Source organism: Phodopus roborovskii, unplaced genomic scaffold (genome assembly GCF_943737965.1).
Source record: "Phodopus roborovskii unplaced genomic scaffold, PHOROB, whole genome shotgun sequence".
Classification (NCBI taxonomy): domain Eukaryota; kingdom Metazoa; phylum Chordata; class Mammalia; order Rodentia; family Cricetidae; genus Phodopus; species Phodopus roborovskii.
In genome coordinates this window covers 15946475-16090653 of record NW_026126563.1, presented here as the reverse complement: position 1 = coordinate 16090653, position 144179 = coordinate 15946475, and the positions used below count along the sequence as shown (strand labels likewise).

The 144179-nt window shown below is 38.9% G+C and overlaps 1 protein-coding gene across 1 annotated transcript; it reads right to left on the bottom strand.

The window, feature by feature from the left end:
* Nucleotides 1-37071: 37071 nt before the first annotated feature.
* Taf4b (TATA-box binding protein associated factor 4b) lies at nt 37072-140848 on the bottom strand. The gene is made up of 15 exons (XM_051202077.1): nt 140272-140848; nt 130644-130789; nt 127740-127847; nt 121168-121308; nt 120957-121079; nt 119008-119097; nt 112760-113359; nt 105942-106059; nt 105324-105435; nt 89137-89306; nt 85179-85309; nt 80249-80374; nt 75378-75434; nt 69312-69416; nt 37072-37380 (listed from the first exon to the last, which is right to left on the bottom strand). Exons 1-15 carry the CDS (start codon nt 140609-140611, stop codon nt 37213-37215), a joined length of 2535 nt encoding a protein of 844 aa, XP_051058034.1. The 5' UTR covers nt 140612-140848; the 3' UTR covers nt 37072-37212.
* Nucleotides 140849-144179: the final 3331 nt, after the last annotated feature.

Here is a 144179-nt window from a genome sequence, read left to right as displayed (position 1 = left end):
GCCAATCAGCACTTATTCACCAACCAATAAGAGAAACATATATCCACAGCATACAGAAGGACCTCCCCCAATAAGGGGTTTACTATGTGACTCTCTGTGTCAAACTAGTTTCCATGACAATTATTTTCTTTTTTCTCTTAAATTTTATTTGGAAGGGAGGGCTAGAAGGGCAGAGGGTGGAAACACAGGGATGGGAAATGAATGGAAGTGAGATGTGCAATATGAAAGACACAATAAATACATCGAAAATTTTTTTAAAGCTCGTGCTTTTCTGTTACCTTGTGAATAAGATAGAAGTTCTAAACTACATTTCCAGCACCATGCGTGCCTGCTTCCATCCCCCACCCCATGATGGCCATGGCGTCATCCTCTGACACTGTAAGCAAGCCCCTCATTAAATGCTTTCTGTTATAAATTGTCTTGGTTATGGTGTCACTTCACGGCAATGGTAGCCCCAACTAAGGCACCAGCCCTGGAAGGAAGCATCTGGTAAACACCTCTCTAGCCTTCGTCTCTCTGACATTGCTACCATTTCTAAGGACATATCACATCCATTCCCCTCTTCCTAAACAGGCCATTCTGTACATTCTCCATTCGTTTTGCTGGTGAGAGATGAATGTGCTACCCTGTGACGTCTAATCCCTGTCTTTCATCACATAAATGTCAAGTTGTTTCTTGCTCCCATTCAGAAACATCTCGTGTCCTTAGTATAACACCCAACCTAACCAACTCTACAGACCCTCACCCTCTTCTCTGACCACTGGTGATCACATAAACACTTGTGCGTCACCTAAAGTTCCCACGAGTGCTTAGGTGTTTTGGAATAGTGTTAGCCTCTCATCTGTTCAATCACCTGCCACCCATCCTTCAAGAACACCATTACCTATCACCAGATCTCCACCTCCTTTTAGCAAAATGACCTCTCATCTGCTCCAAAGCATTCTGTTTGTGTTATATATTTATTAATCTAACAGCCACTTCTTCAGTGGCAGAAATCTGGCTTACTGTTAGTACCTAACATGTGCTAAAGAAATATGTTTTGGTTTGTTCGCTTGTTTTTGCTTTTATTCAGTTCTTTGATAGAGCTCAGATTCTGGACTGTTAGCTTCCCTTGCTTCTCCCCATCTGTGATGCCAATGCATGTTAGTGTGTACTCCACCAAACACGGATGGCCAGTGTCCGGGCTGCCACCTGTGGCCATGCAGGTGTCAGAGGGCCATGCCGCCCAGGGGTCATACTGATCTGAGTGGCCCGCACTACCAGTGCCACAGTGATAGCCAGGAACAAGCTGCAGCCGAGGGCCACGTCTGGATCCCAGACCCTACTGCAGCCAGGGTCTGAGTTGATGTCCTTGGCTACTGTTACCACCAAAGGTCATAGCCATAGCCAGGGTCTGGCCTGCCTCCTGAGGTCATGTTGGTGCTCAAGAACCATGCCGCTGTGCCATGCTGATCTGGGTGGCCTGCACTGCTACCAGGAGCCATAGTGACCTCCAGGCCCAGGCTGCTGCCAAGGACCAGGTTTGGGTCTGTAGTCTTACCATAGCCAGGATCAGTGTTAACGTCTGTAGCCCATGATGCCACCAAAGGCCACACAGCTGGGTCTTGACTGCCATCAGTGGCCATGTCGGTGACTGAGAGCGATGCCACCACTAGACCCATGCTGATCTGAGTGTCCTGTGCTGCTACCCTGGGCCATGGTGCTGATGAGGCCTTAACTGCTGCCAAAGGTGATGTTTGGGTCCACAACACTACAAGAAGCCAGGGTCTGAGTTGATTTCCACGGCTCCTGTTACTGCCAAAGGTCATGGGGATGCCTGCAGTCTGGTCAGCCACCTAAAACCATGTTGGTGACAGAGAGCCATGCTGGAGCATGTAAAGGACCTATTCTTGCTGAAGAATATGTGCAGGATTGCCGTGACTCAGGATGGCTATAGGATATCCAAGAGGAGTTTCAGTGAGGGACCAGTCATGATGGTGTACCAGAAAGCAGAGGCCTTGAGCCAGACCGATGACTCGTTGCAATGAACATTTGCTAGTAAAGCTGGTAGGACAAAGGGTATGTTGAGTGACACTCGAGGCTGCCAATGCCGCTGAAATGAATGAAGAGGGAGACAGAGGAGCAAAGAGGGTTCTTCTGTTTGTGTGTTTCGTTTTAGTTTGATTTCATTTTATTTTTTTTTAATTTTTCTTTTGTGAGGGAGGCTACAAGGGTGAAGGGCAGATATGGAGGACTAGGAAATGAGCGGAATTGGGGTGTATGATGAGAAACTTTCAAAGAACCAATAAAGAAATGGTGTTAAAAGAAAGTAGAAACAGAAACACAATGGAAATTCACAGTATGCAGAACTCAATTAAGATGAGAATGGGAATCAAATAAAAGTTGGAAAAATAGAGTTGTGATGCCGACTGGGGATAAAATGATGGCAAAGGAAAGGGCAAGGGGACAGGGGAGTATGTGGCAGGATGGAGTCGAGCTGCAAGCATATGGAGTCCGGCTAGAACCCGGGCCTGGCCAGCTATGTAGCCCAGACCTAGGTGGGTTTCTGGAATTGAGGAAGGCAGACCAGACAGGCAAGCAGGCCAGGCCTGATTGAAACAGTTTTCCTGGGTCCATAGAAGTATCTCTAACACTTAGATGACTTTAACACTTTTCAACCCAAATGTTTCCCAACAACATATGTCCAACGAATCTTGTTATTTTGTAATTTAATAGATGGATAAATAAATACATTTATTTGTTTCTATTTTTTTCTGTTTATTTATTATAGTACAGTTTTTGCTTTTTTAATTTATTAATTTATTGGTTGGTTTTACAACCTAGCCAGAGTTTCCCCTCCCTCGTCTCCTCCAAGACATTTGCTCCCATTCTCTCCTCTGTTCCCACCCCACAATCTACTTCTCCTCTGTTTTCGTTTAGGAAAGGACAGGTCTCCCATGAGTATCAACAACACATAGCATATCAAGTTGCAGTAAGACTAAGCACCTCACCTTGCATTAAGGCTGAGCAAGGTGACTCAGTATGAGGAGTAGGTTGGCAAAAGCCAGGAAAAGAGTCAGACAGCCCCTGTTCTACTATTAGGAGTCCCATAAGAGGACCAAGCTACACAACTGTCACATATATGCAGAGTGTCTAGGTCACTCCCATGAAGACTCCTGGCTGTCAGTTCAGTTTCTGTGAGCCCCTGTGAGCCTAGGTTAGTTGTTTCTTTGGGTTTCTGGTTGTGTCCTTGACCCCTCTGGCTCTAAGATCCTTTCTCCCTGTCTTCTATAGGATTTCCCCAAACTCGGCCTAATGTTTGGCTGTGGGTCTGTACTTGTTGCCATCAGTTGCTGGATGACGCCTCTGTGATGACACTGTGATGACCAGGCACCAATCTGGTCACAGGAGATGGCCAGTTCAGGCTACATATCCACTATTACTAGGAGTTGTAATCATCGTTGTAGATTCCTCTGAGAGTTCCTGGTGCCGGGTTTTTACCTGACCCCCCCCCCTTTCCAGTAGTTCTCTCCCCTCACGCCCCTCACAACCTGATGGCTCATGTTTCCATCCCCACCCAACATTCATGAAATCTCTTCCATTTCCCCTTCCTATGGAAATCTCCTTATGACCCCTCCTGGCTATTTAGACTATCTGGGTCTTGTGGAAGGTTCGCTCCCAGTTTTCTGAGAAACTGCCAAGGATGTTGAACGTCTCCTCAAGTGTTTCTCCACCATTTGCGATTCTCCTGTTGAGAATCATCTGTTTAGATATGTACCCCATTTTTTAACTGAATTATTTGGTTTGTTCATATTTGGTTTCTTAAGTTCTTGAGTTATTTATTTTGGAAATCAGCCCTCTGTCAGATGTGGGGTTGGTGAAGATCTTTTCCCATTCTGTAGGCTGCCATTTTTTCCAATTGATGGTGTGTCTTTTGCCTTACAGAAGCTTTTCAATTTCTGAGGTCCCTACTCCAAATGACAGATTTTGTTGACACCTCCTGGAAGGCACCACCCTCCCTGTGGAGTGGGGGGGATGGGGTGGGAGGGGGGTCAGGGGCATGGGAGGGAGGGAAGGAAGAAGGGAGAGGGAACTGGGATTGATATGTAAAATAAATAAATAAATAAATAAATAAATAAATAAATAAATAAATAAATAAAAGAAAAGTCCCTCAACAGAAGAACATACCAAAACAATAGCAATGCCTCAGCAGCAACATGTTCAGAAAGCTCTGGAAACACAGAGAGGCCAGAGAAGGCCTTGCTGGGGCTAAAGTTGAATCTTAGCAGAATCCAATCAAGAAGACAAAGAAAGATAGCTGGGAGACAACGGGTTCAGAGACAACAGCTCAGGCTTGAACAAGCGTGGTGCTGAGCACACCAACAGCAAGTTCCTTGCGGGGCAGGAGCAAGAAACCTATGCAGAGACAATAGAAAGGGAGTCCAGGCTGGCCTTGAACTCATGACCCTCCTGCCTCAGCCTCCCAAGTGCTGGGGTTGCATGTTTATGCCCCCATGCCCAACTGAAGGGAGCTCCATTGAATGTAGATTTCCAGACCCCTACCCACTGACTTAGCATCTTGTGGTGCATCCTAGAACGCTATATCCATTTAACCAAGAGACCCAGCAGTCCCAGCATAGAAACCAGACACTGAACATTCGAAAGTCGAAGTGTGATGTGAGTGGAATCGAGTTTAAGGAACACTATTTCTGTGATAGAATGGGGAAGGAAGCGAAGCAGACAGAGACAGAAGAAGAGGTAAATCACATTATTTTCGCTGTCTTACAGAGAGATGATAAATGGAAGCAACTGGGAGGGAGGAGAAGGGTGAATGCATGGGATATTTCCAAGGTAGAAACATCAGACTCTGATGAGCAATTAGATATGGCGGTGACAAAGAGGAGGAAGGAGTCCAAAGTTGCTGCCTTGGGCTTTCACGTGGCTGGGACTGCTTATAGGAAAAGGAAATGAATGCAAGAAGCAGCTGGCACTTGCAGGCAGGTACAGAGAATCCTCAGCTGGATGTGGCTTAAATAACACGGGAGGCTGTGGACAATGAGATGTGAAGAAACGTGGGGAGTCACATGTGGGCACTGTGTGGAGGAGTGGTAGTTAATTACTGGGATTTGGAGTGGTGACTGACAAGTAATCAGGGAGCGAGTGTGCAGAAGAGGAGAGGTTTGTGCCAGGGGAGGCTGCCCACTCCAAAAAATGGAGACCCTAAAGGGACATCCGAGAAGGAGAGAGGGGCAGGAAAGCAGTGTGGAACGGGGTGGTGATAGGGGAGGTCCTTCTGCATGCTGTGAATACAGGTTTCTCTTATTGGCTGATGAATAAAGCTATTTTGGTCAATGGACAGGCAGGATGTAGCCAGGCAGGAAGTATAGGCAGGGCTACCAGACCAGGAGAATGCTGTGAAGAGGAACACAGAAAGTGAGTCTCAATGAGATGCCATGTAGCTACCTGGAAGGTAAGATGCCCAGCATTCTCCGGTAAGATAAGGCCAGGTGGAGATACACAGATTAAAAGTTATGGGTTAACGATTAAGAGAGAGCTAGCCCATAAGAAGCCTGAGCCATCGGCCAAACAGTTTATAATTAATATAAGCCCCTGTGTTTTTATTTGGGGCTAAACAGCTGCAGGCCCTGGTGGGACAGAAACTTCTGTCTACAGGGTGGTTTGAGATGGGATATAAATGTGATGATCAGAGTTCAATCCCTAGGACTAATGTAAAAATCTGGTTGGGATGGTGCACTCTTGCAATCCCAGCACTGGGGAGGCAGAGGCATGCAGAATCCCTGGGGCTCATTTACCAGCCCATCTAGCCAAATCAGTAAGGCCCTGGTTCAGCTGAGTGATTCTATCTCAAAAAACAAGAAACTCATACACATGAGTATGTGCACCCACTCACACATGTGTACCTGCACAAGCATGTACACACAAAAGAGTGGTCAGATAGAGAGAGGTCTGAAACAAATTCATCAGATGTGGCGATTTCAAGGCTATGGCAAATCTAAAGAAGGCACTGTGGACTGCTTAGACCCAGACCCTAGGAGGCTAAGACGTGGATCCAAAGCCAAGAGCAAGGCAAAGCAGAAACTGAAGTTGGCTCTAATGACTTGTGAGGAAAGGACCAGAGTTGCAGCCAGGGAAATGCAGGAAAATGTGGTGAGCCTGTTCTTCCCTCTCAACATTGCACTTTATAAAAATGTCATGCCTTAACATCAGTTGTTACATATGGTTATCATTTTCTATATTCTATATGTCCAAAAGTATTGGACATATTTACTACTTTGAAAACTTGTAATAATGTACTTGTAGAGGAAATGGCCTTAGCATGTTAGGATGACCATGCTTCTTTACCTTGACCATTTGAGAATAGCCTTATCTATTTATGCCGTCTCATATTCTTGGAGTAAAAATTTTAGTTCTAGGATTATAAAGGAGCTTGCATGAGGTTTACATACTGGTAGTGTGATAGCAAATCTTCATTTCAACTTGACTGGATTTGCAATCACTGAGGAGACACACCTCTTGTGTCTATGGGAACATTTCTATAGAAGTTCAGCTGAGGAAGAAAAGATCCACCCTAAGTGTGAGTCTGGTGTCCAGAGTGAATAAAGTGTGAAAGGAGCAAGGAACCCTGATGTTGGCTATCATTTAACTCTCTGCTTCCTGACTACAGGTGTAGTGTGACTGGCTATACTCTCGCCTTCTTGGCCATAATAGATTTCATTGTCTAAAACCGTGTGCCACAATGGACCCTTCCTACTTTAAATTGCTAAACAAGAAAAGTACATTTCTTTTTCAAATATATTTGATCTATAGTTGGCCGAACCAATGAATGGGAAAAAGAAAAACAAAAACAAAACGTGACTACAGAATCCATGAACACAGAAGAACGCATGTGTCTTTTCCTGAATACAAGAGTGCTGGCTCCTCCTCTGATGCATGGATGGCCTTTCCTACTCGAGTACTATTGAGGGCTCTCATCCTTGTTATACAGAGTAGATGAATGATTTGAGGACTTCAGGCTTTGTCATTGTTGTTTATCTACTAAAAATTAATTAATCATCTTCTAATTGTTGAGGCACAGAAAAATCCAAAGAGGAAGTCGCTGTTCCTCATTTCAGAGTACTCCAGGTGAGGGAAGACCCATATGAACAGAAAAAAAAAAAAACAAAAAAAACAACAACAAAAAAAAAAAAAAAAACAAAAAAACAGAGCAGAAGACGAGGAGAAGGTGGTTTACCAGTGAAACCATCAATGTTGAAGCAATTCTGCTAGATGGGAAACTGCCTGAGTTAGGTTTGTGTCACTATGACAAAATGCCAGAAACAGGCTACTTACGAGGAAAAGAAGACAGTTCACAATTCTGGAGAATTGAGTCCAAGGTTAGGTAGTCCCATTAGTGTGGAATATGTGATGGAGTAACTGATATATTACTGGTTAGAGAGGGTCTCAGAGGGGAAAGAAAGGAAAGAGGAGGGAAGAGGGAGAAAATGGGGGAAGAAAGAAAAGGAAGGAGGGATGCTTAAATGGAGAAAGAAGGAAAAGAGGTAAAAGGAGAAACAGGCTTGGTCTTGGGTTACCAGTGAAGCTGGGGCCTCTTTCTTCCTTGGCAGCTACGTGGTGTCTCCCCGAATAACTCTCTCTCCGTTCATCTTCCCAGAATTCTCCTGGTCTGGTAGCCCCGCCTATACTCACTGCCTGGCTACATCCTGCCTGTCCATTGGCCAAAACAGCTTTATTCATCAACCAATAGGAGAAACATATTCACAGCACATAGAAGGACATCCCCATCATGTTTGTCCCAAAAGTAGACTTTCCACAACAGAATCAGGACAGCTTCAGGAAGCGGAAACGTGCCTTGAAGCACATTTTAACCAACACCATTATGATAAAACAGTCACATAATCCTGTTCCACAGGCAGAAGCCTCCAGCAGGCAACAGTGGGCTTCATCTGCCAGTTTCTCTTGGATCAATGAGCACATTCAATGCTGAATGCACCTCATAACCTTGCCAGTGATGGATAGCAAAACAAAGCCAGCGCTAATGAAAAATTAATGAAAATGGGCACTGCCATAAGAAAAGTGATTTTAATCCCACCTTTATATTGGTTTTTAACCAGACCCATAATTAGAAATGAGTAATTTTACCCTAAGGTTGCAGGCTATGGGGAGTATGACGGAATAAGGGCAACACGGGCAGATCTTAGTGTATAGCAAAGCTTTACCCACGCAGCCTGGCCCTCTCCACTCTAGCCCTGGAGCCTGATTCCTCCCAACCTTGAGTCCTTGGTCCTTTAGAGGCTCACAGTGATACCCTACTGTTCCTAAGCATTCAGGGTTTTGGAGATTGTCTTCTGATAATATTCAATTAAGGTAAATACACTCCTGCCAGATGGACTGGTGGGTACTTGGCTGCCATGCCTGATGGTCTAGTTTGATTCAGGGCCCACATGATGGAAAGAGAGAACTTACTCCCAAGAGATGTCCTCTGACCTGTATATGTGCACTGTGACGTGTGTGTACCCAACACAAAACAAATAATTGTAATTTTAAAAATTTAAAGCGAATACATCCCCAGCACACACAAAGGAAAGAATGTCCTATGCCCTCCAAATTTTTGGGAATTCCTTTTCTTTTCCCATAGCCACCTGTTATAGCTCACTCAATTCCAGGCTCGGCTCTTCCATTCCTTGTATCTTACCTGCTCTGGTTTTCATGTCTCTGAGGTCAGCCACAAGCTGATACAGTCACATGCTTTGCGTCAATGAGGGCGCAGCCTGAAGCTGTGCTGGGCTACAGTTAGAGTGGGCTAGTAGTAGCTGTAGGGAAAGGGCAGAAACCTCATTTGCCTCACTCACCACCGAGCTTCGAGTGCTAACTCATGATGGTCACCACAGGAGCTTGGTAGTAACGACAGAGCATCAGCCACCCCTGTAAGACCTGCAGAGCCAGAAAGAAGACATCACAGAGTCAGAAAGAAGAAGGGGGCTGCCAGGGGCTAGCAGGCGCCAGGGAGAGAGGACATTATTGTTTAATGATGCGGAGTTTCAGAAAGAAAGGATAAAGTTTTGGAGATGGAAAGGGGGTGGTTGCACAGTTATGTGGTCATGCTTTAATGCCACACACTGCCTGCTTTAAAGTATTGGAAATAAGTTCTGTCTTACGAATATTTTCCCACAGGAAAAACTGAATAAGGAATAATAGGAAAAATCAGGGCTATGGTTCTTAATTTAAAAAATGACCTAAACTGAACATCTGCCCTTACAGCTTGTAATGCAGTCCAATGTCATTCTTAAACGTCCAGCTGGTGGCTGATCTAGAGTTCTGCAAAGACAGCAGAGCAAACACATTCAACTCAGAAGAGAGGAAAATTAGAAATTCCATATGGCCGGGCAGTGGTGGCACACCCCTTTAATCCCAGAACTCGAGAGGCAGAGACAGGCAGATCTCTGAGTTCAAGGCCAGCCTAGTGTACAGAACAAGTTCCAGGACAAGCTCCAAAGCTACACAGAGAAAACCTGTCTCAAAAAACAAAAGAAAAGAAATTCCATATGTATTTTTTAAATAAAATATTTGCTACTTTGAAGCATATATTTAATCTAGTTAAAGAGACTAATAAAGAAACGTGTATATAATTTAGAAACAAAGATACTTGCCCTAGGGAACATCATTAAAACAATGGTACTCCCTCATATATGTAAGACTGGCTTTGAACTTGATACATGGCTGAAATGGCCTTGAGCTGCTAACCCTATGACTCAGGAGTGCTGGGATTACAGGTGTGTGTGTGTGGGGGGGGTTATACATACATATGTGGTGCCAGAGATCAAACCCTGAGCTTACAAGGCAAGCACGTTAGCAATAGCTGTATTATATCTTGTTTAGTCTTTGTGTGATAAGAAAGTGTAGAGCCTATCTGAAGACCTGGCCGGAGCAGTGCATGAGGCTGGCTGGACTATTTCAGCTAGCAGCTCTGAAGTCGCTCTGGATGCAGAATTTTGAGGGAACAGCAACAGAGGCACTGAGAGGCTGGATCCCGGGGTACTTGTCCTCACTGGGGTCTGCTTCTCTTGTTTTGGAAACACACAAACTTTTAAAGGAAACATATATATCTGTATTCGCACAAGTATGGAAAATGCAGTGTCATTTGTTAAAGATGATGTTTCATTTTATGTTTGAATGGGGAAAAGGCATCGGCTAACTTTGTAAGTTTGTTTGGACTGGATGGCCACACCTTTATCCATGCCATATGAAAGGATGGCGTGTAATAATAAGTCATGAGACTATAGCCAATAAGATGTATCAGTCTCAGGGCTGTTCCCATCAGCACATATGTTACCTGCCCTGTAGTCTTTCCTGGTTTCTTTTTTTCATGTCTGTAGCCAAGATTTTCAGGAGGTCTCTCCCAATAAAATCTAATCTTCATTATCTGTATTAGTTTTGAAGAGAACCATAACTTTTTGTTTCCTCTGGAAAGGAAAGGCATAACCTCTCCCCAACATATGTATTTTCTGACTTCCATTTTGAAGTTAAGACATTCTGAAAATTTATAGTTTAATTTAGCACTTCCTATAATCCAGTGTCTCAAGCAGCTATTTTTTTTTTTTTTACATTGGCATTTAAAAAATTTGAGGTCAACAAAGCACCATACAGGCTCCAGATACCCTGTATTACTTTCGCCTCACTTTGAAGACTGCATTATTTTTAAACCATTTATTTTTTTTATAACTGTCTGTACACATTTTCTTTTCTTTCTTCAGCATCTAAGCACATTTTTAAACGTACTGTACCTTCTTAGAGGTCTGCTGTGTCTGGACCTGGCTTTACTAAGCACCTGCAGTGAGACTCTGACCGAATGAAACAAATCTTGAATTGCCAAGTAAGAGGCTAGGCTACTCAGCTTAGCGCATGGCACTGGTGGCTGGCTCCCGCCCACAAGCAACAGCTGATGGCTGCACCTCTGTATGCTGCCAAGAACCAGCCCACCTGAGAGGCCACGTCTGCTCCTTGTCCAGAGCTTTACTTAACTCTTTCAGGCCTTGTGTTTAGATATTGGAACCCTGTAATAGATCTTTCCCTGTCTCTCCGGCCAGCTCCCAAATCATGATATGGAGATTCTTATTCATTACAAAAGCTTGGCCTTAGCCTAGGCTTGTTTCTAACTAGCTCATTGCTATTCATCTACACCCGCCATGGGCCCCATGACTGACTTCACCTGCGTGTCCTGCTTCCTCTGCGTTCAGCCGACCTTGCCCCCTGCTACTTCCCTGGGCTTATATCGTTCCTACCCTTCGCTTTTTCCCTCTCCAACTCCTCTTGTGTCCTCTCGAGCTCATGATCTCTTTGTCTGTTAATTGTTTTAAACACACACACACACACACGTGTCCTACTTCTCCATTTAGTATTTCTCAAATGTTCATGTGTCGAGGGCTGACCACTTGGGATTGGACAGCCTATCATGGGCTCATCCCTGGGGGGAGGGCTGATTCTACCTGTCTTAGTAGCCATGGATTACCCCATCCACATGTGTTGACATTCTGTATACTTTCGTAAGTGCACAGAATACTGAAATAGTTCATCTCAAAGCCCATGAGCCTAAGAAGACAGTAAGTCCCCTGTCCTTTAACACAGGCAGTATAATGCCCTCTGTCCTAGAATTCTGGAGCCCATACTTCCCAGGTTTCTTTCTGGGCTTCATAAGGAAGAGTGCTCTGTCAGTCTTCCTGGGCTGATACTCCCCTTCTAGATGGGTGGTGGCAACATACCAACCTCTCCAGCAAAGTATCTGACCTTGCCCTCTGTGATGACTCATCCCTCCAGCTCCTTTCTTAGAAGATTTGAGAGAACAGTGATTAAGAAACTCTTTTGTGTGAGCAAGGGTGTCTCACAACTTTTCATCCACATTCTACCCTAGGTGTGGATTTAAAATGGCATTATTCCTACGGTTCAATAGATGACACTCCATGTTCATACTTTCATCATAGGCCACAGGGAACCTTCTAGAACATTCTTCATGGGCCACAGAGTTCAGGATATGGTAGAAATAGGCTAGGCCAGAAGTGGAGAGCAGACCTGCTCCTTCATTGGTTGGCTGGGGACACTTAGCAGATAAACTGACAATCCTTAACCCTGGCTTTCCATTGAAAACTGAAGACAGTCAGCATCCAAAATCCTTAATTTAAGTACCTTAGTGACAACCATGGGCAAAGTGTGATGTTGCCATTGACTAGACCCACTTGCAGGGTACTCAGGGTCACCAGCGATCCTCTGTGCCTGGGGGCACTGAGAAGATCTGGCCTGACTGGGAGTTACCACTCTCTGGACACACCTATGCTGTTCCTGGCATGAGCTGGCAGGCTACTACATGATAAAGCCTCATATCTGCTCCTAGCCATTCACTTTCACAGCTTGCCCAACACCGGGCAGGCCAGGATGAAAGGATCCTGGCTGAGATTCCACCCAGATACCACAGGCTCTTCCATGATGAAGCAGACAGCAGATACCACTCCCTCAGCTTCTCTGTTGCACAGCTGGCCTTTGGCTTGAGGGAGGCCCAGTCAGGGAAGGGTGTGGCAGCCCGCTTTTAACACTCCACCAGTCCTACAAATGGGTAGTAAGACAAGGATGTGCAGGAGACACCTAGTTGTGGAATGCTAGAGAAAGTCCTAGAAGAAGGACTAACAGCTCCTGCCAGGGGACAGGTGTGGCCACAGTAACATGCTAATTAGTTTCACAGGCAGTGCAAGGCCAGCACCAGCTACATCCAGAGCTCTGCCCCATGGTCCTGGACTAGAGTTTAGAGACCCAGCTGTTTTTCCTAGCTTGGGTGACCAAGTCACACCACTTCTTCGGGCTTTTGTAAGACTCTAAATTGATAGAGCTGGGGACGAACCCTGCTTCTTCAATGAGAACATTGAAGCCCAGCTTCCAAATGGTGACAAACTACAAATGACTCATCCTCCCAGATGCTGTCTACTTGAGAGTTGGGAGACTGGAAACGGTTTTCAGTTTTTCAAAAGTTTTATGAATTCCGTTTTACATCCCCTCACTTAAGGCAGGCCATCAAGTGGTTTTGAGCACTCTCCCCGTTATGTGCCCAGCACACAGTGCTCTTTTGTTTGTTTTGGGTAGATAAATTTATATTCTACACAAACGTGTGTGTGGGGGGGGGGCACTTATGATATCCAAAGTTAAGGTAGAGAAATGGCTTTCCTGGAATTGTGGTGCACACTTGCAATGCCAGTACTTGGCAGGCTGAGGTAAAGGATCACAAGTTCAAGGCCAAGCAAGGCTACATAGCTAAGACTTGTTTCAAAAAGCAACGGTCATGTGCTTACGGTGGATTCTGATACTCAACATGACTCAGGTGTGTACTGAGTCAGGATTCTTTTGTTTTCCCAGAACTGGCAATTGGCATTGTCAGAAGTGCCACTACAGGACACCTCTCCCCAACCTGGTCCACGCATTGCCAGGTGGCCTTGAGAACCAGGCAGCCCTGGGAGCCGGGGTTACAGTAGACTCTGTCTGCCTCTCAAAAATGAAAAAGGTCCATTTGCTCTTTCTCATTCTTCTCTGCCTCTCTTTTCTTCAACAAGTTTTCCATCTGATTATTCAAGAATGATTTCTGTTTGAACATAAGTGGTATCAGTGTGAGGGGTTTAGTGTTGAAGAAAGAGACAGAGAGAGATGATTGGGTGTTGACATTGGCAAATGCCCCCCAAAGACCAGGCCCAGTATGAGTGAAGTGATGAGAAAGCTTACCATAGCACCCCACGAAACGAGGGTTTCCTCAATGCTCCAGCAGCTGGGGGAGCAGAACCCTCTTCCGTGGTGCCCTGGAATGTCACCTGGCAGATAAGCCCCCGGGGAAGGGAAGAGCTAGGGATCTGTGGCACTGCCAGCCTCACATCCTTGCATGTTTCTTGAATGAATTTACAAATGCCTTCACCCTGTTGGGGCTGTCTGAAGGGTGATTGCCTCACCTAATGCCAGGCATCGCTTTGCCTTAATTCATCCGAAAGCAAAACTTGGCATCTGTTGTTCTCTTTTGGCAGAAAGACAAGCCCACCCTCCCAGGCAATTCATTCCTCACAAGGCTGGAGTCGGGCAGGGAGGTGGTGTGTGAAGCACCCCAGGGGAACCAGGCCTGCTGGGCTTCTCAGTGCAGGGTTTGCATCTGTATCAGAGGTATGGGAGCCACCATGACTCTAATCCATGAGTTAAGAGTTCCAGCTGCTGAGATTCTTTGTTTGTTTATCTGTTTTTATTACATTGGTCTTTTGGAGGAAAAAAAAAGTTTGAATCAGCATGGATCGGTGTCCACATGCTTTATTATAAACATCTCAAGGCAAACATAGGGTTATTTCATAGAACTACCAAAGTTACAAACCTGTGATGGGAGATGTCATTCTGTACATATGTTTCTCTTATTGGTTAATGAATAAAGCACTGTTGGCAAATAGGAAGGCAAGATAGGCAGGACTAGGAGACAAGGAGGATTCTGGGAGAGGTAGGAGAGGTGAGTCAAGATGTAGGGACTCTGTCTGGTAAGATAAGACCCCATGCAAACACTTAGATGAATAGAAATGGGTTAATATTTAAGACAGAGCTAGCCAATAAGAAACACTAGTAACAGGCCAACAGCTTTTATCTAATACAGTGTCTCTGTGTGTTATTTGGGGCTGACATGGCTATGGGACCAGGCTGGAGGGAAAACTCCTTGTAACAAAATGGTGCCTGCAATGTGGGTACTAAGAACTTCCACTTAAAACTTGACAAAAGCTTAAAAAGGGATTTTAGAAACAAAAAATCAGAGACAAGCAAGTCTTCTTGGTAGCAGCATTTTTCTTGGTTGGGCTGTTTTGCTAGAGACAAGCAGAGATTTGCACAACTCCTTTAAGGGAGGCTTCCTGATTTAGCATAAGTGGCAAACACTGCTAACGACTTAATGGTGTGTAGAACAGCTGGCAATGGCAGTGACCATATCTCCAAGCCATCAGCATGCTGCTTGATGGCAGCAGACCAAGGTGGTGAACACAGCTCTCAGTGCTGGTGATAAATGTACACCACACCCCCAACCTCCGGCGCCATCGTGGATAGACAGCAGCTAAAGCAGCTGTGGCTTTCATTTTAGCAACTTTACTATTTAGCAGATAAAAGACTCATGGCCAAAAAAAGATAAAGATCTACAGTATAGACAGATTCAGATAAAGAAAAACTTCTAAAGGTTTACAGTGTGTTTTAAAATATATGTAGGCTTGGGAGAGAAAAAGGAGCAGGATAAAGTGGTTTAAAAAAATTAGAAAGAAAGAGTAGCTGGGTGTGGTGGCACATGCCTTTAACTCCAGCACTCAGGAGGCAGAAGCAAACAGATCTCTCTGATTTCATAGCAAACCTGGTATATAGACTTAATTCCAGGACAGGCAAAAGTTACACAGAGAAACCCTGTCTCAATAAATAAAAAAATAGAAGTAGAAGAAATAGAGTAATAAGAAAGCCACATGAAGATGGAAAGCACACAGAGAGTCTGGAGACTGTATGCTACTGTGTTGTCTTTGTATTGTTTGCTGAGGACACAGCAACAACTGTTAAAAGAAATGATGCTGGCTTAATCCAATTTATATATTTTAAAAATGCCTTGACTTCAAAATTTTAGTCTAAGGACAGGTTACTGGGGAAAAGAATTTCTATTTTTGTTTCCATAGAAAATGAAAAGCTGTGGATTCCTTCCCAGACTAACATGGTTTGATCAAGCAAGACCCCCTGAAACAGTATCCCAGGTGATCCAACATTCAAAACAGTTGGGACTTGTAGGTGACAGCCAGGGTTTCTGTGTCTTCTTAGGATCCCCAAGACAGCGCCCCCTACCAGCAGGGAGCAGTTTGGAAAGAACGACGCCCAAATTCCCAAATATTGTTTATAAATGTTTGTTTTCATTTACATGGGGTTGGTTATAAATGGTTAATCACAACCAATCTCTTTTTAAAGGTAAAAAGCAGATTATGGTATAGAAATGAATACTTTGTTTTGGAATGGATTTTCATTCATTGATACAAATTTAAGGTCAATTTTGTGATAAGTATATTTCTCTTCTTGTTTAGGTATTGTCTTTATATAACTCATTTTAAAATGTAATGTATAATTTAGTACAGATTATAGATAGTCACCTGTAATAGTCAAAACCTATAATTAAGTTAGGCTTTCTAGATATACAGAGAAATATTTCAAATGGATAGGCATTCTTCAAACCTTTCAAAGACCTACAGAATATGACATTTAAAATGATTTAGGGTTTTTCTTAACAGTGAGGCACAACTGCTCCTGGCAACACCACCTGTATCAGAAAGAAAGATGGACATTGAAGAAACTTGTTGGGGAGTTTACTTTCAATATGGCAAGACTATTTGGGCAAGATAACTGCTCTTGCCTGGACTGTTTGACTTTATGCTGTATAAACTGGACATGTAGGACCCACAGAAAAGTGACTGCTGTTCCTGCTTCATAGAAGAGTCTGCCAGACAATCTTCAGGACACAGAGAAAAGTGACTGACTAACTGCCAACACAGGTAGGACAGTTTGAAATTTCCTGATTTGCTGAGGAGTCTGCCAGACACACTATGGCCTTCTGTGGGGTTGCAGTTTAAAGGTACCTGCTCTATGTTGCCAAACACCAGTCACCAGACTGTATCTACACTTTAACCCCTAAATAACCTGAGAGAAGATAGAGTGGGGTCCCAGGAAGAGGGTAAGTGTCCTATGGTGCCACGAGCTCCACAGGGCATCCTTCACATCCTGACTTACTTGGGGCTGGGATCCTGAAGGACACCAAGTAAGAGCAGAAGGATGTCACATAAAGACTCAGTCTTGAACAAAGGAGTCATACTAGTTTGTTTCTGAAAGAGAGACGCTTCCAATGCTAGTTGAGAGAATTAGCATTAAGGGATTGCTAGGAATACACTGCCCCTCAAACAGGACAGAGGGAGAGATGTGGAGATGGAAAGGGGGAAGAGGAGCGAGACCATCACAGGTGCCATAAAGCACCACCGTTTTCCAACAACACTTCAAATAGAAGTGTGCTCTTATCCAAACTCCACACGCAAACATAGAATTCAAAATGCATCAACTGTCTGACCTGATATTCCTTTCAAAATTGGTTAAAACCTTCCCACATCTCCTTCCTCCATCATTATTGTGATGGCTCTGAAGATTACAGCTCTGAATTTCGATCTTAGTCAAGTGCTCTACTTTGCTTTTTCCTTCTGAGGCCACTGAATAAGCAAAATGTGTTGCTTTCTGACAGGTTGCAAGGTTGCTGGGAAATGCCCTGCCATTATTAATTACTGAGACCTATCAAAGACCAGATCTACTGGGTGACCACTGGTGGGAAATCATAGCACAGAAGGGACATTAGCTCTGTTCCTTAGGATCAACACACTGGGATGTAAAAATGCGTAGCATCAAGAGAATTTGAGATACTTGTTCTATGCAAGATAACTAGGGGGTCTACTAACTCAACCTAGTTAATTCTTGCATTCGTTGGCAGTACCTACAAAAGCTGTCACTCCATACAACACCAGATATGGTCCAGCCTTAGTAAACTAAGAATGCCACCGAATCAGATATATCATGGTGCCTTTGTCCTGCCTAGGAAACCATGCTCAGCCTAAATAACTATTGGGTACTCCTCTAGTTGCAATACAAAAGCATGTCTTTTTCAGAGCCAGTCTCCTAATGTGTATCTACACATGTTATCACACAGGTAGCACATCTCATGTAGCAATTCAGCAATGTGTATGTCTTCCTGAAATGAGTCATCTCTGAGTACTCCTGAGAATGTGATATGCATGTCATAATTTAAAAAAAATTATAGGCCTAAGCTTATTTTTTAAATGCATTTTTGATGGATTTAGTGTGCATGTGTGTGTGTGTGTGGTGGCCAGAGGAGAACTTGAGGAAGTTGGTTCTCTTCTCCTACCATGTGGTTCCAGAGATGACTCAGGTCATCAGTCCTGGCACATGCTTGCCCACTGAGCACCAGCCCAAGTCTGTCTGAATAGGATATACTGAAATTTAAAAAATGGAGACATACAGTCACAGGGATGATGGTCAAGGCAAACACATGTCTTTGGTCTAACCACTGCCCAGAGATGTTATCCACTGTGAGTGGAGCTCCTAGGGGAAGATCTGTCCTTGTTTATCCTGAGATGTGCCACCTGGCATTACTCATCAGTGTCCTACATGCATGTAAAACCAAGGAACTCGAGAACTTGTGAGATGAGAATGTCAGTACTGTACTTAGAAGATGGATGGGAGAATGATATGAACTAGATCCAGCTTACAAACAAGAACTCTGCAAGTGGAGTTGGAGCGCTAAAGTTAAGCCCTGTAGCTGGGGGATGGGAATCAATGCTTTACCAGCCAGTGAGAACAAATGCTCAGATTCAGGCGGCTTCCCGGCCTAGTCCTAAGGGCACAGGGGGTGTGTGAATAGCCCCAGGGGATGGCCCAGACTTTGCTGTGCCAGTTTCTGCTTTGGTGTGACTTGGATCATTGCCCACAGTGTCCCATGTAGTTCAGGTTTGTTTGCCAACATGTGATGAGATGAGGTGATGCAGGCTTTAAGAGACAGGGCCTTCTGGGAGGAAGTTAGGGGGTGGGATCTGTGCTTGAAGGGCATACTGGAACCTCACTCACCCATTCCTGTCTCACTTCCTGACTGTCCTGGTGTAAGCAGTGTTCCTACTATGGCTCCTAGGACGGAGCACTGCCTTGTACCAGTCCCAAGCAACAGGGCAACTAATCAAGGACTGGAACTTGGAATATGAGCTAGTATAAACCTTTCTCTTCATGAGTTACCTCGGGTATTCTATTACAAGGCTAACAATACAGACATTATTTGTTCACTTATAAGATGAGCTGCTCGTATCGTATCTAAAACCCCTTTGGATATGTGTGCATCCCACCACCTTGAAAGCCCTAAAACCCTGTGGCTAAACAATCAACGACTAGGACCACTACAAAGCACAAGAAAATTGGTTTTAACAATTAGACCAACTTATAAATCAAATGGAAAGTTCAGTGGAGAAAACTCTCAAGAACATTGTTTTTCATAATCATAAGCCATGCCAATAAATTCTCCCCAAAGCCCATTGGAAAATCAAAATCTTTAGTTTTTATTATCACTATTAGTGTTGCTGTCAGAATCACTTTGATTTTCACAATGTCTGATTTGTATGAAAAACTTGTGAGAGAAATTTATGAGGGGCTGGGATATGGCTCCATAGGTAAAGGTGCTTGCTATACAAGCGTAAGGCTGTACTCAGATCCCCAGCACCCATATGAAAAGCTGAGCATGGTTGTGTGTGCCTGCAATTACAATCCTGGGACAGGGGTGAGGAGGGACCACACTGAAAAATGGTGAGCTCCAGGTTCCATGAGAGACCCTGTCTCTAGGTATTAAGCAGAGGGTGGTAATGACGAATAATGGACATCTTCCCCTGGCTTCCACACAGGCCAAAGACATTTGAATATGCATTATATGGAAATACAGCAGGTGAGATGGCTGAGTGGGTAAAAGCATTTGCCACCAAGCTTGGTGATCTGAGTTCAATCCCTGGAACCCACAAGGCAGAAAGAGAGAACCACTTTCCATACATTGTCCTCTGACCTCCACACACATCATAGCATGAATCTACACACAACCACACAGATATACATAGACACATGCAAATAAATGTGAGAAAAACAGAAATTCAAAATCTGAAGCATGTGTAAGGAATTGCTTAAGAACAAGGCAGATACTGCTAACGTCTCTTCTGACAGAAAGATAACTTGAGTGCATGGTTAATGTTGAGCCCTCTAACGGCAGTGGGTGGTATTTCTCTGTGAGATGGCCCTTCTTCCTTCATCTGAGTTCTTGTTTTTTAATGCAGTTGAAAACTGCAACCAGCTATTTTATCTTTTGCTTTAGGTTTAGAAGCACATCTTAAATACATCTGGCTTAGGAACTGACTAGTACTGCCAGGCTGCTAATGAATTTTTTAATAGTACCAGTGTTTCTAGAATTTGTTCATAAACCGAAATGCATTCTAGTGTTATGTCATTAGGCTAATGACCTTATCTCTCTGGGTTTCAGTTTCTGTGTCTGAAATCTGATTGTGGCCAAAGTTTAGTTGTACTTTAAGATTCCTAAGCTTGGATATGATCTGATCTATCAGGTTATGTAGGTATCAGCAATTCTCTTATTCTGATAAGTCCAATATAGCTTATTTATCATAAATTAGTAAGAGTGTATTTGCACTGAAGTTCTTATCACTTAAAACACACATGCCAATCATCTGGACATCTTGCTAAAACTCGGATTCTGATAGAGCCACCCAGTGTTTACATTTGTAACAGGCGTCTAGGTGATACTCATGCTGCTGGGCCATGGATCACACATTAAGTAACCTGCATGCTGGACAAAAGGTTCCCTCCATGAAACATTGCCAGGATGCACCATTGCCTGTGGCCAGCCTTTCCTTATGCCTGTGACACTGCCGTCTGATCAGGTTGTCAGCAATAGGGACAGTCCCTTGACTCCAAAGCAGACATCTCTAGCCTGGCCAGATACCAAAAAGACAGTCTAGGAGAAACACACTCTCTGAGGCATGGACATTCAATATGAAGAATGTGGCACAGGTCCAGAATTGATGAGGACCCACAAGCAGAAAGGAGCCCTCAATGGAGACAAAAGGCAGCAAAAAAAGCTCGCCATAGACACAGAGACTAAACATCTGGGGCACCAGGGTTAAAAGAAAGAGATTCTGATACGACAGAGACAAATGATAACCAGTGAGCAAGCTGGGCCAGCAAGATGGCTCAGCAGGCAAAAGGTGCTTGCTGCCAAGTCTGAGGACATGAGTTTTACTCCTTAGAACCCACATTGTTATGAAGGAGAGAACTTCTGGTGTCCTCTGATGTCCACATGTATGCTAAGGTTCTCAATACACTAAACAAACAAAAACATGACAGGTAGCTACAATTGTGCTTCACAACCCCAATGAAGGGCTTCTTAACTTTGAGGCAATCTTTTACTTTAGCCAGGATGCTCTTATAGAAAATACAGCAAACCATAAATTTAAAGGGCAGTTTAAATGCAGAATGATTTATGGTCAAGTTTACCTCAGAAATGGTAAGATGTCATTTCAGATCATCCTGACATATTTAGGGTAGCTGTAGGTTTAAATGTAATTGCCCCCCATAAGTTCATAGAGAGTGGCACTATTAGGAGGTTGGAGTAAGTATGGCATTGTTGGAGGAAGTGTGTCACTGTGGGGGTGGACTTTGAAATCACATGTATGCTCAAGCCACACTAGTGTCTCAGTTTACTTCCTGCAGTTCTCAGCTCCTTCTCCAGCATCATGTCTCTCTCAATGCTGTCATTGTCTCACCATGATGATAGTGGACTAAGCCTTTGAACTGTAGCCACTCTAATGAACTGTTTTCTTTTTTTAAGAGTTGCCGTGGTCACAGTGTCTCTTCACATCAACATAAGTCCTAACTAAGACAGTGGTCAATGCCACTAAAAAGCAATAGAGAAAGAATGGAGGGACCACAGGGCTGGCAGCTTAACACCAGGAATTAATTCCCTTCAGTTCCAGAGCCTAGAAATCCAAAGTAAAGATCACAGCTGGGCTGGGATGAACCAACACAACAGTGCTTGGTTTAAGATGGATATCCCCTCTCTGTCTTCATCTGGCTTCCACGATATGTTGGTGTCCTGATCTCTTCTTGAGAAAATACCATCACAATATATTAGGGCCCATCCTCGTGGCTTTATTTTAAGTCTATCTTTTTAAACCACCTACCTCTAAATAGATTGTAATCTGATTAGATTCTGAGTTAGTTGTGGATTAAGACTTCAACACAGGAAGTCAGCCCCTAATCTAGTCATGATGGCCACTGGGCTAGTTAGCCATTGCTAGGTATCATTATAGCAATTTCCATGACAACGCAGTGAACTCTGCAACAGTGTGGTCAATTAGATACAGTCACAGTTATCTGTGAAAGATAGCAGTACTAATTATCAGATCAATGTTGGAGGGCAATGTCATGCCTTGTGGTTTTATTGCTGGCCTTGTCTTGTTCAACACATTTATGGATAAGGAATGAACACAGAAGGCGTGCTTATGAAGTCTTTGGAAGACATAAGGCTGAAGTGGGTATGGTGCTACATGCTTGCAATTGTAGCACTCGGGGGTAGAGAGGTAGGGTTAGAAAAGGCCAACCTCAGCTTCTCAGCAAGTTTAAAGCCAGTCTGACTTGCATGAGATTCTCAAAAACCAACCACGACTTTTGGCTTGACAGCATTAATGAACTATATAGTTGCCTGAGTAACTTTAACTCAAATGTCTTCAGCAGCGACAGTGCAATATCCTAAAAACATTTGATAGAATACAGACTAAACTGTAATTCCTAAAATTGGCACTTACAGGCTGGATCTGGAAGCAAGCTGTGGTCAGGTGCATGGCCTTTGCTGTGGGCAACAGTAAATGCAACCGAGGCTCAGCTGTCTTGCTAGAAAGAGCATGGCCACTTAAGGGAGGGATTACAATGGGAACAGGACATGTGGCTTGCACTCTTCACAGGAGCCTCTGATTTGGCCTGTAAATTGGATGAGGTAGCAGTGACAGTCTGCTGTTTCTTACAGGGAGAACTGAATGGCAAAGGTCAAATCAGATCTGTTAAGAAGCCTCTCCTGGGGCCCAAAAACTTGGAACCAATATTCAGACAGCAAGAGAACACAGTAAAGTTTAAAGAAGAGACGCCTCGGCTTCAACAGGGAAATCCATGATTGAACATGTAGACAGGAGCCTTAGCAATGACCCAATACAAGAAACTATGTTAATCAGGGAATACTTTGGCATGCAAACTGCTTGAATTGAGAAAGCCTTTCAAACAAGCCATGAAAGAGTCTGCCACAGCCTCACGAGAATATATTGGGCCTTGATAACATTAAAGTTTTGGTAAACCCTTAGCCATCCAAAACAAACATGAATGGATGATGTTGAGCATTTAGAGAAGCTGCCCAGTCTCTAGAAAGTTTCTTAATGCGAAGTGTGCATGCCTTCCACATTTATAAAAGCATGTGGAAAGAACAATAAGGGCATTAAACGAGGTTTAATATAGGCACTCCCCAAGAGTGGGAAAAGTTGTTGGATGGAAACCCTACTGTTATAAGTTGTTCCCCTCCCCACGCAGGTCTGGTCCCACCTCCCCGCCAGCCCCTCATAACACACTGAGACACTGTAATAAATATCAAGCTGTTGGCCAGTTACTAGTTTCTTATCAGCTAGCTTTGTCTTAAATATTAACCCATTTCTATTAATCTAAGTACTTCCCTTCCACGTGGTCTTATCTTAACAGAGAGAGAGACCAGCGTCCTACCCTGTAGGTCCTCCATCTTGGAATTCCTCCCTACTACTTCCTCTCTCCTCTTAGTCTCTCAGTCCCATTTATCTTGCTTCCCTATTGGCCAACAGTACTTTATTCATTAACCAATAAGAGAAACATGACATTTCCCATCACCCTACTACCAGGGGTGGACCATCTTTTCCTCAAAATTCATAAATCGTAAGAGATATTGACAGTGTTTATTGATTTAAACTATGAGCTTTTAGCAGCAGGACATTTTAAAAACCAACATGAAACTGAACCGGAAGCTCCCTTCCTACTGGCTGGCTTCCATAGGCACCATGCAGGCTGCTCAGGGAGAAATGTCACCAACACTTCTGCTTGGCTTTGGGCCCTGCAAGGCTACAGCAGTACTATGCCAGTCAAGAGACACCCAATGGCACAACAGTGGTATGACTGCCTTGGGTGCAATCAAGACCTTTCTTATTACACATAAGGTTTCCCAGGAGAGAACTCACATCTAGTACAGTATTCAGGGTATAAGCCTGTATCTGGGAAGGTCACAGGCCCCACTGGGGAAACCATAGCTCTTTGTTTGTTTGTTTTACGTGAATGTGATGTGCCTGTCAAACTGCCTTCTACACATGTGTTTATACTCCATTGGCCACTCTTGCTGTCACCCTTCATTGGTCATGGAAGGAAATTCACACATTTTTTACAGTGGGAGGTGTACTACAAGTACTCCAAACTAGTCAAACTCCTTAGAAGAAATGACTGTTGTACTGATGCAGGGGTCTGATGCTCAACCATAGACAGAGAAACCTCAGGGAAGATCCTAGAAGATGGGAAAGAAAAATATATAAGAGCTAGAAGAGGTAGTGTTGTGTAGCAACTTCCTCTTTTTGAAACATTTCATCCTAAAGAGGCACTTGCTAAGACTCAAGAAGTAAATGAAACATAAAAACCTCAGTGAATAACTCAAGTCTCAGGAAGTCCTGAAATTTATAAAATTCACAATACCCCCTCACTAAGGTTGTAAAAACAGTAAGGCTGCGAATTCAAGATAGAAGTTTTCTTAAGATGTTCACTTGTATATATGACCATTACCAAGATGGTACTGTTTTAACTACAACAAAGACGTTTCTCAAAAAGAGCCACTTGTGAAAAATTTTGGGTCTGGGTTTATATGGAAGAGAAAGGGAAAGTAATGGCTCTTTATAGACCTTAAGATTCTAAGTTCCTAGTCTAAGGAGACACAAAGTTAACCCAGTCACATCTTAACAAACTTCAGATTTTCACTATGTATTTGTGAAGTCAGAAATTGAAAGCATAAGACCTATTAGAGATACAAAATCATATACAGTATGCTTCTATGGTTGGCTGTGGGCATCCTCCAGAAATTCATTCTCACTGGAGTCTCAGAACACATTACTGGGGGAAAAAAGTATTTACAGTGTTATTTCTAAGAGTCAAGATGAGGTCATTTTGGAGTAAGCACAGACCCAAATCCAAGGCCTAGAGTTCTTCTGGGAAGAGAAGACATAAAGACCCAGAGAATCCATGGAAAGGCAGAAAGTTCTGCTCTCACAGCCAAGCTCTACCAGTAGCCAAGAGACAATGAAGGGGTGTCCTCTAGAAGCCGAGGAGGGAGTGTAGTCCTACTTGGAGCCCTGCATTTGAACTTCTGGCTTCCAGAACTGTGACAGAGTACATTTCTTTTGCTGCATGATTTAGTTTCTTTTCCCATTGCTGTGATAAAATACTGACAAAAGCAACATAAGGGAGAAAGAGTTTATTATGTAACGGTTCCAGGGTGTAGTCCACCACAGCAGGGAAGCCAGGACAGTGGCTTAAAGCAGCTGGTCCAATCCCATCCACCATCAGTAAGCAAAGAGGGATGAATGCACACTGCTACTCAGTTCCTTTTCTCCATTTACAAGGTCCAGAGTCTCATTCAGGGAATGGTGCCATTCACAACGGGTGGGGTCTTCCATCTTAACTGATGCAGTCAATATAATCTCCACAGGTATGTCTCAAGCTATATCTCCCAGGTGATTCAAGATTCTATGAAGCTGACATCACTAGCCGTCTGTGGTGGTTTTCATGAGAAATGTCTGCTATTAGCTCAGGTATTTGAACACTGAGTCCCCAGTTGGTGACATTGTGGAAGTTATTGAACTTTTAGGACCTTGCTGAATGAAGTCACAGAAAAGCCTTGATCATTTATCAATTGTCTCTCTCCCTTGGGGGAATAGAGGCAAACATATAATTTTGTAAGAATTAACATTACTAACATCTGAGTGGTGAGAGATATTTATATCACCAAGTAAATGTCAGTTTCTTTGGATATTGTCTTAGTTACCCACAGACAGACATTGTGCTGGAACTGTAGGCAAGAGCTTACATCAGATCCACAAGCACAACAAGACAGGCTGAGATAATGTCATGGCTTGGGCTTTTAAAACTCGAAGTCTCCAGTGACACACCTCCTCCAAGGTCCATACCTCCCAACCCTTCCCAAACAGTTCTATCAACTGAGGACTAATCATTCAACCATATGAGCCTCTGCGTGCCAATCTCATTCAAACAACCCGAGAGAGAGACCCTCTCAGCCTTAGGATTGAAATCCCAACACAAAAGGCTTCAAGAAGCCAACTAGCAAGTCCCCCTTTTCATGTCATGGAAAGCCTTCATTAATATTACAAACAGAAAAGAGCTGAGTTCCATGGCATCTATCTCAAGGCTTACATTTCTATTCTAGCTTTCAATCTGCTAAATAGTTTGCATAGCATTATGGCAATTTTTCTCCCATATTACCACAACATGTAAAGGACCACTGTTAGTAGTGAGACAGGAAGGGCATATTCACCTTGTTCCTTGGGTCAGCAAGATGAAATAGTTTAAGCAAATCTGTGTATGTACTCCTTGAGAGAATGAGAAACATGGCCTCCACACCACACTGAGTGATGGAATTGCACAACTTTATGTCTTTCTCCCACTGGTATTGTTCCTTACTCTGCCCCTGGTGTCTCTTGTGGTATGTTCAAAAGGACAGAGAGCTGTATCAATAGATTGAAAACACCTATAGCTAGCCCAGAAGGAGCTTGGAGAGAAATACATCAAAGTGCATCACAGTGATATGTTCGATTTTTACAATTTTATTTGCCAAATTTCCTAAGTAAGATTATATCATCCTTATAACCAAGGAAAAAAGCTTACAGGCGACACGCTTAGTTATTTCCCTTTTAGTAATTTCTTTGAAACACAAACTGTGAAGACCAAGGTGGATCCTTTACCAGTCTTGTGTACTCTTTGAATTTTGGGTCAGTTCCGACAGTATAAAAGCATGATTTGCCTCCCCCTTACATTGCCAATGTCATCTCCCATTTCCCTCCTCCATGGTTCTCAAAAACCAAAGTAAATGTTTTCCTTATCCTGCTTATACTAAAGATCAAGTAGCATGTCTTTATGCCTCATGCTGTTTTTCCTAAAGCCCTAGAATATGATTACAACTCTTGAGGACAGTGAGGTGGCTCAGCTAAGCAAACCTTGACAATCTGAGTTTGGTACCCATGGAGAAATGGAAAGAAAGGATGGGCTCCTGGGCCTGGGTGTTGTCCTCCGACCTCCACATATGGGACACATTTTTAAATATGTCGTTTTCCAAAGCCAAGACCAATATTTATTTCTTCGCTGAACATGAGTGATTTACTTATATTTCCTTTCCTAAAGATTCTGTGACACCTCTTCTCACCATTATTTGGAAAGGAGCCCACAGAGCCGTGTGTGAGTATTTATATGGGCAATTCTGTATTTCTGACAAGAGCGTCTTTTCAGGACATTCATTTTGTTTCTTTGTCCTGCATATTACCTCATTTACAGACGATTACTAGAGACTGACTGAATAGTTTGGTTACCCAGGCAATCCCATCCATAATCACACCTAGACATGTCAAATTCATGTCATTCCTGTTCTGACCCACCCATTGTTTGTTTTTATAATTTCTTTATTGAATTTTTGGGGATCTCACACCATGTATCCTAATTCTGTTCACCTCTCAGTCCCCTCATATTCTCCCTCACCCATGTATCCCTCGTATGAAAGAAAGCAAAGTAAGAAAGCAAACAAAAGCCAGAATAAAGAGAGAAAACCCAGTAAACCAAAACTGAAACACACACACACACACACACACACACACACACACACACACACACACACACAGCAAAACCTCTGCTTTTCCTCCTCCCCACTTCTCCATCACCTCTTCGTCCATCCTGATGGCATTGGAGACTTCTGTGTGTCATATAGTGTACCCCTTTGTCCCATCAGCTTGACTGGCAGCTGTCCATTGGAATATTCATTGATGTAGCTCAAGGCCTCTGGTTTTTTGGTACACCATTCTCATTGGATCTTCTCTGGAACTCTTCTGGGATATCCTGTGTCTTGGAAATCTTGGAGGTATCATTCTACAGGGCAAGTCCTTCAGGAGCTCCAGCAGAGCTCAGATGGGGTACATGCTAGGAGGGGTCAACCCCAGGCATATTTGTGGGCCTGGGTGCTAGCCAGGCAGGTCAGATCAAGACACTGGAGCCACCCACCTCGGTGCAGTGGTGGAGTCAACTCCCCTGCATGCATGCCCTCAGAGTACGTTCCTTCTCACCTGTGGTGATGGATGGGGACCCTCTCTCCCGAGTGCAGGGGCAAACTCTCTTGCTGTAGTGGGCAGCAAAAGGCAAGGCCAGCTTTCCCAGGGCAGTGAAGGGCAGGACTGACTCAGTATAGCCCTCTAATTTCATCTCTCATGATTCCTAAGGCCTCCTGAGGTGCCATTGGCCAGATATCAATGCAGACCCCAGCTGCGCCTGGACCGTGGACCCAGACATGGACCTTGGCAGCAGCTTAGGCCTGAACGACATCCTGGCTCTGTCACCCATTGTTCTTAATTAAGAATAGAAATCGCACAGAGAAGAGGTTGAAGTGATCTTGAAGTCAGGTTCACAGTAGGAGGATGATGCCCATAAAGCTTCAGAGTTACAACTGGCACCATGCATCCTTCCCATTTTCTTCCTACCTTGCCCTCACCATCCACCCCAGTAATTTGCATAGGCTATCTTCTCTCTTGTGGCTTTTACAATGCTCATTTAGTGGAGGGATAAAGGAACCTACAGACATATTTTGGTGGATTTTCCTAGTGAAATAGTATAATTTACAAAATAGTAAACAAATACATACTATTTACAAAACAGTATATAAACTAAATCCCTCAAAGAAAATTTGTTTTCCCCTAAAAATTACAGCAAGATTCTATTAGCACAGCTGGTCTGGAAAACAGGATAGGTGGAATTATGAGTAATGGAATTGTGAAAATAGGTTAGGTAAGTCAGTATGCTGTCATATGCAAGTAAGAGCATAAGAACATAGGAATTGTATGGAATGATATATATATATGAAACTGATAAAAATGGACAAATCTTCAGAAGGGAATGGAAGCCCTGGAGAATCTACAAGAATTTTGGTGTGCCACTTTACACTGTTTCGATGCACCCCATATGTTTCTACTGTTTTCAATACAAATTTTGGAAGGAGTGATAACTACTGCTCCAAACCCTACAGGGAACTTAGTAAACAAAGTCATAAATGTGGGTATCTGTTTCTATTGCTGTGATGAAATACCACAACCAAAAGCAATTTGGGGAGAATCGGATTTGTCATATATTTCCAGAATCATATTCCACTGAGAGAAGCCAGGGTAGGAACTCAAGTCAGGCAGGAACCTAGAGGCAGGAGCTGATGCAGAGACCATGGGGGAGCACAGCTTATTGGCTTGTCCGGTCTGCTCTCTTATAGAACCCAGGACCCCAGTCTAGGGATGGTACCACCCACAATGGTCTGGGTCCTCTTACATCTGTCACTAAGAAACTGCCTTACAGGGTTTACTTAGAGCATCATCTTATGCAGACATTTTCTTAATTGAGGTTCCCTCCTTTATCTTGTGTTCAGTTGACATAAATTTATCCAGAACAGTGGGTAAGGGTTTTGACAGTTAATCTTAATTGTCAACCTGACTGGACTTACACTCGCCATGAAAACACACTTCTGGGTATGTCTATTAAATATTTTCAGAAATTTTAAACTGAGCAGGGAAGATCCATCCTGGATGTGGGCTGCCTCATCACACCGCTGGTGTGACACCAGCATTCACCTGTTTTCTGGCTGCAGATACCATATGACCATCTACTTCACATTCCTGCTACCATACCTTCCCAACCTTGATGGATTTCCTATCTTTTACACCATGAGCCAGAATAAACCCTCATCACTTAAGCTACCTCTGGTTGGGTAGTTTGTTGCAGGAATAAGATAGCAGTAGTATCTTTGTATGGCAAGACTCTGAGCTCAAACCTCAGCACCACACACAGACACACACAGACACACACAGACACACACACACACACACACACACACAGAGAGAGAGAGAGAGAATTAGTCATATGTAACAAGTACGGTTTTTCTGCCTGCCGCCGCTGGTCTTGTCCTGCTGCCGCACCAGCCCCAAATAATGCACAGAGACTCTGTATTTGATACAATGCTGTTGGCCCTGTTACTTGTTTCTTATCGGCTAGCTCTGCCTTAATTATTAACCCATTTCTGATGATCTATGTATTTCTCTTACCGGGGAGCCGGCAGCATACTGCTTTCTCCAGACTCTCCATCTTGACTCCTCCTTACTACTTCCTATTTCCTCCTTGTCTCCTAGTCCCTCCTATCTTCCTTTCCTATTGGCCAACAGTGCTTTATTATTAACCAGTATGAGAAACATATACAGAATGACATCTCCCATCATCTCCTCTTTTCTGTCTAAAATAACATGAAGGGTTTTAACCTTAACATAGCAAAATATATCACATAACAGTTATCAAATAATCACAGTTAACACTATTTAGTCCATTAACATTTAGCAAGATTTGAAGAAAATATTCCATCATCTATCCTATCTTTGTGTGTCTAAAGTAACTTATCTTTAATACTAAGGAAAACTATAACTATAACTATCTGTCTTCAACTCCTTCAAAGACCACAGAAGGATAATATATAAGCTCTAGAAATGACAGAGACATCTTGCCTTTTCAGTCACCCGAAGTTCTTCTGTAATCTTCCATCTTCAGCCCATAGGCCATAGTATGTCTGACAGACTCTCCAGTAAAGCAGAAAACTTTAAACTGTCTTCTTTATTGGCAGTTTGTCAGTCACTTTTCTCTGTGTCCTGCATACTGTCTCGAAGACTCTTCCATGAAGCAGGATCTCTGTAGCAATGTCCATCTTGAATCAGGAGTCACTTTCCTGTGGGTCCTGCATGTCCAGTTTATACATCACAAAGTCAAACAGTCCAGACAAGAGCAGTATCTTGTCCAAATGGCTAGTCTTGCCATATTGGAAGCAAACGTCATAATGCATTTCTTCGATGTCCATCTTCCTTTCTGGTGCAGGTGGTATTGCCAAGAGCAATTATGTCTCTCTGTCACAAAAACCCTAAACCACTTTAAATGCCATATTCTGTAGGTCTTTGAAAGGTTTGAAGAATTCCTATCCATCTCAAATACATCTCTGTGTATCTTGAAAAACCTAACTAACTTAACTCTAAGCTTTGACTATCATAGGTAATTATCTATAATCTGTACTACATTATATTTCTATATAAACACAATACCTAAACAAGAGGAGAAATACACATCTCACAAAATTGACATTAAATTGTATCAATAAATGAAAATCGATTCCAAAACAAAGTAATCATATCAATACCATAATTCCCTTTTTACCTTTAAAAATAATTGGCTGTGATCATTACCCATTTATAACCAAGTCCATTTAAATGAAAACAAACATTTATAAACAATGTTTGGGAATTTGGGCGTCGTTCTTTCCAAACTACTTCCTGCTGACAGGGGGCGCTGTCATGGGGGGATCCTGAGAAGATGGCAGTAGTCTGCATGGCTGCCTTGTTCAAGCAGTTTTGAATGTTGGATCATCAGCGACTCTGTTTCAGGGGGCCTGGCTTGATCAAACCACATTAGTCTGGAAGGAATCCACAGCTTTTCATTTTCTGTGGAAACAAAAATAGAAATCCTTTTCCCCAGTAACTTGTCCTTGAACTTAAATGTTTGAGTCAAAGCATTTTTAAAATATATAAATTGAATTAATCCAGCAGTATTTCCTTCAACAGTTGTTGTTTCCTCAGCAGTCAAATGATATAAAGACAATATAATTCCATACAGTAACCAGATTCTCTCTGAGCTTTTCATCTTTATGTGGCTTTATTATTACTCTGTTTCTTTTACTTTTTATTTTTTGAGACAGAGCTTCTCCTTGTAACTCTTATCTGCCCTGGAATTCACTCTGCATACCAGGTTTACTTTGCAAATCACAAGAGATCTGCTTGCCTCTGTCTCCCAATTGCTGGGATTAAAGGTGTGTGCCACCACACCCAGTTCCTCTTTGTCTATTTAAAAACATTTTATTTTTCTCTCCCAAGCCTATGTATTTTTTTAAAACACACTGTAAACTTTTAGCACCTTTTCTTAATGTGAATCTGTCTCTACTGTAAATCTTTATCTTTTTTCTGGCCATGAGTCTTTATCTGTTAAACAACAACATTGTTAAAATGAAAGTCTTTGTTTCTGCCGCGGTTTACCAAAGATGGTGGCGGGTACTTTTACCGCCAGCACTGAGAGCTGTGCTCACCACCTTGGTCTGCGCTGCCACCCAGAAAGCATTCTGCCGGCTTGGAGATGTGGTCACTGCCATTGCCATCTCTCATACACACCAATAAATTGTTAGCAGAGTTATTTAAAAGCTGTGCGGTTTTTTGCCGCTTATGCTGAGTCAGGAATCTTCCCTTAAAGGAGCCGAACAATCTGCGTGTCTCTAGCAAGTCAGAGTCCAACTGAGAAAAATGCTGCTACCAAGAAACCTTGCTTATCTCTGTTCTTTTGTTTCTAAAACCCATTTTTAACCTTTTGTTAAATTTTAAGTGGAAGTTCTTACTAGCCACGTGGGCGCCATTTGTATCGCGTACTGTTTTTTCTGCCTGCCGCCGCTGGTCTTGTCCTGCTGCCGCACCAGCCCCAAATAATGCACAGAGACTCTGTATTTGATACAATGCTGTTGGCCCTGTTACTTGTTTCTTATCGGCTAGCTCTGCCTTAATTATTAACCCATTTCTGATGATCTATGTATTTCTCTTACCGGGGAGCCGGCAGCATACTGCTTTCTCCAGACTCTCCATCTTGACTCCTCCTTACTACTTCCTATTTCCTCCTTGTCTCCTAGTCCCTCCTATCTTCCTTTCCTATTGGCCAACAGTGCTTTATTATTAACCAGTATGAGAAACATATACAGAATGACATCTCCCATCAGTCATAGCCTTTTTGTGGCTTCCTGTACCAGTCTCAATGGCACACATACACAGTAATCTTAAATCTTAAGATTAGATTAAATAATTAACTAAAGTTAGTGCATTTAGCCAAGTGCAGTAGTTAGGTAGGATGTAAAGCTGTGTCGCTTAAAATCTCCAAAATGCAGAACTCCTGCATTATGTTTCCTACTATATATGATATATTGGTCTGAGTGGTTTACATGCAATCACTATCATTTACTAAACTCTCACAGGTACACCATAGGCCAGGTACTTTTCTTTTTTTCTTCAGAGAGGAAACAAAAGTACAATAATTTGCCCAAGGTGCATGTTGCAGGCTTTCAATTGCTGTGATAAAACACCATGAGCAAAAGTAACTTGAGGAGGAAAGGGTTTATTTCAGTTTATACTTCCACATCACACAGAGGCAGGAACTGGAAAAAAGGCCGTGGCAAGAGAGTTTTTGCGGACTTGCTCAGCATGTGTTCTTACAGCATTCAGGGATACCACCCCAGTGGTGGCACTGCCTAGAGAGCTGAGCTGTTCCACATCATCAGTCATCAATCAGGACAGGGCACCACAGGCCTGCCCACAGGCAAACATGGTAGGGAAAATTTCTGAATTGTGGTTCCCTCTTCTAAAAAGGACTCTAGCTTGTGTCAAGTCCACACAGAACTAGCCAACAGAACTGGCTGTGATTAGTAAGAGACCAGATCTTTGTTTTGCTGTGACAATTGATACTGGCCATTAGAAGCTAAGAAACAAGCAGTGATTAAGCAGAGACTGACATCATAAAGGGGAAATCTTCTGAAACTGTTTCCTCTGGGTCAGCACACAGAAGCTGTGTCCCAGAGGCATCCAGGGATGTATCATTTGCTGTTAGCTGATGTTGGGAGTTGTAAGAGTCACTCAGGTGGTACTGGTTTAAAGGTGTGAAGTGTTCATGGAGAGCAGCTGAGTCTTGGTACTGTGGATAGGGCTACAGTCCCTGAGGAGAGGCCATTGGTGAAGTTACAGACTTAGTTGCTGTAGATAGAGACCCAGGGTAGAAGGGCTCATGAACAGAAGTTGAGGCTTGGAACTATGAGGGAGCGCTGGAGTCTTTAAGGAGAGGCCAGGAGAGGCAAAGATACAGGCCAGATGCAGAGACCCCAGCATTTTGATGATGCCAGTACATGGGATCTCCATCGAGGACTTGCTGTAGAGTGGAGCCGGCTTGACCTATGAGACAGCTGTGCATGCTGCAGCACTTAATCAACTTAATCAACACAACCCCTCACAGAGAAGCCTGTCTCTGGTATTAGCAAGTGTGACAGAGTATCACAAGGCAAATGGTACAATGTAAAAACTTTCTACTAGGTTACATTCACACATGTGACACAATATAATTTTGCCCCCTGCAGAATATAACTAGAACTTTTGAGGGCAAATTTGTAGACACACTTAACTGGTTCATTCTACAATAGACAAATAAAGTCCAAATCAACATGTATCTTGGTCCTGTAATTTTCCTAGAAAGTTTGCCTTAATGTTGATTGCTGTGTTTTCTGCTGGAACCATGACATCACTAGTATAAAGTCTCAGTTCTAAACAAATTTCTCTTGACAAAATTCTAATGATACAAAACATGTCGTGTGCATTTTAAGTTTGAAGAGTTTTATAGGTTTCAAAAGTGCTTGTTGGGGTCACTGAAATGGCTCAGCAGAGTAAGGAAGGACACTTGCTGCCGAGCCCCATGGCCTGAAGTGACCTGCAGTCCCACGTAATGAAGAAGGCCAACCCCTGCACACTGTTCTTACCTCCATGTGTTCATGCTCATGAACACAAATGCACGCACACAAAGTACAAACATATGTTTCAACGTTTCTTTTGAGAAAAGAAGACTATTGAGGCTAGGGAGGCGACTCAATGGGTTAAAGTATGGTTATACAAATGTGACAACCTGAGTTGGATCCATAGCACTCATATTAAAAAAAAAAAATTCAATGCTCATTGTGTATTAAAGATAACGCATCTGAAATCCAAATCTACCCCAAAGCCTTTACTTTCCCAACTGTGTGGAAGAATATGTTGTACACACACATTTGTTTTTCTTTGTGTAACATACAGTCTGCACCACAGGTTCCCAAACTCACATTAAGGGCTCAGGAAATGGTTCCATGGCTGGAGTGCCTGCTGTGTGAGCATAATGTCCCAAGTGTGGATTCGCAGCACCCTTGCAAAAAGCTATGCTGGTACGCTCCCGAAATCCCAGAGCTCAGAGGTGGAGACAAGAAGACCCAGAGCAGCTGCTGGCCACAGTGAGCTCCAGACTCAGTGAGACCTTGCTTCCAGATATAAGACAGAGGGAGGGGTGACAGGAAGACACCCATACATACACCACACACGTGTGTGTATATATCACAAAAATATTTTATATTAAAAATTTTAAAAGAGTTTCTAGATAAGAAACTCAATGGGTCAAGAAAAGCTTTCATACTAACTATGCTTAGCTTTCTTGTGAGTCAAATAGCAGGCAAATTTACAATTATTGCAAAGGAAGGGAAGTGATAAAGCAACTTAGATCTAAGTGAGATTCCAGAACCAAATGTCCACAGTCCAAAATAAATAAGAGACTCACTGGCAGACATATCTGAGTCCTCCAGGGACTGGCTATTAATGAAAACTGCTGCAAAGTCAGTGACTGAACAAAATTTTGTCTTTTGTTTTTTAATCATAAAATAATTATTTTAATGGTGTATTTGAAATAATTTTAAACATCTGGTCAATAAGATTACACAAATGTAGGAGCACATTACATTGTACTTTACAAAAAATAAAGCAAAGCATTTAAATATACAAAACAACTTTGGGTATAGTTTTCTTGTTAAGTTACTTTTTTCACATATACATAATTTACGGCATTTTACATAACTTGCTAAAACAAAAACTATGGCTAATTAAACTCTTACAACAGTATAGAACATGGCCATAACAGGCCTGTGGGAATACTAGGATGGAGAGTGATATACTAGAGGAGTTTCCCCTGAATCCTTCCTCTAGCGTTTTTCTTTAATTATCTTCTGGGAGGGTGTGGCATTCTTTCACTATATGATTTCAATTCCACTATTATTTTTTAAAGGGGAGAGCGCAAACCCAGTCCATTATTATTTTTTTTATCAATTATAATCTACACAGATAGATTTCTAAAAATTGGAGGAGGGGGTGCTTTGAATATCAGCTTCCTCCTCAAGAGAGTGGTACATAACATGCTGCTCACATGTAGAGCCACATCCCAAGGGCGAGACACTGAAAGCACCTGTAAGTAGACAATCCAAAGGGCGTCCTAGAATGTTCTTGCCAGCAGTTGTAAGTTTTAAAAAGTACTAGATGCTTAAAACATAGGGTAAATGGGAGATTCTTTACAAAATAAAAAAAGAACTCCATCTTAAAACATAGGGTAAACGGGAGATTCTTTACAAAAGAAAGAACTCCATCTTGGAAATTAAAATAATACAAAAACAAATCTTTTGCAGTACTATAACTAAATGTTTGCTAGATTTTCTTCTTTGGTTGACCAATAGTTTTTTTCCCATCACCAGAACAAGGGCCAGCTTTGGCATTTCACGTGCAGCCACCCTCCTTGGGAACACAGGACACACGTCTGTCTCATAATGCCATTTTCATTTTTCCCATTGTCAATCTGAATGCAAAGCCTCCTCATATTCCTTCCAGTACTTTCTAGTTTTTCATTTTTCAGTGAGGTATATGAGTAGCAATTTCAGTTTTAAAACTTAGCTAACAAGGATTTCCCCTTACTAGGGATCAGAAACAGTGCAGTGTGGGGAGCCAGAGAGTCAGCAACCTCAGGCACAAATGGTCCCATCCGCTCTATTTGTAATTCTAGCTCAACTGACACAAGTTGAAACAGGCTTGTCAAACTTCAATTCCAGAAGGTAACTGTCACAGTTAACTAATTAACTTCTAATAGCAGGCATAAAAACTAACACTAGGAGACAGGTTCAGCACAGGATACATTTGGACTCTTCCTTTATCCTATATCTAGATGCAGCCTGTATCAGAGGGGAGCACCTTATTGCTATGGTGTGGAAAAAACAAAACAAAATAAACAAAAAATGGAGGTGGTAAGAGGGAGATCCTAGCTGCTATAATTAAATACAGGTAGGAAGGAGATACTTCTATATAGTATACTTCATACCGACTTTCAGGAAGCATCTAAATACTCATCTGCAAGAACCCAGAGAATATACAGACAAGACGCAGAAAAAAGAGCTTGTCAGTGTAAACAGAGGTCTTCCATACTGGTGACTATTTTCCAGAGTAGATTCCAGGACAGGGCAAGAGTGCTCTCTCTATCTTCTTTGGCAGTAAACAGGGAGCGTCTTGATGGACAGATGCATGGATGCAGTGATCACTTCAGAAGGGCAAGGTACAGAGCTCGAGAATACTTCATTTCTCTTTCCTGTTCCATACAGAATATCAAGTCCCTGAGGCAGATTCTTGTGATTCTTGGACGAAGCAATGTTTTGGTGGCTGTTAGGCTGGACGTCCCAGAAGCAGAAGGGTTATCTTTGAGGCCCTAAATGAGGAGGGGGGAGGGGAGAGGAAGAGAATTAGTTTAAAATAAGGACAAGGACTCTCATAAAGGAAAACCTGTTTCTTGTGGCACACAGGAGCCTACTGTCCATTGGGAAGGTGTTATGGAAGGCTAAACCCAGCAAGGTCATGACATCATTCACTTCTCTCTCCTGGGCTGGCAGTTGCCTCTAAAATGATTTCTTCTCTTCCAGGTGCTCCTCTGCTCCACTCTCCTGCCCCTTCCAGGTTAGACTTCCCACTTGAAAGATTTTACAAACAACTTCAAAATGATGGGAGAATTTATTTTGATCATGGTATTGATGAAGGGTTACATAAACATAAAAATCCATTGTCTCAAAGGACAGCAGTCTTTTGTGCATCAATAGTAAAAATAAACATAACAAAAGTCTATTATAGTTCAGATCTCATGCCACAGTGCCAAAAATTCTTAATGGCTCCCCAGTGACCAGAGCTTCACTTAAAAATTTGTCTTCTTTCTTTCATACTACATTGCAGCAAGGTCTGTGAGGGCTGTTACCCTCTGCTCAAACCAAACAGGAAAATAATCCTGGCCTGGTGAAGTCATGTGTCCTAAGCCTCACAGCAAGGTAGAATAGGACTCCATTTTTACTTTGATCTTAAGTTAGCCACTGTGCTATGATATATTATTTATTGATGGTGAATGGTAAACACTAACCATTAAGGTTTCCTCCAATCATATACATCTCATCCTCTTTTAGAGGACTTTAGCTACATGTTCCTCTGCAATGGGATATTCCCATACTATCACAAACACAGCAGAAGCTTTCTAAGCACAATGACTATTATTTATAGCTTCCCAACTTTACAAATTTTGAGGAAACAGTATGATTATCCATAGCATTTTCTTTTTGAAAAAGGGTCTCACTATTTAGCTCTAGTTGGCCTTGAACTTTACTTGCCTCTGCTCCCAAGTGTTGAAGTGTTGGCATTAAAGGCAATGCACTACCACACTTAGCCTAATAATATTTTCTTAACTGAATTTCCTGATTTACTGATTATAAACAGAACAACCAACACAGGAATCAAATTCACCCAAGAATTAAGTGAAACCCAGTACTCCTGCATTAAGACAGTTTCCTAAACACTGACATCTATGTGCTATTATGTTAAAATTTTAATTTACTATTATTTTATGGAGTGGAAGGGAGGCACATGCATGCTATTGTATATTGTGTAGGCCCGAGAACAACTCTGTGGAATTGGTTTTCTCCTATATTTAAAATGACGTGGGTTCCAGGAATCAAACTTGGGTTATCAGGCTTTTGTGTGCTTACTCTATCCACTGAGCCATCTTAATGTTACTTAAAAAAAAAAAAAAAAAAATGAAGAGGATAACCAACAGTCTTTCCTAGCTACGGCATCTATGAACCACACGAACAACAAGTATGGCATGATAACCCTTTGGGTGCAATAGTGCCATGTATACTTGGCAGTAACCAACAACTCTCTAATTGGACCCACTCAACAAAAGGGAAACCATGCCTGGTACTGGAAATCGAGCTAATTATTGAGTACTAGTAAAATGGTGGTTACTGGAGGAGAATCTACCACTATTTTTACTAAACTAACACAACCCCTAACCACAATCCATAAGCATGTCCTTATATGAACAGATAAGAGTAGTCTTCATCCCTCATCTCTCTCTGCAACAGTCAGAGATCACTACAGAAACCACAACTAATAAAAATGCAGAGTTGTAGAACCCTGTCCTAACAGCTACATCCACAATACAACTGCAACTCCATCCAAGGCTTAAAGATTGTTACATATAAGAGAAATTAAGTATGCTGTGTGAGATTGAGTCTTCTATTAATTAAAGTCTGAGGATGACACCAATGAACATGCCAAACTGGTTAGAGAAAATCCCACGAGGCCTCAACCCAACACAAAGAACCATAGGCAACTAAGGAAAGTGCATGTCGTCAATTAGTTGTTCACTGCCAAATGGTCAGTCCTGAAAACATATATACAAGTAATAGATGGATTCAATAGGCTATATTCAGGAAGGTATATAATGCATATACATAACAAACACATCTGTGAGTAACAACAATTAGTGAAAAAAGAGGCCATTAATTTAAAAAGAGCAGGGAAGGGTATACCTGAGAGCTTAGAGGGAGGAAGGATAAGGAAGAAATGTAATTAAATTATAATCTAAAAAAGTAAAAGGAAGCCAGGCAGTAACAATGCATGCCTTTAATCCCAGTACTCAAGGCAGAAGCAGGTAGATCTCTGAGTTTGAGGCCAGCCTGGTCTATAGGCAAGTTCCATGATAGCCAGAGCTACACAGAGAAACCCTATCTCAAAAAACCAAAGTAAGTAAATTAATAAGTAAAATGAATGCAATTAAAGGAATTAATTAAAGGAAGTATTATTATTTTTGTTGTTGTTGTTTATACGTGTGTATGGTACATATGAGGACTGATGGGCACATACCACATTAAATGTGTAGATGTCAGATTAAGTTCTTTCTTTCTATCATGGATTTCAGGGATCAACCTACAGTTATTGTACTTTCACAGTAAGCACTTCTACCCACTGAATCACCTTGCTTGTCCCAAACAAAGAATTGCTTAGAAGGATAAATGTATAAAACTAAAACTCTTGGTCAGTGGCCAAGTGAGAGGCCTAGAAGCTGGGAGAGGAAGAGAACATCAGCAGCTGAGTGAGAAGTGCAGAAGCATCAATAGCAGTGGCTTCCAGTAACTATCTTAAGAAGTGCCTCTGGGCATGCTGAGAGACAGCATCGATGCTGCTGTAGGCCACCACCACAGCATGGGCCAAAACTATCTAACCATCTGAACCTCAGTCTCAAACCTGCCTATACCTACAGGAGAGATCACCACAGTCTTGGCCCCGCCTATCCCTAGAGGAAAGACCATCTGAGTCTTGGGCCCATCTACACCTGAAGGAGTGATCACTGGCGGCTCAACCCTGCCAGAGCAACAGCCCCCAACTACACCAACTGGAGAAGAGACCCCATGAAGGACAGGCGTCAATTGAACAGATTGGAGGGAGAGATGGGCAGACACCAATGTAAGAATATACTCAACAACACAAAGAGCAATGCAGCACCACAAGACACTGAGTTCTACAGCACCAAGACCTGAACTTTCCAATGCGGATGAAGCAGAAAACAACAACATTAAGATGATTGAGGTACTTAAAGAAATGAAAAATTCCCTTGAAGAAATAGAGGAAAAGACAAACAAAAAAATTACAAGAGACCAACAAATCTCTTAAAGAAAACCAAGAAAAGAAAAAGCAATCAAACACGTGAAGTAAACCGTACAAGACTTGAAAACTAAAATAGAGGCAATAAAGAAAACACAAACTGACACAACTCTAGAAATGGAAAACTTGGTTAAACAATCAAGAACTACAGATGCAAGCATAAGCAACAGCATACAAGAGATGGAAGGGAGAATCTTAGGAGCTGAAGATATGCTAGAGGAAAAAAATTAATTGGTCATGCTGAATCAAAAAAATTCTTAACACAAAGTATCCAGGAAATTTGAGATACCATGAAAAAACAGACCCTAAGAATAATAGACATAGAAGAGAAGTAGTCCGTCCAGCTTAAAGGCACAGAAAATATATGCAACAAAATCATAGAAGAAAACTTTCCCAACCTAACGAAAGACGTGCCTGTAAAAGTATAAGAAGTTTACAGAAAACCAAAATACAATGAACCGGGAAAAACAAATCAAAACCCACTCGTCACATAATAATCAAAACACTAAACATACAGAATAAAACAGAATATTAAGAGCTGCAAAGGAAAAAGGCCAAGTAATATATAAAGTCAGACCTATCAGAATAACACCCGACTTTTCAATGGAAACAAAGAAAGCTACAAGGTCCTGATCAGGTATTACGCAAGAACTAAGAGACCACAAATGCCAGCCCAGACTACTTTACCCAGGAAAGCTTTCAAATCACTATAGATGGAGAAAACAAGATATTCTATAACAAAAGCAGATTTAAACAATTCCAATTTACAAATCCAGCCCTACAAACATACAAAAACAAAACAAAAATGGAGAAGGAAAACTCCAACCCAAGGAAGTTAGCTATATCCACAAAAACAAGGGCAATGAATAATCCCACACCAGCAAATCCCTAAGAAGGGAAACTCATACACAATGCCACCATCCCCACCAAAAAACAACAGAAACCATCAATCACTGGTCATTATTATCCCTTAATATCGTTGGACTCAATCTGACTATATAATAAGATACAGGCTAACAGATTAGACACAAAAACAGAATCTGTTCTTCTGCTGCATGCAAGAAACATACCTCAACTACAAAGATAGACATTACCTCAGAGTAAAGGGTTGGGAAAAGATTAAGAAACAAAGTGATGTAACTATCCTAGTATCTAACAAAATAGACTTCAAACTAAAATTAGTCAAAAGAGATGGAGGTCATAACATATTTGTCACAGGAAAAATCCATCAAGAAGAAGTCTCAATTCTGAACATCTATACTGCAAATACAAAGGCACTCACGAGTAAAAAAAAAAAAAAATTACTAAAGTTTAAATCACATATCAAGCCCCACACACCAATAGTGGGAGACTTCAAGGCTCTACTAGACACATCTTCCCAACAAACTTAACAGAGAAATAAAGGCAGATAAACATTCCATCCAAACACAAAATAATATACCTTTTTCATGAAAACCTCAACAGATATATATTCATAATGCCCTGTATCTTACAAGATCACCACGGCTTAAAGTTAGAATTCAACAAAAACACTAATTGCAGAAAGTTCATAAACTCATGGAAATTGAACAATGCTCAACTGAATCAATACTGTGTCAAGGAAGAAAGAAATTAAAGACTTCCTCAAATTTAATGAAAACGACAGCACAACATATTGAAATGTATAGGAGACAATGGAAGCAGTAATAAGAGCAAAGTTTATAGCACTAAATGCCTACATGAAGAAGCTAGAGAAATCTCACACTAATGACTAACAGAACAATTGAAAGCTCCAGAACAAAATGAAGCAAACTCACCCAGGAAGAGTAGACAACAGGAAATAATCAAATCGAGGGCTGAAATCAATAAAATAGAAATAAACAAACAAAAATACAAAGAATCAATGAGACAAAGAACCAATTCTTTGAGAAAATCAAGACAGACAAACCTTTTACCAAACTAAGCAAAAGGCAGACAAAGAATATTCAAATTAACAAAAATCAAAAATAAAAAGGGGGACATAACAACAGACACTGAAGAAATCCAGAAAATCATCACGCCATACATCAAAAACCTGTAGTCCACAAAACTGGAAAATATAAAGTAAATGAACAATTTTCAGGATAAATACCAAATACCAAAGTTAAACCAAGACCAGATAAACAAATTAAGTAGACCTATAACCTCAAAGGAAATAGAAATATTCATCAAAAGTCTTCTAACCAAATAAACCTAGGGCCAGATGGTTTCAACATAGAATTCTACCAGAAATTAAAAAAAGAGCTAATACCAATACTCCTCAAATTGTTCCATACAATAAAAACAGAAGGAACATTGCCAAACTCTTTTTATGAGACTATAGCTAACCTGATAACCAATACACAAAAGACACAACTAAGAAAGAGAATTACATAGTAATGTCCTTCATGAACATTGATGCAAAAATGCTCAATAAAATACTGGCAAAATGAATCCAAGAACACATCAGAAAAATCATCCACAATGATCAAGTAGGCTTCATCCCAGAGATGCAGGGATGGTTCAACATATGAAAATCCATCAAAGTAATCCACCATATAAACAAAGTGAAAAGAAAAAACAAACAAACAACAATAACAAAAACTCACATGATCATCTCATTAGATGATGAAAAGGACTTTGAAATATTCAACATCCCTCCATGATAAAGAGATTAGGGATACAAGGAACATACCTAAACATAATAAAAGCAATACACAGCAAGCCAACAGTCAACATCAAACTAAACTGAGAGAAACTCAAATGAATCCCACTGAAATCAAGAACAGGACAAGGTTGTCCACTTTCCCCATATCTATTCAATAAAGTACTCAAAGTTCTAGCTAGAGCATTAAGATAACAAAAGAAGACCAAGGGGACACAAATTGGAAAAGAAGAAGTCAAACTCTCCCTATTGTCCCTATTGGCTGATGATATGATAGTTTACATAAGCGACCCCCAAAATTCTATGAGGGAACTACTACAACTGATAAACACCTTCAGTAATGTAGCAGGATGCAAGATTAACTTAAAAAAAAAAAAAAAAAAAAAAAAGGTCAGTAGCCCTCATATATACAGATGATAAATGGGATGAGAAAGAAATCAGAGAAACATCACCCTTTACAATAGCCGCAGATAACAAAATATCTTGGGGGTAACTCTAACCAAACAAGTGAAAGACCTGTATGTCAAGAACTTTAAGTCTATGAAGAAAGAAAGTGAGGACATCAGAATACAAAAAGATCTCCCTTGTTCTTGGATAGGTAGGATTAACAGCAAAAAATGTCCATCTTACCAAAACAAATGTACAGATTCAATGGAATACCCATCAAAATCCCAGCAAAATTTTTCACAGATCTAGAAAGGACAATACTCAACTTCATACTGAAAAACAAAAAACCAAGGATAGTTAAAACAATCTTGGACAATAAAGGAACTTCTAGAGTCACCATCCTTGACTTCAAATTCTATTATAGAGCAAAAGTAATAAAAACAGCTAGGTAGGTATTAGCATAAAACAGACAGGTGGACCAGTGGAATCAAATCAAAGACCCTGTCATAAAATGACACACCTGTGAAAACTTGATTTTTGACAATGAAGCTAAAATTATAAAATGGAAAAAAGAAACCATTTCAACAAACGGTATGGTATAACTGGATGTCCACATGTAGAAGAATGATAATAGATACATATCTATCCCCACGCACAAAACTCAAGTACAAATGGGTCAAAGACCTCAATATAAAACAGACCACACTGAACTTCATAGAAGAGAATATGGGAAGAACCCTTGAACACATTGGCACCGGAGAGCACTTCCTAAATAGAACACCAGTAGCACAGACACTGAGAGCGACAATGAATAAATGGCACCTCTTGAAACTGAGAAGCGATTGTTAACAAAGGACATAGTTATCAAAACAAAATGGCAGCCTACAGAATGGGAAAAAATTTTTACCAGCCCCACATCTGTCAGGGGGCTGAACTCCAAAACATACAAAGAACTCAAGAAACTAGACATCAAAAGATCAAATAATCCAATAAAAAATGGGGTACAGATCTAAATAGAGAACTCTCAACAGAGGCATCTCAAATAGCTGAGAGACATTTAAGGAAGTGCTCAACATCCTCAGTCATCAGAGAAATGCAAATCAAAACAACTCTGAGATTCCATCTTACACCTGTCAGAATGGCTAAGATCAAAAACCAGTTCATGCTGGCTAGGATGTGGAACAAGGGGAATACTCCTCCATTGCTGGTGGGAGTGCGAATTTGTACAGCCACTTTGGAAATCAGTATGGTGGCTTCTAAGAAAATTGGGAGTCAATTTACCTCATGACTCAGCAATACCACTTTGGGGTGCAAGCTCACACCACAAGGACATTTGCTCAATTATGTTCACAGCAGCATTATTCATAGTAGCCAGAACCTGGCAACAACCTAGAGGCCCCTCAACTGAAGAAAGGATAAGGAAAATGTGGTACATTTGCACAATGAAGTACTACTAAGCAGTTAAAACAAACAAACAAACAAACAACAACAAAAAACAATTGACATCTTGAAGCTTGCAGGCAAATGGATGGAACTAGAAAAGGCCATATTGAGTGAGGTAACCCACACCCAGAAAGACAAATATTAATATATTCTCACTCATAAGTGGCTATTAGATTAGTTGTAGCCTACAGGCCACAACTAAAGAGAACCTAGAGAATATAGAGGACCTTAAGAGAGACATACATAGATCCGCCTAAGAAGGGGAAGTAGACAAATTTCCTGAGTAAATTTGGAACATGGGGGCGGGGGGAGGAGATGAGAGGAAGGGGAGTACTAGAAAAAGGTATCGCTTAATTAAATAAAATGGCAAAAAAAAAAAAAAAAAAAAAAGGCTATGGTGGAGGAAAAGTAAAACTGGTAATTTCATTGTGCGTGTACGTATGTGTGGGGTATATAATCAAGAGTCTGGTTACAGGTCCATCAGAGCAGGGAAGCCACAGCAGCAGGGCCTTTAGAAAAAGGGTCATATTATATCCACAGACACAATAGAGTCACAGATACATTCATGCTTTCACTCAGTTTGCACTAAGCATTATATTCTTACAGTTTAGATCCCTTTATCAGGGAATGGTGCGTCTTCTAATCTACAATAACATAATCAAGATAATCCTGCACAGGCAGGCCATTCTAATCCATACAATTGCGCATTGAGACTCTCCAGATCATATAAATCTTTTGTCTTTTATTTCATTTTAAAACTATATTTTGTTTTGAAAAATAACTTCAGAGCTGGAGAAGATGGTTCGGTGGTAAAGACACATTTAGCACAAGCCAGCCTGGAGACATGAGTTTGATCCCTGGAACCTGAGTAAAGGCAGGAGAGAAATAATTTCAAATTTTTCTTCTGACTTCCACAGGAGAGTAAGGCATGAACACCCACACATGTATCATGAATGCACACACGATAATAAATTAATTTTGTAAAACCTTAAAGTGCAAAGAAAAAACATTTTGGTAGAATTGGCAACTCTGCATCATCTACTCAAGACTTACACAATGATACTTAGGTAACATGGGAATCAAATCTTCCCATTCTGTTTTAATAACACTGTCATTCCCTTCACAATTTTTGTTCATTTTTGACAGAGCAGGGAATGGTATGTAAAGTCTACAAAAACGAAAGAAAAAGAAAAGAAAACAAAACAGTCAAAATTAGGCAACCTAATTTCATGCATGTTCATGACATGACATTGGGGGCGTTTTACCTAGTCAAACATATTTTCTTCAGTTTTTGAGGGCTATACTATCCTAAGCACATCTGTTCTCTCATTAGGTTGATTTTGTTCATAAACCGCCCATGAAGAAAAGAGGATTGTCCTCTACACCACCTACAGTTCAGAGTGCTGCAGGTGCAGAATATAATCTGTCCATTCCAAGTAGTGAGCTATGACCAAACAAGCATGGGAGTCCAGAGTGAATTATCTAGTGTCTTTCTTCTCTGCAAGCCTTGCTACTCAGGTGTGCAACGACAGCAACTTACTACTGTCAATGTGAAATATTTTCACAAGATTTCTGCGGGCAGGCGGGAGGGAGGCAGGGATAGTTAGATGAATCACCTTGCAGCCAAGGATAAACATTGAATGTTGGCCCTCCTTTCTGTACACTTCCTAGGGTTAGAATCACAGATGTGTGCCGCCATGCCTGGTTTATATGGTAGTGGGACCCAACCCAGGGCTTTCAGCAACATGGACTTTACCTACCTACATTTTCAGCTCAGAGCAGGGTTTTCTTCAGCCATAAAATGATATGTTCTTGACAATTATAAATATATACATATTAGTATTCAGTGTACACCCCAAGCATCTCCCTGCAGCCAAGTTTACCATCTTATATAAAATTTTAAATGCCTCAGAAAACACTTAGAAATGTCACTTTTACCAAAAGTCACATGTAGTGAAGTAAGCTGTAACAACTGAGAGGACCCAGGACACAAAAGAACACTACACTACTGCATGCATGGTTCTATTTTTGCCAAGTCTCTGTACAAGCAAGGCTTCAGGAGTCAGGCAGTGAGCCTTCTTAGAGAGCAAGGAGAAGCTCAAATGGCACAGTAGTTTTCTTAAGTTCCCATGATGCTTCCTTCTTATTCTGACCACTGATTAGGTTATGATTTGGCTTATATTTCTTCTGCAACAGTGCTGCAATCTGATAAAAAACTAAACTACTAGCCCAAAAAAAAAAGAAAAAAAGGAGGGGGGGGGGAGAAGACCAACACTGTAGAAAATTAAAAGACAATTGTAAAAAGATAACGCTGTTAAACGTAAAGAAAACAGAAACCCAACCATCTGGGGTTAAGGAACAAAGGTGTCACAGTTCATGTCTGTCATGTGACAACCCAGAAGAATCCAAGGGGAAGAGCTGCATTATAGCTGTCAGCCCAGGGTTGAAAAGGAGGTCATTCCAACAGGATGCAGAAGCAGGCCTGAGGCAATGTTATAAATGAAACAAACCCCAAGGGACATTCTACAATCCATCACAAATGCCTTTCATAATTCACAACTTCACAAAGGTGATAGCATTCTCTGTTCCCCAAATCATGACTGTCTTAGAAAGTCAAACTCTTGAGTCTGTGGGCAAAATAAATTGCTGACATTTTTATAATTGGGATAGTTAACAATTCTGACTGGTTGGCTTCACAGTGGCAAAGCCACAATAATCAGATAACCCTTGGTTAACAGACGAAGGCTTATATCCATCAACACTAAGCCTGTCTCTCCCCCCAGTTTTCTTTCTCTTCCATGCCACCAGCTCCTTTCCCCAAAGTTCACTCAGGTTCCAGTGCCAAGGCTGAATCACTAATGTAGTTCAGGGAGAGTATACAAGGAAAAAGCAGGCTTTTATAAAGAGTGCATTGTTTGTTTCTGAAACAGAGGGATTCCTAATCCACTTCTCAAATGAGGATATTCTTCAATAGGGTTTCTTACTAAGATGAAAGAATAAAATGGAACAAAATCCAACTCACCAATACCTGATGTCAGCACCATCTAGAACTACAGACCAATTAAACTAGCTTCACTGATTTGTTAGTTTGTATCACTGAACAAAACTTCTTATTTCTACCTATAAGTCAGCAAAAAGTCTTTGATTCTTGTAAGGAGAAAGTAGTTAACAGCTTTAGATATAGCACCATTTAACAATGGCCAAAAAACAACCAGCCATCCAAATTTTTATTCCCACTTACATAATATGTAGTGAGATAGTCCTTCTGTGGCACGGACCACGCCCATTGGGGGGTGGAGCCACAGGCGGAAGTGACCTGTGGAAGGAGGTCAGAGAGAGAGAGCTGGAAAAAGCTCTCTTGCTGACTCGGACAGGAGAGCATCAGGTGGAATTCCCTGGTGTTCATCTGTCTAGGTTGTAAGTTATTTCTCCCTGAATAAACGTCTATTTGGCCTATTTGTTTATCCTGATCCTTATTTAACCGTAATAATAATAGATCAAGTAGCATAAAATAAAATCTGTAAAAGTCTTTAAACTTTTTCTTGTTATATTACTGTTACATCAAGTTAGCCTAAACAAGAGCTATGTGACTTAAGTAGCTTTAAGAGTTCTGCCACAGGTCCCCTCACTTCACGTGGACCTTTATCCAAATGTTACCATCCTTGCAGAAGGGCAGAAAGATTCTAAGAGTCAGGGTCAGGGAGAACTTGATCAAAACAGTGTCTTGGGGACACGACAGGACCACTGTACTCATGCACGTACAACTACTGTGTTGGTCAGGAAAACAGTGGGATGTGGCTCATGATCTGCTTGCAACAAGCTGAGAAGCTACCGACAGCTGATGGCTTCTGAGGGAAGGAGACTTGGTGTTCTTTAAGGGTGTGGCCCTGGTAATCAACCATGCTCTAGTAGATGGCCCCACATATGTTAGTGGACGGGTAACACAAATCAGACTTGGTGGATATTAAAAGAGGATATGAAGTTGGGAGGAAGCAAGGAGATCAGTAGTGAATTTGAAAGAATTAGGGGGAGAGTCAGGGTGAATCTGATCAAAATGATTATAAGAATTCATGAAATTCTAAAAGAATAAAAATATTCTACTAAAACAATGTCACCATCCAAAATAACCTGGTTTCATGCCAACCCATACTGCGATCCAGATCAAGTATCATGTCACAAGATGGAAAAAACTAGTCATCAACTTCATAAACAACCTCAAACTACTTACTTCTACTTCTCTGTGTTTCAGTTTCTTAAACTGTAAACAAGGGCACTGACAGCAATACAGTGTGCAACTCTAAATGCTGACCTTAATCATCTGAATGAAATAACTGGTCATTTGGGAGTCACTGACGGCTTGGAAGCAGGAAAGAATATAACATTACTCCAGAATTTCTCTCCTAATCAAAGTTTACCACCTGTATTCTATTCTCTCAAGTTTTCAGTAAATCACCAACTCACTAACTTTAGAGAAAGATAAATGTTATGTTCCTCTCGTTTCTCAGTGAGCTATTTAAACCTCAGTGGAACTTTCCATGCTTAAAGCTAAAAGGTATACTAATGGTTACTTCCACATGTTGCTGGTAGACAATGGACATTTCTACAGACATCTTTCCTATACTTCTCCAATAAAACCACAGAAAAACTGCTATAATCTTATCAAACACTGTTTCTAGCTGACTCCACACTGTTCCCTGAATTTTAAGACTCAGAAAACACAAATGTTCTCTGAACCTTAACAGTTAATCAAGCACAAAAACTGGGACATTTTTAATAGAGAGGAACTGGAAGCATTGGTACACCACATTTCTCAGAGTCTGTCCAATTTACAGTAAGGCCCACTGCCAATTCATTCTAACAGCTCTTATGGTGGATCCAAGTCTTTTTAAACTTGAAGGAAGAAAAAAGGTTAGACATGGGATTTAGGGATCAGAATGAGACCTGGTTCCAGAATAAAGACTCAACATTTTCTAGGCCCCAGAAGCAAGGATAAGTAAGTACACTAGGGCTGGCTCAGTAGATGAGAGGCTGCTGCAGAAGCATGAGGACCTAAATTCAAATATCCAGAAGCCACACGAAAAAAGATGGAGGGAGGCAATGAAACAGGAGGACTGCTCCAAGTTCAGGAAGAGACCCTTTCTTGAGTGAAGCAGGTGGAGAGTGTGACAGACATCCATCACCTTCTTCTGGTCTACACATGCAGATGTAAACACAACTGCACAGACATATAGAACCACCCCAAATAAATAAATGAATTGTTGCCTGACCCAATGCAACTGAATCTATACTCAAATATACAGAATCTATACTTAAAAGACTAAGCTTTCACCGAGCAACATATGTCAGTTGGCAGGGAGATCGAAAGCTCAAGTTGAACCACATAGACACAGTGAGTTGGAGACCAGTCTGGACTACACAATACCCTGACTCAAATAAAAAAAAAAAAAAAACAAACAAAACCAAAAAACAACTAAGCTTTCTAAGCCTTAAAAGGAACACAGCAGAACATACTGAACATTAAGACTGACTGCCCTCTGCTGGTCAAGAAGCAGAACTTTTGAAGCTATGTCTTACCCTAAGTTCATTTTATCCTTCACAGTTGTAGCATGGCACAAGCAGTCCAACATGTCTATCCCTGCCCAAGAATCTTGTCATTCCTAAGTATACTTAAAAAGAGACTTACGTGGCATTGAACCACACACAAGATCTGAACTTTCATTGCAGTTCTGAAATTATGTCGGCTACAAAGGAAATACAAAGGAAATAACACTCATCTTTACGTCAGGCCCCACTGTCCAGTTTTCTAACAAAGCTTCCGAATAAGTGTATCACTCACATCCCACATTCAACATACTCTGAATCATTATTCCTTCCCTTCTTCCTCTCTATTTTATTTCAAAGAGTATACATGTATGTACATAAAATGCCCAACCCAGAGACCTAGATGAGCCCCTCAGCCTTTCCTTCCACTACCATCTACCTACACTCTTACCAATCCTAATCGCTTCATTCAACTTTCACTTTTATTACCTACTACTTGAAAAATGAGTTTTTAAACAGTCTATCTCTTGTATTACTATTGCTTATACTGCAGTGTGAATCAATGTTCTAAACAATAACCTGGCAATATGGTTATCCTGCTTAAAATGTGCCAATGACTAAAATTATACAGGACCAAATTCAAATACACAAACATAGGGTCTGTGTGTGTGCATACACATACATACATACATACATACATACATACATATGAGAGAGAGAATCATTTACAATCACAATAAAGCCAGTCTTGTCTCTCATTTCTATATTCCTGTTGCAAACTACCAAACATGGAAGAAAAACTCTCTCTCTAATGCAGCCAGTTAATAACAAACAGTATGCTTTCTTCCTGGAATGGCATTCTCCAGGCCAGCTATCCTATCCTCAAGTCCCAACACTGAAATGTTTAAGGTTTCAAGCCAGGCAGCATGTTTCCCCAATGCCAATAATCACCAACCTGCCCAGCCCCAGACTTACTGCATTCCCATGCACTTTCCTGGTGATCTAAGACTTTTAAGTCTGCAGTGCAGTTATCTCTAACCCATCACTCTCTGAACTGAAGAGGATGTCATGACCTACAAAGATTTTTACAGTCACTGAAAAAGGATATGACCAGTGCATGTAGGTTGACCCCCCCCACCTCCACATCCCGTGCAGGGTCCAGTATCACAAAATAATGTAACTGGTACAAATGAACAATGAAATCGAGCCAACAACAGTCTTTGGCCCTTCTGAGTCAAAATGGTGCTGCTAGTCTCAGCATTAAGCCCAACAAATCTGGAAGAAAAATGTAAAGTTATTAGATGGTATAGTTATAAATTATTGTCCAGTCCTCTAAAAAGGTGTTTTATTTTTAATCTATCTACTCTCACTAAGTTATCATCAGATGGCATTTATTCAAAACAATGGTCCTTTTAAAGACCTCCCCCCCATTTTCAAAATATTGAGAAGGTACTTCAGCTGGCCAAGTAATAAAACACTGAAGTATATCGAATGTCTAGTTTCTTGAGTTCTATATATATTTTGGAGATCAGCCCTCTGTCTTATGTAGGTTTCATGAAGACCCTTTCCCATTCTATACGCTGTCTTTTTGTCTTATTGACAGTATCCTTTAACTTATAGAAGCTTTTCAGTTTCATGAGGTCCCATTTATTAATTATTGATCTTAATGTCTGTGCTTCTGTTACAGCAGCCTACAGAATGGAAAAGGATCTTCACTAACCAATCCCACATCTGAGAGAGGGCTGATCTCCAAAATACATAGTACTCAAAACATAGGTAACAAAATACTAAGTAACCCAATTGAAAAATGGGGTACAGAGCTAAACAGAGAATTCTCAATAGAAAAATCTCAAATGGCCAAGAATCACTTATAGAAATGTTCAACATCCTTAACCGCCAAGGAAATGCAAATCAAAATGACTCTGAGATCCCATCTTACCTGTCAGAATGGCTAAGTTAAAAAACTCAAATGACAGCTCATGCTGGAGAGTATATGAAGCAAAGGGAATATTCCTCCACTGCTGGTGGGAGTGCAACTTGTATAGCCACTTTGGACAACGATATGTTGGTTTCACGCAAAAGTGGGAATCAATCTACCTCAAGATCCAGAATGGCTTTGGGAAGCCATTCCTCCTTCTGGATTTCCTCATCCAGCCTTAATAGAAGAGGAGGAACCTAGTCTCATTGCAACTTGATATACCTTGGCTGGCTGATAGCCATATGAGGCCCACAATTATCTGAAGAGAAACAGTAGGAGTGGTAGATGTGGGAGAGGTAGAGAGAAGGGGAGATGGAGAGGAAAGGAAACTTTGGTTGGAATGTACAAACAAAAGTAAACAAACAAACAAAACCCTACATCAAATGTCCAAATAGCAGCCAACTCTGAAAGACATAACTTGACTGCCTCCTGTGGCCAAGTATAAAAATACAATTAAGGGCTGTCCTAAAAAGTACCTGCCAAGTCACCAGAAAACTGATGTAAACTATGTCTAGATCTGTTTTACATTTTGTTAAAAGTTTTTCAAAGGACTGACAGTGAAGGAACTCTAGTTTCATACTTGGAGAGCCATGAAGGAAATTGTGTTGAACAACTAAAGGTCTGAATGCATTAACAGTAGCTTCATTTATAAGTTTGTGAATTATACTTGGTGAGCTGCATACAGGACAGAATATGCTCCTAGAAAAATAAATCTGGACTGACAGGAAAACAGAGAGCACTAGCAGTGGTGCTTTTCCATATATTCTTCATAGGCTACAGGGCTAAGCAATAGCACACAGTACAGAGGAAAGGCAAAGGCAGCAACAGCACAAAGGACAGAAAGCATATGGGTGGTGGCTCACAAGGCTCCTACATAAAATGAATGATACTACCTCAAGGTTGGGAACAGTCAAAGATACATATTGTGCACTTAAACAGATACGGACTCCACTAAAAAGACAAAAAAAAAAAAAAAAAAAAAAAAAAAAAAAACCAGGTACAACAAAAAGGTAAAAAGACAAAAGATACACAATGAATTTTGATAAATAGTAACATACAGGAGAAATAAAAAAAAAGGTCAATTGATATGGTATTCTTAAAGACCAACTATAAACAAAGATACAGTTAAGTTTAGAAGTTTGTGTGTAGAAAAGACAAACCAAAAATATTTGGCATGAGAAAGCTATCTTAGCTATAAAATAGTAAAGGAAGCAGGCTTCCACACAAAAAGAATATTTCTAGAAATGATGATCATTTCATTATGACAAAAGGACAATTATATATATATATAAAGACATAATATATTGTGCCTACAAACAAGTCATCTTATAATAAAAGCAAAACAGGTAGGCTTATAATCACAGTAGCTTACACCACCTTCTCTCAAAACTTCATGGAATAAGCACCTCTAGCCCCAAATAAACTAGTTAGAAAACAGACGATTACAGACACTCTACTGATAATGTTCCCAGCTAATCATTCAAACTGACCAACACCAATAAACAAGCTTCAACAAATTTAAAAGGGCACAGTAAGGACATCTGTATGAAAAAATTCAACCCACACCTAACACCAGACAAGAAAATGGCAAGACAGATAAAAGATCTAAAAGGAAAAAAGTTAAAACCATAAAGATTCTAAGAGGGGGAAAAAAAAAAAAAAAAAAAAAAAAAAACCAATAACATAGTAAAGTTTTACAAACTTGGAGCAAATCTTTTTACTTTAATATAATTGTCCTCCCTTCTTCCAAGACAACAACAAAAACACATTGCTCAAAGTATTAGGAAGTAGTACAGTTAGATGAAAATCACTTAGAGCTCTTTGGAAAGTTAAGCATATGACTTTTCTATGCTCCAATAGTTTACCTAAGAGAAATAAGAGCATATCCATAAAATTACTTTTACAAGCAAGATCATAGCCACTTTATCTGCACTGTGCAAAATCTGTAAACCAACCAATTATTCAATGAATAAGCAAACTAGTTTTCATACATTCTACAGCTGCTCTGCACTAACAGGACTATAATACTACAAGGGTCAGCATAAATAAACCTCAAAAACATTGTGCTGAATCAAACTACTCAGACACAAAAAAAGGAGGTCATTATTTCGTAATTTTCAATTATTCAAAACTCTAAAGCAGGCAAAACTAAGGTACAGCAATAGACATTAAGGCATTGGCAGTTCAAGGGCTGGTAGTTCATACTATTTTTGCAGAGCATCTGAGTTCAGTTCCCAGCAACCACTTTAGGTGGTTAAAACTGTCTGAAATTCCAGCTCCAGATGATACCTTCTTCTGTCCTTGGATGCACTCCCCTATAAGTGTACACACACACACACACACACACACACACACACAAAAAAAAAAAATTAAATCTGAAGAAAAGAAAGAAATTAAAACAGTGATTGCAATGGAGTTTGAGTTAAAAAGAAAGTATGATTAAACTTTCAGGAAGGTCATAAAAACTGTTTTATCTTGAGTTTAAGAAATAATTATAATAAAACCCAGCACATTTTTTTTTCTGTATATAAATTACATCTCAAATTTAATAATCAAGTTCAGTTGATTCTTTTAAACTTATACTAAGATTTCAAAGGCAACCTGCAAGATGTGCCCAGTAACTCAGCTGTATAGTATGGTACATTTGGTATAAAAGTCTGAGAAGTTGGCGTTGCTAGAATTTTACATTCACAAAAACCCCATGTTTATTACAACATCTGAACAGGAAACTTATAAACTAAAAAAAAAAAAAAATATCTGGATGATGCTATAAAATCCTAGAGTGTAGACAGGGACAGTAGCTCAGTTGACAGAAAGTTTGCCTAGCACGAACAAAACTCTGGGTTTGATCCCCTAGCACTGCAAAAAACTGGGTGTGGTGGTAGACACCTGTAATCTCAACCCTTAAGAGGTGGAAGGACCCAAAAATTCTGGAACATCCTCTAATATATGGCAAGTTGGAGGCCAGCCTAAGCTACATGAGACCTGTCTTTAAAAACAAAACAAACAAAAACAATCCTAGAATATGGTGGTTAACTCCAACTATTATTGAGGAACCTAACTACCTACCCACAGAATTCTGGGTAGCTTTCAGTGGGTGGACCTGACCACTCACATTGCTACCAAATTCTAATAACATGTTTGAAGGGAGTCACAGCAACACAGTGAGAAAATAACACTCAAAGTTGAGTCAAAATGACATTCCACACATCTCTAAACATACCACAGAAGGTACTGCCATTAGTTGAGTCTATTCTAAGCTAATACTCTAATCAAAAGCACATGCAAGCAGCATTAAAAAAAAAAAATCCAATTAGTAGACATATTCTATCTCACCATTCTAATTCTAAAATTGAGTACTCACCCAGCATGCCTGTTTAATCTCTAATAAAAAATATGTAATTGTATTTGCTATGTCTAAGATTGATAGACTCAAGCAAATAAGGAATATTGGTTTTATTGACATTTCTAAATAGAGAAATAAAATAAACACATAAAAATACCATTAGAAATTATAAAAGGAGCTTTTAATTGGTCTAGATTTAAAAAAAAAACAAACAAAATGCTAAGGAAAATGCTAAGCGATCAGAGAGGAGCAAACCACAGCATACCTAACCTCCTAAGCATCTCAGCAGAGAAAGAGAGTGATTTCCTGTTTCTCCCTGCTTATATCCTGTTTCTGTCCAACTTTGTCACTTCCTGTCTGTCTGTAGAGACCTCCAGACATCAACGGTTAGCTAGTGGCAGGCTCCATTCTCTGACATCTCCCCCCACCCACAGGCTTTATTTGTTTAAGAAAGATATCACCACAAGAAATCAAATTACTTTGTGAAATAATATATCTAGAAAACTTTCTGAAGGACCCATGTACTTGTAGCACTGGCTCAAACACATAAGCACATATATGGTATTGCCAGAGTCCTCCATGGCAGTACATGGTAAACAACTAAAACCTCCTTGAATAAGAGTCTAAACTAAATCAGGAATAAATTACCTTCTCTGTGGTCCCTAGTTGGGTACTACAGCTTCAGGTGTGAGAGCATGCCCAGAAATCATATAGTTGGCAGAGCTGTCCTGACCCTCACCAGCTGCAGCACTCATGAGAGTGGACCCTATGCCATGTCTGCACAACACAATAGAGCTGGCCCTGAAGGTGTTAGGATGGGAGATCTAACCCTGAGCACATGAAAGCAGGAGGAGAACTGGCCCCGCCCCTTGGTCACCATTGCATGGGGTGAACTCACCACAACAAGGCAAGAATGCTTACCCTAGCTGTGAGATAAAGGGAAAGCTAGAGGGCTGACTAACCCTGCAACTACCCAGGCCCAGAACCAGGGTTATGGGTTGGCCCACCCCCATATCCACCCCATCTATGATCTGCAGGAGCCCCTGAACAGACTGGCCCAGCAGACCAAAAGCTGCAGGATCTCCACAACACAGGACCAAGAGGAGTCCCAGTGAGGGTCCAGCATTGATAGTGTAGCAGAAATGAGAGGTCTCAAACCAGACCAATGACTCTGCAATGATCACTTGCAAGTAAAGACATATGAATAAAAGGGTTTGCCGAATGACTTACTGTGTCACTACAGCTTCCATGATGAGATTGGTTTTTTTTTTCTTCTCTTTTTTTCCATTTTTTCTCTTAAATTTTATTTATTTGGGGGGGGGTATAAGGGCAGAGGGTGGATATGAAGGGATAGGGAAATGAATGGAATGGAAATGTATGATGTGAAAGACACAAAGAGTAAGGAAAAAGGATGAATTTACTGTTCATAAATCAAGTATCAAGATCCTCCTCAAAGTAAAAACTTGTAGGTACTGCAAAGTCCAAACAAATTATAATGTAAAAGTAGGAATTCTAATGTCACAAAGTTACTCTACAAGCATATCTAAAGTAGATTTACTGCTTTTTATGAAAATCTTTTTTCTTTCTTTCTTTTTTTTTTTTTTTTGTCCTGGTAACATTAATTAAAAACCGGAACATCTAATTTGGGCAAATAGTACAGGGAACTTAGCTGTCATTTTAATTAAGGGGAGCCACACTAGTAATCTTCTGACAATAAATGCTATTTGTTATTAATTAGCACTTACCTGTCATTTTGGAAAGCTCTCTAAAACCTGACTAATACTTATTACAGATAATCCTATTAACAAGGAGTTTACGCGTTTTAAAATCACTAAATGTGAGCCAAGTAGCTGCACAAGAGTATGAAACAAAGCATGAAGAAATACTCCCAACAATACAGTAAGTGAGAAGGCTACAACATAAGAATAGTATTAGTCTAAATTACAGAAAAAGTATGCATATAAGAAGATAGAAACCACATTTCAAGAAATGCTTCTGGGATCCTGAAATCTCACAGAAACAATTTTAAAGCTATGCAATTTAAAGCAAGCAACTTTCTCAGCATAAACTTACCATTAAGCTAACTTTAATGAACACACTTTCAAAGAAAAAATTTCAATGTAAGTTCTTTAATGTGACATATAAACACCACGTGCTCTCAGGAGAAGCTTACCCAGAACATTTAAGGCAGCAATAGAGTGCTAACAATGAAGGAAGTACTCAAGTGTAGAAAGGATCCTAAAGGCTCAAAGACCATTCCAAGATGTGTCACACTGATATTCAGTTAATCATAAACATCTCTTGGTCCACCGCTAAAGAGGAACATAACACTTTCACCATTTGTCTGTGTCCATGTCACAGTACTGAGTTAAAAGTCAGAAAATGCCAGAACACCAATCCAGCATTGCTTCAAAACAAGAAGGCTAGCTTTCAAAGGATCACTTCCAGGAAAATGGGAGCTGTGTTCTGCTCTTCTCAACCCTGTCCCTAACCCACATCTCCCTTCTGAGACAATCTGGCAGTCCCAGGCCACTCGAGTTTTAAAATTATGATTTTTTTCATTTAGTCACTTATTGGGGAGAGGGGTATGCTCAGGTGCTCCTGTGTAGGCCAGAGGCAAAATTGCAGGAATAGGCTTTCTCCTTCCATCATGTGGATCCAGGGAATTAAATTCGGGTTATCAGATTTAACTATAGGCACAGTTACCTATTAAGCCATCTCCTTGGCTTCAATGAACATTCATTTTTACTATCAATTTTATTTCTGAAATTTGAAAGGATAAAAATCAAAACCATAGCCAAAAATATACAAAAGGGATCACACATTACACTAGAAACTAAACATATTTAACAACACAGAGAGGAGTAAATTATACAATAGATGTATAAAGTAGCACTTAATGACTTGGGAAGTGTATAGATTAGATCATTAAATTAAAAAGTAGGCTACCAACGACAACAGAAAATGAATTTTGTTAAGTCACAGCAGAAGCTGAGAGTAGTAGTATAAATATGCCTATAGCGTTCAGTAGATGAAGGCAGGAAGACCAGAAGCCTAAGGCTACTACACTTACACAACAGATTCAAGGCCTGGACTACATGATAACCTGTTTCAAAAACAAAACAAAACACCCAACTAGAAGAATAGGGATAACTCTTAATTTCTCATAATAAAACGTTTCTTGGAAAAGGTAAAACTTTTAACTTTAAGCATTAAAATGAAATAGGAAAGAATGCTAAAAACAAAGAAGCAATCTAAGAATTTAAAAGGTATATGGCAAGAAAAGGAAAGTGCTCTGGGAAGAGTAAGAATGAATGGCTTTTGGGGGACAATACAGGATTTAGCACGAGTCACTAACAAGAAAGGGTCTGGCTTTGGAGTCTCTGGTGACACCATAGAAGAAAACAGGCGCAGAGAAGGGCAATCCCCACTTTTTATTACAGAAGGAGCACGTTTTCTTTGTGATGGTGATGGCTAGATTTTTGTTTGTTTGTTTGTTTGTTTAACCTTAGAAAGGGCATTTTAATGTAATTCAATCCCTGAGAAATTCACCAAGAATTTTGGTGGATTTAATATTAATCATATATGTACCTTTCCAAAAATGTCTACAGGAGCTGTTACTTCTTGCTTACCAGATAAGTCAACATGGTATCCATGTGCTGGCTGGCATGTGTGTTCAGGCCAGCCTTACACATAAGGCTTCAGGTAACCCTGAGAATAGATGAGACTAATGAAGGCATATTGCTGACCTGGCTGCAAAAACAACACAATTTTTTGGCAGTCTTTACTTAGAGGTATGAAGGAAAGAAGGATGTGCCAGATAAGTCCCTGTGTGTTAAAAGCCAGGGGCTGCACTCACTCATTTTCTTCTCCAACAAAATCACAAGTAGGACAACTATAATTCAAATGACTCGAGGATTAAAGGTATGACAGTCTGATGACTCAGTGGGCACCATGACTGCATATCTCAGGCCTCTGATTGGGCTCTGCAATCCCTCCCTCCAGGAGAGTTAAGCATATTAGTAATTAGTTGTTAACTCTAGTGGCCTCCAATTGTTTTTCTTCACTTCCGTGGCCCAGTGAACCAGTATGGAAATCTGAAAGCTATTGAACTTACCCATTAAAACTATGCATTCCAGCAATGTGCAAATGTGCACTGGACCAAAGCCGAAATTGCAGACACTAGTGGAATACAACAGCACTTTAAGTCTTCTAGATTTCATGTAAGGTTCAGAACCAATGCCTAACAATTCCTTTAAAATCCAATTATTTCCTTCTCTGATGCACATTTACCCTTGCATATGGTTTCAAGTCCAGAGGAAAAGATTAGGAGATTAAAGTGTAAATTTCTAGCTGTGTAGCATGATCTGTCCTCAAGAAGAACTAGGTTTCCCTTTATTTAAAGTTCTTCAGGTTGCCAGGTGGTGGCGGTGCATGCCTTTAATCCCAGTGCTTTTGAGATAGAGGCAAGTGGATCTCTGAGTTCAAGGCTAACCTGATCTACAGAGTGGGACAGCCAGAACTGTTATATAGAGAAACCCTGTCTTGACTCCCACATCTCAAAAAAAAAAAAAAAAAAAAAAAAAAGTCTGCAGGTCTGTGAACTGGTTTATGTCTGTGGGTTGACTGACTTTACCAAATTAATCCAAGTAATACTTTTTTGGTCACCAGATCTAGAAGACTCTTGTTTATAAAAGAAGATTTAATCGGCCATTTATTACTTTCATACCTGTGAATTCCCAGAATCTCTGTAGCTCAAACTATAGTGACTACAGTATTGGCTTTGCTGGCCATTAAAAATACTATATTCATCTGTATTTAGCAATTTAGAGCCACTATTGGCTTCTATACCTGGAGTCCATTATTACCAATAAGTTCAAGGAACCTAGTCTTGACAGTGTAAACTCCTATCATCATTATTAGCCTAAAGCAAAGAGACAGAACTTTTCAAGGATGTTAAGCTTTCCATCAAGTACACATTCTTGATGGAAATTATGATTTTAATTAAAGAGTGTTCTCAAGAGAACCAACAAGTTATCCTCTGACCTCCACATGCATGTCATAGGCATGCTCGTGGGTACATAAAGTATCCTCTAGATCTACCCATAAGACAAGTGATCAATTCTAACATGAGAAATCCCCCTTCAGCATCTTAATCTCTCCAGGCTCTGTAAAGAACAACTTATAATATACAAATATTACAAGTTACTTACAATTATTCCATTCCCTATTCTGTTTTGAACAGTACTGACCACCTATACATTTAGTTTTAAGTCAACCAACCAAAAACTTGCTCAAGCCACTCCTAGCCCACTGACATAAACCTTCTGTCAGAAGTCACTGCTTTGTAAGCTTCTTTCAATGAATTTAGCCTGATCCAACCTACAGATTCCTTCTACTCTGACCCCACCATTTCAGATCTATTCTCATACTATCTCTTGGGCAGGCAAACAACTATGTCTTAGAATGGCCAGGGCCAGTTCTAAGGAAGATCAGTTAACCTTTACAAGACAACCACCCTAAGAGAAGCCAAAACAGACTCCTTGGGAGAATAACCTCTTTCACAAAGGGCTAGAAGGATTGGTTTAAATGCTATAAAGCACCTAGGTAGTCAAGGTACCTGGTTAATAGGAATCTACTTACATTCCCATCCCAAGGTTAACACTTTCCCCCAAAGTGTTAAATGTTAACACTACACAGGTGGAAATTCAATTTGAGTTGTAACTCAAATCCTTGTAGACTTTGGATTTGGTTACAAGAAATCTGTGCCTTTGGCTACAAAAGATAAAAGTGTCTTTTAGGGCAACCAAGGGCTTTAACTTTTTTGCAGTTTCTGAGCTCAGAATTTAATACCTTTCTTCTTTAAGTCCTGCATTACACTTTAAAGAGAACAATCTATGACATTATTCTTGTTTTTATTAGTGCAGACTTGGCTCTCTACAAACCTTGATTCCTTTTTTGTAATGTGCAAAGTGTAAATGTACCTTGTTTGCCACTGAATATCATCTGTGTCTCTGCTGTCGAATTAGACCAGAGAACCAATTTTATAAAATCCAGAATGAACTCAAGGACTTATCCTGAAAGTTCTACTCCTTTACAGCTATTATGGCACATATTTCTGACTAGTACTTGGTAAAAGAACATTAACTATGATACAGGTAGTACCTCATAGCCCATGCTAAGCACAAGCTATATAAGAAAAGGAATTCTGGGAAGCACAGTAAGAATTTAGCAATAAATACAATGTCAGCATATCATCTTCACTTTTTTGCTTCTTAAATATTTTTGGAGTATACTGACTTTAAAATACATAACTCTACTGAAGACAGATAGTTATGGTTATAGTTTTCCTTAATTAGAATTAAAAATAAGTTACATATAGGACTTTAGATTCACAAAGATAAAATAGATGATGGAATATGTTCTTAAATCTTGCTAAATGTTAATGGACTAAACATTGTTACTTGATAACTGTTGGGTTACACATTTTGCTATGTTAGGGTTAAAAATCCTTCTTTTTATTTAGACAGAAAAGAGGAGATGATGGGAGATGTCATTCTGTAAATATGTTTCTCATACTGGTTAATGAATAAATAAAGCACTGTTGGCCAATAGGAAAGCAAGATAGGCGGGACTAGGAGACGAGGAGGAGAGAGGAAGAGTGAGGAGGAGTCAAGATGGAAGACTGAGAGAAGAGAACAGGACAACCGGCCCACGCTCTCCGGTAAGATAAGACCACGTGGAGATTAACAGAAATGGGTTAATACTTAAGACAGAGCTAGCCAATAAGAAACAAGTACCTGGCCAACAGCATTATATCAAATACAGAGTCTCGGTGTGTTAATTGGGGCTGGCGCGGCAGTGGGCAGAAAATCCTTACTCCTTACACTCTACTACTCATTGCTTATATCTTCAAAGAATTTTGTGTGTACATGCATATCCATGTAAATGCACACATGTATGTGCAAGCAGAGAAGGTCAGAGGACTGTTTCTGGGTGTCAGTTCTAGCCTTGTACCTTGGGGAGGCAGGGTCTCTGCTGGAAACCAGCAGTCTGCTGACCCTGCCCCTGATAATAGGGGGGACACACATGGCTATGGCATCGCCTACTTCACCCATTACAGGGCTGCGTAAGGACTCAGTTTCCCTGTAAAAGAAAGTGCATCCCCCTCTTCCTCTCACGCTCTTCCCCTCTTCCTCTCGCTCTTCCCCCCCCCTCCTGCTTTTGGTTGGCCACCAGCTACCCCCGCCTTCCTCTCCACCAATAAACTCCAAGTGGGCACACTGAGTGTTTGTGTTTCATGGGCAATACTTGTAACAAAAGAACAAACTTAGGGCTATTAATGGGACTTCAAATAATTTTCTCTTTTTCATAAGAATAAAAAATTGATTTTTTTTTTATTCTGGTCAAGGCTGTAACTTAGTGGTAGAGTAACTGCCTAGCATACACTAAGCCCTGGGTTCAATTGCTGGGGGTGGGAGTAATTAACTCATTAAACATTTTAAAATAGCAAGCACTCAAAACTATGAAATCAATGTTAATTACTTTATTCAGCTATCTAAGGGGTCAGGAACTAATAAAACTAAAGAAAACTTATCCAACCTATATAATACATTTTATTACTTTTGTATTACTTTAAGCCTGATTTATGGGTAACTTTTAATTTTTCTTCAAACAGGCTCAGTTTACTTCTTATGTATAAAGAACTGTATGCTTGCCCCTTTAAGACAGTGGTGAGTCAGGCCATGCTTCCCTGCAGGCTCTTCCTAACAGAGAATTGAGAAAACTCTCTGTCCTATGTCCAAACAGCAGTCCCTGACTTACATTACCAACCAGACCCTGGATCTTCCATGCTCCTGTTCACATTCTCTATATTGACCCAAATCATGTGATGTACATTTTCCTGCCAGATCCCACAAAACTTTTATTAAAAAGTCCAATGCTCCCCTCCTCCCCCATCCCTATTTTCTCTTACTCTTGCTCTTTATGAAACTCCTCTCCAGGCTTTCAAAAGAAGGTGCTGTTTCCATTTAAGACCCTCATGTATTGTGCCATTTACTGTTTAATGCTTCAATTTCCACCTTGAAGCCCCATCACAGCCTGGAGGCCCTTTCTCCAAATAAACCTCATTCCTGAAAGAAATCGTGTATTAGCTTTCCCTTTCTCTGGACTGACTGCTGTTGTTTTATCATTATTTCTTTATTATTATATTTAACATATAACAGATGCAAAATAAAATTCTGTTAAAACCTGGTGTATCTCTGTATTTTTAATTTAAAAATACAGTAGAGTTTAATAAGATCATCTCATTGTCCATAGGACTAGAGGTGTTTAGTAGAGTAGAACTACATGACTTGTATTTTTTGGAGCCCAGATATGGGTACCCAAAAATGCTAAAGCAAACATGTAGAAAGGATTCTTAAATATGATTCATTTACAGCATCATCATTCATTTATCCTTACTTTTCTTCATTCATAACCTTTTGAAAATCCTCTTCCTCCTAACCAAGCTATCACTCCCAAACAAACTACTCTAAAATAACTTGAAATAAGTCAGAGTTAGATGGAAAATAAGCTACTACAATCACTAATATGAATAGGACCCTAAGTTTTATTCTAAAATGTTCTGAACACCTACAACAGAATGTGCAGCATTTTTGCATTTTAATACCGACAGTTTGTACAGTGACCTCCCAACCCCCCCCCCCAACATGGTATGTTGCCATCTTGGACTTTACTAGCCTTTGCCACAGCTAGTAAAGGGAGAAAAGGAGTATCATGAATCCCTAATCTGGAATCCAGTTACTACATCCTCTCACAGGTGGAACACCTTAAAAAATACTAGATTATACAAGTGTAAGGTCAATAGAAAGCTTGGCTTCATGATGCAGCTTCTAAGAGAAGGTCACCACCCATGATGAGGTAGAACTTTGACATGATGCAGCTGTTTCAGGATTCTGTAAGTAACTCCTCGCCTGTGTGTGTAAGCATGCCCACTGAACTCAACTGGTTTCAACAAGCTAACTTTGGCGCACTATAATTTGGTCTGTCATTGGTACCATCTTAGAGTGGACAGATACTTGTGTCTCTCTAGGAAAATTAAGTCAACACAGACAAATCACATAAACTGACTTCCACATTGGGATATAAAAGGCACATTCATTTCTTATCGAAGGCCTGAAGACATAAATATATAATGAAGGAAAGACATGTAAAAATATATTGGGGCTGGTGAGATGGCCCCGTGGTTCAAGATACCTGCCTTGCAAACACAGAGACATAAATTCATTCACAGAACCTGTACAAAGGTGGAAGGAAAGGACCAACTCTATAAATCTCCTCTGTCCTCCACGGGCATGCTGTGTCATGTGCACATGCATATACATACATACTAAGTAAAATTTAAAACTAAATCTTACAAGAAATCAGGATTTAATATCTCTAACCTTTGCTACAAAGTCAAATGAGATCAAAGTGAGGGCCTAGAGCACTGGTTGTCAACCTGTGTCATAACCCTTGGGGTCTAATGATACTTTCACAGGGGTTGCATGTCAAATATCCTGCATATCAGATATTTGCCTTACAATGCATAACAGTAGCAAAAGTACAGCTATGAAGTAGCATGAAAATAATTGTATAGTTGGGGGTCACCACAACATGAGGTACACTGTATTAAAGGGTTGCAGCCTCAGGAAGGTTGAGAACCAATGAGCTAGAGTTTAATGGTATTCTATTATGATGACAAAGAAAATATTAAGCACTTACCTGATAGTAGAATTTATAAAAAGTAATCCATAAAGCATGACAAAGCAAGCACTATACCATTTCAACCTACTGGTTGAGGGAATAATTGAGGGATGAGGCTTAAAGGACTTCTCCAAATTTAAAAGTTTACCAGAGTAAAGAATCAAGCTCAGAGCCAGGCATTAGTGGCACACACCTGTAATCCCTGCCACTTGGGAGGCAGAACCAGGCGGATCTTTGTGAGTTCAAGGCCAGCCTGTCTACAGAGCGAGTTCCAGGACAACCTCCAAAGCCACAGAGAAACCCTGTCTCAAAAAACCAAAAAACAAAACAAAAACAGAATCAAGCTCAGACCTGCGCATGTACTTATTTATGACCCCATGTGCTGTGCTGCAATGAGTTCTCCCCAGGAAAGACTGTAACAATTTGTTATATAATGTCCTCAGGATAGGACAGTTGGTCCAGGAGCTTGTAAATCATTATTGAATGAGTTACAGTATTAAACACAGCTACTAGCTAGGCAGAAAATTTATATTATTCTTGACACAAAAGGGAAAAGTAAAGTAAGAAGGCCTGTTCACAGTCATATATTTAATGAAATATCATGCCCCATCTTGGTATTTTTACAGATTTAGGGACACATGAGCAAAATACACAGGGTAATGGGTTGTCTAATACTAGGAAAGTAGAAAATAATTTCTCTGATGAACTAGCTTTATCATATGTTTAAATATATTAGGATATGAACCACTGAGGACATTATGTTGTCAAATAAGCCAGTAGTAAAAGGAGGAATACTATCTAATTCCACTATGCATAGTCAAATTTACAGAAGCAGAATGGAGTGAGGTTTACAAGGGACTTAAGGAATGGAGAGATGGGGAACTGTTAAACCAGTATAGTGTTTTAATCTTATGAGATATAAAAGTATTTGAGATCTTTCAATAATGTGAATATGTTTAATACTAATTACCTATACATTTAAAATGGTTCAGATGGTATTTTAAAAAGGTTTCAGGAATAAAATATTAATAGATATACAGGAACCAAGATGTATCTCATTTACAGACTATGTGAGGCTCTCAATGTAATCCATAGAACTAACAATAACAACAAACTAAGATATATATCAGAAGAATAGTCTTCTTGTATTGCTGAATAGTCAGTAGCCACAAGTGAATATTAAAATTCATGGTCATATAAAAGTTGAGGATTTCCTCCCTTATGCTAGCTAGTTTCATTTCAGAACTAAACAACAAATGTAACAGACATTTTTACTCAGAGCAAATTCTACTAGGACAGGTTCACAGTGTGTATAAATAATCCTAATACAAATGAATTCAATTCAAAATGATATGTGATAAAAGTGGCATTTCAAATCACTAAGTTAAAAATCATTGAATACAGTGTGGACTAGTTATTGGCACCAAGTAGATAAAACTAAATGCACATTAACAACCTTCCCCACCCTTATGACAACCTTGCTATGTAAGCAAGGCTGGCTGTGAACTCCTGGCTCCATTGAGACTATAGGTAGGTACCATTACCATAGCTAATTGACATTTCAACTCTTACTTAGAGATTTTAGAATAAACTTAAACCAAATTTATCCTTTTTTGAGAGGAAAGAGTCATGAAGTCTCACGGTTTCAGGGAGATCACTTCATCAGAAGAGGAAAACATAGTAGAGCAGAGAAGTTTACTATACTGAGCCACAAAGAAACACTGGATCACTGTGGAAGGCAGTATGAGAAAAAGCTAGAAAAATTAAAAAAATATATAGACCTAAATAAAAAGTACAATGTGAAAATAATAAAAGTATTAGCATGTAATTCTAGTTAAGAAAGGGCTTTCACAGTCAGAATGGCTATTATCCTTGAGTTTAGAAGCTGAGACAGAAGGACCAAAGTTCAAGGCTAGCCTGGGTTACACAGTAAAAACCTGTTTAAAAATAAAACAAAAAGAAACAAAACAGATACCGATTTCTAAAGAGAATATAAACCAAAAAGACAATAATGGAAGCCTGATTTTAAAAAAATCAAAGCTTCCAAATGTATAGCAAAGCAAAGCAAAGAAACAAGTACATTTAAGATGAATAAAGACAAGAAAATCAGAAAAGAAAATGAGAGGAAAGGTTTCATATTTCTTTAATTAATTGTAAAGCATAATTCAGTGTGGGGGGGAATTGGTGACAAGTGATGAGAATTAAGTCTAGTTATTTCTTATTTACACTATTAGGAATTAACACAACTCAACAAATAGTATTTATTAATAAAATGCTAAAGATTCTTGCATTGACTTTAAAACAACGCAAGGGATAAAACCTTAACTGAGAGAGTGGGCAGACATAAAAGCAACACGGTGGGCAAAATTGACAGGTGACAGAGCAGAAAGAGGCAGACAGTAAGAAAGAGACAGGGTCCATATGCTGTTCTTCCTACCTTTGTGTATGCCTGAATTTTCCTACTTCACTTTTTCCAGATGTGGGTATTTCCAGAATACTACTTACATAACAATTTAAGTAAAAGGAAATCCTAAGAGGCAATGAAAGCAAAGGCCTGAAAATGACCTGAGTATTTATTGGAAAAGTAGTTGAATAAACTATGATTCATTTAAATGCAGTACTGTCACGTATCCATGCTAAAAATAAATTTCAAGATGTGGTGGTGCATATTTGTAATCCTTTCATTCCTAAGGAGAAATGGGAGGTGAAGATAGGCTTACCACCTGGAAGTTTGCAGGCCAGATAACATGCAGTAAACAATATAGCAACAAAAACAAGCAAGACTCTGCTTTGAGAAAGTGGAAAATAAGAATTCAGTCCTGTCAGCTATTCCCTAATCTACATATGTGTATTCTGGCAAAAACCTATTCACATACACAATCATGCACAAAGTAATTAAAAATTTTTAAATGGTATTTAGGAAAGAATAAGAGAACAAATGAACCATAGAAACACATTTTGTGCTCAGGTGTAAGAGGGCAGATGCAGTCTTAGTAGTGAGATAGGTTTAGACACATAAAAGGGAGATTATATAAAAATTTTTAAGAGGCCTAGAGCAATGGATCAGCCCTGAAGAGTATACACTGTTCTTGCAGAAGAACCAAGTTCAATTTTTAGTGTCCATGTCAGATGGTGCAAAACCACCTATAACGCAAGCCCCAGGGGAGCTGACACCCTCTGTCCACTACCATCATCTATATTCACAGGCATCAACACACATACATGCACATGTCAAAAAATAAATATTTGCAAATATCAGAATTAGAGATTTTTAAAATTGAAAATGGTGGCATTCAGTATACCTGGAGAAAGTGACTTCAAAAGAGAACAGAATGTGTAACAAAAACAAACTGAAAAAGCATACATGTTTTTAAAAACTGGCAAAATTAAAAAATTTAAATTTAAAAATAAAATTGGCAAAGAAGAATTTCAAGAACAGTTTAGTAGAGTATAGAGCAGAATAGACTATTCCCATGCCTTGCATCCTTTGTTTTCTTTTTGGCTTATTTTCTGTACATTAAAAAAAGTAAATAACAAACACTCTTTCGGTACCTCGTTTGCTGCTTCTAGTGGTCTCTTCTTCCGTGGTCCAATAGCTGCAAGAGCTGTGAGATTAGCATCTCTGTATTGGATCTGGGCGAGCTCCAACTGCTGCAACTAGAAGATGGAGGAAAAAAAAAGTCCTTGTTTACACAGATGCTCAGGGAGAAAGAATAAAATATATTTTCACTCCTTTGCAGCCAAGGGCACATCCCTGATGTCTTGACTGCACTAACACCTAGTTCCTAATCTTTACAAAGAAAAGACAGCTCAGGGAAGAGGAAGTGCAGACAGAAGAAGAAAAGGAAATCAGAATAGTGCTTGTGTACCCTCAGAGCACAGTTCTACTATGTCATATGACTTACAAATTATTCTCTTAACCTTCACAAACACACTGAAAGGGTAATTCACTGACTCTCACACAGAAAAAAGTTGCACAGGGAGGGTCTCAGAGATTAATGCAACTTCATAGAAATCACCGAATGAAGAGGTAGAACCAATAATCAGAGTTTATTACCACTACAAATATTTATTCTGTTTTTATCCTCATGGGTTTATTCTGTATTTGTCTTCATGATAAAAATCTTGAGTGATGTAGCTTAGTCTGGAATGGCCAAAACTACAAGGTACAAGTTTTTAATACTTGGGAAACAGTACAGAAGGTAACCATAAATGAGGTTTCATCAAAGTGGTTATATGTGAAAATGGTTATGTATTTTTTATAAAGACAAAGTAAAACTAAAATACCACTGCATAAGTCCTTCAGCTTTTCTCGAAGAGGAAAAATGTTCAGTTCTCATGAAAATCTTACTGATATGTGAGGCAAAAATGTTGCTGAGACAGAATGACAGTCACACTCCAACAGGATCAAGACAGTCCACTCAGAAAAACTTACACTGGGAATACTCTTTAGGAAAAACAACAAAAAAGAACAAATACAAACCAAAATAAAAGAAGGTGAGGATGAGAACATAGGGCTATCTATGAGGAATGGAACACCATTAGCTCAAACACAAAATCAGCTCTCACCTTCATCTTAGACATCCTAGCTTCCAGAGCTGTGAAAAATAAAATTCTGATGAAAATATCCTTTTCACTATGGCAGCATGAATGTCTAGACAACAATTAATCAAAGTAAGTAAACTAAGAATTATATTCTATTTGCTCCAAAAATTACAGGACAGAAATCCTTTTTGAGCTGTAGGCCTTCTTATAAATTGTTAGATAAGGGTTTTCAGAAATTGTAAGCTCTTTTGTTGCTGCTGGCCTTTTTAATAAAAACTATAGTCAAGGGTCTCATGCTGCCACAAACCATAACTTCTATGTACCCCCCCCAAAATTATTTTACTTAATCTACCCTACAGCACAAATCAAAGTATATTTTAAAGACCTTCCCTATAGAGATATGGTATCTTAAAGATAGTCATATCAAATAAGGACTTCTTCCCACCCCTGCAAGAAAGATTTTTAAACTGAATATGTAAGTAACTTCCTTAACACATAATGTTTTAGAAAATTTTCCAAAAAAAAACCCCAAAAAAAAAACAAAAAACAAGTTAACAAAAATACCTAGAAAATGGCCATAGTTTTAGTTGCTTCTATAGTTTATAACACTTTCTCAGAAACAATAAGAGTTTAGCACAAAGCAAATACAAAAAAAAAAAAAAAACAAAACAAAAAACCAAACAACAACAACAACAACAACAAAAACAGACAAAACTAAAACAAGAGAAAGTTCTGGGCATTAATATAGTTATGGTATAACTGTAGTTGAAGTTGATGACAACATAAAACTCAGAAAAAAATTCAAGAGGATTGCAAGATTATCAATGCAGAAAAGCTAAATTACCTATAAAAACAGAAACAACAATAATCACACACACACACACACACACACACGTAAAACAAAACCACAAACAAAATCTCCTTAATTCTAATGAATGCATTCAGCAAAACTGCAAGATGCAAAGTTCCCACAAACAATAATCATCATCTACTCAAGTATCAGTAGAAACAGACACACTAAAATGAAACACTGGGGAATAAATCAATTATTTATAGCCATCTCTGGCAGAGCACCCATCAAGTATTGTGAGGTCCTGGCTTTAATCCCTAGAACCCAACTCCCCTATCTTATACACAAAAGGATTTTCTGCAAATTGATTCAAGGATCTAACATAATTCCAGTAAGTATTCCTGATGAATAGGGACAAACTGATTTTAAGGTTTATATGGGGGATAGAGTTAATTCAGGAGAGGGCACTTGCTTAGCATACCTGGAAACTACTCAGCACTGCAAAAGTAAAGGCATCTATGGTAATCACCAGGGCTACACGTAATAAATAGAACCCTGGGAGATCCCTTGGAAAGTGGGTGCTATGTAAACGGCCACAAAGGATCAGAAAGTTTGTCAAAGACTTTGGGCATCTGCCTTCCAACCCATCCACCCACACTTTTAAAATAAAGGACTTCTTTTCCATTACATACAAAATCTGTCCTTACTACCTGAATGTTTAACATTATATACATTCAAGAAATGGAGGAGTAAGTGGACATCCATGTATAAAATAAATTTTAAAAACATTCAATCTGGACCTGAACTTCAAATGTCATACAAAAATTAACTCAAGGGACAAAAAGCATAAACTTAGTTTGAAGTCTAGCAAAGACTTCTTAAGATGTGGCATATCTATCCATAAAAGCACTGACAAACTGATCTTCATCAAAATTAAATTCTTCTAATCTGTGACAGACTTAAGAAAAAGAAATGCTAGTTTTATGTCAACTTGAGGCAAGCTGGAATCACTTAATCCCCCACCAGACTGGCCTGTGGTATACTTCTTTAACTGATGATTGATGTGGAGGGCCCAACTCACTGTGGATGGTGCCACCCCTGGGCTGCTGGTCCTGGGTGCTGTAACAAAGCTGGCTGAGCAAGCCATGAAGAGCAAGTCAGTATGTAATGACCCTCCACAGCCTCTGCTTCAGTTCCTACATCCAGTTTCCTGACTTGAGCTCCTACCTCAAACTCCCTTCATGACGGACTGTGATTGGGATATATACACTTAAACACTTTCCTCCCCAAGTTACTGCTTTTGGCCATGGTCATAATAACAGCAATAAAAACTAACTGTGACAGTGAGTTCAAGGCCAACCTGACCTGAAGGATGTTGAGTTCTAAGAAAGCCAGAGCTACATAGAGAGACCCCCACCTCAAACAAACAAACAAAAAAAAAAAAAAAAAAAAAAAACAAACAAACCACAGACAGACAGACACACACAAACACACGCACACATGCACGGAGGGAGGGCAGAAAGGGAGAGAGCAGTGAGAATATTACTAAGATGGTATGGATTTTGAAGGCATGAAGGGGTCATGGAGAATACCTAAGGCTTATAAAGCTTGACACTATGTGGCAGGGCTAGAGTTCCTTAAGAGCAGCTATTTGGGCTTCTTCTGTTGAGAATTCTCTGTTTAGCTTTGTACCCCATTTTTCAATTGGGTTATTTTGTATTTTGATGTCTAGTTGCTTGAGTTCTTTATATATTTTGGAGATAAGACATCTGTCAGATGTGGGATTGGTGAAGAACTTTTCCCATTCTGTAAGTTGTTGTTTTGTCTTATTGATAGTGTCCTTTGCCTTACAAAAAGCTTTTTACTTTCAGGATGTCCCACTTATTGATTGTTGCTTTCAATGTCTATGTTACTGGTGTTATATTTAGGGACTGGTCTCCTGTGCAAATGTGTTCAAGGCCATTTCCCACTTTCTCTTCTATCAGGTTCAGTGTAGCTGGATTTATGCTGAGGTCCTTGATATACTTGGATTTGAGTTTTGTGCATGGCAATAGATATAGCTCTATTTGCGAACTTCTGCATGTTGACATTCAGTTATGACAGTATCATTTGTTAAAGATGTTTTCCTTTTTCCATTGTACCATTTTGGCTTCTTTGTCAAAAATCAGGTGTTCATAGGTGTGTGGATTCATGTCAGAATCTTCAATTCTATCCCATTCCATTGGTTCACCTGTCTGTTTTCATGCCAATACCAAGTTGTTTTTATTACTATAGCTCTATGGTAGAATTTAAAGTCAGTGATGGTTGACGCCTTTTTGATCATAGAAGATTTATAGGGAAAAAAATGGTTTGGGAGAGAACTGTGTTTTTCTTTTAACCTTGCTAGAAAAAAAAAAAAAAAAAAAAGCTAAACAGATTCAAAGGAACAGAAAGAAAGAAAAAACAAGCAGGCTTTCTATCAATCCTTTTCAGTAAAAGAAACCACACCCTATCCCACAGTATCATTTGAAGACTGTTGTCTACCTTTTGACTTAATGGAATAAACAAAATAACAAAAATATTAAACAAAGAAAACCACCTCTTTCAAAGAGGAAGAAAAAAATTAAAAGAAACTAAGTACCTATGTTTATAAAGCAACAACACACATAGTAAGATAATTAACTTTCTAAGCAATACTTTCCAAAATGAGAATCAATTAAAAGAAAGCGATACAAGCATCCAATCAGTCCTTAATTAAAGAAAGAAGATACCCCGGATTCAGAGCAAAGACAAGTGACAGAGCTATCATCAATCTAGGTTTGCTTAAAAACATTGTTAGATATGATTCTCAAGTTAACATTGTTAGATAAATATTCAGTGGAAGGAAATTATAATAAGGAGCATTTTGTTTAAAGACTGTCTCTAACACTTTAATGCCCTTCCTTTCTTGCCCTAATCTTTATGTCCCTCTACCCAGAGTATTTTCTTTCTCTATGTTAAAAAACAAAATAAATATAGCACTTTGATTCTAAGAATCAACTAGCTATTCAATGTGTCTTGCCTCAGCTCCTACATTAATCCAAACAATAAGGGCCTTTAGAACATTAATAAATAACCTGCTGCTGCTGGCACCTAGATGCCAAGTGCAGCAACGCTGAGGACAACAAATTCATAGTTCAGGAGACACAGTTAAGGAAAAGATTGCTCAGGAAATCACTCTTGCTTAGCATAAAGATGCTTAAAATTTGCATGAAATCAGTCAAGTAACTATAGAAACCAATTTCTTCAGCTCCATATCACACATCTCACACCTCAATTGTCTTTATTATCATCTGCTGTCAAATACTTAACCAGGAATGTGAACAGGATTGATGATTTATTCAGGAGGGAAAAGAATCTGAGGTCAGGTGAAAGTTTCTCTCTCTCTCTCTCTCTCTCTCTCTCTCTCTCTCTCACACACACACACACACACACACACACACACACACACACAGGCATGTACACACGCACCCCTTCAACCTTAGGTACTTTCATTTCATTCTGTTCTCAGTAGCTCTGGGGGTAACTCCAGTGAGATCCAATATTAAGGCTCAATTAAAATAAGCTCCAATTAGTGGAGCTTTTTTCTCTGAGGCTAGAGAAGTCAGGAAATGGATATTGGGAAATGTAAAAAGTCAGCTACTGAGAGAAGGCTGCAGACATAAATGAACTTATTTGTTGATTTCTACAGTTGCTATGCAGAGGCCTCTGGGAGTAAAAGCTTAACCAGTCTAAGCTATAAACTAAAACCCCCTGCAGCTAAACATGAACTGTGTGAAACAAGGGCTCCATTCCAGAACAGAAAACTGCTGGGCCCAGAAAATTAAAAGCCAGAGGCATTTTCCATTTAAAACTAAATCCCAGTACCGCCTCCCAGCCAAAGAATTATAAGCAGTATCAGATTTACAAAACGAACAATTACCCTGGAAAAATGTAGCCTATTGTACAGTCCCAGATGCTAAATCTCAAAGTTTCTGTCTTTCTTTCTTTTAATCCCACACTATATCCCTCCAAGTATATGGTTGCAGTTTACAAAGAGCCATTTCCAGACAGGCCTAAGCCTTGAAAATAAATTTTAAAAGGAGAGCACATAGCTCACTGACCTCATTTGAAGTACTGCCCTTGCCTTCAGCAGTTCCTGTCCTTCCCCAAGGCTTTTGCAAATGGTATGCAACAGTAAAATAAACCCTGACCTAATTGCCAAGAGAGAGGCTGCCAACCTTCCCTCAAACACAAAGACCAGAACGGTAACTTGAAAGTCCTACCTCTTTGGCTTTCTGCTTTAATCTCAGCTGTTCTGGATCTTCTTTATTGGAACGGCTCTGTCAAAGAAAAAGAAAATTTTAATAGAAATCATCTAAACACTAGCATTGCTGTTAAATATTTAATAAATGATGATTTCTCCTGTGATTGAAAACCCTAGCTCCAGGGTCAATGCCTCAATCCAGAATAGATGCACTCCAGCCCTTGCCCCCTCCTCATCATCATCTGGGCTGGCTGCTGCAGTTCTAGCCTGGAGGAAACGCAGACTGAAAATGATGCTAACAATGTCAGTCAGGTCCAGTCAAGGCATGACATTGTTCCTGCTGGAACAGGGCAAAATGAAAACTGGCTTGAACAGAAGAAAAGGAAAAAGAAGTGTGCGCTCAAATGAATGAAAACAAAGAATACTGGCTTATCTTTAGGTGAAGCCATTTTGGAAAAGTATATGTTATTTAAACAGCTATTAAAATCAAGAACACAACTAGCCTTGAATCAAATCTCTTAAAAAGAGTAATTTCTGAAAGCACAAGTAGGAAACACATTCTAATATTTTTATTAGAGTTTTAGGTGCTCTATAACTATTGATACTATCCATGCTATAAATAAAATAAAATGTGATAAAAATGAGCATAAGGAATGTGGTAGGTACTTCTCTAGTTAGGCAGTGTATTAGACATCCATGATGAATAACAATTGAGTAGAAGTCTGAACAACAAGAAATAGGCAATCACATTAATCCATTAGGGAAGAACATTCAAACAGAAGACACAGTAAATACCAAAGCCTTAAAATGCCAGCAAACCTGAGAACAGACAGGATGGGCCCTGTGTGTAAAGCACACAGAAAATATGAAGGAAAGAAAGGAGGCTAGGTATTGCCTTATAGCCACTTTAAGAAGGAAAAGAGTTTAATTGTAGATTTAACAATCAGCCACTGGAAGAAAACTATTGCTGCATAGCACAAGAATGAGGGTACAATGGAGCAACCCCTTAGAAGAGGGCTCCACCAGGAACACAAAGTGTTTATTACTACACAGATCTACAACTGAAGGCACAGGTGCCCACATAATGAAAAAACTCAGGGAACTGCTATGAAGAGAAAGTGACCGAGAAAACAATGACAGCAGTCTAGAATAGCAGTAGAGCAATGATGACAAATAGATTCAAATTCTATTTTGAAAGTAAAGTCAACCAAATTTGTGGTAGACTAGATACAAGATACAAACAAAAGAGGGAAAAAAATGTTATCTTAGATTCTAGCCTAAACAACTGAGAGGAATTCTAACTTTCTGTAGCAGAAGATCTAATAAAGAATACACAACAATGGAGAAGGAATTCAACTGTCAGTTTTAGATGCCAAATCAAAGGTTGACTGCCCTAAGGTGGACACAAGCTTTGAATAGACACTTGAGTATGATGAGTGGGATGAGTGAAGGAGTGTCATGAGGCAAACTCAAAGAGGGAGTCAAGTACTAGAAGTCTTGTAAAATGTTTGGGTAAGTACAATCAACAAGAAATCACTAAAAGCAATGTTTTGTTTTGTTTTGAGACACAGTCTGTCCTGTAGTCCTGGCTGTCCAGAAGCTCTCACTGTAGAGAAAAAGCAAAGAGAACAGTTAGGGTTCTTTTTTCTTTCCATAAATTTATGGGAAATTAGGGTATCTCTGAGTTAGAAAAAGCCATAATAAAAGAGAAAAATCAGAAGTCTATTTGGACATATACAATTTGAGAGTCCTATTAGCCAGAAAAGTGATTATCAAACAAGCAGTCAATTGTACATCCCAAAAGTTTTAGAATGTAGACCAAGCTGAAGTACAATCTTGGGAGAGCACAAAGACATAGAGAAGGCATAAGACTGAAGCCAGGGCATCCCAATATTTATGGTTCTGTCTCAAAAACAAAGAAAACCCAAAGAGACCAAGAACCAGTATAATCTCTTATATAAATAATAACTAGAATCATATTTAATGGTTTTATAAACTTATTTATTGTACAGTTACTAGAAATAAAGAACAGTAAACTACCTTGTTATGATAGCTTAGTTCTTGCTTAGAATATGTCAAGCTTAAGATAGAGTATTTTCCTGTCTCATCTTCCTGCCCTTGTCAGCACAGGGGTCAGTTTGGGGCTGAGACAGCAGAGCAGGGACAATGTTATGATGCCTACATCCTTGTAGAGGTTTGGGATGTCTCAGTGAGACACAGACCAGTGGTTGTAATGGTAAGGAGTACGGCCAATAAAATGGCATGAAGGAAAATAGACAAGAGTCAGTCAAGCTAGTGGCATATGAATCTCACTGATCAAATACATATGCTGACTGATGACATAAGCTATTATGTTAAAGATAATAATTAAAGCAAACTTTCTGATTCCTGGAGTAAAAATTCTGCAATTATTTGAAGGGAGGGAGGCAGGCAGCAAATATGAGTAAATGAATGAATATGTACATACATGAAGAACTAGTATACAGGTCAGAGGAACAACTTATGGAAGCCAGGTTTCCTACCACCATGTAGCACTCAGGAATTTAACTCAGGTGATCAGGCTTGGCAGCAAGTGCTCTTATTCCCTGAGCCATCTTGCAAGAAAGAGAAAAGTTTTATAAAGTAGATAGGTTATGGGTATAAAGAAAGAGGTCCAGGACTAAAGTTAGAGGTATGAACCCATGATTCTATAATACAAATAGTGATGCAGTAAACATTGTAGATATTTCTATGTATGTATGTATATACATAACATACAAATATTTCCTAGAGCCATCCACTAATATATCCTATAAATAATGACACTGTTAAGCAATAAACATAGTGCAATTTGTGCTACAAAACTGGTTTCTGAATATCATCTTCAAGTAAAAAGATGCAGAATTTCCTATAGGTATGGCTGACTTCAAGATGAAGGCAGGAAGAGTAAAGGTTAGCCCTGGAATATCTCAATAGCAAAAAGTAGGACATGCTTAGTGAGCGAAGGAGACATGACAAGTAAGAGCCATTTAGAAGGGTCTCCCTCCTACAGGCATTCTGAGCATCACAATAAATCTTAATAGTAAAGTAGTATAGACAGCTGAATTAAATAAAAAACCACAGGTTTATATTTTTATGAACAGGGAGGAAAAGAAAGCCTTTTCATATAATAGAGGGTTATATATGAATGAAAGTTAATGAGAATAAACAATTAGTACCAAGTAATCTTCATAGAAGTGGCTGATACAAGAACTTGCTAAGGCTGATACATGAAAATTCGATAAGGAAAATATATTGATATAATTTGTGAAGATTAAAACAATCCATGAAAAACTAAAAACTTACAGAGACAGACTGTCAATTTTAAATTGAAAGAACTGGTAGACAACTATATGTCTGGGTTATTAGGTTGCCTTTTGAGATTATTAGCTCAGAGAAATGTCTTAATCACCTCTGTGTATTCCTGCCAGGGGTGCATAACTACACGTCCTAAGGAAATACCATAGAATGCAGGTAAAGGTCATGAATGAGTATATAAGGAGGACTGAGATTGCCAGAAAAAAAATGTGATGAGAGAACTACTAAGTGAAATACTTATTTCTGAAAAGAAAAATGGAACACAAAAAAAACAAGTGGGACAGCTGGCAAAATCTCAACAGGGATCTGTGCAATGCACACTAGAATGTTTAAGGGTGGTGGCTCATTATGCCTCAGGACCGCTTTCCAAAGTATAGACAGTTACATAACTTTAAACTAAGGTGGAGATGGACACGACACACTAAAGTATGTGTGTGTCATGGTGCATACAAGGGATCAGGCTGAGATGGAACAAATGCAAGAAACGAGCGGATCTAAGAAAAAGACAAATGTATAATTTTGATATTATAATGTCAGTAGAAATTGTTTAAAATAAGTCAAAGAAGCAATTAGAGCCAAGTTACCATGATTGACCCTTCTAAATCCCAGCAATTCAGAGAAGGCCAACAGGACAGTGGGTTCAAAGGGTGCCTGAGCTACATTAGTATTCGTACATAGATCCTATCTCATCACAGAAGATTTAAGAAAGTAGGTAGTGGACTGGAGTTGATGCTGAATGTCTTGAATGTCAGCACTCAGGAGGGATGCTGGTCACTGAATTCAAGGCCAACAAAGAGTAGATGTGTGCCCTACACAATGAGGGGGGAGAGAGAGAGAGAAACAGGGACACAGAGAGAGCCAGAGAGACTAGATGTGGCTCTCAAAAATAAATAAATAAATAAATAAATAAATAAATTAATAAATAAGACTCTGGTGTTCAACTTTCACAATCTCTTGTGAGGCTTTGATTATGTCTATGAAGAACTGTGGGTATAGAACATAAACTGTAGTAGAACTGAACTGTTATGTAGTATCCAGGCATTACTAGTCCTAGAAAACAACTTAAGAGGAAGAACACAGGGCCATGGCTCCTGTAGCTCCTATGACTCTCCCTCTCTCTAACACATTTCCACCAATTTACATTTGGTTCCATATACTCCAAATTATTAATTTTACCATAATCTTCCTGTATTTTAAAAATTATTCTTGTTAACTTCAACTTGGTACATGCCAAATAGTATCTTATGAGTCTAAAATTTGTGTAAAAGTTTAAGCTAGAAATAGGGATGGATGGATGGATGGATGGATGGATGGATGGATGGATGGATGGATGGATGGGAGGGAATGATATCAGGTACACCAGATTATTTGGGGGGGATGGGACAAAAGATTATGACTCATTAACTAAACTAACTGAAAGCTATTAGTAATTTCATTTTAGAATATTCTCAAGAGAAACCTAAAGGTTTAAGAAAAGCAAGGCCATCAGTCAATGATAAAGCTAATTATGATCACATTGCCAGGCCATGTTCCTATAAGTCATACAATGCTTACCTTGGCTGCTCTAAGTAACATCTCTCTTTCTTCTAGATCCTTCCTCTGTTTTTCCAATTGATCTAGCTTTTCAAGAAATTTGAGCTGTGATCTGGTGTCAGTAGACAAGATGTAATTTTCACTTCCCTAGGGGAAAAAACAGTTTTATGATTTGGGCAATACATTTGCATTAAGCATTATGATAAACAATACAAAAGAGGGTAACTTCAAGTCATAGAAGGAACTAGATTTTTCAGAAGATATTTTTTTTACTTTGTTAAACAATCAAGCAAACAAAATAAAAGCCAGAAACTTTAATCATCTTTAAATTTGAGAGATGATTAGCATTTATATTTCAGAAAGATTTCCTTAGCAAGCCTACTCAGAGACAGCAAAAGGAATTAAATCAAACAAATCCTAATATTAGGAAAAAGAACCCAGTAGAATATACCATTACCTATAATTCAATCTTCCTTGGTCAAATTATTTCCTATCTACTGACATAAATATGAGTAATTAAATATTAGATGAAAAGCAAGAAATAATCTATTCACTGAAAAGGACAGCCAAGAAAAAGTGCTACCTCAGATAGATTGGCTTAATCTTATTTAATCCCAACACTATGGAGGCAGAGGAAGGCAGATATCTTGAGTTGAGGCCAGCCTGGTTCACAGAGCAAGTTCCAGGATAGCCAGAGCTACATAGAGAAAACCTGTCTCAAAAAATCAAAAGCAAACAAAAAAATCATAAAGGTCTGATTACGGAAACTAAATTTAGACAGCAACTTTAATCAAAATAATTCTGTATATAATTTATTAACTTACCGTTTCTCTATTTAAAAGCAGGTTCTCACTATACAGAATAGGCTGTCCTGGAACCTAGGATCATCCTGCCTTAGCCTCCCAAGTAGTGGGAAAGCATATAATTTACTGTAACAAAAAACTATAATTTCTTATCTTAAATACTCCATAAAATGACAAAAGTAAAAATGTCTGTCTTATCCAGGTATGCTAGAATACAAAAACAGTGCTTTCAAATCTATGTATATTCTACTTTTCTTCACCTATAGCCACCTAATACAAATATCCTTACAAGTGGGCTGTTGTGAGAGAAGCAGAAAGGTTTTAAACAATCCATACATATCCAAACATCTACTCATCTCAGGCGTCAACACTTGAGGGAGAGTCTTATAGCCAAAAACAACTAAACAGCGAGCTCAGCAGTAAGCATTTGGCTTGGAACCCAGAACCATACTACTCCCATCTCTGCCTCCACTTTATCCTCATGCTTATGGCTGCTTCAATTAGCTTAGACTAAGAGATTTCATATGCCCAAGATTCTTTTTAAATTAAATTTTTATTGTTGGCATTTAACTAGATCAAAAGAGTATTACATGGTTTAAGGAAGAAGGGTGTATTAGTGCTACTTATTTTACTTAAAGTTTAATTCAAGAATTCCCAAATGGTCTTTAAAGTTAAATAATACAAGATAAAATGTGGAACACATTATAGGTCAAGCACAGAGGTTAAGCACAATAACAGTGGTTTCTTAAATACTTCATCTTTACCATTTCTGTGTTCAGAAACTCTGGAGACAGTTTATGGACAGAAATTTAATTTAAAAGGGACAATAAACACTAAATTAAAAAGAAGTACAGGCATTCTAAATTTTAACCATATCTCATTCTCATGCTGTTTCCTTTACCAATTCAGATACAACTGCCTGTGGCATAATTTCTCCTTTTTCTTCCAGCTACAGCAAATGAGTGCCTTTCCTAACCTACTGTGAATACTTACCTGCTGTCATGTTCCTCCTATCTCTGTGAACCAACTACCTGAAGACTTCATGGACCAAAAGTATAAAAGCCAGTACTAGACATCCAGATGCAGGTGATATTAGCACCATCAGGTGAATCCCACCTGAAGGAACCATCACAGTACCTTTCTGCTAGGGAGTGAAATACTCCATAGCCACAGCACAGACAGCAGGTTCAGTGTAAAAACACAAAGCAGAGCTGGGCTGTGGTGGCACACACCTTTAATCCCAGCATTGTGGAGGCAGAGGTAGGTATACCTTTGTGTTCAAGGCTATCCCTGTCTACAGAGTGAGTTCCAGAACAGCTAGGGCTACATTGTGAAACCCTGCCTTGAAAACAAACAAACAAACAAAACAAAACAAAACACCAAACAGGATTTAGAAAAAAAAAAAGCTAGACTAAATACTAGATTACTTCTACTTTTTTATTTACATTTCAGTTTATGACCTATGATTAATTAGAACATTATACCCAAGTAAAAGTAACTAACATCTACAATAGAAAAGATGGCGGTGGAATTTTGCTTTTAATAACTGTGGCTGTTTTTTTTTTTTTTAATAGTTTATGGAGTAGAATTTCCTTTATTGGACAGATAAAAATAAAACCCAAGAGATAGAAGGACTAGACCAAACCTTTGATACAAATACTATTATTATAATTAAAGTTTGTAAATAATGGTGAATTTTGAAGTAAATTCAAATGTAATTAAGTGGTTATTATTTCTTCTTAAAGACGGATAATTTTGTCTTTCTATATAACATTCAGACAGCAATACTAGCTATCCTAAAGAATGAATGTTTGGTAAAGGGTGCAGTATAAATCAATAGTAAATGTGTAACACAGTGGTTCTCAACCTGTAGGTCATGACCCCTTGGGGGATGCTGAACAACCCTTTCATAGAGGTTGCATATCAGATATCTTATATATCAGCTATTTACATTACAATTCATAACAGCAAAATTACAGTTATGAAGTAGCAATGAAAATAATTTTATGTTGAGGTTAACCCAATATGAGGAACCATTATGAAAGTTGAAAGAGAGCTACCATATAACAGAAAGTTAAGAAGGTATTTATCCTTAAGCTAAATGATTAAGGTCTTCCAGGAAGGGTAAGCACTACCCATTTTCCTTCAACTACCAAATCCTATTAACACATGCAATTGATACAAAGAAAGTCTACCTGAACTTTATAACAAGAAAGTTTTGAATGGCACAATGAATGAAATCTTTGGGGGTACTTCCCTGGAGTTAGAAGCTAGGGTCCAGAGCAGGGCAAGGCTGTATCTCATGCTGACAGTCAAACTTGATAATGTGTAAGATTCAGGCATGAGAGGATCACAGAGTAAAAAAAGGTCTGTATACAAGGCTGGACTTCCTGAAAAGATGCCAGGAGAGGCAGTGGACACCCTAGGATTGCAGGATTGGTCATGGAGAGAGGCTATAACACATAGTAAGGTCAGAGTCCCAGAACCATACAATGACAACAAAAGACAGCAGCAGCTGTGGAGCAGAACAGGCCTGAGACTACATGACAAACTAGATGTGCTGTGAATGGCAGAGTTGGAGAAATTGAAAGCCTTTGGAGCCCAGAAGACTGTGAGTACCAGATGTCACACATTGAGCTGTTCATACTTAGGGATGTGGCTTTGCTTTGATTTTAACTGTGCTCTGGAAAGTATGTCATTTATCTTTTCATTTTATAGGAGCCTACAGTTGAGTTTTGGTACTTTTAAAGAAAAGTTAGACTTTTGAGTGATGGGCTTTTTAAAAGACTGGGCAACTTTTAAATCTGGAATGTTCTATGACTTGACTTAAGAACCATTCCAAGAGATGAAACCATATTGAAACATTGCTTGGGTGACCAAGAATCAGAGATTAGATAGCCCAGAGACCTAGAGTAAAACCAAATACTAGTGGTCCTTAAAAAAAATAAATAAATAAAAATAATAATAATGATGATGATGATGAAAAAAAGGCTCCTAATAATATTCTACTATACCCATAGATCAATGGCTTGCTCAGCCATCAGAGAAACCAAAAGTGCCTGGTTCTTTGTAATGACTAGGGAAGCCATTAGCTAGAATAACAGGGAAAACACAAGTAAGAATTAGAAAGAAAAGTGCAATTACCACCACCAACTGAACTGACATAAATAATAACCTACAAAAATGGACAAATTTCTATACTCACATAAAATGGAATATTGACACTGTTTTCTACAGCTTTTTATGATACTGATTCCATATTTAAGTCAGTCTGACAAATTCCCTCAAAAATTTTGAAAGTAAGGAGCTTCCCAAGTTCTACATGGAACAGAATGTAAGTAAGATGGTTTCTCCACCAAATTTACCAGGGTGACAGCAGCAGATAGTCTGGGTTTCCTTTAATTTATATGGCTGGGTATGAAGCTTTGACAATGAATGATCCTATTGTAAACTCAAAACTTCACAAAGTTACCTACTTACCAACATGTTGAAATCTACCACTCGACATTTTTTAATTTAAAAGAATTATCCCTTTTCATCCCATTATCTTTTCTTAAGATCCATAATCATTCAGTTATTTGCCCACCTCTGAAACTACAATTCAGAACTGATCTTACCCTAAAGGCCAAGAAGCAATAAAATCTACAATTCAAATATACTAAGTGCCTTTGTCTCAGTAACAGCAAGTCATTTTGTTACACCACTAGAAATTAGACAGGCTATTCTTTCACTTAGTCTTTCATAATAGCAGGCAAGAGTAGTAATGAATGACATTAGTATCAATACTTACTATCATCATGTAAGTAAGAGCCATGTAAGCAGAGTCCAGACCACACAACCAGTATTCCATCCTAACACAACCTCCTTCATAATCAAGAATAGAGGAGGAGCCTCAGTCAAAACAGGTGCATATCCCAATAGCAACAAAAAAACCCTACTTTGGACACTATAAATTCTATTTTGATTTAATTTACTATGTAAGCATTTCCAAGTAGAGAAATTAAGGAAAATGTTTTCTTAACATGAAATATTAAGTCTCAATCACTCTTCTACAAATACATCCTGATATAAATACACCCTTGTCCATGAAACTACCTTTAACATTGCTCAGGAGATGAGAGTCTGTACTTCCTTAATATTTCCTTTACCTTGTAAACAGTCATTCGATGCTGAGCAATTGTAGTCAGTTTCTCTAGCAGGCCTCGCAATCTCTCCTGTGTTGCATGGGAGATCAAGTTCACAGCATCAGAGTTAAGTTCCGTAATGTTATGCTTTTTACCTGTATAGGCAGAGAAAATCCATTACATGTTTTAGTAGTGGCTTATAATTGAAATAATTAGCACAGCAGGTATTCAGTTCCCCCTGGAAGTCATACCCATTATGAATAAAGGTTTGGAGATTATGATTTTCCTGGTAAAGTCACAACTTCAAAGATCTTAGACATTACATTAATAAAACCTAGCCTGGAGCCTCAGAAAATATAGACATTGTTTCCCTTAGCCTCTAGAATCATTCTCCTTGCAAGGTCATTTATAGGACAAAGTTAATAAGAACACAAATCAAGTTTAGTGTTCAGGGAGGAAAATGGTAACTGCAGAAATTAGTGCTATATTCTGTTAATTTTAGTAATTAAAAAAATGGAAAGGCACATTTTACCCTGCTTGACACTGTTAACAATTCATGACATTTACTTCAGTGAACTGAAATTATAAATCTGTTCATTCCTTGTCTATAAAACATTCTTTTTGTCTGTTCCCCATTATATTTTGCACTACTCATGTTTTCATAAATTAACCTATTCAATTATAGGATGAAATATGCACAAAACCTCATCATTTCACCATTAATTTCAATAACTTGTTTCTCTTATGAACAAACTGTTTCATACAGGTTGTAATGAGAAAGAAAGTTTTAGAAAAAGAATTTGAGTGATAAACAAGAGCAGTAGCTGACATATAAACAATCCTAACAGTATTCAAACTGTGTTTCATAAGACAATAGAACTGCCTGCATCAATAGATATACAAATGTAAAGATACAGGCAGTTAAGAAAATTAAGGTAGATGCATTTTTAAAGGCTAGTGTGGAGTTCTTTGTTGTGGTGGTGGTTTTTGTGGTATGTGTGTATTCATGTGTATGTGGAGTGCTAGGGATCCACTCCTCACTTTCCAGGCAAGTGTTTCATCCACTGAGCCATTTTCCCAGGCATGCATGCATGCATGCGCACGCACACACACACGTACATACACAGACACACGTATATCTTCACAGTAATTTAAAAATACTGTTTGATTTTTACATGCTAATTCATATAATACATACTCATTCCCATCAAAGGCTGAACTACAGCAAAAACATAATTATAACTCAAATATACTTTGGCATTACCACAGAATAAATTTTAATTTAAAATATAGTCTAAGTAAACTAAGTAGGGAGATTTAAAATTATCCAACTTCTTTTAAACTAAGCCTTCAAACTATAATTCATTACTTTGTGGCAAAATTGACCTCATTTCCAATTTAAGACTTAAACAAAGGGAAAAGAAAAACACACTACAAAGTCACAACTACTTTTAAACACAAAGCATAAACAATTAGTTGAACCTTCCATATAAGAAGCAGTAAATTTTCTAAACAATCAAATGGTTAAAATTATAACATGGGTTAGAGAGATGGTTTAGTAACTAAATGCTTGCTCACTGCTCTTACAGGACTGGAATTCAATTCCTTGTTTACTTGACAGTGAAGCACACACAATCTGTAACTCCAGCCACCTCCATGTGTATCAGCACTCACATGCAGATGGGCGGGCACACATGTGCACACACAAAATAAATATACATCACAATTAAAAATAGGGTAGGCAGTGGAAGTCAACTTATAATTAAATTAAATAAAATCAGCATTTAAGATCATTTCTTGGGGAAAAGGAATTTGAAAATAACTATGTACTTATAAAGAAGTAATTTACCTATTTAAAAATCTATAGTATAGAAGGCTCTGAACTTGATTCGCAACAAAACAGGTAAAAATAGTAATTGGTATTTTTAAAATCTGTAATATTTTTATAGTATTAGAAATGAACAAGTATTAATAATTCCTAAGTATATACAACAGCAAATGTCCAAACATATCTTCACTAAGCTAAAAACTATATGTAGGTTAATTCCCACTTTAAAACAAAGCCAACATAATTAAGGAGAGAGCTAGTTAGTACTTGCCTGCTTAATATTGACTTTATTGAATGTCTACAATTTAATTTAGGCAATTAGAGAAAAAAATGAATATTGAAATTAAGTCTACCCTGCACACAGGAACAACATTATATCTAAAAAATTCATTTGGAAAATGTGTAATTTCTATTTTTAGGAATACCCTCAGTCGCTAACTTCTGTATGACAGAATTTTATTACAAGTAGAAAACATCTCTAGAAATAAATAAAACATTCATTCCTTGGCTGTTTCCTTTAAGGATAGTTTATGTTTCGAATTATGTGCATTGTTTGTATTTCATCATTAAGAACTGAAAACAGAGTTTCTCAAATCCTCCTAAACCAGGGTTGCCAAACTCTAGCCAGTAGGTCAAAATTCATCTCTTTCTAGGCACAAAGTTTTGTAAGAATCCAACCAATGGATGAAAAGTTTGTTTCTCCCCCCAAAAAGGCATAAAGAAACTCTGTCCATGACTTGGTTGACAATCGGAGTATAGCCCTTTGGGAATAATCAATTGCAATGAATAAAGTCAGAGTAGATCACATAAGGATACAATATAAAGAACTGTGAAAGACCACCCTAGCCAGAGACCCTGATGAGCATCCAGATCTGACATTCCCACTCCATAACTGTGACAATAAGTATGTGTCACTGAAGCCTTCAAGGCTATGGTCTTTTGTTATACAAGCCAGAGGCCAATAAGATACAGTCCTGCTCATTTGTCCATATGTTGTTCATGTTTGCTTCCCACCTGGAAAAAAGTTGCTGATTACGATCTTAAGCTGTCATCAAACCTCAAGAAAATGATCATACAGGGATCAAAAGATGGTTCAGTAGTTAGTAGGAATACAAACTGCACTTGCAGAGGATTCAGATGGAGTTCCTAACGCCTTCACTGTAAAGCTTACAATCACCAGACACCTCTGACCACTGTAGGCATCCCCACTATTAATAAAAATAGTACTAAATTTTTTTAAAAAATATATCATTTAATAAAGACTTAAACCAAACGGATTAAAAACTGTGGAAGGGAAAGAGAATTCAGCCAATGCTCTGCATCACTATAGGCAAACTGATGATAGCATTTTCTCAATAGAGATTTCTCTATTGTCTGACAAAAACCTAGCCAGGAGAAACTATTAATAATTATAATTGCTCACAAAAAAGATAACATGGCCTTAATTTAAATTACAATATAAAAGTGCTCAACATACAATAGCTAAAATACTCATTTATTATGAAGTAGACCAAATACGGTATAATTCATTTAAAAAAATCTCTAATCTATCTCACTGCATTTAATATGGGGTCTTACAGTCTTTCACATGACATTGAATCTGGCTCCAAATAATAAGAGTACATACATTCTCCTCTATTTTTTTTTTTTTTTAAATTCAATGGAGTCACCTAAACCCTGTACCTAGAAAAAAAAATCTTAATGTTCTAGCTCAATTTTCTTCAGGAGTAAGAGTGAAATTAAATTTTAGGGTTGATACAAGGAAAAAATTGGTTCTCATTAGGTATTCCTACAATTTACAAATACAACATTTATTATAAACTTTCATTTGTGTGTATATATATATACATTACTAAGGACCAACAAGGAACATGATTAAAAAAAAAAAAAACAGCACACATAAAGTATTTGTGAAAAATATGTATCTCTATTATTCAATCATATAAATAAAAAAAACATTAACTTACTATTATCTACCACAGAAACAAAAGATTAAAGTATTATAAAATAATATGTTTCATTCTGTAATACTCAGGAAATCTCAGAATATTTCTAGAGCCTTACCTAATCCTTAGAGTTTGGCCATGTCTTCATGATAACAATTCCCCTCAACAAACATTCCTATCAGGTCAATAATCATGGTTCTATACTTACCAATGTCTAAAATTCTCTTTTGTAGAGCTCCAATGAAAAGAAATGGTTCTTCTTTACACGACTGAATGAGTGTGCCAACAAATTCAGAATGTGTTGCTAAGATGCAGGCGTTTTCTTCATCAAGGTTGACTTCTGCCATGCAAGTCACATCATTGATGTCATCTTCACCTCTAAAGGGACAAAAAGTTAGTTTGCCTGTGTGCATGCACGGGCACAAAGAAATATATGTCTTAGCCAAGTATGGCAGTGCCCACTGTAATCCCACTATTTGGGAAGTTGAGGCAGGAGAAACAGGAATTAAAGGTCTTAAAGGTCATCCTTGGCTACACAGCATGGAAAAAACAAAAACAGACCTTTCTTATAAATAATATTACTTTATTAAGCTTATTCAATGAAGTGAACTGAAGAATGCTATCTTTTCTCCTTAAGCTTTTAAAATTAAACTGGCCATCACTAAGCAGAAGAGCAAGCTTCCTGGAAGAGAAATCAGAACCTGCTGTGTGTTCCAGAAATTATCATTTCCTCTCTGGTAAGTGAGACACACCAAGAAGGATTAGACTTACTCCAGTCATCCACAAATCCTCTACAATGAAAGACTAGGAAATGAAGACGGACTCTTTGCTTTCATCCAGGATTGTTAAAAGCCCTTCAAGATTTCCCCTGTGAACTCCACTATTCCATTTAATAGCAGCAGAAAAACTCAATCGTTTAATAAATAAATAAATAAAATAAACATTCCACATAAAGTCTCTTAACTATTTATCTGCCTAGCTATTCTGAAATTAAAATTTTAAATTAATTTTTTCATGATTCATATTTTTTGCATACTTCCTCTATACCAAATGAATATACTAAAACACACTCTCAAAGCAATTGGCTACAAAGGGACTATGTTTAAAGTATAAATAAAACTACACACATTCACATACATACACATAAAAACAAACATGAAATAGGTTTGGGCTTCTTGTTTTACACCAGTAAAGTTAATTTCATAAGATTGCTTTTTGTCTATAGTACCAACAAGAGGACATGTATCTACGAGAAGAAATAAATTCCCTCTAAAAATCCTTTTCACCATGGTAATAACAGTCTAGCTACTGATTGTGATTCACATACTAATTATACAAAAGTGATTATTATATTAAAACATATTCCATAAAAAGATGGGCAAATGGGACATCATGAGTCTGTGTCAAATTGATTTAAATTATATATTCCCCCAGTGATGATGCATTTGTATAGAGAATAAATTATAATTGTCAAACACTCAAGAAATGAAGGCTCTTGGTGTACACTTTAAAGGTAAGGAAGAAAAAAATGCCCAAGCAAACATAGAAAAGTACTCAATGAAAGAAAGATGCCAGACACACAGCCTAGAGAAAGAGCAACAGCGCTGTCACCATGCAGCCCACTAACAGCTAACATTTAAAGGTGTGTTTGTACTAAGAGAAAGAAAGAGAACAAATTAATATCTTAAACTAGTAATGAAACATTCATAAGAATGGCTCCAAAAGTCAACTTCCAACTGATATAAATCAAGTGGAATGCCCATATTTATATACCTAAACACAAAACATGAAAATGGCAAAAAATAATTACCTAAAGAAGGATCAGATTCTAAGTTAAAAATAGTCTTTTAAAAAGGCCTAAGTAAAATACTTCAAAACAGTGTCCCTTGGTACTAAATTAAGAGTAAGTAGGAGTAATGGGTTTCTCTGTTCTACTGTATGGTAAAGTGACTACAGAAAACATAATAACTACATGCTGCAAAACAAAACAAAACCACATGAATCTTGAATGTTTTCACCAAAAAGAAATGTCAATTATTAAGACTGAATACATTAGTCTGATTTGAACATTATACAATGTATGTATGTATGTATGTATTAAAACTAATAGTATCCATAAAGGTGGAATGTTATAGATCAAGTCCCAATTTTCTGAGGAACCACCATATTGATTTCCAAAGTGGCTATACAAGTTTGTATTCCCACCAATGAAAGAGTGTCACTTGTGTTTTTGATCTTAAGAGTTCTGACAGGTTTAACATTCAACTAATCTACCTCAAGAGCCAGCTATATACAACACTCCTAGGCATAAACCCAAAGGACACCCCCATCCAACCACAAGCACATGTAATAGAATATTAAGATGCGTGACTTTTGTTTATACTGCCATTTATTTAACTCGGTGAAGCTGTGATTCTTTGCCTGTCTAAAACACTGATGGTCTAATAAAGAGCTGAATGGTAGCCAATAGTGAGGCAGGAGCAAGGATAGGCAGGGCTGGCAGGCAGAGAATATAAACAGAAGAAGAAATGAAAAAAAGAACAATAGAACAAGGAGAGGAGGGTGTCAGAGGCCAGCCACCCAGCCAGTCACAGGGTAAGAAGGAAAGAGGAAAAGGAAGTGGGACAATTTAAAATAAGAAAAGCTAGCTAGAAAACAAGCCAAGCTAAGGCTGAGCATTCATAAGTTAAAATAAGCCTCCTTGTGATTTATTTGGGAACTAAGCGGTGGACCCCTCAAAAAGACAAAATAAATTCCCTCTGAGTGCATCACACTACATGGACACTTGCTTAACTATGCTCGTAGCAGCTTTATTCATAATAACCAGACTGAAACAATCTAGGTGTCCCTCAACCAAAGAATGGATAAAGAAAATGTACATCTACACAATGCAGCTTTACTCAGCAGTTAAAGGGGAAAAAAAAAAAAAAAATCTAAAAGCAAACCACAAAATGACATCCTGAAACATGCAGGCCATGGATGGAACGAGAAAAAAAAATCATCCCAAGTGAGGTAACCCAGATCCAGAAAGACAAACATGGTATGTACTCAATCATAAGTGGACATTAATAAGCTGTAAAGTAAAGGATAAAAATGCTGCAATCCATAGGCCTAGAGAGGCTAAGGAAAGCTCAAGGGGAATGGATGGATCTCTCTGGGCAGAGGGAATAGAATAACTTTCACAGGTGAACTGGGGACAGTTGGGATAAGCACTGAGATCATAATCCACACAGAACATTATATCAGGTTGTGTTTATGTATTTAGGTATGTGTGCATGTATGTATAATAACAAAGAAAAGGTGTCCATTATTTTGAGATAGTACAAGGTTGGGGTGTGTGTGTGGAGGAAGGTCTGGAAAAAGGAAAGGAGATAACTGATGAATTATAATGTAAAATAATAAAAATCATAAGCAAATTAAAAGTTTATGCAGCTGGAGAAACGGTTCTGTGGTAAGCGGACTTGCTGCTCTCGAAAAGGACCAAGGTGTAGTTACCAGCATATGGCAGCTTATAACTGCCTCTGGTCAAGGTCCAGGTTTTTGTACATGTCAGTGGACACTGTATGTATGTGTTACACTGACTTAGATGAAGACAAAATAGTCAATGTGAAAAAAATAAAATAAATGCATCTTTAAAAACAAATAAAAGCTATTACATAGAAACAATTATGAGTGGATGATCATAAATGAGATTTGTTTCAGACCAATGTAAATAGTATCTTGCTTTTCTGTGCACAGCTCCAATTGGGAATTCAAACAGGCTTTAGAGATCAGTTCCAGGCCTATGCATTACAAGTTCAAAACCAGCACTAGAATTTAATTAAAAGAGCAGCTTTACCCAACAAATAATCAAGAAAGTGACTACCCAATAATTACCTTTTGCCCACTTTGTCCCAACCTAACCACAATTTCTTCTGGTACAGCTAAGAGTGGGCATTGCCACAGGAGCTGGGAGGATCTCCAATGAAAAGAGAATTTAGAAGTTCCTCAAGGACAGGGGGCACACAGGAGGGAAGCAAAGGCAGCACTGGCAGGAGCACTGTCAATAAAAGCAAGACAGACGAGGACAAACTTAAGGCTATCATGTTCAGGAATGCCTGTGATCCTGCTTTGGGTTTATTTCATTTTAAAGGTAAAAAGTGAATGCCATTGAGCCAAGTCTCAGTGTAATGCAGGGTCTTCTAGTGAAGGTATCATGTCATATGGTCTATTATTTTAAAAGATACTCAGAAAATTTAGTACTTCAGTAGAAAAACCTTGAAGTGTCTGTGGAGTAGCACATCATACACTTTAGGTACTACTCATCTGTCATGTATTCTGTCTTTTGAAACTCCTCTAATTGATTTGTTTTTGATAAAGTTAAATACTTCTCAATGTTTACTTCCTTCAGTTGCCCTAGTATTAAGCTCTGCAGTAGCACTAGACTAATTTTTCTGAGAAGGTAGAAAGGCATTCTTTTCCTGCTCATGTCTACATAAGGACCCTGGTTCCCCTCTATCCTCTACCAATATCAACAACTCCTCTTGATTCCAGCCTCTGTTGGAGTCCTAATTCTTGTCTAATCTTCAATTTGCCTTGCTCTCTTATTTTTCAGCCAAAGTCTGATCTATATGCAAGGTCAACTTCAATTACATATTTTTAAAACATATGCTCGATTTGTCTTTAAACATTTCAATTACTACTGAGAACATACTTTTGTCCATTACAATAGATCCTGCTATAGTGTCTAATCTAATGTTCAATGTATTTGCTTAAATTTACAACAAAACTATCCTTATTGACCATATTACTAACAAAGCAGTATATAACTTGCATGTAGATATTTAAAGAATTATGTGCCTTATAATAATGTACTGGTTGCCTAGAACAATATAATGAGCAGAGACAAATAAAAATTCCAGTTCTGAATCACTTTGCCTACCTTATTATCTATCCTGACTATTCCAATTACTAAGTAAACTAAACCTTAACTTCTCAGAACCCGTATTTTCATAAAGGTGTAGATAGAATACGAGTCCCTGCCCTCAGATTGAGGACTAAAGAGGGAATTTATATTATACGAACAGGGAATCCACATGCTTCTTACAAGTAAACTATGAGCTTCCTAAACTGAAAATACTTTTAATATGCCAAACATTACAGGTTAGCTTAGCCTCCTGTAAACAGTTCAGAACACTTTGACAGGCAAAGTACACAACAGCAAAAAAGATAACAAAATGAGAGGAAAAGGAGACAGGGGTGGGGTGTGGGGGGTGGAGGAGGTTACAGAAAGACATATAAATAGGTTCTGGGCTAGCCCCCCGACAATGGAACAAAATCATGAATGGGTCTCACTTTTCCTACTACATAACCTTTTGAGTTTTATGCAAAGTAGTATGAAAAATTCTTTATATATAAGTCAAATAATCTTTTTAACTACTAACAAAACAACAAAATAAGCAAGGTATCATTAATACACACCTAGTCTCAGCCACTTAGCATCTTGCCTGTGAAGTTGGCCTTCCAAGTTCTTTCCCCCAATAGCCAATTTGCTAAACTATAACATGTTTACATAAACTTGTTCATTTCTCTATGTGTATTTATATTTAAATTAACTTAAATATAGAGAGAAATTAACGTACTAAAGTATTCTCAGAATTTAATGCTTTTAAAATTTATGTATATATATATATATATATATATATATATATATGAGTATTTTGTCTGCATAAACATACATATATACATATATACCACATGAGTGCCTGGTTCCAGTGGAAGCCAGAGAGAGTGCTGGGTCTTCTGGAATTGGAGCTGTGACCCTTATCAAATGCTGGAAACTGAATCCGAGTCCTCTGCAGAAACAAGTATTCTTTAACTATAGAGTCATCTCTCTAGCCAACTAATATTTTTAGGATTAGCTAGAAAGTAAATTTAAAATGAAGGTCACATAATCAAAAACATCATATACAGCACTCAGGGTTTCTATTCAGTATAATAAAAACCAGAAATCTAAGGGGTTTTTAGTTAAATGATGTTAAAATTTTTAAAGACTAATATCTAAAAATGTGTGTGTGCGCGCGCGCGCGCGCGTGTGTGTGTGTGTGTGTGTGTGTGTGTGTGTGTGTGTGTGTGTGTAAGAGAAACAGAGATGGGAGGCACACATAAGGTCAACGAACAACTGTGCAAAGTCATTTCTTCCTTCTACCTTTACTAGTGCTCCTGTGAGTAAATTCAGGTCATCAGGCGTCCATGGCAAACACTTTACCAACCTCATCTTTAGTCCTGTTATTCCTGAAAAAGCATACCTGCATGATATGAACTAAACATAGAAATGAACCAAGCTATAAAAATGTGTAGTACTGGTCCTAGAGCTAGAAGCAAAGTTTTTAGCCTCTGCCCTACAATTGTCAGATGACTCTTCCCATCTCTACTTACTTATCAGTTGCCCTCTCTGAGAAACAAAGATGAAACCATACCTGCATCATGTATTCTTGAATGAAAGCCATATTAGAAGTTAAAACTGTATTAGGAACTAAGCATATATATAATTTTAAGGATAAAATAATAAGCCTATCATAGTGTGATCATCATTAAGGCTTTTCGTCAGTTTGTTATGGGCTTTAGCACAAAAATAATTTTTCCTGAACATCATTTACTGTGATAAACTATGTTTGCAATATAAATTATATTAGTTTCATGTATTGTCTGTACTTGCTTTCTGAAAGCAAGACTGGACCCCTAATCTCAGACTCAAGCCGGTTTGTCACCAGTGTTCTCAAGATCCTTTGATAGGGCAGACTGACTCCCTCATCTATGACAAGAAAAAAGGAACACAACAGCCAAGGCATTAAAAACACTGTACCCCAGAGAAAGCTAGAAGGTAAACTATTTTTAATGATGGTTACAATGTGTTGTCCAATGCTATAAAAATCCCTGAAGTGGAATGAGAAACTGGAAGCTCATTCAAGGACAGAACTCTCTGTTCTGCCTAGGACTCTCAATTGGTTACCCCAGCACCACTGTTTTATCAGGGTTTCGCTAGTCACTTCTGCTGAATGCTGCAAATACCTGATTTGATGTTGGTATTTAGCTGCTACTTACTATTTGTTCTTTTAATTGCTGTATATATAATAAATTCACTCACTCAAAAATCAAATGTATGGCAATTGTAGAATTTTTTTTTCTTTTTTTAAACAGAATAGTGTTTAATAGCTTTAGAACGGCTTCACAGTCTCATTCCAAGTCACCATATGTAGTGCCCTGTGGCATGTCAGGAATCTAGCTTCCATCTTTTAGTTGGATTTTAATATGCCTAATCTAAAGTGGGCTTAGCTAACATGCATGTGTTTTCCCTGCTGCCTTACTGTTTTCTCTCTTTAAAATAAAAATCACTATCCTGAAATGATTAAATATTATATCAGCAGCACAACACACAAAAGATGCATATGTTTAAACACACTTAAAAATTTTAGAGAACTTGATTACTCTTGTAATATCGAGAAACAGAGAATGAGATTTAGCAGTAATACAAGACATGAAACAGCATTATTACCTTGCTCTAGATGAAACCTGAATCTCTGGTGCCCTCTGGTGTTTTAAACACTATACAACATCTAATAATCACCAAGAAGCTAAATACAAACTAGAATTTTCTAGGGAAAGTCACAAATCCACAAAGCAATTTAGATTAACCAGATATCTCTGACTACCCTGTATTGCTAAATCCCATCTGGCTTAGTTAAGACAAGACCCAATGTCATATACTACTGGTCTATTTTTTAGTTTCATTTGGAATAAAGTAGCACATATTTCTTAAAACATACTGTAATAATGTAAATTTACATGTGATCCAAATTACTAGAAAGCATTTTGAAAGTAAAGCTTAGTGCAAAAATAAGACATCTGATTTAAAAAAAAAAAAAAAGACACCAAAAATAAAACATTGAAGAAAATGCAACCTCTTCAGCAAATGGTGCTAGGAAAACTGATATATCAAAAAAAAAAAAAAAAAAAAAAAAAAAAAAAAGAATCCTACCTCTCACAATCTAAGAAAATTTAACTTAAAATGAATTGAATTCTTAAGACTTGAAATTCTGAAACTATTAGAGGAAAATGTAGGGGAACAATCAGAAAATAATATAATGGGGCCTCATGAAATTAAAACGTTTCTGCACAGAAAAGGAAAGAGTTAACAGGTAAGCACACAACCTAGAGAATGAGAGAAAAATCTTTACTGGATAGGTATCTGACAGAGTATTAAAACCTAGAACATACAAACACTAAAGAAAAAGAAATCAAATAGCCCAATAAATAAATTTGCTTATTATGAAATAAAAAGACACTTCTCAAAAGATGAAAAGTAAATTAAGACTACATTAACATTCAACAACACCCAATCAAAATAAGAGTCAAGAACTAAATAAAAAACGTTGGCAAAGATGTGAATAGAAGGAAAACTTTAGAAAGGGTGCTGAAATGGAAGAAAATGGAGCTACTCAGAGAAACTGTCTCAAAAATAAAATAAAATAAAATAAATTTAAAAAGGTATCTAGAAATAGGTAAGAATATAAACACTCCTAATTTTCAAGCAAACACACACACAAGCAATAATATTGTAAATGTTCATAGATAATAAATGAGAAGGAAATACACAGAAAGATAAATAAACCAATCAGTAAATTAGATAAATACCTGAGAGACAACACAGATGTTTGAAGACGAAACTTTATAATGACTGGCTAGGTGAACTCTCTCTAAAGGATTGTGAAATGTACAAGTCTATGTATGAAGATGAGAGGCAGCTTTCAGCGTATTTCATGACTATAACTACTGTGGGATCACAATTTCAAACCTAGAAACTCTTAATATCAAAACTCTTTTTGAGTATTTTCCCTGAATATGGGAAATAACTTTGCAAATTACTTATGTAACTCTAAACAGGTTTCATTCTATCTCCAAAACAAATCTAATAAATATAACCATGGATCTAAGTGGGAAATCCTATACATAACAAAAAGTCAGTATTTTCTCAAATTAACATAACCAAATGATCTCAATATATTGTTTTCATGGAACTTTGAAGCTGATCCTAAAATTCATGTTTAAGAGGAAAAAAGACAAATACCAGGATACTTTTGATTTTAAAAAAAAAAAAAAAATTATCACAGTAAGGGAATTTATTTTTCTTAAAAAAGACACAGTGAAATTAGCTATAACAATAACAATAAGAGGGCCCATAACGTAAAGGTATTTTCTGCCCTACAATATAAGCCTAGCCACCTAAATTCAAATCCCAAAACCCATGTAAAGGTGAAAGGCTAAAATCAATTCTACAAAGTTGTCTTCTAGCCTCAATATACATGCTATTGCACACACACACACACACACACACACACACACACACAATATTTTTTAATTGAAAACATCTAAATAGTAATATAAAAATAAAATTAAATAGTATTAATTGAAATGTGCCCACACATAACACAAATTTATGACAATGATGGCATTTCTAATCAAAAAGGTAAAGCACTCCTAGTAACTAATGTTGAGAACAAAAATCCATTGGGAAAAGTTACTATCAAGAACTAAAGATGTAAAAGTAAATGCATCTATGTGAAATAGGTCTGTATAAATAATACCCAACAAAACACAGAAGTGCATCAGTAGGAGTTCATAATAGGGAGGATGTTTTGGAATTCAAAAGTCACAACATGATTTTAAAATTTAAAAAAAAAAAAACCACTAGAAAGTTAAAGCTGAAAGATCAAGGGAAATGTATAACAAACAATAATATATTATTGTTCACTGCATACACATAAATGTGGAAATAAGCAACCAAAACAAAACTGAGCAAAGTCATTATCTAGAAACCTCCCATTCTTACAGTTCTGCATGCAGGTGAACTAAATTTACTGAAGAGCAATTACACAACATTAGAATCATATCGGGTTGGACTAAATCATTGGAGTCACAGAATCTGTCAAAAAAATTTTTAAAGCACCATGAAACCAGCAATGTGCACATCCTGAAGGAAGAACAGCCTTACAGGCAGTTTCCTGCGGCTAACACAAATCTCTGGCACAGTAGGAAGAAGTATCTTGAGCTGTCTAGATGAGAACTGGGAAAACTGGTCTCCAGTCATCTCTAGTTTCTATCACAATAATAAATCTTCTATGGAATTAAGAAAACTGAATTTAGATCCTCAGGTCAATTCTGACTTACCCATACACTAAAGTTAAAATTTCAACTACAGTTTTCATTTCTAAATGTCCCAACTTATTATTTTTCTGATCTTTATATTCACTTTCGTTTGTTTGTTTTCAATATAAAGTTTCTCTGTGTAGCCCAGCTGTCCTGGAACTACCTCTTGAAAACCAGGCTAACCTTGAACTCACAGAGATGCCTCTGCCTCTCTCTGTGCCTTTCTGTACCTCTCTGCCTCTGCCTAGCACAGAGAAGTGTACCACCATAATGCCCAGCTTGATCTTTATATTCACCTTTAATAGAAAATTTAAATATTAATATCCAACAATTATCATGCAATGGTTGAAGTCACTGAAATTCCAACCATGTTGCTTTTGCCTGTAATGTGACTCAGGGTGATTTTGCTGTACATACTCATCTCTAAATGTGAAATAATACATGAATGCTATGAAACAATGTAATGATATCTTTAAAGTATTGAAAAAGTATTTAAAGTCATCCATAATTAAAATCGTACTCTTGTCATCAGTCTATATAACCTAAAAAAAAAAAATCTTAAAATATTAGAAATGATAAAAAAGACCAGTGGTAAAAATCTTTTTAAGAATGTTGCATTTCTTTGTATTAGTAACAGAAAAGGCAATTATCAAATATATAACTTACAATTAACAAAAAAGTACCTAGAAATACAAATCTATTGGATATATGCAACAAAATCATACATATCCACATAAATAAATTACATTCTATTTAAGATGCTTTTTTAAAAAAAGATATAAATACTATTCCCAAACAGTGGCTCATAATTTTAAAACAGTCACTCAGAGAATCAAAGACCTGTGGACTCAACGTCAGGCCAACTGAAACCCTACAGAGATTTGAGGAAACTCAACAAGCTGATTTTTAAATTTATAGGGAACGGCAAAAGCTTAAGTACAGCCAAAAGAAGGAAGAGAGTAAAGGAAGAATGGAAATAAAGGAAGAAAATGATAGAATGCAGAGGCAACAGGCATGGAATTAGGTGCCTGAAATCCCGATTGGGAGGCCAAGGCAAGAGAATTGCATATTGTTTTTTCTAATTCCCTAATCCTTGTAGAGTACCTAAAACTCACTATGTTCTACATAGCACTTATTCTCAAGCCTGGGCTACAGAGTGAAATATCCTATCATACCCAATAGTAGGTATGATAACAGGATGCAAGGAAAGACATTAGATGGGTTATTTGCTAAGTGTAAGTTTAAGACCTTAAAAGCACCCTGAAATACATAAGAGATGCTGTGGGTCACTGATTCTCCGATGTTGAAATAGAAACCCTAGTACACAACGTAAGAAAACTTGACAAATCCTGATGACATGAATATTTAAATAGAAGAAAAACTTGTGAAAAGGCAACAGTAAAGACTACTCATGCTCTATTTGGAAGATCTCTTAAACAATGTCTAAGAACTTCAAAAACTTAGCAAATTCAATTACTTTAAAGTTAAAATTTCAGAACAAACTATACCATATAAATGTGAATTGTAAAACACTAACTCTACATCTGAACCAAAACTATTAAAGTTATAAGGTTTGTATACAATCTATATAGGTTTAAACACAATCTACTGTTTATAGGTCATTATCTTATTAACAGGATATGCGTGCGTACACATATAAATATTCATACACATATACATATGAAAAAAACTTATAGAACCACAACAACTATTCTTCAAAGGTTTTTGTGAAGGTATTAGAAGCTGCAAAGAGACCCAGGTATTGAAGAATCACAGTCTCAAACCCAGAGCATCACTGAAGCATATCCATTTTCTCCATAATGTCTTTTAACCAGCAGCTGCTACGGGACAGAAAAGCCAACAGAGTATCAGGTAATTCTGTAAAGGCAAAGACAGAAAATTGGACCTCAAGAGTGTTCAAGCCAATATGGGCTATGAACCATATAAAGCAGTGACATATTTACCCATGAAGCATTCATGGAAATATTAAAGAAGCCAAGCAAGCCATGGAGGGGGGATCTTATACAAAGCACAATAAACTTCAATCCCTTCACAAGTACCAGGGCATTAAAACTTGGAGTTCATAGCCCTGCAAGGAAAGAAAAGCAGTATAAGTCCCCACTGAAATCCTACGGAACTACCTCAAGGGGTACAAAGTTACAGTTGCCAAGTAAGGAGATGCTTTACAGCTTGGATTGAGATGACTTCTACAGGTTTGCTTCAGACCTCTGAATTCTTTCTAAAAGAAAACAAATAAGGGAGGGAGGGCAGGGAGGAGGGAGAGAAGAAGGAAAGGAAAAAATCCCTCCTGTAGTAGTTTGAATGAGAATGCCTCCATAGACTCCTATGTGTGATGACTTTGCCCCAGTTGGGAGACTGACTGTTCAGGAAGGATTAGAGGTATGTCCTTGTAGGGAAGGTACATATTACAGGGGGTGGGCTTTGAGGTTTCAAAGGCCTATGCTAGGCCCAGTCTCCAGTTCTAGAGACAGCCTACCACCAAGGTCTCTACCATGATGGTCATGGAATCACTCTCTGAAATTGTTAGCAAGATCCCAATTAAATGCTTTCTTTTATAAGCTGTTTGGGTCATGGTATCTCTTTACAGCAATGGAACAATAACTAAGAAATCTTCCAAATAACCGGGTATTAAAAAACAAAACAAAACAAAACTAGGCATTGTCTTTACAGTAACTTGATTATTATTCCCACTGAGGGAAAGATAAATAACTACACTCCAAAACAATACTGTCTAAAAAGAAAGAAATAGGGTTACCATTTTTGTCATTTGCAAAATGTTTAATTAGTAATAATTATAAAACACTTTTTTAAAAAGAACCATTTGAAAGCCAAACAAAAAAAGCAAGCAAAAATTGAAGGGATGTCAACTCCTGGGGGATGGAAACAAAATGAGTAAAACAGGTACATTCCTGTTTATTGACAAATCCTAAGAACACAGGTCCTAATACACAGTGTAAAAAATTGACAAGAATAATAGAAAAAGAAGCAACAGAGTTAGGTATTTATTACTCATTTTGAGTTAAGTTATAGAAAAAGCTACAAAAGCCTTTGCAAATGTTAGAATATAGATCATGTTGATACCATTGGCCACCTTTAACAAATTAACATTTACAAAACTTCTAATCAAACCAAATGCTCATAAGATAGTCATCAAGACTCACCATAATGAAGTCTCCTAACAACTTTAAGATTAAAAATGTTTAGATTATGTTGCATGGATGTGGATTATTTGGAACATAATCTAAATGTGCTCATGTTCATAGCAGCATTATTTGTAATAAGGAAGAACCTGGAAGCAACCTAGATGTCCCTCAACTGAAGAATGGATAAAGAAGATGTGGCACATCTACACAATGGAATACTACTCTGCAGAAAAAAAATAATGGAATCTTGAAATTCACAGGCAAGTGAAGAAACCATCCTGAATGAGGTAACCCAGTCACATAAAGAGGAACATGGTATGTACTCACTCATATATGGATTTTAGACCTAGAGCAAAGGATCACCAGCCTATAATTCATACCACCAGAGGAACTAGGATACAAGGTGTATTCTAAGAGAGTCATATAAAGTCCCTCCCTGAATCGGGAAGGGACAAGTCCCCCAGAGCACATGGGAAGTGGGGGGGGGGCAGTGAATGGAGAGAGAATTAGGAGAAAGAGAAGTGGAGGAGAGGAAGGCACGTGAGACTAGGAAGATTGAGTCAGAGTAGCAATAGAAGACAGGAGAGAGAGAGAAAAGACAAACAGGGAGAGAGAGAGAAAAGAGAAGAGAAGAGAGAGATAGATAGAGATAGAGATAGAGAGAGAGAGAGAGAGAGAGAGAGAGAGAGAGAGAGAGAACATAAAAGAGGGAGCCAATATTGGTTTGAAGAAAAAACTGAACCTAAAGAAAGGTCTAGAGACCTACAAGACTGCCATCAACTAACAATTTGAGCAACCGTGGAAAGGCTACCATAAATGCCCTTCCCGGATAGTGAGACCAACAACTAACTTATCCACCATCATGGAGTCCTTATCTAGTACCTGTTGGAAACAGAAGCAAACACCCATAACTAAACACTGTGTCGAACTAGAATCCAAATGCAGAGGGAGGGGACAAGACTAGGTTGCAGAAACACATAGAGACAGCTGACCTGAACAAGGAGGAACTAACGGGCCCCCAAACTGATAGCTGGGAAGCCAGCATGGGACTGACTCAGGTCCCCTGAATATGGGTCTCAGCTAGAAGGACTGAGCAGTCTAAGGGACCTCAGACAGTGGAACCAGGATATATTCCTGGTACACAAAAGGACCTTGCAGACACATCCCCCATGGAGGGATAACTGCCTTAACCTAGAGACAGGAGAGAAGTCCTAGTCCCTACTTCAAATGACTTGACAGATTTACATGACCCCACCTGGATGGCATTGCCCTACATGTGGAACTGGGGTGGGGGAATGGGAGGGGAGGATGGTCAGGCTGCATGTGAAGGGGTAGAGAGGGAGAGTGGGAGGGAGGGAGAGGGAACTGGGATGGATATGTAAAATAAAATAAATTTTAAAAAAATGTTTAGATTATGTTCTCTAATCACAGAATACCTGGGAAGAAAAACCAAAACATGAAGAGCCATCTCAGATTGCACTAAACAGGAAGCATGTGCGCGTGCACACACACGGGGAAAAACTTTTGGGATGTTGAAAATATTATTTTTATCTTGGTACCTGGCACATGGGTTTAGCCTTTTGCCAAAACTCACTGATCTGGAAGCACTATTGCATTAATAGCTATAGCCTCTATGCAGCCTGAAGACAAAAAATATCCAAACTACAAATGATTTCCAAATGAAAAAAGAGAAATAAATCTCAGCGTAAAGCCACTCATCTATGATGCCTGATATGCCATGGGCACCTGCCTCCAGCCTTGTTCAAAAAACCAAAGGCCCCAGGAAAGAGAAAGCAGAAGTATCACTAGGCAGAAGGACAAAATACAATATCAGAAAAAGACTAATATAATCAGAGTCAGAATAATTGGAAAGAGATTCTTGGCAAGAGAAATGTAAAAGGAGAAGCATCTTTTTGAAGATTAAAGTTATAAAAATGAAAAACTCAGAGTGCCACAATAAAAAAGAGAAACTACAATAAAAAAGACCCTGTATCAAAAACATCTAGCCCCTGAGACGGCGAGTACCTAAGGACTGTGGAATTGGACAAAGGTCCAAGAACTAAGCCCTACATATATACTATTTTTTCTTACATATAGACATCTACAATAAAGTTTATCTGTAAATTAGGCACAGTAAGGCTAATCAGCAATAATTATAACATATACTTTAAAAAGTTTAATGTGGTTTTTCTCAGTCCTCAAAATAACCTGTAATCACCCTTTGTATGATATGAATAGAAGATACAATGCCTACATTGTGACACTGCCTAGCCTAAACTATCTGAACACAGGCACCGACTTATTTGATAATTGTGGTAGCTACCAACTGACCAAGAAGTGAACAGCAAATCTGGGAACATTGTACAAGGGATGATTTACCTGCTTAACATGATGACACTAGACTCTGTCATGTCATTCAGAAAGACACATTAAAAATATATGGATTATTTCTAGACTTTTACATTTAGTATTTTCAAAACATTCCTAACTGCCATTACCTGAAACTACAGAAGCAAAATTGGAAATAAAAGAAGAAGAATAATATTCTACAACATAAAGTTCAGGAATAAACAAAAATGATCTGTAACTGAGACAAATCTAAGAATGGGGCTAGCAGAAGCAGGGGACAAAGGTAAATGACTTGAAGGGTACATGAAGGTGATAATGGACCCAAGTCTAGACTACTACTACACAGGTTTTTCAAGTCCATTGAAAACAGCATGTAAGATTTTTCTCTTTGTAAATTATATTCAGTAATTTTCAATTATTCTTAAAGTAAATGGTTATATTGTCCGCATTTATGTCTGCTTACTGCATGAATCTACTGCCCAGAGGGGCGAGAAGAGGCCACTGGATCCGCTGAAACTAGAGTTATAGAAGATTATGAATTGCCATGTGGGCGCTATAAATCAAACTGGGACTACCTCTTTCAGGATTTTTAAATGGCATTCATCCATATGTGTTTATTTAGACATTATTCTTTACCATCTTTCCCCCCTCTAACACTTTACTTTCATGCCAAGTTTTAACTACTGAATTTCTTTACCTGAAGCATGGTGATCCATTCTCTTTTATTTTACTGTTCTGAATAGAAGATGTTTGAGCTTGAAGTGAGACAAGTTTATTTCCAGGCAGAGTAATTTGCTTTATGATGGGAGCTGTAAAAACAAAACAAGAAAGAAAACAGTAAAAAATAAAAAAAAGCAATCATGTCACATTAGGAAAATTCAGGATTTTTTTTTTTTTTTTTTTTTTTAGTAAATATGAAATAATCAGACTATCTTCAGCAACCATAGAAATCATCTTGTAAATATCTCTAGATTATGTTTTATGTAGTCTCAAATTGTTTTAAAATTAGTATTACTATAAAAAATGCCATGCACAAAAATGACTGAAAGATGTTGATAATATTTTGTTTATATTGGTGTATTTTTAACACATTTACTATTACTAGAATGTATTATCTAACAATATAATTCCATAAGCAGTTGTTTATATCAAAATAATATATACCCCTAAAGAGTGTTTCTGTAAATGTAATAGCTATCTTTCCGCCATTTTTTAAATCCTCTTCTCTTAATATAACAGGTGTAAACCCTGTCATGTCCCAGATCCACTGTGATGAAGCTGGAATGCCAACATGCACATATAGGAGGAAACTTACTAGTAGGCACTACAGTATTCACTGGCATCTTTGTCCCACATTTCTGAGTGATCAAGGGCGAGGAATGGGAAATGGTGGTCACCTGTTTTGTATTGCCTCCTGAAGGCTGTTGGACTACCTGAAACAGTAAGAGTTCATTATAGTTAAACAAGGACGCCTGCTTTAGCAATGAACAAGAGCTTCCATTTTTATTTTTATATAGCTACATATACCTCTATCTAGCACAATAAAAATGATGCCTACTTAAAACTCATCTCCAGGATGGCCTCTGAGTCATAGGAATTCTGCATCAGCTTCCTAAATGCTAGCTAAGGTTTGGGTGTTTACCACTACATTCAGTTTAATGCAGGAAAATTACCTCATTCAAAACTGAAAAATATTATCACATACATTAAATATTTTCTATTGCAGAATTCAAATTTAAGAAAATAATGATATAGATATTACTTTTATTTCTTAATTTCCACCATGAAAAATTTCAAACACATGCAAAAGTAAAGAGAGCAAAATGAAATCATTTATACCACTACCCAGATTAAACAATGATTACATCTTGCATAATCATGTATCTTTTACCCACTTTCCAATTTTAAATCAAATATAAAAAAAAATCTTGTTTGTTCTTTGCACTTTTCTAGACATGGTTTCTCTGTGTAGCCCTGGCTGTCCTAGAGCTTGCTCTGTAGACCAAGCTGGCTTAAAGCTCAGAGATCTGCTTGCCTCTGCCTCCCAAGTGGCCAAATGCATGTGCCGTCACTACCACCAAATGGTTTAAGAAATCCTTTTAATCCATAATATTTCAAAATATATCTATAAAAGACAAGGACTTTTATGTACTATTTTTAAAAAAGTATCATCCCTAAACCCTTCAGAAAATATTGTTCTCCTAAATATAATAGCTATAGAAATACAGTTGGGGATAAGAAGAAATTAAAGTTCTAACAAGACTATTACTTTTAGCTTCAAAGAAAAAGACAGAAAAGCAGAGTGTCATATTTTCACTTCAATGAAGAAGTCATCATGTATTTGGGCCAGCTACTGATAGTGAGATAATTAGAAGTTCTTATTAAGTTTATCTATGTTTATTATAAACATAGATGATCTGCCCAAAAGTCATGCTTCTGAGTAAAAATTTACAAAAACAATTTATCCTACATTATAATTATCTGTAATAAAAATGTAAAACTTAAGTATGTCTTGTGTGGCTCAGAGCACTGTCCAGGTGGAGTGCAAGGTGTATTATGACTTACTATATAACTGGCACTGCCCCAGGACCTACAAGCTGCAAAAGCCCTCTGTGCTATCACCCTCCTCATTGTCCTGCTTGGCATTTTGGTATCTTGCTGGAGCAAAGTGCATTACATGTATGGAGAATTCCAAGCCTCAACTGGTGCTAGTCTCTGGGGTTATCTTTTATTTTTTAAATATTTTCTTCCTTTTTTGTTTTAATTTTAAAGATTTGTTTATTGTGTATACTGTGTTCTGCCTGAATGTGTCCCTGCAGGCCAAAAGTGGGTACCAAATCTCATTATAGATGGTTGTGAGTCATCATGTGGTTGCTAGGAATTGAACTCAGGACCTTTGGAAGAGCAGTCAGTGCTCCTAACCTCTGAGCCATCTCTCCAGCCCCTCTGGGATTATCTTTGTCATCTCTGTGGCCATGACTTTCATTCCTGTCTTCCAGATGGCCAACTCCATCATCCAGAATTTCTACAACCCTTTGGTATCTGATGTTCAAAAGCAAGAGCTGAGAACCTCCCTCTATTTGGGCTAGGCACAGCCTCAGGCCTTTTGCTGCTTGGTGGAGGCAACTGTGCTGTGCCTGCTCATCTGGAGGATCCTGGAAAGCTGGCCTGCTGTTCCTACATCTGCCCCACATTAGGTCTCTTGGGGACCTTCCAAATTATGTATGATCCTTATTTGGAGGATGGGGGAGGGGAGGGGGGGGAAGCTCTATTGGCCAGGGAACCTTAGGACCCTGAGCTAAGCCATCAAAAAATGTCAGACTTACTGGTCTGAGAGTTTGGTTACTTGTTTTTGTTTTGCAACACTGGGTATTAAAACCTGGGGCTCCACATATTTGGTAGACAAGCACTCTAACAATGAGTTGTATGATATCCTGCCCCTAGGGTTGGTTCCATCTGTTTCTGAGACAGGCTCTCATTGTGGAGCTCTGACTGACCTCCAGCTCTAGTTTCCCAGACTCAACCTAAATCCAGACTTCACCTAGCTGTTGGCATTTCTCACTTCAGACTGTATATTGGGAGGAGTGACACTTTTAGTTCCTTATTTACTTTGGGCATCTTCTGTGGAACCTGTTTTGAACTGCCTGTGAAGGTGGACTTCATCATCCTCAAGATGGTCTGTCTCCTGAAGCTGCTGATAGAGGGTAACTCACAGGACAGACACACCTTTCCTGGTCAGACTTTTCTTCCCAGTACTAGAAGGGCAGGTAGAAGTTTCTACCCCAAGTCTTCCAACCTTTAACCTCTGCATCCCTTACCAAAGTTACCATATACTCTCCCCAAAATCAGGTCTCAACTATGCTGTAGAACCTCCACCCTGATACCTCTAACGTTGCACATTTCCCTGTCCACATAATGTTTTACTACATAAAATATGACTTTTGTAATAATAATAATAATAATAAAAGGAGCTCTGTGTTTCTGACTTTTCTCCCTATAGTTTTGTTTCTTCCATCTCCACCACAATATTCAGTTTACTTTCCAAAATTGCCTGGAGGGGGCTGGATTTTTAATTAACTTTCTCATTCTTGAATTTTGTTTGCAAATCATGTGATTTGTGTGATTTTACTTTTATCTGGTAAAATTAATTTTAGAAATTTAAATTTTAAAAATGAACTGACTGAAATTACAATTTTGCTGTTCTGAATTAAATTACTTTTGCTAATTAAAATTTAACTTCTGTTCAATGGGTAAGATAATTTTTTACACAAATATCTAAAAGAGAACTTTCAAGCATCAAATTAAGAAACCAGGAGTTAGATTCCCTGGTAGGAAAAAAAAAACAGGGAGAGGCCACAGCTAGATAATAAAGATGATGATCTTCTAAGATGTATGGCTTCTTCCTCACCTGACCTTAGACAGACAAAAGCCTGGCAACTTGAAACAAGGACTTCCAGGGCTTCTCTACCCAGAAGGCCCCACGTGGATGCACTGGCTCAACAAGGTAAAAGCAAGGCAGGACAAGTTACAAAACAGCTGTTAACTAATCAGCAATCCTATGCTCCCACTGACCAACTCTGAGACTGGATTTTCAGTCCTGGGTCCTCTTTTTCTCTGTGTGTTTGCAGTATGTGTTTCTTCACCCTCAATAAAAGCCTTTTCCAACTGCTGATTCTGTCTGCTCCTGTTTGTGATGAGTTTTTCTCTACTGCTACCTGCTTCATTAGTGGGGATGGGGTTGGGGTTAGGGTTGGGGTTAGAGCTCTTCAAATCCTTAGCTGCCAGATCAAAACTGCTAAATGATAATAAAACTCACCTGATTGTTTCTATATAAGAAAATTAAGGATAAACTAATAAGTTTAGTATTCTTTGAGTGTATAGTTTCTATGGGAAAAATGACGAAGAGCCAATAAGATTCGTCTTTACAAGATCTGAATTCTTACAAAATTCAGAAAACTACCAAGCACGTTCTCCTATCTACTTTGAGTACAAAATAAAAAGCTCTCACCTAAAAGAAATTGAACAATTTAGTTCATAGAACCCCTGAATATAATATACAATAATCAACAAGGAAAAGATAGAAAGTGAAGTGAATATGCAGTAACAAACTTACTTTTTAAACTGGTGGTAGGTAAAATGTAGAATTTCATAAGATAATATGAATTGAAACCATGTAATTGAAACCATGGAAGAATTCTTACAACTTGAAGCATAGTTAGAGATCTTATGCAAAAGACTAAAGATATAAAATCATAGCATGAATATAGACATGGTCACTGATTGGATGACTGCAGAACAAAGAGTATTATTGAGATTTTACTATTTTGGCAAAGAGAAGCTAAAAGAGATAAAGTTTTTGGTTAGCAGTATTGTTGGACGTCTCACCAATGGCCACATTTATGTATCAGGAGACCAAAAAGATATGACATCTTATGATATAAAAGATGTTATTTATTTCATTTATTAAAGAAAAGTAGTATTGAAGTGAGGCTCATCTCAGAAAGGGCCTACTATAAACAGATGATCTCTTCCTTAAAGCCAGACAGGAAAGTAGATGAGCAGGTCTGAACAAAAACAAATGTTTCATATCTCAGTTTAAGTTCAGGTACCCAGTGAAATCCTGCCACAGCTTATATATTAATTCAAACACAGTGTTAAGAGATAAGGAGGTGAGGGCTCTCTAAATGACTGTTACCTCACTATTTAACTGTTAAGACTGTCCTTCAATGCCAGCCACCTACTATGCCTGAAGTTGTCTTAAAGACAATAATAATGGGCAGATGCAGCCTCTTAAAATCATACACTGAAGAGAGTGAACTACATCAAGAGATCCAAAACAGCATATCTAACATAACATAACAATATAACAACAGCAATCACCAAATAACCAAAAGAACAGCAGTCTGTGTTAAGAACTTAGAAAAGCAACTGCAAATTAACTCACCATGTAGCAGCTCCCACGAGTTAACAATACTTTTATAGTCTTCTGATAAAATGTGTGCTGGTGGCACACTCCTTTAATCCCAGCAATTGGGAGGCAGAGGCAGGCAGATCTGGTGTTCCTTGATCTACAAAGTGGGTTCAAGAATGGCCAGAGCTATACAGAGAAACCCCATCTGGATAGATACTGAGTGTCTTTTCCTTAATAAAGTATAAAATTCTAAATAATAAACAAATTAGCAGCTAAAACTTCCTTCTTTTAAACAAAGAATATATTCAACATACCAAGAATAAAAATGCACTCTTATTCTCTTTACTTTCTCCTTTACTCCTTATCTTTTTTTAAATATTAGTAGCAAAACTCCAAATAAGAGCCACGCCTAGTGAATGGCACAGGCCTATACTAGTCCCTGAGCAGGGAGAGGCAGGCAGGAGGACTGAAGGGTCAATGCAGCATGGCAACTGAGCAAGACCCTGGGACTTTTGTTTTGACTCTTTTGTTTCCCTGCTGTCCTGGTACTCTTTTGTAGACCAGGCTGACCTAGAAATCACTGAGATCCACCTGCCTCAGCCTCCCAAGTTCTGGGATTAAAGGTGTATATCACCACCTACACCACTACCGCCTGGCCTGTTTGAAAGACAAAATGTAGTGGAAAATGATTCAATGGATAGTGCTCCCAGCATGCCTGTAGTCCAATACTGGGGGGCAGAAACAGGAGGATACAACTGTGTGAAGGGGATGGAGAAATAGCTCAGTGTTAGAGTGTTTTCTGCTCTTCCAGAGGACACAAGTTCATTTGCATGTGGGAGGCTCACAACTCTGTAATTACAAATCCCACTTTTGGCCTCTTAAGGCACCAGAAAACAGGTGGCACATATGTAGTGAAATATTCACCTTGTTGGCATCTGTGGCACTGACCACGCCCATTGGGGGTGGAGACAGGGGTGGAAGTGACCTGGGAAACTAGGTCTGAGGAGGAGCCCAGGGAACACTCTCTTGCTGGTGGGAGGCAGAGAGGAGAGCATCCGGTGGAACCTGCTGATGTTCATCTGTCTAGGTTGTAAGTTATTTCTCCCTGAATAAACATCTGTTCGGCCTATTTGTTTATCCTGATCCTTATTAAACCACGATATCTGGTGTCAGAAGTAGGAAAAATAGCCCACACCTCCAAGGGAGACTGCACATATGCAGAATACAAGATGGACTGAAATCCACAAGAAATCCATTATCAACCTCTGACTTCCACATACCTGTAAATAAACACACATAAACACGAGAGAGAGGGGGGGGGGAGAGAGAGAGAGAGAGAGAGAGAGAGAGAGAGAGAGAGAGAGAGAGAGAGACCACAACAAAAGGCTGGAGTAACAGCTGAATGAAAGAACACTTGTCCAGAATTCACGAGGCCCTAGTTTCAATCTTCAGTACTAAAATAAGGTCATCATAACAATCACCTATGTAATAGCTCCCAAACATATTTAGACTTAATGTAATATTGAAGCAATAACATAAAAGAGACTTCTAGCAAATAATTAGACTCTTAAATAATTATAGTAATGTAATCCCAACACTTAGGAATCAGAGGGAAGAGGATCTGTGAATCCCATGCATACATTCATGCAAGCAAAACACACATATCAAACAAAATAAATAAATGTTAAAACAATTATTATTTAAAGATTAATATTGGAACAATAAATATTATCTTAATGCCCCCTGTGTGACAACAGGTTTGGCTATGTTAATATAAAACCATCCTTTTTATTAAGAAATACACAGTCATTTGAGGGCACAATTATGTATTCCCAGGATTACATATTTAAAGCCAACTTGGCAGTAAGTTAAAAAAAAAAAAAAGGCCAGTGATATATTTCAGTGGCAGAATTTTTGCCTAGAATGCCTAAGGTATTTCTGCACTATCTCTAGCACTGAAAAAGAAGAAAGGAAAGTGGATAGGGAGTAGGAAATAAAATAGACTTTTATCACAACTTTCACAACTTCCACAACTCCTCTCAAGTGTTCAGTAAACACTTTGTGTGAGCTTCTCTGTGCAACCATAAAGTGGGAAACTGAACAGGTGAGGCTAAAAGAATCTCAACTAGTCAAATTTGGGAAGTATACAAAGTCTTGTCAATCTCCTGAATGTGTGAAGTTTTCTGAGTAAGTAGTTAAGGAAGAAATGAACTGGTACTCACTAGTTGCTTGACTTGGACGGCCTGTGGAATGCCAGCTGACTGTGGAAGAAGGGGGCCTGGCTGTGCAAGCTTGATCTGGACCGGAGTGCCAATGACGGGTTTATCAGGTTTGGTCCCAGCAGAGGTAATGGCAGGCTTCACAGACGGAAGACAAACGGGTGCAGCTGAAGTATCTCCAAAAGTTACTGATGGAAGGGCCAGTGTAACTGCTGCCCCAGACACGACTGGCTTCTCAGGATGAATGGATACTGCTGTCACTGTATTTGGTACTGATGGTGTAAGAGGTTTTGAAGTCTGGAGCAAAACAGTTGCAGGTGTTGAACCTCCTGTTACAGCACCTGGAGTCACAGAGTGCAATGCCACAACTCCAGTGTTTGCTCCTCCTGGACCAGAGAGTGCATTCAGAGTCTGAACAGACAGAGTTCTGGGTGCTGTTGCTCCAGAGACAAGGACTGGGGAAACAGTACTTGTCACCACAGGAGAAGTCGTTGCTGTCGTGGTACAAGAGGCAACGACCACCTCACTAGAGATCTCCTGAACACAGTTCTCAATGAAGCTCTGGGAGTTAGGGAGAAGCTGTCGTAATGCAACCACACTCTTCTAGAAAAGGTAGAGAAAAGAACATAAAGGTAACAGAATAAGCTAAAGCAAGCAAAATTTGTATTTAACAACATAAAGTATCTCAAATGTTTCATCTGAGAAAACTAGTATCATTTGTTTTCTATCAATATATGTATACATAATTTAAAGGCCAAATTGCTTTCTCATTGAGAAATATTAATATAAAAGACAAAATATTAAATTTATTTTGGACATGTCAATGATCAACTTGGTAAAATAAAACACATCTCTCTACGCATCTAAGTCCACACAAAGATTATTGATTATCATAACATAGAAAAATCTAGGTCATTTTCATAGCTTTCAAACATTGGATGTAAAGCCTTTCCATGAAAATAAAAGACAAAAAAAAATGATTTAATATGTTTTAGCTGGAAATGTAAAAGGAATTTCTCAGAAAAACTAGTTGGCAACAAATGTTAATGAAAGTTAAACAGACAATATAAGTGTATCTTTAATTATTTCTTAACCATGACCAAGATTAAGCTGAAATGCCAATTCTATCCTCTTTGTGTAGCGTTTAACCCCCAAGCTCTCTCAGTGATGCCAGCAGATATCAAGTGTTCAAAAAGAGAGAGAGAGAGAGAGAGAGAGAGAGAGAGAGAGAGAGAGAGAGAGAGAGAGAAGAAGGAGAATTCACAGGTCCTTAGAAAGCAGATACAGCCTGGAATGGTGACACACTCCTTTAATCCTAGCACTCTGGAGGCAGAGGCAGGAGGATATCTGAGTTCAAGGCCAGCCTGGTCTACAAGTGAGTTCCAAATAAGTAAGGAAAGGAAGGAAAGGAAGGAGGGGGGTGGGTTAGGTTAGTGAATTTAGCTAGGGTACTAGAGTTCAACGCCTTAGAAAAGGTTCTTTATGGAGGCGAGGAACAAGTACTACAACTCATGACAGAAAAGGAGGTGATACTGTCAGTAGAAAGGTGTAAGTGAGGAGGGAACAAAAAGAGAGGCTGGAGGATGGGGAAAGAGAACTAAAACTAGAAAGTATGGAGGAAAAAGGAAAATCCAATGCTTAGTAAGCTATTAGAAAACAGTAAGAGTTAGAATGGAGGAGGATCCTGTGTGGTAGATACAGCTGCTTGCAGAAGCCAGAGGTCAGTAAAGGAATTTCTCATTGCCAGCATTGGGCTACTGCTTCAGGTTGTTGGTCAAAGTCCCAAGGCCCCCAAACAACATAGGCAACTGCCACTGCTGTTGGTTGCTCACTAGACCTGACTAATAAATAAGACCCTGTTGCATATGGTCACAAAACAAAACAAAAAAGCAAGTTGAAACTGGACTGGCAGCTCATCCATGCTAGTACCCCTCACAGTCCTCAGATGTGCCATTTAGGCTGTTCCAGGGAAAGCCACCAAAGGTTTCATTCAACTATGTATTCTCCATGCACAAAGCCAAGCAAGATGCAGCCACTAGTGCAACAGTGACTTTCCCACTACTACAGAAGAGATAATTGCTTTCTGACTAGATCTGAAGCCCTGCTGCTATGAACTGGTTCGAAATCTTCTGGTTGAGGAGATCATAAGCCCTAGTAACAATGTTATTGCTGTTCTTTAGTTAAATGAGCATTATATACTCACCAAATTGCTTTCTAAATAACTGTATCTCTAGATTAGTGTTAGCTTTGGGTCAGTGAAGCTTCTTTTTGCAGTAGTCAGTAGTCTATATAAACTAATAATTGGTCAAAGTGTTTAGGATAAGTAGCCATTGAATGGCCAGTTATAACTGAGACATGTATATCAACCCCTTCAAAGCTCAGGGAATATCACAGAAGTGGGGTAAAGAATGTTAGAGCACTGGGTTAGAGTGGTGGTGGCACACGCCTTTAATCCCAGCACTCAGGAGGCAGAGGCAGGTGGATCTCTGAGTTCAAGGCCAGTCTGGTCTACAGAGCTAATTCCAGGACAACTTCCAAAGCCACAGAGAAACCCTGTCTCGAAAAATCAAACAAACAAACAAACAAAAAGAAAAGAAAACCAAAACACAAACAAATAAAAAAGAATGTTACAGCACTAGAGGAAGGGATGGCCCATGTAGAACAGAGTCAAGCTATGATTACCTTCACAAGATCTGCATAAAAGAGGAGAAAATGGGGTCAACAGTGGTGGTGCAAGCTTTTAATCCCAGCATTTGGAAAGCAGAAGCGGCAAATCTATGTGAGTTTGAAGCCAACCTGGTCTACAGAGATTTTAGTGATGAAAAGGATGGGAAGATAGAGGGAAGGGATTAAAAAAAAAAGAAAACAGTAAAAGTGTGGGATACATCCCTTCAACTTGTTAGCCAAGGTTGTCACAGAGACCCTGAAAGCAATACAAGCTATTTCCATTTGGTAAGACCCTACTATGGAAGAGGTCCCAGAGGACATGGAGAAATCAAGTTAGTACTGATCTAGCTCATTACTGGTTAGCTTCACAGTACTGGAAGGTACTATGCATGCTGCCAGAGATAAGTCATCAACTGTGTTAGCTAGAGAAACACTCTGTGAATTACAGTAATAAGTGGCTTAGCAAAAATACACACATGGGTGCAATGCTGGCAAGGATATTATAGGGATAATACATGCCTGGTACTGTGAACCTGACCAGGAACCAATGTTTGGGGGAGCTCATATGCCACAGGAGGGATCCTACTACTATTATTCTGTTAAATGAACATAATACCAAACTGGTCTCTAAATTGTTAACTCTAAACTACAGATCAGTGCAGCTCTCAGATATTAGAAGTGTCTTTGTGTCAGTGGGTGGCAGTTAGCACAGAAAGTCAAAACTGTTCAAAGTGAAGAGACTCAGTCACAAATGAGAGATCTATATAATGATCTTTCCCCTCAGGGCTCATGGGACATGCCAAAGAACGAGCAAAAAAGTAAAGACCAGGTCAGAAGGACTGATCTAAAATAGAGTCCTCTGGACATGACAGGACTTCACTCACGAGCATTAACAGCTCTGGCTGCCTGCACAAGACCAGAACTAAATCAAGGCCATCAACACCCCATCATAAAATGGGGAAAAGCTCACAAACCCCCACCTCTAACTGAGGAATTATTGACAGCTAATGGTCTCTGAGGGAGGGAAAGTCAGTTTTCCTTAGGAGTGTGGCTCCTGGTAGGTTGGCCTCACAACAGATAACGTCCTATACCCATGAGCATATGGGTAGCACAAACTGAACTCACTGGGTTTATAATAATAATAATTTAAAAAAAACATGAACTTGGGAGGAGTATTAAATAAGGACTATTAAATGAACATAGCATCAAACTATGGATGGGAGGGACATGATGAATATGATTAAAACATACAGTATGAATTTATGAAATTCTCGAAACAAAAACTTATTTTAAGACAAAGATCAGCACAAAATTTGTTCCTTCAACATTGTGTAGTAGAAGGTGAAAGGCACACAAGCCCCCACTACTTCCCTGGGGATTTATTTATTTGTAGTTAATGGTTGATGGTAGATTGTCCAGGTTTGGTTACCAGCACCCACATGGCAACTCACACCATCCATAACTACAGTTACAAGGGATCTAACACCTTCTGACCTCTTGGGATAAGAAACACACAGTGCACTTACATCCATGCAGGCAAAACACTCAAAATTAAAAATGAATATATCCTGGGCAAACAAAGATAATGAAATTTAACTGGTTTTTGTTCTCTCTAAAACAGAAAATACTATCTGGTATCTATTCTCAAAAGGTCATATGGCAATCAAGTGTGAACAATGCACATCATGTCTTCTGCTGTGGTTGAGATAAACCTTAGCGCCTCTCAAAGGTTGTGTATTAGAGGACTGGACTCCAGCTTGGCACCATGGAAAAGTACTAGTAGAAATTCTTAAAAGGTGGGGCCCAGTGTGAACCCTCATCTTACGGCCAGTGGGGCATGCCATTTACAGGACTCTAGTTTCTTTCTCTTTCACATCCAGGCCACCTGACAGGCAGTCTGACTTTATCACACGCTGCTGTCATGATACGCTGTCACAGAGCTAAAACCATAGGCAATCACAAATCAAAAATTCTAAAAAAAACTGTTGAGCCAAAACATGACTTTCTCTTAAAAGCTTAACACCTCAACATTTATTGTTACAAGTGAAAGCTGACTGACATCATCTGTCACAGCAGATAGTCACCAATTTTTCTCCTTCTCCCTTACAGTACACACAATAGGGGCAAAGCACCAATGGAAAAGGAAAATATCACTGCTATGAATAGAACCCACAATTAAAAATCATTAGGAATGAAGGGGCCTTAGAGGCAATGCCTCTATTGTCTCAATAAATAGCAAGTAAGTCAGGGCATTCACACAATGTCCATGGGTGATTTTACATTCCAGAAAAATCTGCCCAACCCTAGCTATGGCTCTAGATGTACAAAGACATGCAGGACCCACAGGAAAGTAACTGCTAAATTTGCTAAAACAAGATGGGACAGTCCTGAAGTTCCTACTTCGTGAAAGATTCTGCCAGACATTCTGCAGGACACATAGAAAAATGACTGACAAACTGCCAATACAGGCAGACAGGTAGACTGAGAAATCTACTAGACACACCATGACCTATGGGCTAAAGACGGATGCTCCAACATTACAAAGAAACTTCAGGTTACTGTCTAGGCAGCGAGATGTCTCTGTCAATTCTAGAGTTTACATATTATCCTTCTGTGGTCTTTGATGGAGTTGAAGACAGATAGTTATGGTTATAGTTTCTAAGTTATAATAATAAATTACATATAAAACTTTAGACTCACAAAGATAGGATAGATGATAGAATATTTTCATTAAATTTTGCCAAATGTTAATGGATAAATATTGTTAACTATAGTTCTTATTTGATAACTGTTTTGTTATATATAATTTTACTATGTTAAAGTTAAAATCCTTCTTTTTATTTAGACAGAAAAGAGGAGCTGATGAGGGAAGTCCTGTGTAAATGTTTCTTATTGATTGATGAATAAAACACTGTCTGGCCAATGAGGCAGGAAGATAGGTAGAACTAGGACGAGGAGAATTCTGGGGAAGGCAGGAAGACAGTCATCATCCCTCCACCCCCAGAACAGTCGCCATGTGAACCACCAAAGGAGTCAGAGGCTCGGACCCTTCTCCAGTATAAGACCACCATGTGGAAATACTGAAATTCATAGAAATGGGTTAATAATTAAGAAAGAGCTAGTTATCAGCCAACAGATTCATAATTAATATAGCATCTATGTGTTTATTTAGAGTTCAAGGGAAGTGGAACCCTGACAGGCAAGAAAGCTCACATTGTGGGGAACCAGTGGGATGGCTCAGTGGGTAAATATGTTTGCCGTCAAACCTAGCACCAGAGTTCTATACCATGAACCTCCATGGGAGAGGAGAAAACCTACTCATTCAAGTTGTGCTCTGACCTCCACACATGTGATATAAGCCCCTTGCCCAAGTAACTAAGAGCAAGTGAATGTTTCTTAAGTTACTTTAGGCCTCTTTATCTAAACTGCTCAAGTCAATACTATGAATGTTGTCTTATACTTTACAAAAGTGCTATAGTTTCATTCAACGTTAGTATCTTCCCACTGATTTCCAGTCACATTAAAACATTCAGATTTTAAATCAATTTAACCCAAACAATTTCTCCAAAGAAATATACCCCTACCTTAAGAAAAGGTACAAGATGTGGTTGAGGTGCAGACTTGAGTTCAATATATAGTTTCCTAGTAAATTCTTCTGCTTCAATTTCTGCATCCTAAGAAATGAGAGAAAGATGGCACTTTTAGATATACAAATTTATTTTATTTATTTTACATCCTGACCACAAACACACACACACACACACACACACACACCTGTAATTTACAAATATTTTAAGAAACAAAATTAGTTGTAGTGGTGAGCCTGTGAGGCAAGCTACTCAGGATGATGACACAGGAGCATCACTTTAGTGTAGGAGATGAAGGCCAGCATTGACAGCAGTGAGCCAGTCCCTTAAAAATTAAATGAGGCAAAGTACTTAATTCATGATTGTAGACAAGTGGTAAATTACAACTTCAGAAAGACTTTTTATCTTATGTCACCAGAGAACTAAATGAATAAGAAGTAGACATGTCCAATCAGAGACTACAGTAAACACAGTATTCTTTTCATAAAGAAGATTCCAATATGCAAAGAATCGTAATTCTGGAAGATTTATAACTTTCTCTGAAATAGCTTCCTAGAATGTAAAGCTTTTTTAAAAAGACTGTTGAGGGTAGCCTGGCAGTGGTGGCCCACACCTTTAATCCCAGCACTTGGGAGGCAGAGGCGGGCAGATCTCTGTGATTTCAAGGCCAGCCTGGTCTACAAAGTAAATTCAGGACAGCCAGGTTTGCTACACAGAGAAACCATGTCTCAAAAAACCAACAAAACAAAATTGAAATAACAAGGAATACTCATGTAACATAGAGGTAGCTTGTGGTTTTAAGAGCTCGCACTGTAACAAAGACCTGAATTTGGATTCCAACATCAACATAACAATCAAATATAATCTCCCATGTCCCAGTGCTACCAGGGCAGTGACAGGATTACTAAGGTACGCTTGCTACCAGTTTAGCAAAAAGACATGAACTCCAGGTTCAATGAGAGACCCTGCTTCAAACAAATGAAGCACAGTGATACAGAAGGGTACTTGACACACCCTTCTGGCCTCTGTGTATGAAATGCACATACACACTTACACATACCACAGTCACACACACACAAGATGTAAGGTGGGTAGGTAGACAAAGGCATAGATTTACAGCTATATGTAATACATATGCAAAATTATGTAACATAAGGAACCAGTTACCTTAATACATTAAATATATGGAAATACATTACATATCTAGAAGAGCTGCATAATTCTAATAATCAACATTTTGTTTTAAACAATGCATGCTATTACAAAAATTATACACCAGAGTAACAATTACCTAGTAGACTAAACAATATCCACACAGATCTAGAAAAAGCTACCAAAATGCTCAATATTCTAACAAGAAAACAATAATTCGCTAACTCTGACAACAAATTCTCCAACAACCCATCACAAAATAGAGTAAGAAAAGAATATCTGGCTGCTTTCTATTAAGTACAACATCAAATTTACAAATGCAAATCAATGTCATTTCCTACTCAGTTTCATTAATTTGGAAAACATATTTTTTTCTTTAAATTTTACATATGTTAACATTCAACAGTTTTGTTATTCTTCATTGAATAGCTTTAATACTTAGTTTTAATTCCAGCCCCCAAAAAATTGTTGAGGGCTTATTTATCTTTAAGAATATTAAGATATTCTATACTAAAATTTTGGGAACTACTGTCTGTTGGTCTGAGATCATAGATTTAAAAAGGATATTTAATGAGTTGTTATCCGTCCACAAAATATACATTTAAATATTGGCATAAAAATAATATAAATTCATATTATGTTTATCTTAGACATATGATAAAATTAAACACATTAAAGATATTTATATGTGATTTTCTATATGTGATTACAAAGCTTTAATGACACAAATTTAGCAAGTATATTTGAAACATCATTTCCCTTTGAAATGTGTCCTATGGACAGTCCTAACTTACCAGAAGTTGCTCCACGAGCTTCCTCACATTCCGTCCCATTTCAGGGGATTGTGATCCACTACATGCTAGTTTTATTAACATTGAAAGGAAGTTTTTGCATTTTTTCACATTTTCCAGCACTGTCTGATATAGAAAAATAATCACAAATATTAGCAAACAGGAAAGAGAATATAGCAAAAAAAAAAAAAAAATATTATAAGTGAAAGTTTACCGGAGAAAGATTAGTCTGAGCAGCTACTGAGGTCTCTGCTTTGAGATTGGAATCATTTGAGGGTGTAGATATTGCTCCCAAACTTGATGGCTTCAGGATAGTTACAGTATTCACTGGCTTGACAGGAGGTACAGCCACAGACTGAAATTAATTCAACATAAAGTTAAATATGTATTGCTATGTTACTGTAGTGGAAACTTCACTTTACACTAAAAAGACTACAAATGAATTTCGACATCTCTGCTTTCAAGCGGTACTCTAAAAACCTAAGGCACTTTATCCAAACTCTGAGCTAGAGCAGATCTTCATTCCACTCCCAGTTACCATTCTACTCTTCATTGTCATTTATTACAGTATTAGTTACCAGCAAGTTACTTAATACTGATACCCATTTACAAAAGCAAAAATAGGAATGAAATTTACTGTCTATCCCTAGGGTAGTCTATGAAAAACAGTGTCACACACAAAAAAAGTCCTTTAAATGTTAATAAAATATATTTCCAATCATCAGAGCCCACATAAAAGCTGGGCATGGTGGTGTACTCCTGTAATTCCAATGTTTGTAGGGTTGAGACAGGTAAATCTCAGGGTGGAATATTCCTCACTATAGGCCAAATGACAAATTACAGGTTCAATAAGAAACCCTGTCTAAAATAAGGTAAAAGCAATTGAAGAAACTTCATTCAATACATGTGCATACACAGGTGATCACACAAGACAAGACACACATGCGCACACCCACTCGTGCACACTGGCACTTCTCTAAAAATGTATTTGTAAATCTTCATATTTTTATGCACTTTTTATGTACCAATTGCCAACTAATTTATATATGCTCAACTACAGTGATCTCATGTGAACTATCAGAAAAAGCACAATAGCTTTATAAGAGAGGAATGTCTTATTTCCACACTGAAAGGAATTCCATTAATATCTACATGTATAAAAATGAAGTGGCATGACTCCAGCACCCCCATAGGACAGAAAGGTTCACGCAAAAACTATAAGCTAAAGTACAAAATTGGAAATAAATTAGAATAATATATAAATAAATACATATAATAATAATAAATTTAAAAAATTAGAGATAAAGCAACAAATAATACTACACATTACACAACATAAGAAAAGCAGGGTAGAGGAAATAATATGTACAGAAGATTAAATATCTGCAGCATAACTTTAACTGAGATGCTTACATTCTCAAGAAACTTTTTTTTGAGGGGGCAGTAGAGGGAGGGGATGAGAAGATGAGGAAACAGGACAGTTGAGTTGAGGGAGGGACAGAATGGGAAAACAATGAAAGATGTCTTGATAGAGGGAGCCGTTACAGATTAGGGAGAATCATGGGGCTAGAGAAAATTCCCTGGAGTCCATAAGGATGACCCCAGCTAAGATTCCTAGCAATAGTGGAGAGGGTGCCTGAACTGGCTGTCTCCTGTAATCAAACTGGTGACTACCTCAACTGTCATCATAGAGCCTTTATCCAGTAATTGATGGAACCAGATGCAGAGATCCACAGCCAAGTCCCAGGGTGAGCTACAGGAGTCTAGTTGAAGAGAGGAAGGAGGGATCATATGAACAAGGGAGGGGGATGTCAAGATTATGACTGGGAAACCCACAAAGATAGCTGACCTGAGCTCATGAAAGCTCATAGACTCTGTACGACAGCTGGGGAGCCTGCATGGGACAGAACTAGGTCCTGTGGATGTGGGTGACAGCTATGTGGCTTGCTCTGTTTGTGGGGTTCCTGACAGTAGGACTAGGATCTATCCCTGATGCTTGGGCTGGCTGGCTTTTTGGAGCACATTCCCCATGGTAGGATGCCTTGCTCAGCCTTAATACATGGAGTAGGGTCTTGGTCCTACCTCAACTGAATGTACCAGCCTTTGTTGACTCCCCATGGAAGGCCTTCCCTTTACTAAGAGTGGATGAGAGGTAGGATGGAGGAGGGAGGTTGGGGTAACAGGAGAAGAGAAAGGAAGGGGACCTGTGGTTGGTATGTATAATAAATTTAAAATAAAAAACATTGCTTGCAATTAGGAAAAAGAAAAGTTCTTTTTGTACAAGACCAGATAGGTGAATGGAAGCCCAAATTTTCCCTTCAGATAAACTGGTACATATATCAGGTGCTCTGATAAATTGGGAAGTAAATTAAAAATATTGATTAATTATGACAAAAACCAATGATGAAATTCTGGGTAAAATTAAGGGGCTGTAGAGATGGTTCTGTGGTTACTACCACTTGCTGCTCTTAGAAAGGGCCTGGGCTCATCCCTATCACTTACAAGGTGACTCACAACTGTGTCTAACTCTAGTTATAAGTGATCCAAACCCTCTTTTCTGGCTTCTACAAACAACATGTGTGCAGATGGTACATATACATATATGCAGGCAAAGCATGCATACATGTAAAATAATGTTTTTAAAGAATGAATTTAAATAAAGTTCAATTTCATTAAACAGAAAGCTTCAAACACAACATCCAAGTGAATTCTTTCTCCAATCTAAACTCTTCCACATTTTCCAGAGTCAAGTCCCATGACATGGCTTCTGAATCCTTCTGAACACTATTAAACTTTTATGTTTGCAAGTGTAAGGAAGGCTCTTCAGAAATAAAAGTGGTTCACATATCTGAAATCCTATCACTTAAAGGTAGAAATAGAGAATGAGTAGTTTAAGGTCAATCTTAGCTACACAGTAAGTTTAAGGCAAGCCTGAACTACATGAGACCCTATTTTGAAATTAATAATTAGCCATATAATCTAAAGCACTGCATTTAGACAAGTGTGGCTTTTAACTTTAACTAGTGATTGATGGCCTTCAATGCCTGGTGGAGGTGGTTCCTCAGAGCAGTACTGTCCACTGAGTACGAAGCAAACAGTATCCATTGAAATGTGATTTCATGAAGTATACTGCTGTCTGTGAGCAACGGAAGTATTCATAAAATGTTACTTCCTTGTCAATATTTTATTGTTTTCACCTTTTCCACCATGTTCTGGTTTGATTCTTAATTGGCATCCAAAGGCCCATACTCTAAAGCTTGTAGCCCAGTCCCATGACACTAATGAGTGGTGACAGAACACAGGGGAAATAGAACTTAGTGGCCAGTCATTACACATGTGCCCTTGAAGGGAAGGAGCTACTGGTAATCACTTCTTCCTGTCTTCAGCTTCCTGCTATAAAGTGGAACTACCCTATGTGCAATAATCTTTTTGTGCACTGTAAAGCTATGTCTCTGCCTAAAGAGCCTTCTGAATGGTTTAATAAAGAGATAATCAGCCAATAGCTAGGCAGGAGATAATAGGTGGGACTTCCAAGGAGGACTCTGGGAAGAGGAGATTCGGATTTTCTAAGTCAGAGGTACCATATTGAGGAAAGGTAAAAAGCCATGTGGCAGAACATAAATTTAAAAATATGGGTTACATTATAAAAGCTAGTTGGAAACAAGCCTAAGCTAAAGACCACCCTTATATAATTAATAAGTCTCCATATTATTTGGGAGTTGGTGGTACAAAGAAAAACTCACTATACTGCACCCTGCATCATACACAGGATTTGTACTGTGCCACATAAGGCCTATAGGTGATGAACTAAAATCTGTAAAACTGAGACATAAAACTTTCCCAATTGATTTACCTCAATTACTTGTTACAATAATGGAAAAATAACATACTACAATAAAAAGTTATCTTCCATAATCCCTTCTAATATAAGGTTCTCTCTGTACTTTACCAAACATGTGCAACTTCTATGCTGAACTATGAAGGGCATAGGGAGATACCTAAACATGGTGTTCCCACTTCAGTATTGAATAGATACAGTACTGAATAGATTGAGTTTCTTAAACTCAATCATAACTGTGTCTTAGAATCAAATATGAGCAGTCAGTCAATGGTATTTCCAATATTAGCAAGATTAAATTGCATTCAAACATCTTGGAGACAGAAGAAAAAAAAATAACAGCAGGATTACATGTGAAACAGGAGCTGTGTGAAAATCACTTATGTTTACTAGAATATGATACATTTCAAGAAGATCATTTTCTGTACCTATCTGAAAGAACAATTACATTTGGCTTGCTCATGTTCAATTAGAAATAGTAAGTCTAGCAGGGCACTGGTTGTCCATGCCTTTAATCCCAACATTCAGGAGGCAGAGGCAGGTGTATCTCTGTGAGCTTCAAGAACAGTCACATCTACAAACTAAGTTCCAAGGCAGCCAGAGCTGATATACAAAGAAACACTGTCTTGAAAAACCAAAAGGGAAAAATGATGAAACACTAATTCTAAATTGGATCATTTAGACATTTATATACTTAACAATAGGCCTAATTATATCTTCATCATTTAAACATAAACACTGAACACAATGTTTCAAAGTAGGTTTTTGTGTCATATGAACAATATGACATGTTTACCAAGTCATTAAAAACAAAACAAAACAAAAAAAAAAAACCCACTGACACCTATTAGTAGAAAAATACATACTTTCTAGAGAGAATCTACACTCAGGCATAATCAGTACTCTAGTTTAAGAATAGTTTCCAGAGCTAGGACTGACACTAAAATCAACCTAGAAATCAGGCCAGTTTCTTAGCCTCTCTAACTTATTCTCACATATAGACAGAGATAGTAGTCTAATAAGGATGAAATGAGGTAGTTAATGGATTGCAGGATATATAAGATACCTAAGAAGTGTAAAGAACACTACGTGTTCATTAACAGCTAGCCATTACTTTTTAAAGCACTGTTTTAAATCAGATTTGCTGCTTATGACCCTAATTAGTGGAAAAGGTATATAAAAAGAGTAAATTAAAAAATTTAAGAACACCAACAGAGGGATTACTGATCTGTCAGTACAGAATTCTATCTAGGTGAGCACCAGGAAGATGCATCCTCTTCATGACAGAAGGAAACACGACACTGTTCTCCAGACCATGGAACCCATCAATGGCTCATATACAGCATTACTCAGAAGCTGCCATCACAGCACAATAGAATAGATTATAGCAGGCACAGATAAACTGGGCCAATATTCTTATTAAGGATGGGATTCTATCCTCCAAGACTCAGGATAATCACTAAGTCACAACATTCTACATGGTACTTTGTTCCCCGGGGTACTAAGGAGCAGACATATGAATAGACCCTTAGTCAGTCCTAATAACTATTAGGAGACTCTGTGCTTTCCATTTCTACTCATGGAGACACATTTCCCTTAGGAAACCAGACACTACAGCTGTCACCTGGTATTTCAGGTGCCTACATACTTCAGAGACCAGCAGGAAAGATAAGTCTGAACCTTGAGAGGGGTAATTAACTAATCATCTGAAAAGGTGTAGAGTTGCTATCACATAATAGAGGATACTATGGTTTGTTTAAATATCCCCTCCAAAACTCATGTTAAAATATAACTGTCAGTATACTGGTATCAAGAAATGAGTCCTTTAAGAAGTGATCAGAGTATGAGTACTTCTTAATTGTAAATGGATTAAGGCTGCTATTAAAGGAGTAGGTATTCATTCCTAGGAGAAGCATCCCAGAAGTTCAGTTCCCACCATACCTCTCCTCTGTGTTACCTCTCCTCTTTCTGGGACAAGATGCTCTCTTTATATAGGATATCTCTGCCTTGGGTTAGACCCTCCTCCAGATAATGACATCATGAACTTAGACTTCCCATCTCCAGAATCATGAGTCAAACAAATTTCTATTCATCATATATTACTCAGTCTGTGCTACTCTGCTATGAGAGGAGAAAAACAGAAAACCCAAACTAGGGCAGGAACATATCCACAGAGGGATACAAGGAGCTCTATGAGGAAAATCAGATTACACTAGTAGGTAATTCCCAAGACCAGCACAGTCAGTAGGTAAGAGTGAGGGTAATAGAAGGTGGACAGAGAACTGACAGGATTTGTATAAGCTGCATAGTCTTCCCTTTTAACCTCTTTGTTTCCAAAGGAAAGAAGTCCACTAGCATCCCAGGACAGTTGTCTATAACATATAAAAGTATATATACAAGTGACATAAGATGTAAATGTCAATGAACCATTGCAAGGAGAGACTTGTACTATCTTGGCTGCTACAATTCTATTGGTAGTCATCCATTAATTTTACACGAAGGTACAATTTCCCCAAGGGAACACAGTAAAGCCCAGTGGACAATGCTAACAAGGTACATATGCTCTTAACACTCTCTACTAGGTTGCCTGAAACTATCATTCATGAGTCTAGCTTAAACATGCTCTCCTTCTCTTCACAAGAACTAATTTCTAAATAATAACTTATCCATCATAATCTATTTTAGCGCCTACTTCTGGAGTCTGTAACACATGGTTTTTAGATGCATTATATTACTGTAATGCATTTATGCAATGGATGTCTAATAATAAATTATTACGTTTTCTTGTTTCTACATCTCCAATATTTCAGTCTGATAAACTGCACCATATATTATATGCCTTAAGTCACAAAGTTAAACAAATATCTGGCAAGAAATAATTGTATAATAGTGAGAAAACAGCTAGTGAGTGTGTGCGCGCAAACACACATACACATATACACACTTACTTGTCCTGAAGAACCACTGGAGGCAGTGGTTACCACAGTAGTTCCCATCTGTGTCAAATTATTAACAGGAGCCACTGCTACTTGTTTCATTAATTGTGAGCTAGAATTCTTGGGGGGAAAAGACAAAAAAGACAAAATTATTGATATTAGTCATTTGGGTTTTTTATCTTTTATTTTGTTTTATTGAGATCTTGGCTGGCCTAGATTTCAATACATAAACCAGAATGGCATGGAACTCACAGAACTCTACCTGTCTCTGACTCAAAGCACCTACCACCACACCCAGTCAATATTAATCACTTCAAATCAGTCAGTATTGTGAACAAAATGAAAAGGCATTAGGAAATGAACATTCTATACTATAAACTTAACGAGTCAATTGGCCAGCTGACATTTCTTAAAGGAGACAACTGATTTAAAAAATAACCTTTTCTTTTATGTTAATTTTCCAATACAGTAAGATCTACAACAGTCAGCATTAAAGTATTAAACTTGGACCAAGAATACTGTTCAGGAAAGCTCTTGCCAGGCAACCCAGACAATCTGAATATGATCCCCAGAACCCATGGTGAAGACAGAACTCAGTCTTAAAGGTTGTCCTCTGACCACCACATGACCACTGTAGCATGTGTGCACCCACACTCATATATACATATCATACACACTAAGGAAATAAAATCTTAAACTTAGTTTGTTATACACAAAACATACACAATCTAATTTTTAAATGATAAACAAAAATCTGTTAACCCATAGCTAAACCAAATTAGAAGGAAAATGCACTGCTGACAGAGAAAATAAAACTAACTGAGCAAATAGATCAAAACTGGAAGTAGGACCAGCAAGATGGCACCAAAGTCAAAGAACTTTGCCACCAAAGCCTGGTGACCTGGGTTCCACCCTGGGAGGAGAAAAGTGACTTCTGAAACTTGTCCTCTGACCTCTACAAGTGCAGCTATGGCATGTATATTATTCCCTACACACACACACACACACACACACACACACACACACACACACACACACACTAAATGTAATGATAAAGTTTAAAAAAGAAAAAGGAGGAAGAGGGAAGGGAGAGAGGGAGGAAGACAGTCAACCTTTGACACTGGACATCTACCTCAATTGTTCTGCACCTTAATTTTTGGGACTGTATCTCACTAACCCTGGAGCTTTTGAATTTGGCTCCACTGGCTGGACAGTAAGCCCTGGGAAGCCTCTTGACTTTAGTGCTGTGATCACAGGTGCATTTAATACACCTAGCATTTGTTTAATGAGTTCTGGAGAACAAAATCAAATCCTCAAGCCCAGGCTACACGTACTTTACCAACCGAACTATCACCCCAACGGCCCCAACAGGCCCACAGGGAATGGCACTATTGGAGGTATGGCCTTGATGGAAGAGGTGTGTCACTTGGGGCAGGCTTTGAGGTCTCAGATGCTCAAGCCTAGCCAGTGTGTATCTCTCTTTCTACTGCCTGTGGCTTCAGATACAGAACTCCTTCTCAAGTAACATGTCTGCCTGACTGCTACAATAGCCAATAGCCTGCTAATGGGAAACGTCATTCTGTAAATATGTATCTCTTATTGGTTAATGAATAAAGCACTATTGACCAATAGAGAAGAAAGATAAGTGGGACTAGGAGAGGTGGAGGATTCTGGGAAATATGTGTGATCTCAGGAGGAGAGGACGTGAGTAAGATAAGATCATATAGAATACATATATTAGTAACTATGGATTAATATTTAAGACAGAACTAGCCAATAAGAAACACTAGTAACAGGCTTTATAATTAATACAATGTCTTTGTGTGTCATTTTGGGACTGACAAGGCTGTGGGACTAGGCTAGCAGGAAAGTGCTAGTAACATCCTGCCATGATAATTAAAGTTTTTCTTTATAAGAGTTGTCATGGTCATGGTGTCTCTTCACAGTAACAGAAGCCCTAACTAAGACATAAGATTAATTTATAAATTCACTGATACAAACTAAATTTCAGCCACATAAAAAGATCAACACCTATATAAAAAACGTCATTTCAAAAAAGGCAAAACTAGTGAAATATTACAGCAGATTCTATATTACTTGGAAGTAATTCATATAACATGGATGAAAATGAATACTTTAAATAGGAGTCTCAATAACTACAAATTAAAAGTGAAACAGAGACAGGGAGATGGCTCACTCAGTAAAGCGATTTTTTCATAAGCATGAAGATCTGAATTCATACCCCAGCACCAGGTAAAAAAGTAAGCACACACACAGACAAAAGAACAGAACAAACAGGTGGGGGGATTGCTGGGGAGGCAAAGACAGGAGTACCCTGGGAGTTTGCTTCCTGGCCAGTCTAGTCCACCTGTGAGCTCTGGGTTCAATGACAAACCTGTCTCAAATACACTGAATTTGAGCCTCTGGCGTGCATATACTCATAGGAACATACATGGAGGCACACAACCATGTGAATACACATTCCAACACCCTGACCCAGAATAGCTTGTTTGTTTGTTTGTTTGTTTGTTTGTTTATGGGGGGGTTGAGACAGGGTTTCTCTGTGGCTTTGGCTGTCCTGGAACTCGCTTTTGTAGATCAGGCTGGCCTCAAGTTCACAGAGATCGCCTGCCTTTGCCTCCCGAGTTCTGGGATTAAAGGCGTGTGCCACCACCACCAGGCAGTTACTTTCTTTCAGCAGACACATACTGTCCCTTTGAACAATTCCTCTGAGGATAATAAAATCACTGAGTATGAAGGTACACTTTTCATTATTTTGGCATTTACCAAGTATCAAAACTAAATTGGCACTTAAATTTAAAAATTGAGCAAAATTGACTCAAATTTTTACTGGCAAACATGTCCATATCTATATGAAGATAGTAGCTGGAAACTAAGAAAATTAAGACAGATTACCGGCACTGTACAGATCTTGACTGTTTGAGTGTTTGCTGGTACTGCTGGCCTTGGAGTTAAGTTACTTGTGGTCTTCGCTCCTGTCACAGCTTGCTGAGGAGATACCAGCATCAACTGACCACTGTTACTTTTGATCAAAACTGTTCCTATAATTAAAAGAAAAGCAAATGTGACTCTAGCTCATAAATGAACACAAGAATCACATACTTTTGTTCCCCATTCCAATACTAGGAAATGCTAGGAATAAATGGTTAACATATAATGAATGCTCCGTTCACTAATTACCATAAGATGGCAAAATTTTTTCATTCAAAGCTATTTAAGCTGAGCATGCAGCACACACCTGTAATTCTAAGACTAAGAAGCTGAGCGAAAAGGAATACAGGCCCAAGGTCAGATGGGGGTACACAGTAAAAGCCTCTTATAAAAGTAAGAGTTAGCTAAACAAAAATGTTTTTAATCTCAGCATATGAAAAGATAATCCTGAAGTAGGAAAAATACTTTTCTTTGATGATATTGATACTATAAACTACATTAAGATAGATGGATGTTCAGTAGTACTTGCTGATCTTGCAGAGAACTGGAGTTTTGCCTCCAGCACCCATATGGAGGCCTACAACCCTCTCTTTAAGTCCAGTTCCACAGGACGAACGCCCTCTTCAAGCCTCTGAGAACTTTGCACACAAGTGGTCCAGACATACATGCAGGCAAAAGAATCATACACACAAAACATCACTAAAAGATAATATAGGAACAGCAAAGTACTACATAAGCTGACCAAGCAAACAGAACAGAAAAAACCCCAGAAGACATATCATATAGATTGAGCATCCCTCATCCAAAATGCCTCTGACTAGAAATTATTTCAGATTTTTAGAATATTTGCCTAGACTTTTCCAGAACATCTTTTACCTGAAACAATGAAACCAATATGCTCCAAAATCCAAAACATTCCAAGCATGACATTTTATAGTGAAGAATGGAATCTACCCTGGGTAGAGGCATATCATTCTCTTTTCATAGTTAATTCCATTGGATGGACTAAGGATCTAGTAAGGGATCATCCTTCGGAAGGCAGGGTCACCATTAGACAAAGTACTTTTCCCTCCCAGAATTGCCACTCCCCAGGGGTACCCCTCAGCTGGCACAAAAAGAAAGGTTGAACCCCAAACACCCTAACTCCAGTGCTTTTATAAGTTATATCTCTGTTGGGAGAAAAAAAAAAAAGTGGGAAAGTCCACACAACAGCTTGCTCCTATACAGTGAAGATGTCACTCCAAGAGAAACATTCAGGAATTGATTCCCCCCAAAATGCTGGAAAATTACATAAATTATGGAATACTAAAAAAAAAATCTTCTTAATACAAACAAAAGGATGAAAACTAGGGACTAGAAAACAAAAATAATTATCAACACTAAATTCAAGTATATCAAAAGTATAGAACTAAATAAGCAAATACCCAATCATTTGCTATTTTCCTAAGACAGATTTAGAAACACAGAAAGTTTGAAACTGGGCATGGTAGTAGTTCAGCATGTGAGAGGCTGAGAATTTAAGGGTATCCTGGTGTAAACAGTGAGCTTGAGGCCAGTCCAAGCTAAATAGAAATACCTACTCTCAAGAAAGAAAAAGTTAAATGAGAAAAATATCACACAAGAGCAACCAGAAGAAAGCTAAACTGGTCATTATATCAAACAAAACAGAGTCAAGCAAAAAACATGATGAACTGTGATGTGGAAATATAAGTTGAATAAACCCTTTCTTCCCCCCCCCCAACTTGCCTTTTTTGGTCATGGTGTTTCATCAAAGCAACATAAATACTAAGACATTCATCAAGGGAAGGGATATGCACAATTAGCAAAGACTTACATAATCCATGCTTGTCAATCGAAACAAAACTAAATCTCTTAGCAACCAGACCCCTCTTCTCAAAAGGAAGTCCCAAACAATTATTTAGGTCCTTAGTACTCTCAATCACATGGCCAACTATGAATAATGATAGTGTCTCTCATATACACTATGGCTTTTCTTTAGAATAAAGTGTGCTACTTTGCATCCTGTGTGTACTCCTGTATATCATTCCTTGAGTAAGAGACCAAGAATCCAGAAACATCAAATTCTATCACAGATAACAAAATTACAAAACATAAAATACATACAGAAAAATTGTAAATGACAAGAAAAATAGTTCAACATTTGTAAAAATTACCATTTTCACTAAGTGTATAGAACTAGATAAACTAGAAGGGGGTATAACCATCTTACACAAGGATTTGTGTAGACTTGGCTGTCCTGGAATTCCTTCTGTAGAACAGGTTGGCTTTAAACCTATAGAAATCCACCTGCCTCTGCCCCAAGAATGCTGGAATTAAAACTGTGTGACACCACTGATTGGCTTCTACAGACTTTTTTGTTTGGTTTTAAGACAGGGTTTGACTATATACCTCTGGCAGTCCTGGGAATTTGATACATACCTAGCTTGTTTTGATTTGGTTTGGTTTTTTGAGACAAAGTCTCACTGTGTAAACCTGCCAGAGTAGAACTAGATTTGTAGACCAGGCTGGCCTCAAACTCACCCTTGTCTCTTTTAAGGTCTTATTTCCTCAATCAAAAGATATGTTATTGTAGATTGAATCAAAAAGTAGAAGTCATCTATTTGTTACTTCCAAGAAACAGACTCCAAGCACTGGACCGAACCAGGACCCTGAAAGTGGGTGTCAGTTAGGAGGCCTGGACAGTCTATGTAGCCTCTGGCAGTAGAACCAGTATTTATCCCTAGTTCATGAAAGGACTTGGGAACCCACTCCCCCATGGAGGAATACTCTCTCGGCCTAAATACATAGTGTAGGGGGGAGTGCCCAGGCCCTGCCCCAAATAATGTGACTCTGATGATCCCCCATGGAAGGACTCACTCTCCCTGGGGAATGGATGGGGAGGTGGGTTGGGGGGGAGGATGGGAGAGATAGGGAACTAGGACAGATGTAAAATAAGTTTCTAATTTAAATAAAAATATATTTAAAAAAGAATAAAGAGAGTATAAGAACAAAAAGAAAATAAATTGAGACATGAACAGTGGGCATGTTGGGGGTGCCTGGTAAAAATGAAGTAGGAACTTGGGTGGATATGATGAAGACGCATTGTAAGAAATGACCAAGGAATAAAAGATATTCTGTGTTCTAAAGAAAAAGAAACCATACACTGGGTAATAGATGACCTTTCCTCTATAAATAATAAAATTTTAAAAGTGAACTAGTATCTATTCCATTCTCTCCCTCACACATAATCTAATGATCTATTTCTTCTGTGAACTGTTGTGTTTCAGATGGCAGAGTCTGATCTGGATGGAAGCTCTTTGATTTTTTTCCATATTCTCATCATTTGTAAATAGTATCCTGAAATAACAGATCTATAAAAAAATCAAGATCCACAAAAACTCTAACTCAATTGCTACAATTCAAATTACCTTCTAGTCTTTTCTCAAATAACCCAGGGTTAGGAAAAATGAGATACACAACCACCACTCTTTCAAAACCAGACTAGGAGCACAAAGCCCTTCCTTAATATGCAGACAGAATTTGTCTCCCTTTAGCATCCACAAGACACGAGGGTTACTTTTACAATCATACAAATTACCTGTAAATATGTACATGTCTTGGCTGTATTTTTCTACATGTACTATAGGCCAAATTCCTCTAATTTTTCATATGGTAATTTCCTATAACAGAGTTTAAAACCATTTCCTGAATTTGAATAAAAAAGAAAAGTAAATAACTAGATTTTAACCACTCTTCACTGGTCAAAACAGAGCTTGATTTGCCAAAAACAGGTTTTATTTCTCTATTAAATTTCATTTTTAAAATCAGACACATAAGATTTCAAGTAACTATTACTTACATATTTGTTGCTAGTTTTATAAATACATTAATTATTTTTTAAAAATAAAAGTGTTAAAGGAAAGTTAAGCCCAAAGTAATCTATGGAAACTGACGGGATGTACTTTTGTATGTTTCTCTCACTGGTGGATGAATAAAACACAGTTGGGCCAATGAGGCAGTGCGATAAGCGGGACTAGGAGGAGGAGTCTGGGAGAGGTAGTCAAGAGGGCCCACCAGAACCGTCGAGATGTAGCTGGCAAAGGAGTTGCAAGTGGGCATTCTCCAGTCAGCCATGTCCACGTGGAAATACACAGATTAGTAGTTATGGGTTAATAATTAAGACAGAGCTAGCCAATAGAGGCCACCAGCCAACAGATTTATAACTAATTTGTGTGTTCATTTGAGGCAACGCAGCTGTGGGATCAGGCTGGTGGGAAGAGCCATCCATTAACAGAAACCCAAAAAATCTATCGGATTTCCAAGAGAAAAATGTTTACCTTATGTACTGTTGTGTTTGTGGCATTAAACTCAAATCCCAGCTTATACTGCAATTATCAGTACAAATATGCTGTTGGCCATGTTAGCTATCCCAACAAAAAAACATAATATATAACATAAATACAAAAACATCTACTTTAATAAATAATAAAAAATAAGCAACCAACCAGGAGGATCTGTGTGTTCAAGGCTAACCTGGTCTACAAAGTAAGATCCAGGACAGCCAGAGCTCTGGTACACAGAGAAAACATGTCTGGGGGTTGAGGGATGACACATCACTGACAACACACAACCAATCTAAATGGACAATAAAGGAATTATTAAATAATAAATTATGCTGCCATTAAAAATTAAACTTTTTGGCTACTGAGATAGCTTAGTAGGTAAATGAGCTTACCACCAAGCCTGAGTACATATGAACTGAAGACCTGGCACTCACATAAAAGGGAACTGACTCCTACAAGCTGTCCTCTAACTTCTATGTGAGCAGCCCACCCAAAAGTATGATAGATAGACAGACAGTCAGATAGACAGACAGATAAAATTCAATTTCTGTTGAGCACAGGAGAACACACCTGTTATCCTAGTACTCTGAAAGCAGAGGCAAGAGGATCACAAGCTCAAAACTATTCTGGGTTACATATCAACACCTTGTCTCCAGAGGACAGAGAATATTGATAAATATTAAGCTTTTGAATTTGTAACAAAAAATGTTATATAACAGTAAGTGAAAAGCAGACATAAAAATAGTATCATAGAATAGAGAAGGCATGTTATGTATTTTCTTCCAAAGACTACACTTTTTAGGTGGCTAAATCAAAATTTTCAACATTCACTGAAAATAGGTTCCTTTGTTTTGTTTTGTTTTTTAATTTTTTGTAACAGCACTTCTCCATGTAGCTCTACTGTCCTGGAACTCACTCTGTAGATCAGGCTGGCCTCAAACTATCTGCCTCCTGACTTCTGGGGTTAAAGGCATGTGCCACCAGTGCCTGGCAATTGTTCCAAATTTGAAATATTATTATAAAAATATTTCAGTGAAGCTGGTATTGTTATTACTATTACAATTTGGTGTTTCTGATGGGAGATGTCATTCTGTAAATATGCTTCTCTTATTGGTTAATGAATAAAGCACTGTTGGCCAATTGGAAAGCAAGATAGGCGAGACTAGGAGACTAGAAGGAGAGAAGAGTAGTAGGGAGGAGATCCAAGATGGAGGACAGAGAGAGAAGAACACCAGCCCCTCTCTCCGGTAAGATAAGACCACGTGGAAATACTTAGATTAATAGAAATGGGTTAATATTTAAGACAGAGCTAGCCGATAAGAAACTAGTAACTGGCTTACAGCTTTATATCTAATATAATGTCTCTGTATGTTATTTGGGGCTGGCACGGCTGGGAGACCAGGCTGACGGGAAACTACTCATAACATGTTTCTACATAGATGTCTCTGGCTGTCCTAGAATACACTATAGACCAGGCTGGCCTCAGACTCAGAGATCTGCCTGCCTCTGCATCCTGAGTGCTGGGATGAAGGGGTGCGTGCCATGCTCAGCCTAGAAACTGATATTTAAAGACTAAGGGAGCTGAGGGTGCTCAGCAGTATTCCACTTGCTTAGAATATACAGAGCCCTGTGTCTATTCTCTAGCATAGCCAAAACCTTTAAGAATTTCCACAAACATCAATACACAACTCAGGAAGCTAAGAATGGTAATTCACATCTGTAATTCCAGAATGTCTATAATCCTAAAAGTAGGGAAGCTAAAGTCAGCCCGGCTACAAAGAGTACATTATGGATGCAGCAAGATGTATGGCAGCCAGAACTAGAGCAAAAGCAAGCAGTAATAATAAGCTGTATAATAGTACCATCCTAGTAGGAAGACTGGGAACACATACTAGGGCAAATTTGACTCCTGTCACTTTCTCTGAAATGATAATTACAGGAACAAAAAGAAGAATAGAAAGAAAAATGAACCATGCTCCTATGCATTAAACAGACTCAGAAATGGCCACAATTGGACCTAAAAGTCCTCTGCATGTTTACTAAAGAAAATAGTGAAACAAAGGCAAATGCCTTCTAGTTCCCCACAAATGCCCCCCTTATCTTTTATTTTTAAACCATACTCAAAAAATAAAAACAACAAAAAACCTGTTGTTGTACATGTTTAAACACGTTTAAGATTATTTAGTGTGGAGAGAAGCATGTATATAAAAAGAGGATAACTTTCAGGAAGTCATTTCTCTCCTACCACCTTGTTTTGAGGCAAGTCCTCTTTTCCTGTCTTTGTCTCTGATCTCACTTAGGATAACAAGGATTAAAGATATATACCACTGCATCCAGCTTTTCACATGAGTTCTATTAAGGCAGTGGCTCTCAACCTGTCAGTCTGACCCCTTGAGGGTGGAGTGACCCTTTCACTGATATTTACATTACAATTCATAACAGAAGCAAAATTAGTTATTAAGTAGTAACAAAATAGTTTAATGGTTGGTGGTTACCACATATATTAAAGGATTGCAGCATTAAGAAGGTTGAAAACCATTGTATTAAGGGAATAAATTAATGTTTTCGTTGCTTGTGCTTTTAGCAGCCAAGTCATTTACCTAGTTCCTAGTTTTGAGACAGGGTCTCACATTGCACTGTAAGCCAAGCTGGCCTCAAACTTGAGGCAATCCTCCTGCAATCTTCACTGCAATTATAGGCCTTTGATGATATGACCTTTGATCTTCCAAGTGCTCAAATTAAAGGGTTGTGTACCTTCAAACCTAGACAAATATTCCTATTTTTAAAAGCAAGTTCTATCCAAAGGAAAATATAAGAGAAGTACTCAAAAGTATTTCTCTTAGTTAACTTAAGGACCGACACACTCATTCTTGAATAACCTACTGTTAATTATCAGCACATCTGAATTGTATACAATTTATAACCTACAGTAAATCAATGCCAATTCATTCTACTGGCTCCTGCTACACACCAGTAGAAATTCCCCCAAGCAACTCATATAAGGACTTAGGCTATGATTTTATTTTGCCTTAATGAAACCCAAGGACATTTCAAACAATTGGGTTTCTTGATTTAGAAAACACAAGTTTTTACTCAGAAATCTTTAAGTTACCTTTCAGCACTGAAGCACTGTAAATATTCATGTGGTAACCTATACAGAGTATAGCTAAATAGACCTGGATTCAAATCCACTCCTGTGAGTTATTAGAATGACATTAGGCAAGTATCTATCCTTACAGACTTCTTTTCCTTATTTACTGGCTGTACATTATGAGGAGAGAATAAAAGAACATAAATAATGTATTAAAAGTGACTAGCATAGCAAGCCCTCAGTAAATAATTTGCTACAACTTATCAACAAGCTTCCCCTCTTGACACAATATTCCATCTTAATACTTTTTTGACTGTTTCTAGAAAAAAAAATTTCAATGACTAGACAAGAATATATATTGCAACAAATCGGTTGGTAATTTCATTCAAATATATATTTACTACTGCTTTGTTTGCTATCCAATTTAGAACTGGCAAACATTGTATCCAGTGATTACTGCTTTTTACAAATGGAGGTACCTTGTGTACTCCACTTGTACCAAACGAGTTTTATGAAATGTGCAGAACATAATGTGCTCTGGGTGTCCATAACCAAATACAACATTAGCTCCCAGCCTTATTCGGATTACTATCGCTGTGATGAAACACCATGACCAAAGCAACTTAGGGAGGAGAGGGTTTATTTCGTTCAGTTCCATATGAAGTTTATCATCAAAAGCAATGAGGACAAGAACTCATGCTGAGCAGGAACCTGGAGGCAGGAGCTGAAGCAGAGGTCTTGGAGGAGTGCTTACTCCCCACTGCTTGCTAAACTTCCTTTCTCATAGAACCCAAAACAACCAGACCAGGGATGGCCCCGCCCACAATGGGCTGGGCCTGCCCCATCAATCACTAATTAAGAAGATGCCCTACAGGCTTGCCTACAACCCTATTTTATGAAGGGGATGCCTCAAATGAGGCTCCCTCCTTTCAGAGGACGTTAGTTTGTGTGAAGATGACATAAAACTATTCTACAAACTTCCCCTTCTCATCATCAAAAAAAAAAAAAAAAAAAAAAAAGGAGCCTCTCTCCTTTTGCAACTAAAGAAATCTTTTTTGATTAATGTTTCCACTTCTTTACCATCCAAATCAAGGTTCTCTTTTTTTTTGGGGGGGAGGGATGGGGATTGAAACAGGATTTCTCTGTATAGCCCTGGTTGTCCTAGAACTCCCTGCTCTGTAGACCAGGCATGCCTCTGCCTCCTGAGTGCTGGGATTAAACCACCACCCAGCTTAACCACTGTTTTGGTGAGCTTCTCATGCAAGATAGTTTTTTTTAGCACTATCAACATGTTCAATTACCACTTTCTGCTTAGCAAAATTATTGTAAGACAAATTTCAATATATTTTTCAATTGAGGAACACAACAGACATTTATAATATTTAAATCATCTCAAAGCAAAACAGCCCAAGTCTCCAATGGATAAAAAGCAACCACTCACTAACACTCGCACATTTCCTCAAATAACAACAGTTTCAGGGATCAGATCTGTCAACCCAGGCATTTGTTCCTTACCAAAAGGAATCTTCTAATTTAAAATTACACTTACTGCTCATCTAAGACGGTGTACAAAGCATCATTTGGTCAGGTGCAGAAGCACACACCTTATCCTAGCTCTTGGGAGGTAACATGAATAGTTCAAGGTCACCCTCCCCTACACAAGGAGCTTCAAAACCAGCGTGGGCTATAAGGGATCCTTTCTCAAAGGGGGTTAAAAAGTATAATCACTTCTGCTGTGAACTAACTGCAACTTGCTTGAATAAAAAAAAAAAGATAGAAAGAAAGAAACCCAACAACAACAACAAAACCTCTTGGCCTTAAGTTTGAAGAAAACTTTCTTTTAAAAAGAAATCTTTTTACTCGTCCTTTTTCTACAAAAAGATGAACTCCAGCCAGTGCCTCCAGGGCCGTCTAGAAAGTGCGTCTTCCAGACCTGACCGTGTCACTAGGGTGGAAAGATCGTTTTCTTAAATACGAAAATGCAGTAATGAAGCTAGAGGTTACATGAATGGGAAGGCCAAATCACCGCCCGCCCGCCCGCTCGCTGCAACACCAAGCCCCGAACGGGCTCTCCCGGCTCTAAGTTCCTCAGAGTCACCGGGGGGGGGGGCTGCCCGGTCCCCGAGCCACCGCAGGCGAGCAGAGCCGATCCACATACCTGGAGGCAGCTGCAAATTCGCCGGCAGCTGGATCGTCGTGGTGCCGGGAGTCTTCACGGTGACTATCTGAGGAGCGGGCAGCCTGGGGCCGCCGAGTTTAGGAAGCGCGGTGACAGGGACCACTTTGGTCACTAGGGTCCCCACGGGGGATGGCAGGGGCTGGGGCGCCCCGGACTCCACGCAGACGCCGACAGGAGCCGTAGTCACAGGGCCCAGGGCCACCGGGGTGCTCTCCACCCGCACGGGCAGCGCGGCGGCGGGGGCCATGGTCACGGCCCCCGAGGCGCCCGCGACCACCGGAGCGGCGGCGCCGGCCGGCTCCGTGAGGCCCGCCGGCATCCCCCCCGGGGGCTCAGCGGCAGCGGCGCTGCCCTTCCCGGAGCTCAGGCGAGGCGAGGCGGGCGCAGTCCGGGCGCCGCAGCATCGCGGGGCACAGGCGCGCTCCGGGCCCGGCCGGCGGCGAGACCGCCGGGCACTCCCTCAGCGGCGCCCGCACGTGCGCGCCTCAGCCCGGTCCCGGTCCCGCCGCACAAGCGCCCGGACTGGCAGCTCCCTCGGGCCGTCACTTCGGTTCCCACCCGGGAGCTCGCACTCGGCGCTTCCCCGCCACAAATTTCAAAACCCTGCAGACCCGCAGCGTCCGGCGGCGCCCCACGCGCGCTCCGCACCGCCCGCGGCGCCCCGGCCAGCCATGTTTATATAGCCACGCGGAGCCCGTGCGCACGCGCCCTGGCGGCCCCCGCCGCCCGGGGCTTCCCTGCCGTCCGACCTTCTGATTGGCTAGCGAGAGGAATCGCGCTCGTGACGTCACGAGGCCGGCTCCGGAGTGGCTCGCAATCTGGCTCCGCTTGCCGAGCGCTGGGGCGCAGGTTCCCGGGGAGTTATCACGTGCGGGGCGGGCGAGCTGCGCCCGCACGACTGCGACGCGGCGCGCCTCCGCCGGGCTTGTCCCGCCTGTCGCCTCGGTGAGCTCCACCCGCCGCCCCTAGGACGCCACACTTCAGGGGAAAAGTGCGGAGAAGTGATTCTGGAAAAGGCACGGTTCAGGAACTCGGTCCCGCTTGGGATTAGTGTGGTTTCTGTCCTTGCGGCGACAAAAAAAAAAAATTATTACAGTTGACATTATAAAAATCAGAAGAGTGTATAATTTTATTGTCTTTAAAAATGTCTTTTTGTTTTGTTTTTCGAGACAGGGTTTTTCTGTAGCTTTGGAGGCTGTCCTGAAACTAACTCTTGTAGACCAGGCTGGTCTTGAACTCACAAGAGATCCTCCCGCCTCTGCCTCCTGAGTGCTGGGATTAAAGGAGTGCGCCACCAACACCCGGCTAAAAATGTATTTTTGTAAATATTTCTTTCGACTTGAAATAGCTAGAACATAAACTGGAAAACCATTTTTATTCCTCCTTACCGGCCTGTAAGTCTGTGTCCACTATTAGTGTATTTGTTCATTTATTGGATTTTTTTTGTTTTGTTTTGTTTTGTTTTGTTTGTTTTAGACGAGGCCTCACTGTTTAGCCGTCACTGGGACTCAGAGAGCAGAGCAGCTGACCTCTGCCTCCCGAGTGCTAGGATTAAAGGCTTGTTCGACACATCTGGAATTTTTTATTTTGTGACAGGCTCGCACGCTGTAGTTTGGGATGATCTCGAACTCACTATGGAGCATCTTGGCCTTGAAAGTGTGGTAAGCCTTCTGACTCAACTTCCTAAATGCTGACCATTTAACTTTATGTGTCATCTTCTGGGAAATTAGGACAGGCCTTCTGGTTCTTCATCTTCAAATCCCAGTTCTAAGATCTTAAGTGCAGCAGTGAAGCTTGCTACAGTCAAGTCCCTCGGGAGCAAACATTCTCCATGATCTAGCCAGAGAAGACACCTTTACTGCATACCTGTTATAAGGTCATTTTGTAGCGAATTGCACTATACTGAGGGAAATTTTGCAAGTAGGCAGGTACCTAAGCACCTCAGAGAGGGTTTGCCCCAAATATGTATGTTGAAATTGTAATGGTATTAGGAAATAGGGTCTTTGTGAGACAAATAAAAAAAGAGACCCCACCCACTACAAAAGTATCAAGTATGTGAAATATTTCTGGCAGTAGGATTTAATCTTCCTCCAGTTATACCTTCATAAAACAGCACTTTGTAACCTATAAATATGCAAATAGTACTTGTTGCATCTAGGTATGTGTGTGTGGGTGGATGGGGTGACCTTCTAGAATCCCAGCCCTGGGAAGACTCAGACAGAAAGATTCGGAATTCAAAGCCAGTCCTGGCTACTCTCTATCCCAACAATCTTGATATACAGCAAGTTCCAGGCCAACAAAGGTTACATAGCAAGATCCTCTCTTTTTTCTTTTACCTTTGGTGGAAACCTCTGCCTCATGCTGGGCTAGGGAAAAACCTCACCCACAAACACTGGCCCCAAATACTTTGTCAACCATGCCTTTTTTTGAGATTGTATTTTAATTACTGTACTGGCTGGTTTTATGTCAACTTAATACAAGCTGGAATTATCTGAAAGGAAGGAGTCTTGATTAAGAAAATGCTTAAGCTCAGCGGGGCGTTGGTGGTGCACAACTTTAATCCCAGCACTTGGGAGGCAGAGGCAGGCAGATCTCTGTGAGCTTGAGGTCAGCCTGGTCTATAGAGCTGGTTCCAAGACAGGTTCCAAAGCAATACAGAGAAACCCTGTCTGAAAAAAACAAAAAGAAAAAAAGAAAAAGCTTAAGCTCCAGCTGTGATTGGTCAGAGAGAGGCCAGCTCATGGTGGATGGTGCCATCCCTGAGCTGGTGGTCCTGGGTTCTATAAAAATGCAGGCTGTGCAAGCCATGGGGAGCAAGCTAGTAAGCAGCACCCTTCCATGGCCTCTGCATCAGCTCCTGCCTCCAGGTTCTTGCCCTGCTTGAGTTCCTGCCCTGACTTCCTTTGGTGATGAACAGTGATAAGGAAGTATAAGTCAAATAAACACTTATCTCCTCAACTTGCTTTGTGGTCATGGTGTTCAATGCAGCAATCATAACTCTAAGAAGATTACATTACCCACTTCCCTTTCTTCCCTTCAAACCCCTCCGTGTACCCCTTCCCCTCTCCTTCATGTGTTTTTCTTCATCAGTTGTTATTTCAGGCATTTATGTATTTGTGAATACGCATATAGTCTCAAATATAACATGTTGAGTCCATATAGTTGCAGGTATGTTTTCAGTGCTGTTTTGCACTGCTCTTCCCTGGGGACGGCCACCCTTCCAGTTCCCAGTTTTACTCAGTTGCCTATACTTCTTTATGTAGGCTTGAAGCCTTATGGGCTTTTCCATGTCCACTTAGGCATGTCCTTGTTTTGCTTACATTTGGGCAGTCGTGTTGGTGAGGCTATGGATGGAGCTTCTGACGCTACTAGGAGACACAATTTCACAGCAAATTTCCTGATCCTTTGATTCTTGCAATGTTCCCTGAGCCTTGGGTACAAGTGATTTGTAGATCCGACCTCAACATCTGCATTTCTGTTGGTTGTGGTTTTCTGTAGTGGTCTCCAATTGTTGCAAAGAGGGTTCCTTGAAGAGAGGTGAAGACTACCCTTATCTGTGGGTATAGGGACAAATGCCTGTAGATTGTTGTTATGGATTATGCTGCTTTTAGTAAATTAGTGATTGTAGGTTCTCCTTCAATAACCATGATTTCACTAGCACCAACTAGTTAGACAGGTTTCCAGACATTGTTTCCCTCTTGTTGAACAGATGTTGAACAAGCTGTCTGGTATTTACTGCCAAGTTTTTTTTGTTTTTTTCTTTCAGCTTTCCATATATGTTCTTTTTGATACATACTTACTGTTTTGACTGTCATATGCCATGGGGATTTTCTTTCCTGGTCTTGTCTGTTTGATGTTCTGTGTGCTTCTTGTATCTGTATGCATGT

Excerpts from the sequence above, each read along its gene's own strand:
- Taf4b (XM_051202077.1), bottom strand. The coding sequence starts at position 140,611 with ATGCCGGCGGGCCTCACGGAGCCGGCCGGCGCCGCCGCTCCGGTGGTC. Across the intron at positions 130,790-140,271 it reads GAATTTGCAGCTGCCTCCAG|GAACAGTTTTGATCAAAAGT; the intron begins GTATGTGGATCG and ends TTTTAATTATAG. Across the intron at positions 105,436-105,941 it reads GAATACTGTAGTGCCTACTA|CTCCCATCATAAAGCAAATT; the intron begins GTAAGTTTCCTC and ends TTGTTTTTACAG.